Raw genomic sequence first — 121,881 nt, 5'->3', positions numbered from 1 at the left:
ACACCATATTCCTCACCTGTTGTCGACAATCCGTTTGTCCCACGAAGAAGGGCCCAACTCTGCTACATCTGGATTACATGGCTAAGCGATAGCATGACGCGATCGCTCAGCTGTGAATCCAGGAGATGCTGAGCTTGGGACGCAGCTTCAGTGATGGCTTCAGTAACGTCATTGAGGTTACCGCAGGTCACAGCCAGCTGTTCCCAAGGTCACCTCTGTGAGAGCCGGCTAATGAACAACGGTAAACTCAATGACATCAGCGCTCGCACCATGAGAAACTTCTCACAGTGCGAGCGGTGACGTTAGGAAGCTGGCTGTGACCTGTGGTAACCTCAATGACTTTAGTGCTCGTTACTGAAGCTGCGTCCAAAGCTCTGCTCATTGCCTCCTGGATTCACGGCTGAGTGGTCGCATCATGCCACTGCTCAGCCATGTAATCCAGATGCAGCGGAGTTGGACTTTTCTTCATGGGACAAACGGATTGTTGAGACGGGTCAGGAATATGATTTTATTTTACAGTAATAAATGGGAATAAGAGGTTGGGGAGTGTTTATTTCAAATAAAGAACTTTACTCTGTGTCTTTATTACATTTGACTATGGGGCTAGTAATAAAGAGTGTCTTATAGCCACCTCTCCATTACTAACCCCTGGGCTTGATGTCAGCGGCCATAAAACAACTGACATCCACCCCAACCCTATTACCCCACTTGCCACCCCACCAGGGCAAGTGTGAGGCTAAGTGCCAGATTTTGCGCATCTTAGGGATGCATCATTTCTGGGGTAGCTGAGGGCTGATGATCTTTTATTTATATAGAGCCAACATATTCAGTAGCGCTTTAAAATTCAGACAATTTACAAACATTATTGGCACTGTCCCCATTGGGGCTCACAATCTACATACCCTATCAGTATGTCTTTGGATTGTGGGAGGAAACCCACACAAACACGGGGAGAACATAAAAACTCCTTGCAGATGTTGTCCTTGGTGGGATTTGAACCCAGGACCCCAGCGTTGCAAGAGTGCAGTGCTAACCACTGAGCCACCGTGCTGCCCCTGATATTCTTAGTCTGGGAGCGGGGCCAATATCCCTGGCCCCTTCTCAGGCTAATATCAGCCCACAGCTGTCGGTTTAGCATTTGCTGGTTAGTACTTATAGGGGCGACCCTATGTAATTTTTTTTCTGGGGTCCCTGTAAACGAACCAGTAAAGGCTAAGCAAACAGCTGTAAGCTGTTATTAATAGCCTGGGAACCTTTAGAGATCTTGTCCACATCAGCCCCCAACAGTCATCTTTCCCTCTGCTGGTTATGAAAAATATACAGGACCAGTTTTGTTATTTATTTAATACACTGTACACAGCAAGTGCTGAACGCAACTTCCATCATTGTCACCTGGTCGCGCTGGTTTCAGGGAGACCAGGCGACAATGATGAGAGCTGCCTTCAGCACTCGGCACCTAGGAACAGAGCAAACTGTACAGCTTATCCCAGGTGCCAATATATGTCACACTGATGACATACGTATGTCATCAGTATGCGTGACGTTTCGCGGCCTGTGCTGCCAGCAGAAAACGGATGTCAGCATGTTTTGCACATGGACACAATATGGGGACACTTAAGGGACTTTATAACTTTCACTAATTAAGTAACGCACACAGGAACATTATTATTTTTAGGGCACTGTTCCTATTCCGGGAACATAAGACTGGGAGACTGGGGCAGGGGAGGTGGGGGGGGGGGTAAAGGAAATGTGACAGGTTAAATGTTGCAGACACCTTGTGGTTGGAGGAAGTCATGGCAGACTGGGCCTGTTGCCAAAGTGAACTCCAACCAGGAGGGATCGATAGCGACTCATCCATTCTGATTGGAGTTGCCGACTTTTCTTCTCCATCTGGCCCAGACTGTCATTACTAGTGATGAGCGAGCACTAAAATGCTCGGGTCGAGCAACTTGGAATACTCGGGTGCTCGACCTGAGCAATGAGCCCAATGTAAGTCTATGGGAAACTCGAGCATTTTTCAGGTGGCTCCCCCCGGCGGTCGGCAGAGGGCCTAAAAATTGCCCAAATCGATGGAAACAGTGCTCAAATGACATGGGAACAGCATGGGGAAGACCCCTGGAAGCATCTCTGACTCCCAGATCACTGCTGTCAGCAACGTTGGTCAGAGTATTACACTACTTTTACGGACTCACAATAAAACATACAAAAAACGAAACCAAAATGGTTTTTCCTGGGAAATATGTTAAGGAACATCCTTTCCAGGGTAAAGACTTTTATATAAGGCAAAATAAATAACCAAAAACTAAAATATTCCTCCACAACTTGGGCTATGTTCACACGTAGTGTTTTTGATGCATTTTTACACTTTTGAATTGCTTTCAACCAAGACAAATGCATTCACGAGGAAATGTCATTTTAACATTTTACAACCTTATCTGGCCATGTGGTGTGTGACACATCATCAGACACATGCATACAGTGCTGAAAAGATATGGGAACGGCATGGGGAAGACCTCGGGAAGCATCTCTGACTCCCAGGTCACTGCCTAAAAGTGTGCAAATCATAAGTGATCCTTGGCTCATGCGAAGATGCCTCACGCCATGCACCTGCCGTTGCAGACTTGCAACAATCACCATCCCCGCCCTTGTCCCACTGCAGCGTTCAGTTGTCCCTACCCATTCCTTGGAATGCAAGCGCAAGTATGCAGGCAGCCACCCACCCACAGGCTGCAATACTTTACTGACAAATTTTTGACAGCTGCTTGCACTTGAAATGTGGCCTTTTAGGCTCGTGGAGGCGGAAGCTTCTCACAACCTCATGCCGGCGGCGGCCGAGTGTCCATACTCGATCCCCAGCCGCCACTATATTTCCTGGTATCGCCTCTGCCTTCCACAAGCACGGGTCCCACAACATTACCCGTGCCCTCCCCAGTGCACTTACTGGGAAGGACCGCCTAACCACAAACACGTGGACAGGTGAATGTGGCCAGGGACGGTAAGGAGCCAGTCCACAACTTTTTTGGCTGAGAGTTGTATTTAGCTCGGTGAAAGGACTGGCATAGAGGGAAACCGTATCTACCCTGCGTGTCATTTCTCCCAGGAAGTCCTCTAAAGCTTCTTGCACTTGAAATGTGGCCTGAACATTACTGCTGGTACTTTTCTGTGGGAATTTGCTTGCCTCCTACCAGCCTGGAATATTTCCAGCAAACTATGGTACGACGCCATGGTATTAGCACTGCCCCCAGTACCAGTACCGAAGCCATCCCCAATTTCCGTTTCAGGAATTTTATTTGGTAGACTGAGTGGCTGCCCAAATACATTTTCTCACAAAGGAGCTTAAGATAGAGTGGCAGTAGGTGCAAGTTTCTCCAGCCTGTTAGATATTAGAGGGTGAACGGCAGCACATTGGATCAGTGGTTAGCACTGAAGCCTTGCAGCACTGGGATCCTGGGTTCAAATCCCAGCAAGGACAACATCTGCAAGGACTTTGTATGTTCTCCCCATGTTTGCGTGTGTTTCCTCAATAAAAAAGCAGCCATAGAGTGTCCGGGAACCTTCCCACACACTTTTCTTAGCCAGGACTGCTTCTCAGCAGGGTTGGACGGTCCTACCAGAGAATCCTCTGGTGTGCCTTGGCTTCTACCTCAGGAGAGTTCATGATTGCGCTAACTTTGCAGCAGCTATGGGGCTCTTGAGCGGGTGAGAAAGGTTAGCCCTCAGAATCAAATCGTCTGGTGGGCACAATGTTTTTCAATCTGAAACAGCTTCTCAGTGGGAGTTGTATTTCACCACAGCCATATTCTTTAGCTCGGTGAAAGGGCTGGCATAGAGGGAAACCGTATCTACCCCGGCTGTCATTTCTTCGTCACCAGGTTCCGCCCATTGTCACACACGACCATGCCTGGCTGTATGTTCAGCGGTGAGAGCCACAGATCAGGCTGCTGTGTTACAGCTTTCAACAACTCTGCAGCGCTGGGCGGTTTGTCAATTAAGCATTAAGCATGTTTTCTTCAACACAGCCTGTTGCTGCTTGGCCAAGGCAGTGCTGCAGTGCTGTCAGCTTGTGACTGATGTGATCATTTCGGAGATGGAGGAGGAGGTGCATGAGCTGAACAATGTGATTACATTGAGGTTAAATTGGTGACGCTGTTTTTTATACTAAAGAATGATCCTATTGTTTTGTTTTTTTACATTATTTTTTAAGACAAATGCATTCACTGGGAAATGTCATTTTAACATTTTACAACCTTATCTGGCAATGTGGTGTGTGACACATCATCAGACGCATCCTTTTTTATTTATGATGGAGGGACTTTGAAAGTCATAAAGCCTATTTTTACAGGGACATCAAACGGCCCTTACTATTCTTAAAAGGCCAGCAGTTGGCCATAGCTATTGTTAGAGAGCCATCAGCCGGCTATGCTTTGTTGTTCCCATTATTAACAAGTGGGTCTCCTATACTGTTATTGCGTATCCAGTGACTGCAAGGGCTGCCAAAAATTTGGACGCAACCCAATACCCCTTTGAAGAGACATAGAGGAGGGTCTCAGTAGAAAAAAATGTTCCCATTATAAAGGAGCGGGTCTCCTATAGTGGTAATGCCCATGCTGTGACTGCAAGGGCTGCCAAAATTTGGGAAAAATCCGCTAAGAATTTAAAGACACATAGAGCAGGGCCACAGTAACAAGGTGCGACATGTTCCCATTAGAAAGGAGAGGGTCTGCTATACAGTTATAGGGTATGCAGTGAGTCCAACGGCTGACCAATTTTAGGAAAAACCCCACTAAGAATTTAAAGACACATAGAGCAGGGCCACAGTAACAAGGTATGATATGTTCCCATTAGAAAGGAGAGGGTCTGCTATACAATTATAGGGTATGCGGTGAGTCCAAAGGCTGACCAATTTTAGGAAAAACCCCACTAAGAATTTAAAGACACATAGAGCAGGGCCACAGTAATGACAAATTCCCATTAGAAAGGAGAGAGTCCCCCATAGTGTTGGCCTATGCAGTCAATGCAAGGGCTGCCAAAAATTTGGAGGCATTTCAATGCCCCTTGGAAGAGACGTGGAGGAGAGCTTCATAAAAAAATGTTCCCATTAGAAAGGAGCGGGCCTCCTATACTTGTAATGCCCATGCACTAAGTGTATGGGCTGACAAACATTTACCCCTGGGGGGTATTCATGAACATACTGTATAAAAAAAATTTTCACGGGCATCATAAACACCCTTTAAAAAAATGTGGGTGTTGCATCACGGACCACGGTCACCCTGGTGATATGGTGGTGGAGGATGAGGAGAAGGAGGAGGACAAGAGCAAATAGCCAAAATCAGGAAGCGTATACCCATGTGTGGGTGTGAAAAGGTGTAATGGGAATACACCTCCCAAGAAAAGACACTGGATTTGAGTTTATGTTACGCTGCTATCATTCGGTGGTGTTGAGAAGTCTGGCCCAATCCAGCCCTTGTTCATTTTTATAAGAGTCAGCCTGTCAGCATTTTCAGTTGACAGGCGGATGCGCTTATCAGTTATAATTCCACCAGCGGCACTAAAAACCCGCTCTGATAAAATGCTGGGGGCAGGGCAGGCCAGGACCTCCAAGGCATAGAGAGCCAGTTCATTCCACGTATCCAGCTTGGATACCCAATAATTGTAAGGCACAGAGGAATCATGGAGGACGTTGGTACAGTCGGCAAGGTACTCCCTCAGCATCTTCCCAAACTTTGCACTCCTTGTGAGAGTACCCCGCGCCTCAGGGCCTATGCGATGGAAGGGTCTGAGAAAACTCTCCCAGAACTTTGACAGTGTTCCCCTGCCTCTGCTGGATTGAAGTTGTGTCTCTCTCGCCTGTACTGCTTGGTTGTCCAATGAAGTGTGCCCTCTGCCGCCAGCGTTTTCAGATGGGAATTTTTTTAATAGTTCCGCAACAAGGGCCTTCTGGTACTGCCCCATTTTTGTAGACCTGTCCGCCTCAGGAATAAGAGATATAACGTTCTGCTTGTAGCGTGGGTCTAGAAGTGTCACCAACCAGTAATGACTGTCACCCAAAATTTTGAGAATGCGAGGGTCATGGGAAAGGCAGCGTAACATAAACTCAGCCATGCGTGCCAGACTACTAACAGGCAAGACTTCCGTGTCCTCACCAAGAGGATGACTGACCATGCTCTCCTCCTCTCTGTCCTCTGGCCATCCACGCTGAACAGACGGTATGACAGCTGAGCAGGTAGTACCGTCTATAGTGCATGAAACTAGCTCCTGTCCTTCCTCCTCCTCTTCCTCATTGTCACCCAATCCACGTTGGGATGAGATGAGGCTTGGCTGTGTGTAATCACCCTGTATGGTTCCTTGCTCCATCTCATCGTGCTCCGCCTGCAATGCATCCTCTTTGATTGTGAGCAGAGAGCGTTTCAGAAGACAGAGAAGCGGGATGGTGACGCTAATTATGGCGTCATCGCCGCTCGCCATCTTGGTGGATTTCTCAAAGTTTTAGAGGATGGTACATATGTCTGACACCCATGTCCACTCCTGAGGTCTTATGTCTGGAGTCTGAACTGAATACCGACGGCCTTGTTGATGCTGGTACTCAACAACAGCCCTCTTCTGCTCACAAATCCTTCCCAACACCTGCAGTGTAGAGTTCCAACTTGTGGGGACATCACACACCAGTCTGTGAGCCGGAAGCTGCAAACGCTGCTGAAACACTGCAAGGGCGGCGGAAGCTGTAGCTGACTTTCTAAAATGGGCGCACAGGCGGCGTACTTTAACAAGCAGATCTGGCAGCTCCGGGTAGGATTTGAGAAACCGCTGAACCACGAGGTTAAGCACATGGGCCAGGCATGGTACGTGTGTGAGCTCGCCTCGCCTCAGAGCCGCCACAAGGTTCTGGCCATTGTCACACACGACCATGCCTGGCTGTAGGTTCAGCGGTGTGAGCCACAGATCTGCCTGCTCTTTCAAAGCTGTCCACAACTCTTCAGCATTGTGCGGTTTTTCAGCTAAGCATATTAGCTTCAGCACAGCCTGTTGCCGCTTGGCCGAGGCAGTGCTGCAGTGTTTTCAGCTTGTGACTGATGTGGTCATTTCGGAGATGGAGGCTGAAGAGGAGGAGGCTGAGGAGGATGAGGTGCAGGAGCTGTAGACCGTGGGGGCAACCCTGATTGACCTAGGGCCCGCAATCCTTGGCGTCGAGAGGGTGTGTTCCATCCTAAGGTCCGACTGGGTCCCGGCTTCCACCATGTTAACCCAGTGTGCCGTCAGCGAGATGTACCGTCCCTGCCCACAAGCATTTGTCCACGTGTCCGTGGTTAGGTGGACTTTACCGGTAACTGCGTTGTTGAGAGCACGGCTAATGTTTTGGGACACATGCTTGTGTAATGAGGGGACGGCACACCGGGAGAAATAGAGGCGGCTGGGGACCGAGGGACGGCCGCCGCCATCAGGTTGTGGAATGCTTCCGTCTCCACGAGCCTAAAAGGCAACATTTCGAGCGCAAGCAGTCATGAAATGTGAGAATTTAGTAGTGTGGCCTGTGAGGCGTTGGCTGCATATTTGCACTTGTGTTCCAAGGACTGGGGTATGGACAACTGAACGCTGCGCTGGGACAAGGACATGCTTCCTGATGCTGCTACTTGAGAGTGTGCAACGACAGGTGCAGGGCAGGAGGCGTCTTTGCATGCACCATGGACAGGAGATTGGCTTGCATGCACAACAGCGGAAGAAGCAATGGTGCCACCCGCAGACACTGTATCTGGACACTGAGGTTCGGCCCACAAAGTCGGGTGCTTTGCTACCATGTGCCTGATCATGCTGGTGGTGGTCAGGCTGGTCGATTTGCCACCCCTGCTGATGCTGGCCTGGCAGGTGGTGCAAATGGCCTTTTTGGGGTTATCGGCAGAGTCTTTAAAAAACAACCAGACTCGGCAAGACCTAACAGTTGTACTGGCAACTTCCTTCGTGTTGGTGTTCCGGGGAACGGTTGCCTGCCTTCTGTCTGCGGCCACCACACTGCTTCTTCCTGCCTGTTGGGGTGCTCTGCCTCCCTCCCCCTGTGTGCTGCTGTCCTCGCTCTGCATGTCCTCCTGCCTGGTTGGGTCATTTACTATATCATCCACCCCCTCGTCTTCCACTTCCGCACCCTGGTCCTCCTCCTGACTTTCGTGCAATTGTGTCTCAACATCGTCCACCTCTTGAGACAGTTTCCCACCGTCGCCCTTGTGTGACCATGGCTGCTCAAATATTTGGGCATCGCTACACGCGATCTCCTCTTGCCCCGCTTCAAGTGGACCAGGCGAGAGGCCCGAATCTATAAATGGAAAAGTGAACAGCTCTTCAGAGTGTCCAAGTGTGGGATCAGTTGTCTCTGGGTACTCGGCATGGTGGGAGGAAGGAAGATCAGGGTGAGGAATATGCGGTCCAGACTCATGGCTACTGAGACTTGACCGTGTGGAAGACAGGGTGGTGGTGGTGGTGGCTAAGTGACTGGAAGCATTATCCGCTTTCCAACCAACAACCTTTTGACACTGCTCTGTGTTCAATAGTGGTGTGCTGCAGTCCCCTAGAAATTGGGACAGGAAGGTCAGGCGAGAAGATGTGGGTGTTTGTTGTGGCACAATTTCGGCTTGCCCAGGGCCTTGTCCTCGGCCTCTGCATGCACCATTACCATCATGTCCAATTCCCCGTCCCTTGCCACGTGCCTTGCCCATTTTAAATGGAGGACAGTATCTTCCACGCTCACTACAAATGACTGATTTTGGAGCGAACTTATATGTGATCCATGTGATAGAGAAAACAGTTTTAAATACCTGGCCTGTAGGTAAGTAGTTTGAACATCAAACTGCGGTGAATTGCTTCAATGACACACTAAAGGAAATTTTTAATGGAAGCCAGAAATGGCAGTATTTTCTGACAACGTATATGTGATCCGTGTGACAAAGAAAACACAGTTTTAAATAGCTGTATTTCTAGCGCTCTAATATGGAAAGGACCTGGCTGTATTCTGCAGTGCCAACAAGCAAATGGCGCAGAATAAACGGTGTTCTCTGGATTGCTTTTTAAGCAAATAATGAGGATTAAGGTCCAAAGAAAAGTATTCCTGGCCACTGAGACCTGGGCCTTTGTATAGAAATATCTAACAGCAGCAGAAAGCAGAATTGGAATGGATCCTCTTGTGCTATATGCACTGCAGTCTGCTATATACCCTGCCTGCCTATACACCCTGCCTGCCTGATATCTCTGCAGATGGATTAGTCCTCAGAAAAACTGTTTGTTAAGATGGATATGTGTAATGTACGGTTTTTCTCCCTACACTACCTAATACACTATCATATCTCTCCCTGACACAGCAGCACCTCTCGCTACACTGGCTGATTCTGGAGTGACTGTGACGAGCATGGTGGCGCCAGGTCTGATATAGACCTGATGACGCTGTGCGGCCAGCGAATCACTGTAATGCCACAACCAACATGGCTACGGCATTACAGTGCATGGCAGGCAATCCCTGCATGTTCATTGGCTCTCTAAAGAGCGCCAAACATGCAGGGAGGGGACCCAAGTTCCCGCCCGAACAACCCAGAAATACTCTGCGAGCGCCGAGCAGTAGCGAGCATGCTCGCTCATCACTAGTCATTACAGCTTCCAGCCACACAACTTTAAGATGCCTATTTTGCTTCTACTATTAATCGGTTGGTTATCAAGGGCTGAAACCAAAACCACCCAACATGAAAGAAGTCATAAATGCATTCTTGCTGATGTAGGGGCTCTTGATGTGGTCGGATGGGCACATTTTCGCTCCAGTCCCAGTCTATGGACTGACTGAGATAGACGTGTGCAGCGCAAGGTTGTGGGCAGGATCTATCTGTGACCACCCCTACATGCAGACCACTGGAGCAGGACCCCAATTCTGATCATTCTCAGGGTCCCAGTGAGCATACAAAAATGTGTCTGAAAAGCTTTTCGTTGATGCATGGAAACGTCCCTACCCTACCCTGCATTTCCTGACACCTTTTTAAAAAGTTTTGGTACCTAACACTTCCACAGTGTGATGAGCGCACAGTCACATATGCAGCATTTATTGCACCCCGCTCACACTGTGTGTGGATGTGACAGCACATGCTACGTCTGCAGCAGAATCTATGGAGATGATCTCACGCATAGTAACAACATTTCTGTTCCGTTTATGTCCACACGGGGGCGAGTCATACCATCGTACACAGCACTAGTAGGCTGTGTGTAGGTCACGTGACGGGCCATGCGCTCTGTAGCTCCGCCCACTTCCTGGATGGTCGCGCTGTGCGGCGGCGGCTCTTGTATGCGGCGCTGCAGGTTATCGTTGTGTATCGCTGGCAGTGCAGTAGCAGCGCTCGTCACTTTCTGCCTTCTGTTCTGTGCGCTGCCCCCGGGTCAGACTATGGCCAAGAGCGGCGGTAAGGCTCAGCACCGATGTCACCAGAGCTGTCGGTGCCTGACTCTTTGTATCAGGCTGTACTAGGAGTGTAAATGGGAACTTCTCCATGACACATTATTGACCAATGTGCTTTCTGGAAAACAAAACAAATTTGTGTTGTTTTCTAACTTAATGGGGTTGTCCAGTGATATATTGATTGATGGGGGCAGCGGTCCGATCAGTAGAATGGGGTCTTTATCCCTATCTAGAATGGAGTGGAGGCGCAGAATTTTCCTGACTGCTGCTTCGTTCACTCTCCGGTGCTGGGCAATAGGGGCCGGTCCTTACCAATCTATAAGTTACCACCTCCCCGTGGATAGCTGACAACTAAGGATGGGCGGACCTGTCGATGTTTGGGTGCATTGGGTTCGGTTGAACTTTATGAAAAAGTTTGGTTTTGATACCAGAGCTGTATCCGACTTTGATCCCAATTCAAGTGAATGGGGGGCATGAACATCCGGCGTTTCCCACGCTGTCACCTGTGTGACACCATGTGAAACACCAGCGGTAACCTTACTGAAGTCACTGCTGCTTGCGGACAGCTGCGGGTTCCTATGCTGCCACACAGAGGACCGTGTGTGAGCCAGAAGCTGTGACCGGCCGTGAAAAGGTTACCCGCCGGTCAGGCGTTAGCTGATGACTATAACTCTCACCATTGTGCGCCTGCTCTCGATGAGAGTATTCCCCAGCTGGTGCTTGTGCATAGTAAGAAATATGTCAGTGAGATATATAATTAATGCAGTGTGTGTAGCTTATTGTACATGTATTTAGCTAATAAAGAAATAAAAGAAAAAATGGAGTGGGGTCCCATTTATTTTTAATACCCAGCTGAGGGAAAGCAGACAACTAGGGGCTGGTATTATTTTGTGAAGGGGCCAATATCCATAAAGGTTTCCAGCCTATTAGTATCAGCTCACAGCTGCCTGTGTAGCATTTACTGGTTATTTAAAAAGGGAGGACCCCCCAAAAAAAGTGGGGTTCCCACTATTTTTAATAATCAGCAAAGGCTAAGCCGACAGCTGCAGGCTCATATTAATAGCCTGGGAAGGGGCTATGGATATTGGCCCCCTCCCAGACGAATAACACTAGCCCTCCAATAGATGCGCCAATTCTGGCTCTTAGTCTTGGCTCTTCCTGCTTGACCTGGTGCTTTGGCAAGCGGGGTAATGGTTTTGGGGTTGATGTCAGCTGTTTAACGTCGCCTGACATCAAGCCCAGGGGTTACTAATAGGCGTCTTTCAGACACCCCCCATTGCTAACCCCGTAGTCAAAAGTAATAAACACAGAAAAGTCCTTTAATTGGAAAAAGCACTGCGCGACCCTCTTTTACCCATTTATTACCTTTTAAACAATAAAATAATCCAAAGGGTTCTGGCGTAAGTCAATCCCACATCCCACGACAATCCCCGACTCTGCTACATCCGGATGCAGTCCTGAGCGGTGTTGACATCAGCAATGTGACTCCTCAGCCCGGACGCTGGAACACAATGACAGTAGCGTTTGAATCCGGCTGCTGCGATTAGCGCTGATGTCATCAAGGTTATCGCAGTTCATAGCTCGCAGCGTGAGAAATTTCTTAGACGCCTCTCCATTACTAACCCCTGGGCTTGATGACAGTGGACATTACACAGCTGACAACAACCCCAAAATACTACCCCGCCTGCCAGTGCACCAGGGCAAGTGGGAAAAGCCAGGCAAAGCGCAAGAATTCACGCATCTAATGGATTCGCCTTTTCTGGGGTGGCTGTGGGCTGCTTTTTTTAGGCTGGGGAGGGCCAAATATCCATGGACCTTACCAGCCTGCAGCTGTCTGCTTTACCTGCGATTGTTATCAAAAACAGAAGGGACCTCACGTCTTTTTTTTTTTTTTTTTTATATATATATATATATATATATATATATATATATATATATATATTTTATTTTTTTTTTTAACATACTACACCGGCCAATCATAGCCATGTCAATAGTCAGTCCATTTCACACCAACTCCGACAGCCCTGCTTGCAGCAGATAGTCTATTTGCCCTTCAGTCTCCCTCTCCTCTCCATAGAATTTCATGCACACCAACTGCCATCTCCTGTCTCAGTAATGGGAGAGTCTGCATTCACTGGATTACCTGTCAATTAAAGCACCACTCCATTGTTTTGTTTTTATTTCAGTGCTGGAGTGGTGCTACTAAGCGCAAGATCACTGCCCTTAATATTATACTCACCAGCCGCCGTATTCAGCTCTTCCCGGAGCTGCTCTGTTCCCGAGCCGCCAACTTCTGTCTGACCGGCAGTCAGAGGTAACGGCCACAAGCTCTCAGTGTAAAGTCTATGGGCCTCGTTCTGCCTCTCATAGACTAACATTGAGTTGTGACTTCCGGCTCATCCAGCAAACACTGGAGCGATCCGACAGGTCACAACCTGCAGGAGAGGAGCCGTGCCGATAACAGAGGAAAACAACGGCTGGTGAGTGTAATACTAGGGGCCGGGAACTCACATTAGTGGTAACATTGCAGCCGTAAAATCGAAAAAAAAAAAACAACATTGAAGTGGTGCTTTAAGAATTTTGAGAATGAATGATCAGTCCAGTAGGGGAAAGAAGCAGATTTCTCCGATAATATATATATTAAAAAGTTTTTTTTCTTTTCTTCTGTACTATTGATTTATGGAAATAAAATGTAAAATACAGGTTACAATTGATTGTGTCCAGTATGTCCCCCTGATATTTACTGGCCACATAAAAATACTTGACAAATTCAGTTAACACTTTCATGACCAATATGTGTTTTTCCTTTGTCTTGTGTTAGGAATGTTATGAGCGTATAAATATTAGAAATGTGTATACCGAAATCATATTTCACTGCAGGGAAACTAGTAAGCTGACATATCTTTATCATTACTAACTTTTCCTATCTCCTATGTCCATTTTCTTGGAAATGAGAGTCCAGAACTTGTGTCCTCTTACTCGACCTCACAGTGGATCGCTGTTTTTCTTCCATTAGGTCCATGGCGGGAGGATATATTGGATTATTTCCTGGACAAGGACCTGATAAAAGTCAGAGATGGAGTAGAAATACTCTGGGAACATGCAACAAACAGCAAGGAGAAGCTACAGCGGGCGCTGCAGGGTGAGTAATGGATCAGCACCAGATGTGGATCCCAGGCAACTGTAGATGCAGAATGTTCTCCGGTGTGAACAGAATCAGCACGCTGGGGACAATTGGCTTTTAATAATGGATCCCAGTCACTTTCTCGCAGACCTTAAATTTGTGTTGTAGATCTCGCCACCTTCTAACATCAGTGTACTACAGTGATCCAGTGCAGAAAGTGTCTGTGATTGACAGCTGCCCTCCTTCCCTTATGACGGAGATCTAAGAAATGCTTATTGACCCCTTTAGCACTTCAATCATCAGGGCTGATTGTAGGACCGAAAGGGTGAGGGGCTCCCTTTGTCCTTTTACTTGTCAGTCTGTCTAGTATCAATGTCTGCTGTATTTTACACCTTTAACCCAAACCACGGGCAGCATGAATCAGACTTTGGCTGCATGACTGACTGACATAGGGAGAGACCTGTCAGTCAAATGGATCAGGGAGGGGAGAAGCCTCTGACTAGTAATCCGACACACATAAGCCCCGATTCATCAAAGTGTTAATACCTGAAATCTGGCATAAAACACTTTGATAATTCTCATCTTTTTTGCACATCTCTAGGATCACAACAGTTTCACCCAGCTTAACCACAATGGGCAGAAATGCCATAATACTTTATGGCAGAAATCTTACTCCAGTCTTTGTGGTGAAGGCCTTACCACTTTTCAGATGTGCCTGATTCCTTAAGAAGCATGCACCTTTTAATGCATCAGGCACAACTGACTTCAGCACGCCCCCAAAAACTCCAGTATTGGTGAATTGAGGCCATAGTACCTAGCCGAATTTTCAATGTATGTTTTCTCTGATATGTCCAGTGTTTCACAGGACACATACCTAGTTCAATCACACAGTCAGTGTTTGATTCACATGCTTCTGATGACAGCTCTCCTTTAAAGTTGTTGTCCACTCTGCTTACTGTGCGGAGGCAGTTGCTGAGAACTGAAGCTCGGCTCCTATTGATTTCAATAGCAGCTGATGTGCAGTACCAGAGAACGGCCACTACATAATGATTGGAGCTCTGCTGGAGCCGAATTCAGAGCTGATCGTTGGGGGTGCTGGGTGTTTTACCACCAGCCATCAACATATTAAGTCCTACAGAAAAGTTTATTAATTTTTCATTGTATGCTCATTCGCACGATAAAATAAATTGATCGCAAAGGTGAATCGAGCCTTAAAGCATAACTATTGTTTTGTAAAAGTTTTTATATATATATTACAGGTGCTGCATAATGTTTCTGATAGGGGGTGTCCGGGTCCTGAGACCCCACCGATCGCTCACAAGACCGCTCTGAAGTGTGCAGCTTCAGCATTTTATCTGTGAGCACAGGGCAGTGTACAGACCCATAGACTGACGATTGTTCCCTTACTTCTCTGTGCACGCAGATCATGCAGGAACAGCAGATTTCAGGGCAGTGTATTAAGTGATTGTTGGTGGTCTCAGGAATCGGACCCCTATCGATCAAAAATACTATGCAGTACCTTTAATATATAAAAACTTTTACAATGCGATAGTTACACTTTAAAGGTTCCCATAGAGCCCTAGTCTTAGGCTCTGTGCACATGTTGAATATTTGCAGGAGATTTTTTTCTGCAGCAAAATCTAAAGTGTTGGCAGGAAAAATGCTGCATTAAATACCCAAGTCTTTGTCATATTTTTAAATGCATTTTTGGTGCTTTTTTACTTGCATTTTTCCCATTTAATAGAATAAATGAAAGAAACACTGCCAAAATAATGAAAGAATTGACATGTTGCATATTAAAAAAATCACTAATGGTTCAAATCCACAATTAAAAAAATAATCAGCACGTGCATGAGATTTCAGAAATCTCATTCACTTTGCTGGTGCTGTAAAGTGCAGCGTTTTGTTTTTTTTACCCTTGAAAAAAGTGTGGAATATTTGCAGTGTGAATAAGCCCTTAGATGGTTTTGTGTAAAACCTGGCAGTTGTGAGAATTGTCATGATTCAGTTTTCCGAATAATGGTGCCTGTACTTTTTGGTAACATACGCAGGTGATGTGCACATGATAGAGGCGGACATTTTGCTTAGAGGGACTGGAGACAAAGAACCAATAATGGCTCATCCTCCTGCAACAGACAGTGATATAAATCTACAAGACTGGCTGGCCGACGTCTCTGCCTCTAACAAAGGCATTAAGCTTGATTTCAAGAGGTAAGTTCTATTATAGAGGCGAGAAGGGTGAAATGCATTTTTATCACTTTTTGGGGGAGACTGCATACAGCTATGACACTTGAGCAAAAATGATAAACATTTGCCATGTCATCAATGAGATTATTAACGCCTTCACAACATTTGACGTACCTATACGTCATGGTTGGATAGTGATTCCCGACCGATGACGTATAGGTATGTCATGGCGATCATACAGGCACAGCAGCTGTGCCAGCGCAATCACCTCTGGGAGCTCGGCTTAGGTGATAGCCAAGCCCCGGCTGTCACAGGCAGGAGTGGTGCCGCCCCCGGCAATTTAACCCCCTAAATGCGATATTGATCACAACATGTAGGGGACTCTCTCTCCTTTCCAATCGGCACCCCCGCAACATCATAGCGAGGGGACCGATGGTCGTCATGTCAACATGAGGTCGTCATGACAATCTCCAAGTCTGCCAGCAACGGTGGCCTGCTCACACGATGCCAGGAGCATGGCCTAAGAGGCTGCTATTAGTTCAGCATTGACAGGTTTAAAGCATTGCAATGATGGTGCATTGCAATACATTATACCAGCGATCACAGTAATGAATGTTAAAGTCCTATAGAATGACTACATAGATTAGTAAAAAAAAGTTGCAAAGATCTAAAAAAACATAACAAAATAATAAAAAATGATTATACCAATAAATACGTATATTTGTTTAAAAAAAATACATAGTTGGTATCGCCACATCCAGAATGACCTGACCTGTAAAACTGTCACACCGGTTACCCCCTTCAGGGAACACAGTAAAAAAAAAAAAAAAACTCAACAAAAAGTGGAATAAAATGCAATCATAAAGTCAAAAGGAAATAAAAATGGTATAGCTGAAAACGCCATCTTGTCCAGCAAAAAACAAGCCACCATACAGCTCTATCAGCAGATAAATAAAAAAGTTATAGCTGTCAGAATAAAGCGATGCAAAAACAATTTTTTCTATTGTTTTTATTGTGTAAAAACATAAAAAGATTATATAAATGTGGTATCGCTGTCATCATACCGACCCGAAGAATAAAGCTGCCTTATCTCTTTTACCATACGGTGAATGGCATAAAAAAATTCCTGAATTGCTGTTTTTTGTTCATACTGCCTCTCAAAAATCGGAATAGAAAGCGATCAAAAATGTCATGTGCCCGAAAATGGTATCAATAAAAATGTCAACTCATCCCACAAAAAACAAACCCTTACATGACTCTGCCTGCTGAAATATTTAAAAATTATAGCTCTCAAAATATGGTAATGCAAAAATTTTGCTTTTACAAAGAAAAGGGGTCTTTTAGTATGTGACAGCCGCCAAACATTAAAAAAGATATAAACTTGGTATCGCTGTAATCGCACTGACCCGAAGAATAGCGTTGTGTAATACCGCACAATGAACACCACAAAAGATAAATAGGACAAATTCTTGACCTGCTGTTGATTTTGTTTATCCTTCCTCCCAAAAATCGCAGTAAGGCTCAGCTCACATTTATCCTGCGTGCTACGTGGTTTCCGTGTAGATCTCTGACATACATGATTCAGACAGAACCCCCAGCGGAAGATTCCCTATAATGAGGCAGATGGAGGCACTGTGGATGCCGTCTGGCCTATGATCCGGCTGTGTCCGTCTTTTTAGGCACGCAGAAAAGCTCCGTCCACTGCAGTTTTGTGCACCTCTGAAAATAAGAACAACGCTGAACAGAGGCCAGACGGAGTCCAGAATAACTCTGCTGCCTCACTATAGCGATTGGATTCGTTGGGGGTTTCATCTGAATCACGTCACTCTGAGATTTAGATCGAAACCCCCATATAAGTGCTCAGCATAGAGTGCAAGATAAATGTGATCCCAAATGTTATGTAAAATGTCCCCAATAAAAGCTTCAATCCACAAAAAAAGTCCCCACTCAGGTCCGTCATCTGTGAACGGAAATATAGGGGGCTTCCATGTTACTGGTAGCACAAAGCCTCTGGAAAAGCGCTATGGCTCCTCGCCCCCCAAAAGAAATCCAGCGACTTTTGTGCTCCCAAATCAAAATGCCCACCTCCCTTCTGAGCCCCACAGTGTGGCTAAACCACATTTAGCATCCACATGTTTGGGATTTCTGTAGCGATGAGAGCCCACTTAATTTACGAGTGCATGTCTCCAGAAGCATAAGTTGGGCATAACCTACTGGTCACTACAACATACTGGTGACTGCAACTTACAGGCCACTACAATGGCAGATTTGCAATTTTCACTTGGCAACATCTATTTATGCTCGTTTCTTGAAAACAACCATGGAGTCAAAATCATCACTACCCTGTAGATAAATTCCCAGAGGGGTGTAATTTCCAAAATGGGGTCACTTGAGGGGGTATTCTGCTCTTTTTGAGGGGGGGCTCTGTATATGGAGTTGGCAAACTATTCTAGGAAAATCTGTACTCCAAGAGTCAAATAGCTCTCCAGGAGGCAAATTGCCTTCCTGAGTCTCGCCTTGTGGCTAAGCAGTACTGTATTTCCACATTCAGCAGTAATTGTGTGACAAATTTTGGTGCCATTTTTACCCACTTACTCGTGTGAAAATGTAAAATCGGGGGCTAAAAACAAAATTTTGGTAGTAAAAATGTAATTATTTTTTCTTCATCGCCCAATGGTATAAAATTATGTGACCCACCTGTGGTGTCAATATGATCCCTGCACACCTATATTAATACATTGAAAGGTGTAGTTTGTAAAATGGGGTCACTTATGGGGGTTTCTGCTGTTCTGACACATCAGGGGCTCTGCCAATGTGACATGGCACCCTCAAACCATTAGACCAAAATCTGAATCCTATTATGGCACTTCTTCCCTTCCGAGTTTTGCACTGTGCCTCAAAAGTAGTTTTCAGCCACATATGGTATATTGATGTACTCAGGAGAAATTGCACAACAATTTTTGGGGTCCATTTTCTCCTGTTACCCTTGTGAAAATGAAAACTTTGGGGCAAAAGCAAGATTTTTTGGGAAAAATGTATTTTTTAATTTTCACGGCTCAATGTTCTAAAATTCTGTGAAGCACCTATGGGTTCAAGGTGCTCCACCACACCTCTAAATAAATTCCTTGAGTGGTGTTGTTTCCTACATGGGGTCACGTGGGGAGGTGGGGGGTTCCAGTGTTTAGCCACATCAGGGACTCTGCAAACACGACATGGCATCCTCTATTCATTCCAGCCAATTTTGCGTTCCAAAAGTCAAACGGTGCTCCTTCCCTTCTGAGCACTACCGTGTGCCCAAACAGTAGTTTTCCACCACATGTGGGGTATCTGCGAACTCAGGTGAAATTGCTCAACAAATTTTGGGGATTTTCACCTATTACTATTTTGAAAATGCAAAAAAGGCAACATTTTTGTGGGAAAACTAACATTTTCATTTTTTTTTGTTCCACATTGCCTTAATTCCTGTGAAGCACCTGAAGGGTTAATAACATTTTTGAATGTGGTTTTGAGGACTTTAACCGGTTCAGGACCGCCCACTGTACATAAACGTCGGCGCTGCCTGGGCTCTGTGCAGCGCCGACGTTTAAAAACTGTGGGTGGTCCTGCAAGCGCTGCGGTTCCGGTGCAGAGCGATAGCTCTGATAGGGGACATCATCGGGACCTGATTGGGTCAGGTCCCAATGATGTTAACCCTTTGCTATCTTCTATATGCCGCCATCTATAGTGATCGCGGGATATAGAAGATAGTGAGAGGAGAGGGGGTCGTCAACTTATCTCTCCGACGGCCCCCTGATATCTTCCAGGACCTTCCGTTGTTATGGCAGCTGGAGGTCACATGACCGCCTCCAGATCTGCCATATATGGTGTCCTGCTGAGATCAGCCCTGCAGCTGAGTCCAACAGGAGACACTGACTGTGAAACAGTCAACAAAGATGTCATGTAATGTAATACATGTCTATTACATTGCATGACATCAGTGATTAGAAAAATAAAAATTAATGTCCCATACAGGGACTATGTAAAAAAAAAGGCAAAGAAATGTTTTCAAACTGTTAAAAAAAAAAATCACAAAATAAATAAAAATAAATAAAATATTTAACCAATAAATCCGTATATTTATGCAAAAACAAAAAAAGTACACAGATTTGGTATCGCCGCGTCCGAAACAACCCGATCTATAAAACGGTCACACTAATTAACTCCTTCTGTGCACACCGTAATAAAAATAAATAAAAAACGGAGCAAAAAACTATGCTTTTTCATCATATTGCCAAACAAAAAGTGGAAAAAAATGTGATCAAAAAGCAAAACGGAAATAAAAATGGTATCGCTGAAAACATCATCTTGTTCCGCAAAAAAAGCCGCCTTACAGCTCCATCAGCCGAAAAATAAAAAAGTTATAGAGCTCAGAATAAAGCGATGCAAAAAAATATTTTTTCTATAAAATTGTTTTATTGTGTAAAAGTGTCAAAACATAAAAAAAATATACAGTAAGTGTAGTATCGCTGTAAACGTATTGACCCGAAGAATAATGCTGCCTTATCACTTTTACCACATGCAGAACGGCATAAAAAAAACCTCAAAAAACAATTCCTGAATTGTTGGTTTTTGTTAATTTTACCTCCCAAAAAACGGAATAGAAAGCGATCAAAAAATGTCACGTACCCAAAAATGGTACCAATAAAAATGTCAACTCGTCCCGCAAAAAACAAGTCGTCACATGACTCTGTCGGCCGAAATATGGAAAAATTATAGCTCTCAAAATATGGCGATGCAAAAACTAGATTTTGCAAAAAAAAAAGCATCTCTTAGTGTGTGACAGCTGTCAGTCATAAAAGCCCGATATAAATCTGGTATCTCTGTAATCGCACCGACCCGAAGAATAAAGTAATCTCATCACTTATACCGCACGAGGAACGGTGTAAAAAATAAATAAAACCAATTCTTCACCTGCTACTGATTTGTTTATTATGTCTCCCAAAGATCGCAGTAAGGCTCTGCTCACATTTATCCTGCGCTCTGCGCTGAGCACTTGCACCAGAGTTTCCGTGTAAATATTTGAAATACGTGATTCAGACGGAACCCATGACGGAAGATTCCCTGTAATGAGGCAGATATAGGCCACTGTGGATGCCATCTGGCCTGTGATCCCACAGTGTCAGTTTTTTTAGGCGTGCATAAAAGTGCGGTTGGCCACAGTTTTGTGCACTTCTGAAAAAAAGGACACCGCTAAACTGAGGCCAGACGGAGTCCAGAGTAACTCTGCTGCCTCATTACAGTGAATGGATCCTGCCGGGGTTTCATCTGAATTACATCACTTGGAAATTTAGATGGAAACCCCGATGTAAGTGCTCAGCCTCGAGCGCCAGATAAATGTTACGTAAAATGTTCCCAATAAAAGCTTCAACTCAGTCCTCAAAAAAAGCCAGTCCCCACTCAGGTCCGTCATCTGTTAAAAATATTCCAAGTTACTGGTAGCAGAAAGGCTCTGGAAAAGCGAAATGGCCTTTGCCCCCCAAAAGAAATTCAGAAAATTTTGTGCTCCCAAATCCAAATGCCTATTCTACAATAATTTGTTCTCCAATTGTCAAATAGCGCTCCGTCCCTCCCAGATCTCGCCGTATGGCTAAGCGGTACGTTACAGCCACATATGGGGTATTGCCACTTTTAGAAGAAATTGTGTGACAGATTTCGGCACCATTTTTACCCATTGCCCTGTGAAAATGTAAAATCTGAGGGTAAAACATTGTTTTGTGGTAAAAATATAATTATGTTTTTTTCACTGCTCAATGGTATAAATTTAAAAATACTCACTACGTCCCTAGATGAATTCCTTGAGAGGTGTAGTTTACAAAATGGGGTCACTTGTGGGGGTTTCTGCTGTTTCGGCATGTTAGCGACTCTTCAAATGTGACATGGTGTCTGCAACCTATCCCAGCCAACATAGCGCTCCTTTCTCTTCCGAACCCTGCCGTACACCAAAGCAGTGGTTTTCCCCCACATATGGGGTATCGGCGTACTCAGGAGAAATTGTACAACAAATTTCATGGTGCCATTTCTCCTGTTATCCTTATGATAATGCAAAATTAAGGAATGAAAAATGTGAAAATTTTATTTTTACGGCTCAATATTATAAACTTCTGTGAAGCACCTGGGGGTGCAAGGTGCTCACCACACATCTAGATAAGTTCCCTAAGGGGTCTAGTTTCCAAAATGGTGTCACTTGTGGGGGGTTTCCACTGTTTAGGCACATCAGGGGCTCCCCAAATGCAACATGGTGTCCGCTAATTATTCAAGCAAATTTTACATTCAAAAAGTCAAATGGCGCTCCTTCCCTTTCAAACCCTGCCGTGCACCCAAACAGTGGTTTGCCTCCACATATGGGGTATCGGCGTCTTCAGCAGAAATTGCACAACAAATTTCATGGTGCAATTTATCCAATTACCCTTATGATAATGCAAAATTAAGGGATGAAAAACGTTTTTGTGGGAAAAATGTGAAAATTTTATTTTTACAGCTCAATATTATAAACTTCTGTGAAGCACCTTGGGGTTCAAGGTGCTCACCACACATCTAGATAAGTTCCCTAAGGGGTCTAGTTTCCAAAATGGTGTCACTTGTGGGGGGTTTCCACTGTTTAGGCACATCAGAGGCTCTCCGAACGCAACATTGCGTCTGCTAATTATTCAAACAAATTTTACATTCAAAAAGTCTAATGGCGCTCCTTCCCTTCCGAACCCTGCCGTGCGCCCAAACAGTGGTTTTCCCTCACATATGGGGTATCAGCGCGCTCATGAGAAATTGCACTACAAATTGTGTATTCCATTTTTTCCTGTTACCCTTGTGAAAATAAAAAAATTGGATCTAAAGTAACATTTTTGTGAAAAAAAGTTAAATGTTCATTGTTTTCTTCCACATTCCAAAAATTCCCGTGAAACACCTGAAGGGTTAATAAACTTCTTGAATGTGGTTTTGAGCACCTTGAGGGTTGCAGTTTTTAGAATGGTGTCACTTTTGGGTATTTTCTGTCATAAAGGCCCCTCAAAGTCACTTCAAATAAGATGTGGTCCCTAAAAAATGTTTTTGTAAATTTTGTTGGAAAAATAAGAAATCGCTGGTCAACTTTTAACCCTTATAGCTTCCTAACAAAAAAAAATTTTGGTTCCAAAATTGTGCTGATGTAAAGTTGACATGTGGGAAATGTTATTTATTAACTATTTTGTGTGACATATCTCTCTGATTTAAGGGCATGAAAATTGCTACATTTTTGCCAAATTTCCTATTTTTTCACAAATAAACACAAGTGATATCGAAGAAATTTTACCACTATCATGAAGTACAATATGTCACGAAAAAACAATCTCAGAATCAGGGGAATCCGTTGAAGCGTTCCAGAGTAATTACTTCAAAAAAGTGACAGTGGTCAGAATTGAAAAAATTGGCCCGGTCACGAAGGCAAAAACAGGCTCTGGCGTGAAGTGGTTAAGGGGTACAGTTTTTAGAATGGTGTCACTTTGGGATATTTTCTGTTATATCAAAATGTGATGTGGTCACTGCAAACATTGGTTTGTAAATTTTGTTGGAAAAATTAGAAATTGCTGATAAACTTTTAATCCCTCTAACTTCTAAACAAAAACTTATGCTTCAAAAACTATGCTGATGTAAAATAGATGTATGGGAAATGTTATTTATTAACAATTTTGTGTGATATAACTATCTGGTTTAAGGGCTTGAAAATTGCCAAAATTCCGATATTTTCAAAAATAAACTCTAAAAATTTATACCTAAATTTATCACTAAAATAAAGTGCAATGTGTCACGACAAAACATTCTCAATCACTGGGATATATTGCAGCGTTCCGGAGTTATTACCTCATAAAGTGGTCAGAATTATAAAATTTGGCCTGGTCAGCAAGGTGAAAACAGGCTCAGAAGCGAAGGGTTAATGGTGGTCTGACTAACGTTCTTCCACACTGAATGCACTTGGGCACACAAATCAAAATCCACCGCTGGCAGCTCCCTTTGCAATTCTGCCCAATGCAATCCCAGATTTGCTTAATGGGAAACAAGTCTGGAGAAGCTCCAGGCCATGCTAACACGTTTAAGTCACACAGACTGCTCACTGTAACATGAGCAACGTGCAGCCAGTTGTTGGTCATGTTGAAAAAACGGCTCCTGTGACACTTTGAGGAAATGGCCGCACCACTGGTTCCACGAATGATCTGTTCTATACTGCAAGTGAAGTTAGACATTTCCACAAAACCTTATTCGTCAAACAATGTCCATCCAAACCAGCAGAAGGCATGGGCTATGAGCCTGACGTCCAGCTACATGTGTTCCATTCATCTTACAACACTTCCCTCAAAAGCTGTCATGGTGCAGAGCAACGTGGCAATGGAGTCTGGAATGGAGGTCTATCTCTTCAGCGATGAATCCCGCTTTTTTTCTTGGGCTCAATGGGAGTAAGAGATTGGTCTGGAGACCATGTGGGCATCGCCATAAGAGGGAATGTCACACCGGCCCTACTCCCAGGATTATGGTTTGGGGTGGCAGAATGTACGGTAGTTGGACCCCTTTAGTCTTCATTCCAGGTACACTAACAGCTCGGTGTTATATTGGTTTTGTCGTAGAATTAGTGGTACGGCCATTTCTTCAAATTGAATAATTCTGTGATTTCCATAACTCCATCCATTTATTTTGTATGTGAAACCTCATGTCTGTGTAGTAGCTGGATGTGGACGTGTGTTGGAGAGATTCCTGTTCCAGACCTGCTGCTCCCACACTTTAGTATGACAGGCCGGATGGAGAACAGCTAACAGTGGGAAGTCTCGGTGTCACGGACGAGATGGCACAGATGCTGTTTATTATAGCAGTTTATCCTGTCTAGTAAAGCTAAGAGGACGGCAGCCAGCATGGCACGTGACATCCACTGTAGGAACCCTGAGAGGTTTCTCTGCAAAGTGAAGCAAAGCCGCAGCTGACAAATATAAAACTACTTCTGGGAAAGTAACCCAGTGTAAATACTGAGGTGAAATCATTGGCTTCATGTTTCCACATTATTAACTTCATATCCGTAACCACCAATAAATGTCATTACAGTAGAGACCTGATGAGACTTCTGCCTCTTAATCCCATAGCTGTCACTTGCCTCATCCGGATGCAGAGTTATTCTGGTCCCTGTGGTGATACATGGAGAACTTGTGATTAGTACAGAATGAAGAAGCCATTACAGCCTCAGATCTCTTCCTCAATTATTCGATGGCATAAGCGGTCGGCGCAATAATGCAGTAATTTGTTATATCCTATATGTCATGGACACTATTTACAAGGATCCGCACCTTTATAATCCCATCTCCTGCATTGAAAAGTGGAGGTTAAATATTTTCAGCAAGAACAGAAAAGCCACATAATGTTTTGGTAAACAGAAAGGACTGATATGCTTCAAATGTAACCCTTTAAGGACCATTGCATTTTTGTTATTTTTGCACTTTCGTTTTTTTTTTGTTGCCTTCTTGTAGTTTTGAAGGGCAATATTCATTTTGCCACCTAATGTACTGAATTGCCTGAAAAAAAATGCAATTTTTGGATTTATTTATTTTTTTTGCTTTTACAGCATTTATTGTGCAGTAAAAATGACCACGAAATATGATTGCGCAGGTCAGTCTGATTACGGCAATGCCAAACAATCTTTTTTATTTATTTTTTTCTATCCATATGATGAAAAAAAATGTTTCCTTTGTGTCGCCATTTTCTGAAACTCATAACATTTTTCTTTTTCTGTGGATGGAGCTGAGTGAGGGCTTGTTTTTTGCACCTGTGAACTGATGTTTTTATTGATACCAATTTTGTGTACAAATAACACATTTTGATTTTCTTTCTCTTTAAGGCATTTTCCAATAGGGTTACTTAATTTCATATTTTAATAGATCGGATTTTTACGAACATGGCGATACCAAATGTGTTTTTATTTTTTTTTCCTTTTTTTATTTAGAACTGGGTAAAAGGGGGTGATTTGAACTTTTTGTATTTAAAGAAAATGAAAAATTTAAAAACCTTTAAAACCTTGCTTCTCTCAGGGGACTTGAACCTCTGATCGTTTGATCGCTTATATTACACTGAGCACAATTATTAGGACATTTTTTTTTTAATGATTAATTCTATTACTGAACATCTACAGTGCTGTCGGCCAATCCAAAAGGTTAATAAACCTGAATATTTAAGAAAGTAAAAGTGAGGTTTTGTCTTTCTAAGGAGAATATGTATGTGTGCAGAATTATTGGGCAACTAAATGAAAAACATAGATTTGTCCATCTCAATTGTTTATTTTCATCTGTTAAAGTGAGACTAATAACCAAACCACTCAGAATGTACAAAAATACATTTCTGACATTTAAACAAATATATATGTATATATCAGTGAACATTATAGCCGCACTTCGATTTAATGACAGCCATAAGCCTTCCAACCATGGAGTTTGTTTCTTAGTTTGTTGATAATCACCTTTTTGGGCATCATCAACCACAGCCTCTCAGACACTGATCAGAGGTGTGACTGTTTTCCTTCACCGTAATCTCCCATTTAAGAAGGGCCCACAAGTTCTCAATAGGGTTTAAGTCAGAAGAGGAAGGGGCCATGTCGTTATTCTTGCATTTTTAAGGCCTTTACTGGGAGCCAAGCAGTGGAGACTTTGATGAATGGCGAATTGTCCTGCAGAAAAATCATGATTTTCTTGTTGGCGTCTGAGTCAAAGGTCTGTGCCCATTATTGATCCTGATTAGTGATGAGCACAGCGAGCGTCTTCTGTTAACCCTTTCGGCGAGCATGCTCGGGTGCTCGCCTAATATTTGCGGCGTGCTCGGATGTTATGTTTGAGTCACTGTGTGTGCATGATTTGCGACTGTTTGACAGCTTTAATACATGAGAAATGCCTAACAAACAGGCACTCCTCACATGCATTAAAGCTGTTAAACAGTTGCAAATCATGCACACACAGTGACTCAAACATAATATTCGAGCACGCCGAAGATACTCGGAAAACACCTGAGCATGCTCGCTTGTCACTAATCCTGATCTTTCTGGTCTGCCAAGAGTCGCTTTCATCTTATCAGTCCATAAAACCTTTGAAAAATCTGTCTTAGATATTCCATGGTCCAGTCTTGACGTTTCCACTTCAGTGTCTTGTTCAGTGGTGGTTGGGTTTCAGCCTTCCTTACCTTGGCCATGTCTCTGAGCACTGAACACCTTGTACTTCTCGCCTACAAGGAGGCTGTAGTTCTAGTATGTGACAGCACTGGAGGATAATGGCTTCCTGGTCACTTCACATTTGATTCTTCACAACTCTTTGGCAGTTAATATGCGTTTTTTTTTTCTCAACAGAGGGTTTTTTGCAACCCTGTTGACTATTTGCAACAAATCTTTTGATGGTTCTGTGATCACGCTCCAATATCTTAGTAATTTCTGTAAGACTTGTAACAATTTTGGACTTTTCGGGGTCAGTTAAATATTCTTAGGCTGTACCCTGCCTACACAAATACACATCACCTGATCTCCTTCATCCAATAAGCATTCAAATTTATATAGCTTGGAGTGGGAAAATTTGCATAAAAATTATATGGTCCAAATACTTGCGTGTTCTTTTATCCTCTTCATGACGCCTCCTGTTTTTGATTGGACATCTCATGCAGGGGAAGAAGTACACACCCTCACAGACAAATCTCTGGTAACTCCTAGTTGAACGATAATTAAATTAAAAAATAAAAAGTATGTTTTACTCAGTTCTGTTATTCCATGATTAGGCTAGTTTATCATGCCTAAACTGGTGAAGGGGCCTTTTTAAGTGCTATTAAAACATAGCTGAGGTCATGGAGGGTACTGATATTATTTGACTACTTACACATGCGTGTTCATACTCTGTGTACGCAATACTTCCAATGTCTCTGCTGCATGCACCCCTTAAGCTTTTAGTATGGAAACCTGGAGAGCTTCACGTTATTGTTACAGCACCACCACTTGAAATGAATGGTACTTTGATGATGACATTTTTATTGACACCATTTTGTTGTAGATAGTATATTTTTATTGCATTTTTTGCACCATTGCGGTGAGCAAAAAAGCACAATTGTGGCCTTTTCATTTTTTGTTGTGTTTAAAGTGGGGGTTTGTTTTTCATTTTTTTATTTTTAATGGGGGAAAAGCATGTGATTTGTAATTTTTTTATCTTTCACTGTATTTATTAGTCCCTTTAGGGGACTTGAACCTGCGATCGTCTGTTCAGTGGTGGTTGGGTTTCAGCCTTCCTCACCTTGGCCATGTCTCTGAGCACTGAACATCTTGTACTTCTCGCCTACAAGGAGGTTGCAGTTCTAGTATATGACAGCACTGGAGGATAATGGCTTCCTGGTCGCTTCACATTTGATTGGCAGTTAATATGTGTTTTTTTTTTTCCTCCACACAGGGTTTTTTTGCAACCCCGTTGACTTGTAACTTATTTGTAGTTAAAGTGTAGTAAAGTGATTTGTAACTTATATTTTTTTGTCTTTCACTATATTTATTAGTCCCTTTAGGGGACTTGAACCTGCGATCGTCTGATTGCTTGTGCTATATACATCAATACTACAGTATTGTTGCATTTAGTAAAAATCACGGTCTCCTTTAAAGCCCGGCAACAGGCTGGGTTTCAAGGGAGCTCCGTAATAACTGGCACGAAGACCTTCAACAGATCCCCGGATGTCATAGCAACCTATTGGTGCACCATGGGAGTGCCAATTGGCACATAGAATGACGCACCCCCATGATGGTGTGCTGTTGATGCCGCTCTCAGTTTGTAGAGGCTGGTCCTGGCTGTAACACACAGCAATTACCTGCCTGGTATAGGACAAGCTCACCCTGTGATCCTGAGCCATACACCTACTACCAACTTGCGCAACACATGTACGGTGGATGTTGGTAAAGGGTTAAAAATCTGCACTTTCACATTGAATTTTTAAATTGTTTATTTGTTTTCTAAATGCAAAACTAAGCAACTTTCTAAATAGTCTTCAATAAACGTTTCCCATCATTTTGCTGCAAAACAGATACAGCTTCATTACAGCTAAAGTTGAGCAAAAAGTTTTGCAAGTACCAAAGTCCAACAACCATGTCGGTAGTCTGTGGCAACCAGACCAGAGCCCTGCAAACCTCCTACTACTTGTGACATTCCTGATGCTTCTTTTATGCAATATCATACAATGTAAGAAGGTCGCTGGGCCTACAAATCAGAAGAGGTGCTGGGTATGCTACAGGCAGGGGGTTTGTGTTGCTCTGGTCCAGCAGCCACAGCCATGTAGGAACTTGGCCATGTCGGTAGTCTTTTTGCTTGACTCTCCTGCTACTGATGGCTCTGGTCTGCTCTCTCTTCACTCAGGGATAGAAATAGGAGGTGGGAGAGGGAGCAGATGCACACAAATCTGCAGTGGACAGATGTAAAAGTATCTAAAATTTAATGGAGAGCAGAGAAAGGCTATAGATTAGGAGGAAAGCACATGGAGTGGAAATAAGTGCAGGATAGAAGCTGTTCTGATATATGAGCAGTGAAGACAGTACCACCCTAGATAAACAGACCTCACATCCAGCCTATATTACTGGGAGAGACACCCCCACAAGAGAAAAATCTGAATCTTGATCAGGCTGCAAAATGGATATCAGGGGTCTGAAAATGAATGAAAGAAAGAAAATTGCAGACTGAAACTTAGTACTATTTTATTAAGTAAAGGTAACTACTAACTAGTGTAAAAATAATCATGTTTTCCATGTCATAGGTGTCTGTAGCCATTATCTATTTGTCCCTTTTGATTAGGTAAAGAACTGCAATGTAAAATGTATAAACTGAATTGATGCACATGAAAATTTTAAGTTGTCAGTTTAAAACAGTAATAAATGTAACTGTAGAAATGTGGGGAAGAACACAATGGAATTTCATCTTGGTGTCAATTAAGGTGCCCTACTTGTGTGACATTTTGCCCATAGAGACATATTGGAGTTTGTAAGCTAATCTTATTTCCACCATCCCTCTCCTTGTATATGCCATTGTTGTCCCTTCATAAAATGTTTGCTTAGGATTTAAACATTGATGGTTTATCCTTCCCTATTAAATTGTAGCAGAAATTAGGGATAGAGACCTTTACTCCAGTGATGTCACTTACTGGACTTCTTGCAGTAGTTTTCATAAATTTTCTGTTTTATTTGCTGAGGCTCTGGTAGTTCTTTTCATGATACTCTCTGTATAACCATACTACACTGTGCATAGGCAGAAAGCGCCCTATCAGTGGAAGAGGGCGGAGTTATACAGAGGTTGTGAATATTGAGAACTATATAGAAGGAGCTCCCTCACTGAGAATACTGGGAGAGCTACAGCAAAAAGTCCAGTAAATGATACACCACTGGAATCATTCTTCATGCTGCTCTAAGTAATGGGCAAAGGTGCCAATGTAGATCAGCTGCTGCACGTATTTATACAATGAATGTGACAAGCGTTTCATTGTGCTTAGTGGCATGTGTCCCAGAAAATACCAAGTTGCCATTAAAAATATTTCTCAAGTCACGCTCCATGATTGCACCAAAGGAGGTGCCCTAATAGGGACAGAAAACACAAAGAGGTCAAATAGCTCACCTCACTTCCTCTCTCCATTATTTTTCCTGGATTATCTCTGAGATTCGCAATGTCAGTTCTGGGCTCTATGGCCTCGTGTATCCAGGCTGTAGCTTGGGCTCAGGCCCATATAAGAATCCTACAGACGCACATCCTAGCCTCCTGGGACAGATCCCTAAAAAGAACAGTCACTCATCTGGTGGGTCAATTAAAAAAATCTGAACAGAGGACTATCCTGACATCAGAATCCTCTATCAACTGTCACAACAGATGCCAGCAAGAGTGGATGAGGAGCCACAGTCTCCCAGGCTGCATTCCAGGGGTTATGGTTCCAAGACATCAGTCTTCGATCTTCCAATTTCAGAGAACTGAAAGCAGTGGAAGAGGCCCTCAAGGCTGCAGTGACCTTGGTAAAGGGAACTGATGTAAAAAAAATATTCGGACAACATGACCATGGTAGCTCATCTACGCCACCAGAGAAGCATGAGATACTAAAGCCTAAAAATGATCTCAGTCAGAATCTTTGCTTGGGCAGAGCGATATGTCCTCTCCCTATCAGGGTTCCACCAACGTCCAAGCAGACTTTCTCAGCAGAGAAGTCATACACCCAGGGGAATGGGGCCTAAATACGGAAGTATTTCAGATGTTGGTCAAAAAATCGGGGTCCGCAGAAATAGACATGTTTGCGACCTGTCAAAATGCAAAGGCGGAATACTTCTTCTCACTAGATCAAAACTACACCTGTTTAGCGGTAGACGCTTTCGCACACCACTGGGATTTCAACCTGGCATATTCCTTCCCACCAATTCCCATTCTGCCAAGAACATTGCAGAAAATGAGAACGGACAAGATAAGAACAATCCTAGTGGCACCTCTCTGGCCAAAGAGAAGCTGGTTTGGGACACAACAGCCTAAAAATAGAAGGTTCCCTGACTCTCCCATGAATCTGCAAGCTTATTCATCAAGGGCCAATTTATCACCCAGATCCTCGAGCCTTGCGACTTGCAACCTGGGTTTTGAGTCTGTCATCCTAAAAGCTAGAGGTCTCTAGGACATAGATACACTTCAGAAAAGTAGAAAGCCAATAACAAATTCCATGTATAACAAGATATGGAAAATCTTTTTATTCTGGTGTGGCTCTACCCATCCTAATCTTCTACGTCCAAACATGGCCAAAATACTAGACTTTCTACAGAGTGGGCTGGAAAAGGGATTAAAGACTAGCACTCTGAAAGTCCAAGTAGCAGCCATCAGTTCATATTTTGACCAAAACATGGCAGACCATTGTTTGATTAGAAGGTTTATGATCGCAGCGTCTCTATTACAACAAAGAGTATCCAAATTGGTCCCGACCTCCTATTTGAATGTAGTCCTCAAGGGTCTAACACTTCCACCATTTGAGCCTATAGACTCTATAGACTTAGACAAACTGTCATGGAAAACAACTTTTTTGGTGGCAATCACAACAGCGAGAAGAATCAGTGAGCTACAGACCCTCTCGACCAGAGAACCTTATTTAAGAACTCTAGAAGATAGGATAATTTTCCGCCTAGACCCATCATTCCTACCTAAAGTAACCTCAGAGTTCCACATATCTCAAGAGATCATATTACCTTCTTTTTGCCAAAATCCATCTAACAGTAAAGAAATGGAGTTCCATACACTGGACGTTTGTAAAGCTATCTTTCACTATCTCCAACAATCAAAAACCTGAAGAAGAATGAAAATATCTTCATCTAACACTACGGACATAGCAAAGGCAAAAAGACTTAAAAAACACAATCGCAAATTGGAATAAAAAAGTGATTTGCTGAATTTACAAGAAGCAAAGCAGAGAAGTTAACCACGCACTCCACCAGAGCTGTATCAGTCTCATGGGCTGAAAGGGCAATTGCTTCCTTCGAGCAGATTTGCAGAGCCGCTACCTCGTCCTCAGTCCATACCTTCTCAAAACATTATAGACTAGACCTAATGTCTAATACAGTTTTGGCCTTTGGGAGGAAAGTCCTCCAGGCCGTTGTTCCTCCCTAAAACTTATTCTTTGCCATACCTCCTGTGGTGCTGTCATGGAGGGTGACTTCAGAAAATAGAAATAGACTTACCAGTAATTTGGTTTCTATTAACACTCCATGACAGCATGAGTAATTCCCACCCTACTATTTTTTGGTTGTATCTTTTTTTTATTTAAATAAATATTGGAGCATTCATGCTGGTGTGGTCCTTTAAAAAAAAACTCTGGAGAAAGGAAGTAGGGTGGCCTATTTGACCTCTTTGTGTTTCCTGTCCCTATTAGGGAGGGGAGTAACCTCCCTGTGGGGAAAAAAACTTATCATAGCCTGTATTGAGGTAGAGTACAATGTCTAATATACAGCTCATCCCTATCAAATAGTAATGCATGACATGCCAGCAAGAAATATACAACAATCCTAAGTAATCGTACAGTGGAAAAACAAATGTCATATATATCTATATCTGTACTGTGTGTGTGTGTGTGTGTGTGTGTGTGTATATATATATATATGTGTATATATACAGTTAGGTCCATATATATTTGGACAGAGACAACATTTTTCTAATTTTGGTTCTAGACGTTACCACAATGAATTTTAAACAAAACAATTCAGATGCAGTTGAAGTTCAGACTTTCAGCTTTCATTTGAGGGTATCCACATTAAAATTGGATGAAGGGTTTAGGAGTTTCAGCTCCTTAACATGTGCCACCCTGTTTTTAAAGGGACCAAAAGTAATTGAACAGATTAAATGATTGTAAATAAAATGTTCATTTCTACTACTTGGTTGAAAACCCTTTGTTGGCAATGACTGCCTGAAGTCTTGAACTCATGGACATCACCAGACGCTGTGTTTCCTCCTTTTTGATGCTCTGCCAGGCATTCACTGCGGTGGTTTTCAGTTGCTGTTTGTTTGTGGGCCTTTCTGTCTGAAGTTTAGTCTTTAACAAGTGAAATGCATGCTCAATTGGGTAGAGATCAGGTGACTGACTTGGCTATTCAAGAATATTCCACTTCTTTGCTTTAATAAACTCCTAGGTTGCTTTGGCTTTATGTTTTGGGTGTAACATACCTGGCGGCGTCTTTGCATAGTGGTCCATCTCCCACTGTGCAAGAGCGCGCACTTGATCTCCAATCCTGAATGTCTCTCTGGCTTCCCTCCATGCTCTCTGTTTGCTTCTCTTTCTGCTGCTTAAGTGCGGCGCCCGATCACTTCCTGCTTTTTGTACCTGCTGCAGGCACACCCCTTGTGCGTCCTCAGCCTATTGCTGTCTGTCACCTGGTATTTAAACCAGCTGCTCCAATTAACCATGCCTGAGCATTGTGTTTCATTCAGTGTGGTCTTTCACTCTGAATGTGCCAGGTCCCCTTCTGTGTTCTCTTGTCTGCCTATCCTGGAGGCTGTATTTCCAGGCCTGTCTGAACACGCTCCTTGCCTGTTCATTTCGCCTTCTAGGGGCTGCATTCCTAGACCCGCTCCTGTATCTAGTCTGTCCTGTCTGAACACGCTCCTAGCCTGTTCCTCCCGCCTTCTAGGGGCTGCATACCTAGACCCGCTCCTGTATCTTGCTGCTGTGTCTGTTCTTGTCTGTATACTCTTCTAGCCTGTTTTCTGTGTTTCTCTATGTCCGTACCTTTCCTTTTTCTGCAGAGTCTGAACTTGTACCTAACTCCTGCTCGTTGTCACTGTACTCCCGTTTGTGAGTTTGTGGTCCACTTGCTACTTCACAGCAAGTACCCTGTGGGTATCTGGTTCTGCCTTTCCTTTCCTGTCTGTTCCGTGTGAACAGAGCCCTGTCCCCCCTGCTCTGCCTTGCTCACCGCTCTGGCGGTTCTAGCCTTCTCTGCCTTTGCTCACCGCTCCGGCGGTTCTAGCCTGCTCTGCCTTTGCTCACCGCTCCGGCGGTTCTAGCCTGCTCTGCCTTTGCTCACCGCTCCGGCGGTTCTAGCCTGCTCTGCCTTTGCTCACCGCTCCGGCGGTTCTAGCCTGCTCTGCCTTTGCTCACCGCTCCGGAGGTTGTAGCCTGCTCTGCCTTTGCTCACCGCTCCGGCGGTTCTAGCCTGCTCTGCCTTTGCTCACCGCTCCGGCGGTTCTAGCCTGCTCTGCTTTTGCTCACTTCTCCGGCAGTCTCGCTCTGCTCTGACTCCTTTGCTCACTGCTCCGGCAGTCTCGTTCTGCTCTGACTCCTTTGCTCACTGCCCCGGCAGTCTCGCTCTGCTCTGACTCCTTGCTCACTGCTCCGGCAGTCTCGCTCAGCTCTGACCTTTTGCTCACCGCTCCAGGCGGCCTCGTCCTGCTCTACTCTCACTCACCGCTCTAGGCGGTCTCGTCCAGCCCTGCTCTCGTACACCTCTCTGGGCGGCCTCACTCTGCTGTGTTTGTCCGCCACATCTGTGGTTCTGTTCCTGAGTCCCAGTGTGTACTGGGTCCTATCCCGCCTGTGTTCCTACCTGCTAGTGCCTCCCTGTCTGCACTCTAGCCGTGCTTGCCTGTACCCCCCTGCCTGCATACCCGCCTGCCTGCATACCAGTCGTGCCTGCCTATACCCACCAGTCTGTGTGCCAGCCTAACCAGTCTGTTCCTGTATTCCCCTGTGTGGGTCAACAGCCGTGTCCGGGGTCTGTCCTGGAGTAGCACCTGGTCCCTCTGCTCGGTTCCTCGGTGCACTGGCGTCGTATGCCGTCGTGCGACCCTGGTCGGATCGGGTGAATACCTAGTTACGCCCCTCCAGGCATTCACTCTCCGACACGGTCCAGTGGAATCACACGCACACGCCGCTCAGCCCGGGCGTGTGCATTACAGCGGGTCATTGTCCATCTGTAGTATGAAACGACGACCAATTAGTTTGGCTGCATTTGGCTGAATCTGAGCACACAGTATGGCTCTGAATACATCAGAATTCATTCGGCTGCTTCTGTCCTGTGTCACATCATCAATAAACACTAGTGACCCAGTTCCACTGGCAGCCATGCATGCCCAAGCCATCACACTGCTTCCGCCGTGTTTTACAGATGATGAGGTATGCTTTGGAACATGAGATGTACCACGCCTTCGCCATACTTTTCTCTTTCCATCATTCTGGTAGAGGTTGATCTTGGTTTCATCTGTCCAAAGAATGTTCTTCCAGAACTGTGCTGGCTTTTTTAGATGTTTTTTAGCAAAGTCCAGTCTAGCCTTTTTATTCTTGATGCTTATGAGTGGCTTGCACCGTGCAGTGAACCCTCTGTATTTACTTTCATGCAGTCTTCTCTTTATGGTAGATTTGAATATTGATACGCCTGCCTCCTGGAGAGTGTTGTTCACTTGGTTGGCTGTTGTGAAGGGGTTTCTCTTCACCATGGAGATTATTCTGCGATCATCCGCCACTGTTGTCTTCCGTGGGCACCCAGGTCTTTTTGCATTGATGAGTTCACCACTGCTTTCTTTCTTTCTCAGGATGTACCAAACTGTAGATTTTGCCACTCCTAATATTGTAGCAATTTCTCGGATGGGTTTTTTCTGTTTTTGCAGCTTAATGATGGCTTGTTTCACCTGCATAGAGAGCTCCTTTGACCGCATGTTTACTTCACAGCAAAACCTTCCAAATGCAAGCACCACACCTCAAATCAACTCCAGGCCTTTTATCTGCTTAATTGAGAATGACATAACGAAGGGATTGCCCACACCTGTCCATGAAATAGCCTTGGAGTCAATTGTCCAATTACTTTTGGTCCCTTTAAAAACAGGGTGGCACATGTTAAGGAGCAGAAACTCCTAAACCCTTCATCCAATTTTAATGTGGAAACCCTCAAATGAAAGCTGAAAGTCTGAACTTCAACTGCATCTGAATTGTTTTGTTTAAAATTCATTGTGGTAATGTCTAGAGCTAAAATTAGAAAAATGTTGTCTCTGTCCAAATATATATGGACCTAACTGTGTGTGTATATATGTATGTGTGTATATATATATATATATATATATATATATATATATATATATGTGTATATATATATATATATATATATATATATATATATATATATATATATATATATATATATACATATATATAGACACAGAGACACAGTAATATATATATATATTTAGTACTGTGGAAAAAGTGCAGAAAAGTAAGAATGCATTAAAAAATACAAGTATTAATAATTTATTTTTATCAATCAATAAAATAGAAATCTAAAATCAATATTTCAGCAGCAGAAGGGAAGGAAGGGAGACACAGATCCATTACTAGTGGGTAGGCGGAGCCCCACAGGATAGTTCACCTCAGATTTATAAAAAGTGACGACCGGCCCCTCCAGCTTAGACTCCTCCTACTTCCATGTTCCTCAGTCTAAAATTTGAGGTCGCAGAGGATAGTCGCTGCCTTTGCAGCTCCTCAGAAGAATTTTTTATTTTTACCAGGAGACCTGGACCCCCCGTGGTCTAGAGGTCTCAGGGGGTCTAAGCGCTGCTGGGACCCCTGGCCTCCCCTGGCGGATCTGCATACCCCCTAAGGAGGTCCCCGCAGAACCCTGCTGGCCCCGGGGGATACAGGGCGCTCTCTGGTGGAGACGCACACCGCTCATGTGGGGTCCCTGCGCGCTCTGCCGTGGGGGGAGCGAAGGGCCATGGCGCCACACATCCCTGGGGGTCCCTGTGGCGCTCAGCTGGGTAAGTGCCCTCTGTGTGTGTGGAGTGCTTCAGCGGCTGCAGCGACAGCCGCTGTTACTGACAGAATGGTGACTGCCTTTTTGTCCTTGCAGGCAGAGGGGTACGGCACCCCGGTGTAAGGCCCTGACTGCTGAGGAGACGGGTGCTTCCTTCCTGCTGCACCCCGAGCCGGAATCACAAGACTCTCAGAGACCCACATGCGGGCAGATTCCATGACTGGCTGAGCACAGAGAACAGTAGCTGGTGATGCACAGCCCTCTCCTCTTCCCCGGGTGGCAGGGGAGCAGGGACAGAGGAACGCGGGCTCCGTTAGTGTCGGGGGGCGTGGCTTCGCGTTCTTGGCTGCCTGCCATCATAGCCTCAAGCAGGAAGCCCCGAAAAGCGCGCGCTGAAGCTGTCCCCGCCCCCCCTTCTCCTTCTTCACGGGCCCTCTGCTATCGCATTACCTCTTTCTCCCTGCTCCCCCCTCACACACACACAGGCTCCAGGAATAACGCGGCCAGCTGGTGAGTCACTTCTGTCTCTTAAGGCAGAAGATTCCTTTGTTTTTTCTCACCATTGCAGCGCAGAGCGCTGTTGCTTCTCTGCTGAACGCACACCTCTGACCTTTTAAGGCAAAGGTGCTTTGCGTGCTCAGCAGCATTAACCCCTTCTGGGGGCTGGCTTTATCAGAACAGTTAACCCTTTCTGTAATAGGTTAACCTTTGTTTTGCAGAGCTGGGGTAGTTTTTTTCTCCCTCTATGGAGAAGCTTTATCCCTTCAGTGCTTGGTGAATTTTTTGTGGGGGAACAGGCTGTGATAACGGAATCACACATTCCCGGTTAATGTACCCATTGTAAAGGGTTATTACCGCCTTATCCGCGACGCTCGCAGCTGCGTGGGGGGCATGTCGGATCAGGGTCCAGGGGGCGCGGACCTCTCTCCCGGCCCGCTTCAGGATCGGTCACGTATATCTGATGCGCCAGGGTCTTCGACGGCGTCAGGTTCGACACTTGTCGGGGGTCTCAGTGATGTTAAAGTGGAGGCGCTCACTCGCTCCATAGACAGTCTGTCTAACCTCCTGGGTCATTGGGTATCAGCTAAGTCCCATCCGGCAGGAAGCGCCACAGGCGTGTGGTGGCGCTGTCTCCTTCGCGCAGCGCATCGGAGGCTTCGGAATCACCGACAAGCTCTGCTGGTGAGATCTCCGATTCTGATGAAGAGGATCGGCAGGGTCGCTCTGCTTCGCTTTCGGGCCGCGTGGATGCTCTTATTGGAGCCATGCGGGAAGTGTTACAGCTGTCTGAAGAGGTGACGAGGCCTGGCAAGTCGGCCCGTCTGTATCAGGAGTCGCGTCGGGCTCGTTCGACACTGCCGGCGCATGATGAACTTAACGAGGCGGTGGAGAAAGCACGTCTGTGTCCGGATAAACGCTTCCAGGGGTTGCGGTTCTTTGATGCCCTGTATCCCTGCTCCACGGAGACGATCGCTAATTGGGTCCCCTCTCCTGTAGCGGACGTGCCATTGTCTCAGCTGAGCAAATCCTCCTTGCTTCTTGTTAAAGGGAAGGCGAGTCTACAGGAACCGCTAGACAGAAGGACGGAGTTAGCGGCGAGTTCCATCTACGAGGCCGCGGGTCATGGACTCCGAGCGGCCTTGGGGGCCATGTGGGCTGGTGAGGCTTCTCTGCGGTCTTTGGATCCGCCATCTGAAGTGGAAAGACTCTTCCAGCTTTTGGAAGAGGCGGCCCGATATGGCAGGGACGCAGTGCTGGATACTACTTCGGTTCTGTCCAGGGCTCAATCCTCGGCTGTCACAGTCAGGAGAGCACTGTGGCTTAAACAGTGGACTGGAGATTCAGTATCCAAACAAGGTTTGCTGAGTCTGGCGTACAAGGGCGGTCAGCTTTTTGGTTCAGACCTCACGGAGCTGATTGCCAAGGCAAAGGCCAAGGATTCGGCTTTGCTGCAGCGGAAGGTAGCGGCTTCTACGTCTGGCAAGTCAAGTGCAGGTAGTGGTCGCCAGTCCTTTCGGCCCAGGAGACTGTTCCGTCAGCTCTCTTGGAGATCGGGTCGTCCCTCGTCTTCCGGGAAAGAGACCACCCAGAAATCTCGTACTCCCTGGAAACAACACTTCCGTCAGGACAAATGGGAGGTTGACAAAAAGCCCGATAAGGCGGACTGATGCCAGGAACCCACCCGAGGGCTCTCGGGTGGGAGGTCATCTGCTACAATTCGGGTCGTTTTGGGCGTCCCACGTATCGGACGCCTGGGTGACGCGGGTTATGTCGGCAGGCTATTTCATAGAGTTTCATTCTCGACTCCCGAACAGGTTTCGCCAGTCACGCATCCCGTCCGAGCCCAAGCTGGCTGCCGCACTGCTGCGGGAGATCGACACTCTTCTGCAGCAGGGTGTGGTGGTTCCGGGTCCGCCGGAGGACCGGGAAAGGGGGTTTTACTCCAACCTTTTTGTGGTCCCCAAAAAGGAGGAAAAGTTTCGCCCCATTCTGGACCTCAAGGATTTGAATTTTTATGTCCGGACCCGGCAATTCCGTATGGAGTCTCTACGCTCTGTCGTGGCGGCCCTGACGCAGTACGATGTCTTGGTGTCGATCGACATCCGCGACGCCTATTTGCATGTCCCTATCGGCAGGGCTCACCTGCGTTTCGCCATAGGTCAGGCCCATTACCAGTTTGTGGCCCTACCATTCGGGTTGGCCTCGGCACCCAGGGTTTTTACAAAGATTCTGGCGCCGCTCTTGGCGCTCCTTCTAAGGCAAGGAGTTGCAATTCTCCCCTACCTGGTCGACCTGTTGATTGTGCCGCCCACAGCGGAGGAGGCGGTGACAGCCCGCGATTTCTCCCTTCAGCACCTGGAGGACTTCGAGTGGCTGGTCAATTGGAAGAAGTCGTCTTTGGAGCCTTCGCAGTCAATCCTGTTCTTGGGGATGCATTTCGACACGGTACGGGCAGCGGTGTCCCTACCTCCGGACAAACAAGCGAACCTTCGTCACCATGTCCAGGCTATGAGGTCGGCGATGACGATGTCCCTTCAAGAGTGTATGCGCCTTATGGGTCTGATGGTGGTGGCAATGGAAGCAGTACCGTTTGCACAATTTCATTCCCGGGGTCTCCAAGATCTTATTCTGACCCGTTGGGATCGCTGGATCGCTGTGTCGGTATCTCCCACAGGGTGCGAGAGTCTCTTGGATGGTGGTTACGTCCGGAGGCCTTATCACTGGGGAAATCCTTCCTCCTCCCACGGTGGTCGGTCTTTACCACCGATGCCAGCCTGTCTGGCTGGGGGGGGGGGTTTGGAACGATCTCTGGGTTCAGGGGGTCTGGTCGTCAGAGGAGTCGTCTCTGCCGATCAACATCCTGGAGTTGAGAGCATTTTTTCTCTGTCTCCGACATTGGACGGTCCCTTTGAGCGGTCTGCCGGTCCAGATTCAGACGGACAATGCGACAGCTGTTGCGTATATCAACCATCCGGGCGGGACGAGGAGTTCCAGACACACGATGGAGGTCTCTCGGATCCTGGTTTGGGCCGAGTCCAAGGTTCCAGCCATATCCGCAATTCACATCCCAGGAGCGCTGAATATCACGGCGGACTTCCTCAGTCGCGAGCAGGTGGATTCCGGAGAATGGAGCCTTCATCCGGAAGTTTTTGTACTGCTGTGCTCCGGTTGGGGGACTCCCCAAGTGGACTTTATGGCATCCAGGTTGAACGCCAGGATCCCGACCTTCATGTCCAGGTACGGGGACCCGGAAGCTGTGGCGGTAGATGCTCTAGTGGCCCCGTGGGACCAGTTCGAGCTGATCTACGTGTTTCCGCCGGTATGCTTACTCTCTCTAGTGCTCCGGCGGATCAAACTCGAACAGATCTCGGCGATTTTGGTGGCGCCGGATTGGCCGAGGAGAGTGTGGTATTCAACACTGGTGTCTCTTCTGGCGGCGCCTCCTTTTCCACTGCCTCTTCGTCCGGACCTGTTAACCCAGGGGCCCTTTCGCCATCCAGACTTGAAGTCTCTTCGTTTGGCTCTTGAGACCGAGATCTTGACCCGTCGTGGGTTTTCAGCCGATGTCATTGCCACCTTGCTGGCGGCCAGAGGTCCAGCTACGGCTAGGATTCATCACAGAACTGGGGAGGCCGTCAATTCATGTTGTTCTGGTTCATCAAGAAACCCGAGGGTTTTTTCCATTCCCAACTTCTTAAGCCTTTCTGCAATGTGGTTTGGTCAAGGGTCTGGCAGTTAGTACCTTGCGGGGTCAGGTATCTGCACTGTCTGTGCTTTTTCGGAAGGCTATTGCCTCGCGCAGAGATGTGCGTTCGTTTTTTCGTCTGAGTTGGCGGCACTGTCTTGCTCGCCCCCTTTCCTGGAATTCCACTCGGATCGTGTGGTGCTTCTTACCCGTGTCGATTTTTTTGCCTAAGTTGGTATCGAGGTTCCACGTCAATCAGGATATCGTGTTGCCCTCCCTCTGTCCGAAACCGAAGAGTCCAAAGGAGCGGGCCTTGCACTCGTTGGATTTGGTGCGAGCATTGAAGTTCTATCTTTCAATCATGCAAGGGTTTCGGAAGCCGGACTCTCTTTTTGTGATTCCTGCTGGTCGTCGGTGTGGTCAGCGGGCTTCCAAGGACACTATAGCTCGGTGGTTACGTTCGTCTATCCTGGAGGCGTACCGGCTCAAGGGCGAGCCTTGTCCGGTTAAGGTTTGAGCTCATTCCACGAGAGCTGTTGGTTCGTCGTGGGCTTTTCGTCAGGGGGCCTCGGCAGCGCAGCTCTGCCGGGCGGCTACCTGGCGCTCTGTCCACACTTTTACTAAATTTTATAAAGTGGACGTGAGTGCTTCCGCCGATGCGGCCTTGGGACGCAAGGTCCTGCAGGCGGCGGTGGTTTAGGTTATCTCTTTATCTAGTTTTGACGCTTGTTGCGCGCTTGACTAAGTTGTTGAGATGTTGGCGATTCTGCCACTGTTTCCCACCCTTGAGTTCTGGACTGCTTTGGGACGTCCCACTAGTAATGGATCTGTGTCTCCCTTCCTTCCCTTCTGCTGCTGAAAGACGGATTTTGGTAAGACCTTACCTGTAAAATCCTTTTCAGCGAAGGAAGGAAGGGAGACACAGCACCCTCCCAAGGCAGAAGTGTATTATTGTTTTCCAGATGCGGCGCTACTCCTCTCTGATGGCAGTCATCGGGACTGGGGTCGGCGCGCTAGGGCTCTGTTCCAGCATTGCCAGCTCATTGCAGTTGTCAGGTCCAGTGAGTAGTGCCTGGGACTGTGTGTTCTTTCTGTTATATGCATAACCTGTTCTCTCGCATTTCTGATTTTTCAGAAGGGGTTGTGTTGTTCTGCTGGTGTTATCTGCTCTTCCTTAGCTTGTGTACGGACTGAGGAACATGGGAGTAGGAGGAGGCTAAGCTGGAGGGGCCGGTCGTCACTTTTTATAAATCTGAGGTGAACTATCCTGTGGGGCTCCGCCTACCCACTAGTAATGGATCTGTGTCTCCCTTCCTTCCTTCGCTGAAAAGGACTTTACAGGTAAGGTCTTACCAAAATCCGTCTTTGGTGTGACCACACTTTGCTTTCAAAACAGCATCAAAACATAAATTCTTCTACGCACACTTGCACACAGTTTTTGAAGGAACCCGGCAGAAGGTTGTTCCAAACATCTTGGGGAATTAACCACAGAGCTTCTGTGAATGTAGACTGTGCGCAAATTCTTGTGTCTTCATGTAGTACCAGACAGTCTCTATGATGTTGAAATCAGAGCTCTGTGAGGGCCATATCATCATTTCCAGGACTCCTTGTTCTTCTTTACGCTGAAAATAGTTGTTAATAACATTGGCTGTATGTGAGGTTGTCCTGCTGCGGAAAAAAATGGAGCTAATTGGACACCTCTCTTAAGCATATGTCTGTATTTCTCAGCATTGAGGACAAGTCCTGACCAAATCCCCAACTCCATTTCATGAAATGCATCCCTAAATCATGCTTCACTGTTGCCTGCAGACACCCATTATTGTACAGCTTTCCAGACCTTCGGTGAAAAAACTGTCTTCAGTTACATTCAATTATTTCAAATTTTGATTCATCAGTCCAGAGCACCTGACATTTTTCTGCACCCCAGTTCTTATATTTTCGTGCATAGTTGAGTCACTTGGCATTGTTTCCATGATAAAGGTATGGCTTTTTAGCTACAATTCTACCATGAAGACCACTTGTAGCCAAACTTCTTCAAACAGTAGATGGAAGTAGCTGGGTAACACTAGTTGCTGCCAGTTCTGAGCCAATGGCACTTCTGGACAACTTCCAGTTTTGGAGGTTGGTTGCATATATGGTACTGAAGGTTACCATTCTTTAAAAGAGTGAAAACAGCATGTCTTGAAAGTCCAGTATTTGCTTTGAAACCATTGCCTAGGAGAGACCATGGTGATAGCATGAGTGTATAACCTGTGACGTGAAACTGTCTTCCACAACCTCACCTTTTGTAGCAGTTTGACTGTTCCTCACCCAGTTTTAAGCCTCCTATACAGCGTTTTTTGTTTCAATTTGTGTTTCAGCCTACATATGAAAATGAATATTATCACCTGTTGGGTATAATTGGTCGCTCATACATCTGAATATAATCCTAATAAAGCCCTGACTTTCTTTGTACAAGTGTTCTTAAAATACTTAGTGCCATTTTGAAGGCAAAGGGCGGACACAAAAAATAATGATTTTAGGTTCCTCTTTTGTTCTTTCACTTTGTATTTTGACTGATAAAAATAAACTATTAGCATTTCTATTTTTGAAAGCATTCTTACTTTGCAAACTTTTTTTTCCCCACACCTGCCTAAATCTTTTGCACAGTATTGTATATTTTTTATATTACATTTAGATAATACAGCCCTCTTAGAAATTACAATGAATTGGTAAAATGAAATGAAGTCCTTATTACATGAAGCCACTAGGCTGCAGTATCCATCTTCAGTCTGTTCATAAGTAACAGCTTTGTCCAAATAGTAGGATGGTAATCTACTGCAATATAAGGATAATTGTGATGAACCTTGTTGTTTCTGTGTGTTAGCCTCTCAGGGCATTGTCTGGCTCCTTAAGTTAAGAAGATGTGGGCTGAACTAAATAATTTTGCAGAAAGATGCAGAACTCGTAGGAGTTTTGTAAAGGTTTTGTGTCAGAAAAGAAAATGTCACTTAGTAAATGAATCTACTAAAAATTACCCTGTTCTTAATAGATGTGATGTCAAATCTGTATGGAATATTAATTGTGAATAAAACTTCAGCCCACCACCGTCTTAATACTTAAACAGTAACCGTCATTTTAATTTTTATTTCATAAATTAATATTTCAAATGAGTATAAACAACTTTCTAATATATTTTATTGGAGAAATCTGCTTCTTTCTCCTCCTTGATCTTTCACTCTCAATTTATTGGTAAAATCTGTAAAAATTTGTAATCAATAAATTCTATTTAAAGTGTGACTGACATTTAAAGTGAACTTGCAGCAGAATGTCTATCTCTGCCTCTAGCTCCTCCTTCCTTATCTTGCCTTCCCTTCTCCTTAGAATTTTATGAGCAGCAACTGTCATTTCCTATCTCAGTAATGGGAAAATCTGTCTTCACTGAATACAAATTTTACAGCTTTTACCCATGAATTGAGATTGAAAAATCAATCCAGGAGAAGAAAGAAACAGATTTCTTTGATACTATCTATTACAAAGTTACTTATTTTCATGACTACTATTAATTTATTACATAAAAGTTAAACAGACAGTTACTCTTTAACCCCTTCACCCCCAGCCTGTTTTCACCTTCCTGGCCAGGCCAAATTTTACTATTCTGACCAGTGTAACTTTATGTTGTAATAACTGAAACGCTTCAACGTATCTCAATGATTCTGAGATTGTTTTTTCGTGACATACTGTACTTCAAGATAGTAGTAAATTTAAGTCGATATGATTTGAGTTGTTTTTATGAAAATATTGAAAATTTAACAAAAAATGTTTAAATGTTGCAGTTTACAAAGTTTTAATTTTTATGCCCTTAACCCCTTCACTATCTTTGACGTATAGATACACTGGTGTGAAAAAGTGTTTGCCCCCTTCCTGATTTCTTATTCTTTTGCATGTTAGTCACACTTAAATGTTTCAGTCACAAAACAAATGTAAATATTAGACAAAGATAACACAAGTAAACACAAAATGCAGTTTTTAAATTAAGGTCTATATTTTTAAGGGAAAAAGAAATCCAAACCTAAAGGGCCCTGTGTGAAAATGTGATTGCCCCCTAAACCTAATAACTTGTTGGGCCACCCTTAGCCGCAACAACTTCAATCAAGCATTTGCGATAACTGGCAATGATTGTTTTACAACGCTCTGGAGGAATTTTGACCCACTCATCTTTGCAAAATTGTTGTGATTCAGCCACCTTGGAGGGTTTCCGAGCATGAGCCGCCTTCATAAGGTCATGCCACAACATCTCAATTGGATTGAGGTCAGGACTTTGACTAGGCCACTCCAAATTTCAAGATCTGATATACGTCCAAAAACTAGTTTTCCACCACATATGGGGTATCGCATTTACCCTTGTAAAAATGAAAAATTTGGGGCTAAAACAACATTTTTGTGGGAAGAATGAAAATTTTCATGGCTCAACATTCAAGGTGTTCACCACACAGATAAATTCCTTGAGGGGTGTCCAAAATAAGGTCACATGTGGGGGGTTCCCACTGTTTAGGCACATCAGGGGCTCTTGCAAACGCGTCATGGCGTATCTATATCAGCTAATTTTGTGCTCCAAAAGTGAAATAGCGCTTCTCCAAATTTTATACCATGGAGCGGTGAAGAGAACATTTTAACCACAAAAATGTTGTTTTGGCCCCAAATTTTACATTTTCTCATGGGTAAAAATGGCACCAAAATTTGTCACACTATTTCTGCTGAACGTGGCAGTCCCCCATATGTGACTTCTTAGCCACACCCTTAAAAAAAAATGGACATTGCCGGATCATAGGCCAGAGAGAGTCCAAAGTGACTCCACCTGCCTCATTATAAGGAATCTTCCGTTGTAGGTTCTATCTGAATCATGTATTTCAGAGATTCCCAGTGTAAGCGCTCAGCCACAGTTTTGTTGAGCGCAGGATAATTGTGCGCCGAACCTTACTGCGATCTTTGGGAATCAGAATAAACAAATCAACAGCAGGTCAAGAATTTGATCTATTTATTTATTACACCGTTTTTCGTGCGGTATAAGTGATTAGACTACTTTATTCTTCGGGTTGGTGCGATTGATTACAGCGATACCATATTTTTATGGGATTTTATGTTTGGCTGCTGTCGCACTAAAAAAATATATATATTTTTTTTTTTTCAAAAATTTTTTTTTGCATCGCCATATTTTGAGAGCTATAACTTTTCTAGATTTCTGCCGACCGAGTCATATGAGGGCTTGTTTTTTGCAAGACGAGTTGGCGCTTTATTGGTACCTTTTTCAGGCACATAACATTTTTGATCACTTTCTATTCCGATTTTTGGGAGGCAGAATGAACAAAAATCATCAATTCAGAAATTGCTTTTTTTTTTTTTTTTTTAAGCCATTTACCGTGTGGTAAAAGTGACAGCTTTATTCTTCAGGTCAATACGATTACAGCGATACCACATTAATAACTTTTTTTTTTGTTTGTTTTGCCACTTTTACAAAATAAAAACAGTCTTATTGAAAAAATAATTGTTTTTGCATTGCTACAGTCTGAGAGCTATAGCTTTTTTATTTTCCACTGATGGAGCTGTATGGCGGTTTGTTTTTTTACAGGACAAGATGACGTTTTCAGTGATACCACTTTTATTTACATTCGACTGTATGATCGCATTTTGTTTCACTTTTTGTTCGGCGGTATGATGAAAAGCATCGTTTTTTTACCACGCTTAATTTTTTATGGTGTTCACTGTAGGGGTTAACTAGTGTCATAGTTTTATAGTTCGGGTCATTCTGGATGCAGCAATACCAAATATGTGTGTTTTTTGTTTTGTTTGTTTTTGTTTTTACATCAATATACCTATTTATTGGTATAATATTTTTTTTTTATTTAGTCCCTCTATGGGACTTTAACTGTTATTACTTTGATCACTGGTATACACAATGCAATGCCTTTTAGACCATGCCAGGAGCAAAGGCCACCATAGCTGGCAGACCGGAAGTCATCGTTTGACCTCCAGTTGCCATGACTTCCATTGGCAGCCAGCGATTATGTTGCTGGGGTGCCCATAGAGTGGGAGAGGAAGCCCCTTCCCTTTCCTAGCCTTCTAAATGCTGTGATCATTAGTATTTCGGGGGTTAAACAGCCTAGGGCAGTGCGGGCACCATGTGCATTGTACTGCCTTTGGCGAAATGATTGTGTGTGCTGAGCCTTGATAGAAAATACCTTGCTGCCATTATTTCTTGAGCAACTAGAGCAGACGAGGGGCCCAATTCATCATTTGTGTGTTTTGTTTTTTTTTAAATCACTTTTCTTTATTTATTTTGTGGTACTCTTGACATGTTATGTGCAAAATTCTTCAAAAAGTAGCACATGATTCATGGATTTTGCGCAAAATAAGATATTGTCTTAATTTTTGTTTTTAATCCTTTTTGTGCCTTTTTAGCGCAAAAAGTCACATGCAATTCTAAGATTTGAGCACAACACTCAATGTACATAAATTAACTCCAGGGAAAAACTGGAGCATGTTTGTGCGAATATTTTGCGACTTTTTAAAAAAATAAAAACACAATTCATGAATCTTATGTAAACATCTAGAAAACAAAAATACATGGCCTCAATGGTGAACATAGAAAAAAAAACCTCATGTTAATGTAGCACCCTGAGGATTCGGCTGCTACAGGGGTATTGCACCTCAACCCAGAGGTGTGATATTCCACTCCCGGGTAAGGAAGGAGTGTGGAACTGAGCTCAGATAGACTGCATGCACTACATACATCCCATTCCAGAGGAGCAGGCCGACGGTACTCCCACTTAGAAATGTGCAGGTACAACCGAGCCTGTTCCTGGCTGGAGTGGGAGGGGGGTGGTACATCCCATGTAGTGTAGGGGCAGATAGGGGGAGCAGTCTGGGTAGTGATAGGAGCTCATTGGGTGCTGGTCACCTGAGCTCACACATAGAGGGATATATAAGGAGGGCACCAACATAGATCAGGGTCAGACGCAGAGAGTCAGTCAGCTGCAGAGGACAAGTCAGATGCAGAGAGCAGGAAACAGCAGCCCTGGAGAGAGAGAGAGGAGAAAGAAAGAGAAAGACCCAGAGGGGGAAGACTGAAGGGACCCAAGAACCCAAATTAGAGCACCGGGTGAGGAGTCAGCATCAGGGTACCGGAACCCAAGCTGGTGGGGGTAAAGACATTCCCCAGCCAGAGACCGGAGACCGTGGGCAGTGTCTGTCACGGTCACCCACCACATTCACCCCGAAGGCACACCACATGAAGGGTCAGGGAACCCAGGGCCAAGGGTGTCCCAAAAGAAGGCCCGAGGGAGCTGGACCTAGGTGAATCACTGGTGGGGACGGCTGAAGAAAGGACAGAGGGAGAGCTCAGGGCCACGCTCTGGACTTGTTTGGGGGTTGGCCGGATCCAGGACCTGGTGGACGCAGCACGGCTCGGGTGGTCACTAGCAGCTGGAGTGACCAGTACAACATCAGCAGTAAGTAAACACCCTTAACTGCACAACCCGAGTCTGTCTTCATTGCCGGCTGCATCGCACCACCACAACCCCCATCCTCTGCGCCTGTCCCCTCTGAGGCTATACCCCTCCCGTTGGGGGTTATCTCACCAAGCTGCGCACCCACCATCAGCCTCAGCGGACCCTGCAGCAGCGGCGGCCACAGTGACCGCATCACAACGGGTGGCGTAGTCGACACAAAAGAACTTTAGTAACATCTGTAAAGCTGCCACATAACACTGAGCTTGACGCCCTGGGCACGGGACCGGGTCACAGCCGCTCGGAGACTACAACCCCCCATCTGATCCGGTGCCGGGTATTCCCCTCAAAAAGGAATATGTCCCAGGGGGCGCGTCAACTTTGGCGTAGTCGGCAGGATTACGTGCCCACAACAACCGGGTACTGCGTGCCTGAAGAAAAGTGCAAGTTTACCTCAGAAAGAAGTCTCCCGCCGGTTCCGGAGGGTCCACGCCATCGGACTCCATCACCAGTCGTTTCCCGCCGATTGTCCGCCATTTCCAGCTTGTTCCCGCCATCTGCCGAGTTTCCCGCCACTGGGAAGCGATTCCCGCCAAAACCGCAGATTTCCCGCCTTGGAAGAGCAGCGGACGCCATTATGGGCGTGCCAAAGGAGGGCAGGAGGCCACCTCCCATCGTGGGCCAGGACAGAAAATGGCGCCAAAAGTGGAAACCGCCCCCACCAACAGAGACTGTGATGCTGGAGGTGTCTGTCAGCGTGAAAGAACTCCCCCTGGAGCTGACAGTCACCGAGTTGCCCCGGGACCGCCCTCGAAGGGGGAGGAGACGAAAGGGAAGAGCAAAGATGGGTGTCGCTTGGAGCAGTCTGGAGCGAGCGCACCCGGAGGCAAGAGGTCTAACGAGGAGTAGCGAAGGAGCTCACCCGGAGATGGAGAGAAAGCAGAACAGCACCGGCCCGCTGGCCAGGAGTCTGCTAGAGACCGAGGAAGGAGGGCAGAGCAGCACCGGCCCGCTGGCCAGGAGCCTGCCGGAAGCAGAGCAGAGCAGCACCGACCCGATGGTCAGGAGCCTGCTAGAGTCCACAACCCCGCTAGGTCTAGCGGAGATCTTAGCGCAGCTCCCCCGAGACCGGGAGTGTGCACAAACTGCCCTGGAGGGCCTCGCACGGAGGATGGCCCGGGTACAGCGTGAGATACTGGCGGAGTGGAGCCGGGAGATGGCCCAGCAAGCAGAGACCAGTCAACGGAGCACGCTACCCTGGAAGAGGAAGCAGACCGCCTCTGAGGATGGCGCGGGAGGACCCAAGGCCGGAGACGGCGCCGAGGAGGGAGCCGAACGTATGGAGGCAGGTAAAGGGGATGCCTATACCCCAAGCCGTGACACCGCTTACCTGCCCCAGCTCCCCGTCGCAGAGCCCGAAAGTCCCCCTGCTGTGCCCGAAACCGCCATGTCACCGCTATGGACTAGGCCCCGACCGGAAGCCGCCGCAGCGACCCCTGTGACGTCACGCGCCTCGATCCGGAGCGTGACAAAGCAGGAATTACCACCAGCCTGGTCGCAAGGCCTAGTACCCCCGGGCGCCGCATCACCAACAGCGCCCCCTACCTCCGCGGAGCCTCCGGCCTGGCCGCAAGGCCAGGTAGCCCAGGGCGCCGCCGTCCTAACGGTGCCCTTCACCTTCCAGGTGCCCCAGGCCTGGCCGCAAGGCCTGGGCAACCCGGGCGCCACCACCACCGCGCCCGCGCCCGCAAAACCAAGGGTGCCACACCTGGGGGAGGACCTCTTCGGCCAGCTCACATGGCCGGACGGGCGGCCCTTCATCTGGCCCGAAGGGTACCCTGAGCTGGAGCGGCAGCAAAGACAAGGGCCCTTGTGTGAGCCCCTAATCCCGGCTCCGAAGCCCGTGGCTCGGGTCTCGCCTCCTCTAGCAGAAGCCCAATTCGTGTGGGACCCCACGGGAGAAGATTTGATGGGGTTCACCGGAGAAACTCGGGCAGCCGCAGCTGAACGTACAGAGTGTTGCCGTCAACAGCTGGCAGAGTTTAAGAGAGAACGGGAGGAGAGGCGGGTCAGAGAACAACAGGCCCAAATCCAGAGCGCGGAGCAGAAGAGCCGGACTAGGAGGAACCCCCGTGCAGCGCATTGTCCCCGCACCATCGGGACAGTGATAAAGTTCAACCCGCAGCATGGGTGGGGCTTTATTCGGGACCGTAACAACCGCGGTGACGTTTTTGTGACCCGCAGAGACGTCGAGTCCCACCTGCCGGAAGGTCACAAAGGCCGTGACCTCTACGTCGGAGACGAAGTCACTTTCACCCGGCACAAGTGTGCCAAAGGACCTTACGCCCTCCACGTACACCGCTTGACGGAGGAGGAGTTGCGGTACGGAGAGGAGGAGCCAGAGGACCCGGACGGGTCTGAAGAAACATCATATCAAGAAAGAGCAGGAGGAAGACGCCGTTGAGTGCGGCAGAGCAGGAGCTGTAAATAGTTACCCAATCGGGGTATATAGAAACTGAAACTGTTGCTGCTAAAATAGTCCCCGTTGGGACCAGGGAACTGTTTACCCGTTAACCCCTTCATCCTACAGGCTGAGGACTGTGAGCAGCCATTCCCTTTCCCCTCCTTACCTGGCCGAGGACTGAGAGCGGCCATATCCCCTGTATATAGTTGCGCGTCCTAAAGCGCCCCCTACCGGTTTTATAGAAAACCAGATTTTCTAAGAGACTGTCGCACTTTTCCCGGACACACGTTGCACAGTGTCCGGAGGAGGAACCAGAGACAAGAGAAGTCTACGAGAATGTTTATATAAAAAGTTTTATATATATATAATGTTTATATGTTTTATATGTTCATATAAAAATTTTGTATGTTTTGGTGTTTTATGTCTTACAGCCCGAGGACGTGCTGTGATTTACCAGGGGGGAATGTAGCACCCTGAGGATTCGGCTGCTACAGGGGTATTGCACCTCAACCCAGAGGTGTGATATTCCACTCCCGGGTAAGGAAGGAGTGTGGAACTGAGCTCAGATAGACTGCATGCACTACATACATCCCATTCCAGAGGAGCAGGCCGACGGTACTCCCACTTAGAAATGTGCAGGTACAACCGAGCCTGTTCCTGGCTGGAGTGGGAGGGGGGTGGTACATCCCATGTAGTGTAGGGGCAGATAGGGGGAGCAGTCTGGGTAGTGATAGGAGCTCATTGGGTGCTGGTCACCTGAGCTCACACATAGAGGGATATATAAGGAGGGCACCAACATAGATCAGGGTCAGACGCAGAGAGTCAGTCAGCTGCAGAGGACAAGTCAGATGCAGAGAGCAGGAAACAGCAGCCCTGGAGAGAGAGAGAGGAGAAAGAAAGAGAAAGACCCAGAGGGGGAAGACTGAAGGGACCCAAGAACCCAAATTAGAGCACCGGGTGAGGAGTCAGCATCAGGGTACCGGAACCCAAGCTGGTGGGGGTAAAGACATTCCCCAGCCAGAGACCGGAGACCGTGGGCAGTGTCTGTCACGGTCACCCACCACATTCACCCCGAAGGCACACCACATGAAGGGTCAGGGAACCCAGGGCCAAGGGTGTCCCAAAAGAAGGCCCGAGGGAGCTGGACCTAGGTGAATCACTGGTGGGGACGGCTGAAGAAAGGACAGAGGGAGAGCTCAGGGCCACGCTCTGGACTTGTTTGGGGGTTGGCCGGATCCAGGACCTGGTGGACGCAGCACGGCTCGGGTGGTCACTAGCAGCTGGAGTGACCAGTACAACATCAGCAGTAAGTAAACACCCTTAACTGCACAACCCGAGTCTGTCTTCATTGCCGGCTGCATCGCACCACCACAACCCCCATCCTCTGCGCCTGTCCCCTCTGAGGCTATACCCCTCCCGTTGGGGGTTATCTCACCAAGCTGCGCACCCACCATCAGCCTCAGCGGACCCTGCAGCAGCGGCGGCCACAGTGACCGCATCACAACGGGTGGCGTAGTCGACACAAAAGAACTTTAGTAACATCTGTAAAGCTGCCACATAACACTGAGCTTGACGCCCTGGGCACGGGACCGGGTCACAGCCGCTCGGAGACTACAACCCCCCATCTGATCCGGTGCCGGGTATTCCCCTCAAAAAGGAATATGTCCCAGGGGGCGCGTCATTAACATATGTAACATAGGCACACAATAAAGATGCAGATTAAAAGAATGTCACAAAAAAAAAAGTCTTATAGCATGAAAAAGTAGACAAAAACGTAAATACAATAATGAATCAGGCCTTAGAAGAGAGAATTTTTGAACTATCTTTAAAGTTTAAAAAAAAACATAAAGTATATCCATAGGGATTCATGCTCATCAGTAGTCACCGTATTTTTCGGACCATATGACACACTTTTTTGCCCCAAATTTGGTAAGGAAAATGCGGGGTGCGTCTTATGGTTCGAACATAACTTATCAGTGGTGGTGGAGCGGGATCACAGGGCCCTCCGTTCCCTCCCTCTAACACGAAGGCGGCGGCAGCAGAAGAAGAGGTGAGGCGGACCAATATCTGGTTGGGGGCTGGGGCCTGGCCGGGTACCAGGGCCGTTGTCTGGCTGTGAGGCAGAGCTGCTTGAGCGGCTTTCCGGTGGCCGCGGCCATCTTCCTGATGCTGTGATCTACAGAAAAATAGCCACCGGAGCCGGCTCATGCGGTTTGCCATGACGGCGGCCATTTTCCTGTAGATCACATCTTCAGGAAGATGGCCGCGGGCACCGGAAGCCGCTCTGCCATGCTGTTAAGAGCAAGACACCAGCCCCCAGCACCAAACCCCGGCCCCAAGCCCCCAGCCAACAGCCAAACACTGGCCTCCAGCCAGACACTGGCCCCGCAGCATCTCACCTCTTCTGCTGCAGCCGCCGGGTTCCCGAGGGAGGGAACGGAGGGCCATGCGATCCTGCAACTTCCCGCTGCTGGAGCACCGGCTTCCCGTATCCAGGGTCCACAGCATTCCTCCACTTCCACCGGCTTCCTGAAGGACCCTGTCTCCTGTGACCCCCGCTCCTCCGCCCCCCCCAGGTAAGATACCTATTCAGACTATAAGATGGACCCCCATCTTATAAAAAAAATTTTTTTCCTATTTTCCACCTCAAAATTTGAGGTGTGTTTCATGGTCCGGTGCATCTTATAGTCCAAAAAATACGGTACTTAGCACAGGCACAGGTCTTGGTACAAAACAAGGTAAGGTTTTTAGCATTTCTCCACACTTCAAATGAAAATATAAATATAAAACATAACAGCTTTTCTTGAGCTCAAAACATGTAATAAGCCAGTCTTTTTGTCAGCATAAGCACAGTACATTAATATGGTTATACTCACACCACAGCACAGGCATTAGTGGTTGCAGGCACAGTCTGTAAATCAACATTGGCTTCTCTCCAACTCCACTACCACAGAGAAGTTTTCTGCTCACATTTTCTGGTCACTCACCAGCTCCAACACACAGACTGACTGCTAAGCTTTTCTGGCTGACTGTATAAATGAAAACAAGGCCTGGCTGTAGATCTAGATAGCTGTGTGTGCGTAATCAGGACCTCCAAGTTTTAACCCTGTGTTACCTGGCTTTCCTTCACCGTCTGCTATATTATTAAATGAGCAGTTAGTTTTTAGCACTACCAGTTACTATATGGTGAGGTCACTTTGATATTACTAAAGCAGTGTTTCAGTTAAAGGAAACTTGTCACCACAGAAAATGCTGTTTGTTTGCAGATATAGAGTTAATCTGCAGGTAAATAGCATTACAATGCTGCCAAGGCACCCTACTGAAAGCACATCCCAACACTTTGAAAGCTGTTTTGCAGAGCATCTATGAAGAGCAAGCTGTCAATCAAAGTTTCAGGGAATGCTCACATTATATTGAATGGTACTGTGAGCAATGACTGTAATCACTCCTTGCAAGCCCCCATGACTGCAAGCCATCAGCTTCCGTGAAGAAATAAGTTCATTTTCTCCTGGTAGCTGCAAGTTCAGTCAAGTGGCCAGGCAGAAAACTATATATTCAGGTAAGTAGCATTTTCCGAGGTGATAGTTTTCTAAAGAGCTTGATAGGGATTGGAAACAGTCTTCGGAGACCTCGGAGTGTTACATACCTCTTTTAAGGGCAATTAAAGGCTTTGCAGTAATTGCATTTGGCAGCGAATCATATTTTTGGGAAAAAATTTGTCAAAACTGACGAATTTGAGTTTCATAAGATTTGCTCATCTCTACCCAACACCTATAAAACCTCTTACTAATGAAAAGTAGATGACAAATTGCATAGCATGAGAATCGGGACTCATCCTGCATGCTTTTAATTTATTGTGAGGTATGAGGGCAGTGAGGCCATAGTTTCTACTAGATTTATGTGAAAGAACAGGTACAATTTAAAGGAGTTATCCCATTTTGTGATGTAATTTTCTAATCACTTTTGGTGATTCAATCCTGATAATAAAGTGTCCGCAACACTGGTTTAGCATCTTTTTTTTTTCATTGTTCGTTAATTTTGGAAAATTACAAAAGTGGGCTTGATCACCAAGGAGACGTAGTTTAGGTCAGAGTGATGAAGATCTATACGAATAGAAAAAAAAATTTCCTTATTGGATCTAATCCATTTCCTGATTTTGACACAGTTGAAAATTAAGAGGAGTGGGTCTTTTAAGAATTGGTGCAAATTATTTCAACCTTCTCCTTTACTTATACTGAGTAAGGAGAAACATTCTATAGGAAGATGCTAATTTAAAATGCCAAACTATTATCTCTTCACCACAACAACAAAAACTCTGCTTACAATAGCATATCCTAAAGACAGACCAGGCAATAGGTCTCATATTAGAAAAGAAAAACATTTTATGCAAATTTGCTATATGCATAAGCACATCATAATCACAATGAGAGATGAGTTACATATCCTCCACTGGGTATGTCCAGTTTACTGGCAGTCTCTGTACCCTCAGTGGCCAAAAGTTTTGAGATTGACACAAATTTTGTTTTTAACAAAGTTTGCTGCCTCAGTGTCTTTTTAGTCAGACGCTTCTACGGTTATTGAAGTACAATTATAATCAGTTCATAAGTTTTTAAACTTTTATTGACAAATACATCAAGTTTATGGAAAGATTCAATATTCACAGTATTAAGACTTTTGTAATTCACCCTGACATGCTGGATATCAGCTTCTGGGCCAAATCCTGTCTGATGACAACCCATTTTTGACTAATCAGTGCTTGGAGCTTATCACAATTTCTATGTTTTTCTTTGTCCATCCACTTTTTGAGGATTGACTACAGGTTCCCAATGGGATTTGGGGAGATTCCTGGCCACGGAACCAAAATTTCAATATTTCACTCACTGAGCCACTTAGTTATCACTTTTGCTTTGTGGCATGGTCTCCATCATGCTGGAAAAACCACCAAATTGCTTTTGGATCTTTGGCAGAAGTTGCTCTTGAAAGATGTTTAGATCCCATTCTTTATTCATGGCAGTGTTTTGGGGCAAAATTGTGTGGGTGTACACTCTGATGAATAAAAAGCAACCCCACACATGAATGGTCTCAGAATGTGATTCTTTTTACTTGGACATTTTTTATTGCATTCATTGTTATTACATTATGTGCTCTATTCATGTATTTCACTTTATAGTTTGGATGCTGTAGTGCCTTCTATGAAGATATTGGATGCAATGAAGGATAATATTCATAAACCTTTGTGGATAAATGCTGACATACTTCCTGGACCTGGTGAAAATGTCAGAGTAGATGCAACAGAATTCTGTAAGACTGTAACCTCCTTCTTCCCAGATGTTACCCTATCATTGGGTTGGACAACTTCATGGTATCCTGACAGGAGAAATGAAGGTATAGACTGTTGTTTAGTCAACATATATATGGATATAATATTTCCATAATCGTTTTTTACTTTTATTTTACTGTTGTGGTGAGTCTGTGATTAAATAGGGTTGTCTCATTGAGACAACTACGATCCATATGTCCATGTTATTGCACATGAACATTATAAAGGAGGGGGCTCTGGACTGCGGAAGCGGGTCCTGATGGACTACTCTAGATGACTAGAAACAAAGTCAAAGTTTATTACCATGTTTACCTTATCGATCATTGTATACACCTCGCTGAATCAGTGGCTGTGTATACAGATGATGAAGCAGTAGCACTGACAGTGCTTCCTCCTCCAGACCCAGTGAAGATGTGATAGCTGAGTTTAAGGAAGGAACATGAACTGTTGGGTCCTAGGAGATCCAGTCATTTCTGGTATGCAGGCAGAAGGCTGAAATTCCACTGTAACTGGGGCTAATATACGAGCCCCAGTCACAGGGGAAATCAGCAATAAAACCAATGTATTATTATGATAAAATGCACCTAAAAGGTCTTTTAAGACCTTATGGGGAGCACAATGTGTAAAATAAATGGAAAAAAGCAAAATTAAACTAGAAAAAAAAAACACAAATAAGTAAAAGAAAAAAGAGACACTGCCAGTCTGAATCACTGTTTCTGTCCCGCCCCCATCGGAAAAAATATGTCCAATGTATTTAAAAAATCTCTGTGGAAAAGGAACGCAATTTAAAATGTTTTTAGAGGTCATTTGTGGTCTTAAAAAAATAAGAGTGAAAATGGACATGCTGTTCCTATTTTTCTTTTACATTTTCCACTGATATCAGCAAAAAAAAAGAATATAAAGGTGACTTTAAAATGAAGCCCCGTGTATCGCAAAAAAAAAAGGCAAAGAAATAATGTTGTTAAGAGCACATGTACAATAAAACTCAAAAATGTGCTTGGACATGAACTGGTTAAAAAGGGTTCTCTCTGATATCAGAACTGAAATCAATAGCACAATTCATCACGTATAACATTTATCTACATGTGCCTGATATTATTGAGGACCTGTGTGGCTATGTTGACGTTCAAGAACATTGCCCATTCACTGCACGATTTTCAGATTTATATTTGTAAAATAAATAGAAAACCATATATAATTTCCTTTACACTTTACAAAGCTTTGCTAGTTTATGGTGTTATAGCAGATGAAATCCCAATAAAATACATTTATGTTTACGAATGTAACATGAAAAAAATGTGGAAAAGTTCATGGGGTATAAATACTTTTTCAATGCACTATAATTCTACTTTGTCAAATTTTTCCCAAGGAACCTCCTATGGAAATAATATGACCGCCATGTTTCCATGCATGTGTTAAACATCCTTGATACACCTAACATTACTATGATATATCTATAATTTGTGTGATATTGCATTTCTATGTTTGGCACTGCCGAAAACTATTATGTTTGCATCCACAGAAGCAATTATGTCCCAAAACGCAGATATATGCATGGATGCATTGGACATTATAGATATGGCATGGAAAATATTGCATTTCCTTTTGTGCCATGCAAGGTCTGAATGGGAGACGTTCCCCTTAGCTTATGGGCAAATATCTCCCGTTGCATTTATTAACACCTATTTGCTAACGAGGATGTACAATTTAAGGTTTGTCCTTGTCAGCTACTTAATGTAATTAATGTAATTTAATGTACATTGCTCAAAAAAAATAAAGGGAACACTCAAATAACACATCCTAGATCTGAATGAATGAAATATTCCATTGAATACTTTGTTCTGTGCAAAGTTGAATGTGCTGACAACAAAATCACACAAAAATCATCAATGGAAATCAAATTTATTAACCAATGGAGGCCTGGATTTGGAGTCACCCCTAAAATTAAAGTGGAAAAACACACTACAGGCTGATCCAACTTTGATGTAATGTCCTTAAAACAAGTCGAAATGAGGCTCAGTATTGTGTGTGGCCTCCACGTGCCTGTATGACCTCCCTACAATGCCTGGGCATGCTCCTGATGAGGTTGCGGATGGTCTCCTGTGGTATCTCCTCCCAGACCTGGACTAAAGCATCCACCAACTCCTGGACAGTCTGTGGTGCAACGTGACATTGGTGGATGGAGCGAGACATGATGTCCCAGATGTGCTCAATCCGATTCAGGTCTGGGGAACGGGCTGGCCAGTCCATAGCTTCAATGACTTCATCTTGCAGATACTGCTGACACACTCCAGCCACATGAGGTCTGGCATTGTCCTGCATTAGGAGGAACCCAGGGCCAACCGCACCAGCATATGGTCTCAGAAGGGGTCTGAGGATCTCATCTCGGTACCTAATGGCAGTCGGGCTACCTCTGGTGAGCACATGGAGGGCTGTGCGGCCCTCCAAACAAATGCCACCCCACACCATTACTGGCCCACTGCCAAACCGGTCATGCTGAAGGATGTTGCAGGCAGCAGATCGCTCTCCAGACTCTGTCTTGTCTGTCACATGTGCTCAGTGTGAACCTGCTTTCATCTGTGAAGAGCACAGGGCTCCAGTGGCGACTTTGCCAATCCTGGTGTTCTGTGGCAAATGCCAAGCGTCCTGCATGGTGTGGGACTGTGAGCACAACCCCCATCTGTGGACGTCGGGCCCTCATACCACCCTCATGGAGTCGGTTTCTAACCGTTTGTGCAGACACATGCAAATTTGTGGCCTGCTGAAGGTCATTTTGCAGGGCTCTTTTAGTGCTCTTCCTGTTCCTCCTTGCACAAAGGTGGAGGTAGCGGTCCTGCTGCTGGGTTGTTGCCCTCCTACGGCCCCCTCCACGTCTCCTGGTGTACTTGCCTATCTCCTGGTAGCGTCTCCAGCCTCTGGACACTACGCTGACAGACACAGCAAACCTTCTTGCCGCAGCTCGCATTGATGTGCCATCCTGGATGAGCTATACTACCTGAGCAACTTCTGTGGGTTGTAGAGTCCGTCTCATGCTACCACGAGTGTGAAAGCACAACCAACATTCAAAAGTGACCAAAACATCCGCCAGAAAGCATTGGTACTGAGATGTGGTCTGTGGTCCCCACCTGCAGAACCACTCCTTTATTAAGTGCGTTTTTATAATTGCCAATAATTTCCATCTATTGTCTATTCTATTTGCACAACAGCATGTGAAATTGATTGTCAATCAGTGTTGCTTCCTAAGTGGACAGTTTGATTTCACAGAAGTTTGATTTACTTGGAGTTATATTCTGATGTTTAAGTGTTCCCTTTATTTTTTGAGCAGTGTATTTCCACACAGGAGAGAAGCTGTCAGGTGTCCAATAATATATTCGATTTTTGTGTTGCATTTCTTCTCTTGATAGCTGGGAATATAGTGGAGCAGAGAAACAACATGAAGTAGCAGCAGTACTTAGAATAGCTGTAAAATGGGATGTTCAACAAACTTATTTATGTAAGCAGCCAAATAATAGATGTCTGGCCTCCAACATAATCAGTAACTAAGCAGATCCAATATGACCTCCTTGAAACAGAGAGCCCAGTGTAAACAGGAGTGATATGCCACAAAGACAGCTATTTGAAGATACATATTTCTTACAGTCTTAGGCTTTAGGTTACATATGTACATAATACTTAGTAATGACTACTATCCTTATATTGGTTCATTATTCTCTTTTATCACTTGTGCAAACTTTCTGGTCATTTACGTCTTTGAGATAAGCTTGGCATAAATGGTCCAGATCCTGAATGCCTGTTTGTTCCATCACTCAGTGACGTGATCACATTTATATTCTTAGAATTTAATTTCTCCTTTGATAAAAGCTGAATATATTCATTGCCAATGTATTTTTCACTGACACGTAAATGCCGGTCTCTGCCGCTGCTGCTGGACAAAGAATAGCCTTGATGTAAAGAGCAGAACAGGTAGAAATTGTCGTTCATGATGACGCTGTGAACACAAAGCTTGTATCTGCTGAAGGACAGTCAATATATTGTCGGCTACCTTAAATCACACATTGGATCTGAATGAACAGAAGAACATTTTACTGATATAAATTGTGAAATTCGGTGAGAATAAAAAGACATATCAGTGGTCACTGGAAACAAAAATCATCAACTGAGGGCTGCATTCCAAATCACAAACGTTGTACTGGACAGCCCCCAAAGAGGGAATGATTTTAAAATAACCTGTTGTGATTTTGCCCTGAAAATCAAATGAAAAAAATTTACATCACAGGCGGATAAACTTTACATTAATTTTATCATGGCATCTCATAATGTTATTCTACAGTATGTACGCCTACCCGTGCCAAATGTCTGGGCCTGCTCCTGATGAGCCAAGGATGGTATCCTGGGGTATTGTCTCCCAAACCTGGTCCCAGGGTATCAGAAAGCTCAAGGGCAGTCTGTGGTGATGTCAGATGAACTGATACATCAGGTCTCAGAGGTTCTCTATTGGATTCTGGTCTGGGAAACGTGAAGGCCAGTCAATGACATCAATTGCTTTGTCATCTAGGATCTGACTACATGCTCTGGCCAATTGTGGCCCATCATTGTCTTGCACATGATTATGGTTTAACAATGGTTCTGAGTATTTCATCCCAGTATAGACCAACAGTCAGGGCACCACTTTTTATCAGGTGGAGGTTTGTGTGACCCTCCAATGATATGCCTCCCAAACACCATCACTGACCCTCTGTCAAGCCAATCAAGCTGGATAACATTGACAACGACGTCTCCAGCCTATTTCACATCTGTCATGTGCTCAGTGTGAACCTGCTTTCATCTGTGAAGAGAACGGAGTGTCAATGGTGGACCTGTCAAATCTGGTGTTTTTTGGTGAATGTCAAACAAGCTGTAAATTGTTTAGCTGTGAGCAGAGGTCCCACTTCAGGGCATCAGGCTTTCATAGAATGTTCTTTTGAGTTTGTTCAAAAGCTTGCACACCGGTAGCCCACTGGAAGTCTTTTTTGTATATTCTTATTTAAGGTTTTAAAGCATACAAATTGTTGCAGTAGTAAATTGTCACACTATTCATTCAAACCAAAGCAGATGTGCGATACCTGTCCGCAGCCACTACACAGTTGACTGCATCAGCCATTGGCTTTTAAGGGGTTTTTAAGATTAGAAAAATATGGCTTCTTTCTTTCAAAAAAACAGCTCCCCACCTGTTTTCAGGTTGTGTTGGGTATTTTTGGAAGAAAGCGAACATGTTTGTATAAACCTGGATAACCCCATTAAAGGGATATTTCTATTCCAATTACTGAATGCTCTCTGAGGGTTTAACGACTGTGATCCATAACTGGGAATAAAGGGGCTGCATCACTGCACCCCTTTTATAGATTTTCTCCTTAAAGTGGTGTACTAGACTGCCACTGTCACCCCTAACCTAAGAATAAAGGGGCCACATCACTGCGTCATCTTCAATTTTTACCTGTACTTCAGCTGACTCTGTTCACTTAAATAGACCAACATTTGTGAAGAAGATGTAGCACTGAAGACCCATCATTGTCAGGATCAATGGCTGTTCCAGAGGTTTGACTATTAGTGATTGTTAAAGGGAAGCTATCATCAGAAAATAACCTATTGTTTAAATCAGATTTGTGTTTAAATATATATTTTTGCCAATGCTTTTTCCCATATCACAATCTATATTAAAAATATAAATTTTTACACTGGCCACTGGGTCCTTTTAAGACTTAAGCTTCCTGTTGTGTCAGGAAACAACACATGTACATAGATAAAATTGTCAAACCCTGTGTTTTGTATTAAAGTGTTTAATGAGCATGGGCAAAAGTAATTTTAAAGGAAGGAGGAACAGGGTCAGCTGTGAGATCACTGAATAATTGATCCTGTATGTCAGCTGTATATAGAGGTGCTACCTGTCATTGTAATTTTTCCTCTGATAAGATGAAGCCTTGCTGAAAACTCTTACTGAAAGGACAGGAATTATGAATGTATAAAAGCCCCAGTGCCAGTGTGAAAATTGCAAGTTTACTCATTTTGATTTTTTGAATTAATTGCAAAATGAATATCCTCATCATGGCAGATCGACACCATAAGCTCCCCTGTCAGCTCATCAAAGCAAATATTTATTTCCAAATATTAGATAGTATGCCTAATTCTAAACTATTCATAGCATTTCGGGTAAAAGAAGCCTTTGTCAGGTTAAAATAAAATTCAAAACTATCATGTTTATACAAATTAAGTGGGCGGAAAACATGTAATATGATTGCCACCCATAATTTAGAAAACAGCATAACAGCAGCATATTATTGCCTTATCCATGGAGAGTTAAAAAAAAAATTAAATGTCATGTAAATGTAGTACAAAATAAATGAAAATGCATAATATAAAAACATATTCTTAAAAGCAAAACATAAATATTTATAACAATCCTAAATGATCCTATTTAAAAACTACTATTCAAATTGATATCCGCTAAAAGACGCTTTTATCTGCCGCGCCGTGGATGTCCATTCTGCAATTCTTAATACATTGATTGATCCTGCAATCTTGTTTGGGGAACTGCCAGGAATACAGCGGCATCGACAACTGGCAATCGGAATTTATGTAAAGGGTAGCCATACTTTCAAGTAACTTTTCAGAATAAGCTGTTCAGTGTGTAAATGAGAAATAACGCTATTATGATTTGTGGTCATTATATGACTTGAATCCTGCATCTTCACCAGTTTTCCCTCTGCATGCTCTTTTATTTGCAATCCACTGGGAGCTGGGGGACGGAGATGAACTGCAGTCATGTTTGCCATACACAGCACACACAAATGGATTCTTCCTCTGCATTAATTTTTTAGCATACAGAGACTAGGATTAGCAGCCTGTAGGAAATCATACAGGAGATCTTAGTTGTCTGTATGTGAATCAGCTCTGATGTGAGGTAAATGACTTGTTAGAAAGCTCATTTCTCCCTCTGCCTCTTTCCTCTCCTTGCTCCTCACTCCTCCTCCATCCTCCCCTGTCCATAGAATATAATGGGCCTGCAGTCCTTCTTGTCTGAATAAGAGGGATTTGAGCTGTTTTTCAGAGTAAATGACAGGTTCAGGAGGCAAAGTGGGTGAGGGATAAAGTGTCTGATAATTGAGGAAGAAAACTGATTTCTCTGAGAAGATTTATTACAAAGTTTCTTATATTTGATTGTACTTTTGATTTATTTAAAGTTTGTTGAAAGGAAAGTACAGTTCCATTTTGAGTGACATATTGAGTTGTGTCATTATGTGCAGAACCTGAGAAGGTGAGAATTCATTTAGATATTGTCATTGTTTTTATGAAACTCACTAATACCATGCTCAGTGCTTTTCCTATTTTTTTCCTCGGAAGCAAATCTCCAAATTGTCATCCTGTTTTTTAATAGAAGATTATAATATGAAAAATAAAAAAAAATAAAACATTTTTTTTTAAATACATGTAACACAAAAACGTGAAAGTGTCTCTTCAATCATTTCCCAACATTGATACATACTGGTAACTGAGCTGTGCCCGCATCATACTCGACCGATGGAAACTTTGGGTTGGTCACATTATAGCAGACATACCTAATCTCTGATACAGTTTATAATCTTTCCCTCCTTTCCTATTTGGAGTCTGATCATCTCAGCAGAAATCAATGTGAATAAATGGCAATTATGTGAATAAGGTTTAGACTTGTATATAGAAGAATATTGACCTTGTTATAAAGAGAATGTGCGTACAAGTACAAGATATTGTTGTTTCACTTAAAGTGATCTTATAAAATGTCACAAATTTATAATCGCATGATTATGATTTCCTTTTTAATTGAAGTAAAGGCCCTCCCATACACATTACATAACTGTCTGCTGAACGATCAATGGCCCCGATTCATCAAACCAATTTCTGGCATTAATTGCTTTGAAAAGTTGCAAAATTTTGGCACAGCTTAGAGTTACATAAAAATGTAGTGATCTTTGGTGTTTTCATGCCAGTTTCTCCTAGCTATGCCAAAGTGGATGGAGCTGGGGCACGTCAGGGGTGTGATGCCACAGTTCATCTAATTCATGACAAGCTGTGGTGTTCCTTACACCAGAAATCTTACTACGGTTAGGGACTAATGTAAGATTTCTGGAGTGACACCTCCTCATGAATCAGGAGCGTCTGACTCCAATGCACCCCCTCATCAAAGGTCTTGATGAATCCGGGCTATTGGGTCGCTATGTTTCTTCTAACGCCCCCATACACAGGAACGATCGGTTCGGTCAAGAGCTCCTGTGTTCTCTGAGATCTGCTAGTAGCCTCCTCTGACCGCTGTTTTTCTCCAAGATAACGTAAGGATCGGTTGCTGATATTCACTGTTAGACGATCCTACCAGTGTCCATGGGTTTAGGCCAATGTCAGTCCAATGTGTACTTGCCAAATGTTTTTAGAGGCACATGTTTTGTATTCAATTTGGCGTATCTTGGTCAGCCCATCGCCACATACCAAAATTTCCATCAGTTATGAGCTAATGTAGATTTCTTCTATAATCTTTACAAAAGTGGAAAACCTTTTTTTTGGAATTTTTTGTACAATTGGTACTCAGGTGTCTCCTTCAAAAATGTCTGTAAAGCAGAGGAGCCACACCAGAAAGACTGAAAAGGAGGGAACCTTGTATTTTAACTATGTATTATACAGTCTTAACTAAATTTTTAATGTGAGTCAGTTGGTCACTTTAGGGCAGTTATTTCAGAGGTTGTATTCACACTAGCATCATGGCTTTTATCTATATTATGTCATGACTTTCCATTTCATTGTGGAAACGTGGATGACGCCACTGGCACTATTTGTAATTTCCTGTACTAAATGTCTTTCAGGCTACAGCTGGGAGATGGTAAGAGAAATGGAAAAGATCTGTAAAGGTCTGAGTCAGCCTGTGACATTCCCAGTAAGAGCGGTGTTAGTGCGACAGTCGTGGCCTCAGCTGCAGTGGTTGCTGCAGACATCAGACAGGTAAAGTATTGAAAGTAATGACTCTCAGGATGATCATATCGGCATCTTTTCATGTGTTCATCCAGTATTTACATATATTAGAGGTAGGGCTAGGGGGTATGTGCACTGGGTGCTTGGTACTAAGGAGTCGTTGTACTAAGGAGTGGTACTGATTGTTCAGTAAACATCTGAAGATCGGTCTGCCTGTGTAAACAGGGTATTAAACGACTACCATTCAGCAGGTGTAAACAAACAGACCCTTAGAATAGACAACAAATCACAGCACCTTGCTACTGTATTCCCTTTCTTTCTTTATTGGCGTTAATACAATAGCCCTTCAGTGTTTTTTATATAGCATATTCATCATTATTATTAGCTCATGGTTTGTGTTTTAGATTTTTATCTTTTGCATTGGCTAAAACTGAGAAAGGATAGAAAAACCCACTGAACACAAGCCATAGCTTAGTTCCATGCACTTGTTGCTTGAGGTGGGCTTGTGTTTATACACAGCAGCCAATCTGAAGAAATAGAGCCACAGTTTATAGCGTAGAGCAGTAAACTTCTAATGCACTAATTTAGATTGGAGTCTACCTTAAGTTTTTCACTAAGCTGGGGTCACTGAAAATTAAGCTTTATTGATGTTTTTCGCTACATGGCTTCACCCATCTTGGACATTTGAAATTATTTTACAGTTGTCTAAATTTTTTTGTTGCATGGTGCTTTAGCATAAAACCCCAATCATATTTCTGTGGGTTCCAGTCATTCTGTTGATCAGCCATGTACCAAATTTGATTTGACTAAATATGGGTCAAGATGGCATCCACCATTTGATTGAAAGGGGTTGTCCAGGATTATATAAACTTGGCTTCTTTTCCAAAAATGGTACCACACTGGTTGGGTCTTGTATTGCAGGTCAGCTCCATTGAATTCAATGAAGTAGGGTTGCTGTACTGCACACAACATATGGAGAAAATCATGTTTTTCTAAATCTGGACAACCCGATTAATGAATGAGTCATTTTTTATAGTCACTGGTGCACGTCCTGTACAGTCATTCAGTTTGAGGTATTTTAGCTCCAAGAAAATTTTTAGATTTGCAGTATATTTTATTTTGCTATGATGCTATTTTATTTATTAAATAATTCTTAAATGCAGTATTTTTTTTTTCAAATCACTCCAGTTTAAAAGATATATTTTTTGGTTTTACCCCTTAAAAATTGCAAATACTAAATTACAGAGAGAGGCACATTATCAGATTGCAGAAATCCAATGACACAAACAAAAAGAGTGGATAAATTCCTTCTATTGTCTTTTGTCACAATCATATGCGATCACATTCTTGTTCATTTTTATCATGATGATAATGATTCTATTCAACTACTGTGAACATATTTCTGTTTCTCTTGTTTCTTAATTGTATAGGGCTTGCATAACAAGTGCATTAGAGTGCCTTTCACCAGTATAGGGCTGCCTTTTTTATTTAATAAGAGTGGGCAGCCTCAGACTAGTAACTTTACGAAATATATGTTGTTGCCAAAAGTGCTTATAAGTAACTCGAATGCCCCCCAAAACTACCTGATTTTCTAACAAAAGTTGAGCCCAAACTTCCGGGTTGTGGGGTCCCGGCGTGCAGAGTTGGGATCCCATAACCCTTCACGGCCTTCCTTATTGCAGTGAAAGAGTGAGATCTCGCTCTTTGCACTAACTCACTCCTGCAGCATACTTTTATAAGATGTTACTGAATGGTAACTGCTTTAATGATGTTACTGTTCTGTAACTTTTTAGTAAAGTTTGCAGTAGCGCTGAATTAGTGTAAAGTGCAGGATTCTGCGTTATCTCTTTCACTACTAAAGCGACCCAGAGTGTTGTGGGATTCTTTTCTGCAAGCCGGGATCCCACATTCTGGAAATTCAGACCCAACTTTTGTTAGAACGTCTGGAGCCTTTCAGGGGCATTAGGGTTACTTATGAGCAGGGCTGTGGAATCGGAGTCTTGGGGTCAGGAGTCTGTGTCAGTTTTGGTGGAGTCGGTATAAAATGGACCGACTCCGACTTCTAAAATATATAATAATATGGGTACAGTATTTCAATGCAGGATGTGCTGTAAATGCTTTCATAAGAATTTGGGAAAGTTCTGAAATGTCCTATAAATGTCTGTTCTATTCCTGATCTAAGGATCTCGGCTTTTAGTTGAGATGAATCTGTGCTGCACTTCATGGACACGCTCAGTAGTGAGGCAGGGCCGTGGAGTCAGGGAAATCAAGGAGTCTGAGTCAGTGGTTTGGCTTACCGACTCCACAGCCCTGCTTATGAGCACTTTTGATAAAAACTTGTGTTTAGAAAAATCACAAGTCTGAGGCTGTCTACTTTTTTATTTAAGTCATAGATTGGTGATAGATACTACTTAAAGCCAAAAAGACTGTGGCCAGATGTTATATAAAAGCCTAAAGTGAAATATAAATGGTCAAAAATAGAAACCAAAAATAATGCATTTTGGTTTGAGCCAGTGATTTATTTTTGAAAACGTTCCCTGTTCGGGTTCTGTCATTCTTTCCATTGACTTCTCTATGTAACTTGAAAAATATGTGTATAAAATAACACCTAAATAGACATAAAAATAAAGTTTAATAACTAGAAAAAAGCACTGGTATTAGGTTTAGCGCTAAAATAATCATTTTACACGCGGCACCAATTGGCCAATTTGCTTATTCACAATTTTTAAATCTACTCAATGTATCCTCATATCAGGTACATTTATGCATTAGGTCCCTCCCACATTATATTTCAAGTACATTTTCTTAGCGGTCTAGGGATGTCAAGAGATCTTTTCTATTTGTGCTGAATGTTTTAGTGTATGCCATGATTAAATAGCAAAGTGTGGTATTTTATACCTTTCTCATTGAAACCTATTGAGCGAATTAAAAAAAAAAATTCAAAATAATAATGGTAAAAATTTAGTGCAGAGAATAAGTAACATTGGGTTATTGCAGGTACAGCCTCACTGTCTGGTCAGGGAAGGACGACATTTACCCAGTAGAGGATCTTCTGTACATTCGAGAGCATTCAAGAAAAGATCGGGTATTTTATGATTTATTCGAACCTCAGAACAGTGAACTAAAGAAAGCTGTAAGACAGAAGCAGCAAGCAGAAAAGTAACATCAAGACACAGACAATGGAAAGTTGGCCCCTTTCGTTAAACCTCCTTAATTAGCTGATGACAGTTGAAGTTTCGCAGCTGGCTTTCGGGTGTTAAAGCTGGGAGAACCGCTGGCTCAGAATGCAGCGCTGCAGGGAACATGGAGCTATACATAGGCTCCATTACAATCAGCATCTGTACATATGGTTTTTACAGAAGCTCTGGGGTCTCCATGCTACACACTCCTGGACCTTTGAAAGGTCTTCTTCACAAACCTGCATTTCTATTTTTGTTTTTTCGTTTTGGGATAATTTTACATTCCTTTCTTTGAAATCTGCATAAATGGATACAGTATGTAGATTGATCAGATTTTCAGTTCCACCTCCATATTGAAGGTTACCGCTCTGAATACATCTACACATAACACATTTTAGGTTCTTTATTTTATATATGTAGTAAATCTTAACAAAAACTAATTATGTAAATTTGGTATTGCTGTGATTGTACCGACCTACAGAATAAAGTCAAACACAAAATCCAAACAACTGTAGCTGAAATTGTTTTTTGTTTTCCATTCCAACCAGTAGCGTAGCTACCAGGGGAGCAGAGGGGGTGGTGGCCCCGGGCCCCGCACTCTGAGGGAGCCCACCCAGAGGTACGCTAGTGTAACTGTATCGGTGTGCTGCGCACGCCGATACAGCTACACTGTGGGGCAGTACAGGGAGACTCAATGTTCCTGCACTGCCAGGTTGCCTCTTGAGCAGGAGGATGGGGTCCCCGGTGCCAGCATCAGGCCCCCCCGCCCATCACCGCAAGTTCAGTGATGAGAGAGGGAGCGCAACGCTCCCTCTCCCATCAGTCCCCTCTGCGTCTGACGTCATCACTTGGCGCCCGCTGTCCTGAAATGTGCGGGCACTCGGAGCAGCGGGGGAACGAGGAGGAGAGGTGAGTATTGTATTTATTTTTTTCCTATGTGGGTGCATTATACTACAGTCTGCCTATGGGGTGCATTATGCTACAGACTGTTTATGGGGTGCATTATACTACAGACTGCCTATGGGGTGCATTATACTACAGACTGCCTATGGGGGTGCGTTATACTACAGACTGCCTATGGGGGCGCGTTATACTACAGACTGCCTATGGGGGCGCGTTATGCTACAGATTGCCTATGGGGGCGCGTTATGCTACAGACTGCCTATGGGGGCGCGTTATACTACAGTCTGCCTATGGGGGCGCATTATACTATATGTAGGCTATTTATACAGTGTAGAGATTACAGTTAGGTCATCCAGTGTGGTAGATAATGTGGGGTCTTTGAGCAGTGTTGGGGCCATCATACAGTGGGGGAGATAATGCGGGGTCTTTGCGCGGTGTGGGGGCCATCATACAGTGTGGGAGATAATGTGGAGTCTTTGCACAGTGTGGGGGCCATCATACAGTGTGGGAGATAATGTGGGGTCTTTGTATAGTGTGGGAGATAATGTGGGGTCTTTGTATAGTGTGGGGGTCATCATACAGTGTGGGAGATAATATGAGGTCTTTGCACAGGGTGGGGCATCATTCAGTGTGGGAGATAATGTGGGGTCTTTGTATAGTGTGGGGGCCATCATTCCGTGTTGGAGCCATGAGTTTGGAGGCTACTAAGGGGTCAGTATACTGTGTGGGGGGTACTATACAGTGAGGTGGCATTATACTATGTATAGGAGAGCATGATACTGTGTAGAAGGGAGCTGTACATGGGGGGAGACTCAGTACGTTATTAAATGTTAAGTGGGCACTTATCATTATGGGGAACTCAGGTTATTGTGACTGTCAAAGGGGCACACATAGGGCATTATTGCTTTCTAGGGGGTAAAATGTGGGCACTGTTTTCTTGGACACTTACACACGGCATTACTGTATTCTAGAGGGTTGTTTTACCATCTAGAGGGCACACAGTAGGTGCAGTAATAGGAACACATACGCATCAGCGGCTCAGTATTGAGATATCAGCAGGATGAGGCGTTTGTGCAGGTTGGAAATAGATGGGGACGATGCCTGAAATGTAAGGAGTCAAATGTGTCTTTGTTGTGATCTTTGCAGACCTGAACTCTGAGTCCTGGATGAAGAAGTTGTCATGTCGGTCTGGGCCAGATGGAAAACACCGGAAAAGTGAACAATTTAATCAGAAAGAACGTCAGCTGTAAGTCACTATATATAACTATACTGTGATCTTTTATATTTTCTGCAGGACTGACATCTGTTAATATATGTCACCATATGGCGATAATATCTGTGCTGGTCTTTGTATAGAGATTATTTTCAGTAACAGCGAGGTCATCTGCTGCAGTTCTCCTACATCCACTATCTGGGTGCGCCACAATAGTTGTAATCAGGGTTACATGGTTAGGGGCCCACTCAGAAGTTTTGCCCCCCCTGAACCAAAACCCTAGCTACGCCTCTGATTTCAACAAAAGTTTTTCAATATATTATATGATGTCAATTAAAAAAAAAAAGTCCTCATGAGGCTAAGTTGACTGAAAAGTTATAGTTTTTGTAAAGTGGGAATAAATAAAATAAGACTGGTTCTGGCGGGAAGGGGTTTAAAGGGAACCTGTCATCAGATTCTTGCTGCATGTGTATGTTTTACTCTGAAACTCTGGAGATGACCATTCCGATGCTGTCTACGTCCAGCTTCTCCCGCCCTTCTCCCCATGACTGATACTTCTCTCCCTATGTCCATAAATAGGAAAAGACCTGTCAGTCAACTGGAGTGGGGTTCGGACATGTAGACATCACTAATCCAATACGTGTAGACCGTAGGTGTTTCAGAGTAAAAAATAACTTGCTGCAATTGTACAGCCAATGTCAGATTCCTGCTGCCAGTAGTTCAGGCATCAGAAATCTTTTATATATATGTATGTGTAACGGGTCTGGGAGGTGGAACCTCTGAGCAACTATACAAAGGGGCAGTCCTTGTAAGGAAGCGGGTGGCTCCCAGGGAAGGCGGGCAGGTAGTCACGGCAAGTGACAGGGACAGTCTCTGGGTAGAAGGGCAGGAGGTCACGGCAAGTGACGGGGACAGTCTCTTGACAGGCGGATGGTCACGGCAAGTGACAGCAGGGTAAGAGTCTCTAGACGGGCAGGTGGTCACGGCAAGTGACAGCAGGGAAAGAGTCTCTAGATAGGCTAGCAGGCAGGTAGCAGGTGAGCACTCCCAGGTGAGCGGGCAAGAGTCTCTGGACAGGCAGGTGGTCACGGCAAGTGACGGCAGAGCCTCCAGGTAGGCTAGCAGGCAGGTAGCAGGTGAGCGCTCCCAGGTGAGCGGGCAAGAGTCTCTGGACAGGCAGGTGGTCACAGCAAGTGACGGCTAAGCCTCCAGGTAGGCTAGCAGGCAGGTAGCAGGTGAACGCTCCCAGGTGAGCGAGTAAGAGTCTCTGGACAGGCAGGCAGGTATCAGGCAGGTACTTCCTGGTCCGTAGGCGGACTGATCCATAGACAGACTGGCAGGTGCTAGTAGGCAGACTGTCGGACCACAGGATAGCAAGCAGGTAAGCAGGTATCAGGCAGGTATCAAGCAGGAATCTGGCAGGTAACTGGTAACGGGACCTGAGGGCTGAAGCAGAGTTGAAAGGCTTTGCAACAACATTGCTCAGGCACCTCCATTTTGGAGGAGGTGCCTTATATATGGTGAGGTCCTCCGGCCATTGGCCGGGGACTCCTTAGGACAGCGCGCGCGGCTCCTTTAAGAGAGGGGAAGCGCGCACGCCCTAAGCACAGAGGCCGAGAAGCAGCGCGCACTGCCAGCAGAGCGGGAGGAAGACGCCGGGCACGGAGCGGAGAGGTGAGGGGAACGGCGTTCATGCCTAGCAGGAGGCAGGGACGCCGACGCTACAGTATGTTTCAGACAACAGAGAAAGAAAAACCGGCACTAAACAACCTGCATGCCCTTAGTAGACTAATTTGGTTCAGAGCAAGATTATCGCCAACAGAACTTATGGGTGCTTACTAGTGGAAAACAGTCCATATGTCATAGTAAAAAAGAGAGTAGAAGTAGCACTCACCGATTCTTCAAACGTCAAAGTCTTTATTTAAGGCATAAAAAATTAGGAGGGATGTAGCACAGTGAACGGATGACGGCCGTTTCGCGCGGTGTGCTCTTCAGTGGGTCCTGAAGTTTGAAGAACCGGTGAGTGCTACTTTTTTTTAATAAAGGGAACACTTAAACAACATAATATAACTCCAAGTAAATCAAACTTCTGTGAAATCAAACTATCCATTTAGGAAGCAACACTGATTGACAATCAATTTCACATTCTGTTGTGCAAATGGAATAGAAAATAGATGGAAATTATTGGCAATTATCAAGACACACTCAATAAAGGAGTGGTTCTGCTGGTGGGGACCACAGACCACATCTCAGTACCAATGCTTTCTGGCTGATGTTTGGGTCACTTTTGAATGTTGGTTGTGCTTTCACACTAGTGGTAGCATGAGACGGACTCTACAACCCACGGAAGTTGCTCAGGTAGTGCAACTCATCCAGGATGGCACATCAATGCGAGCTGTGGCAAGAAGGTTTGCTGTGTCTTTCAGCGTAGTGTCCAGAGTCTGGAGGCGCTACCAGGAGACAGAGCAGTACACCAGGAGACGTGGAGGGGGCCGTAGGAGGGCAAAAACCCAGCAGCAGGACCGCTACCTCCGCCTTTGTGCAAGGAGGAACAGGAGGAGCACTGCCAGAGCCCTGCAAAATGACCTCCAGCAGCCCACAAATGTGCATGTGTCTGCACAAATGGTTAGAAACCGACTCCATGAGGGTGGTACAGTGGTGGCCAAAAATATTGGCACCCCTGCAATTCTGTCAGATAATACTCAGTTTCTTCCTGAAAATGATTGCAATCGCAAATTCTTTGGTATTATCTTCATTTAATTTGTTTTCAATGAAAAAACACAAAAAGAATTGTCCTAAAGCCAAATTGGATATAATTTCACACCAAACCTAAAAAAGGGGGTGGACAAAAGTATTGGCACTGTTTGAAAAATCATGTCATGCTTCTCTAATTCGTGTAATTAACAGCACCTGTAACTTACCTGTGGCACCTAACAGGTGTTGGCAATAACTAAATCACACTTGCAGACAGTTAACATGGAATAAAGTTGACTCAACCTCTGTCCTGTGTCCTTGTGTGTACCACATTGAGCATGGAGAAAAGAAAGAAGACCAAAGAACTGTCTGAGGACTTGAGAAACCAAATTGTGAGGAAGCATGAGCAATCTCAAGGCTACAAGTCCATCTCCAAAGACCTGAATGTTCCTGTGTCTTCCGTGCGCAGTGTCATCAAGAAGTTTAAAGCCCATGGCACTGTGGCTAACCTCCCTAGATGTGGACGGAAAAGAAAAATTGACAAGAGATTTCTGTTATGATCTGCTACAAGAACTAAGGAAAGAAAGGGAATCTGTCCCTACAATAAGACTAAGCTGATTCCCTACAATGCAGACCCGCCTTCGTCCTCAGCTAGTCTGAACGCAGACCTATAGACTAAAGGGAGGGGTCCCTAAAAGAACTAAGGACTGGGACAAAATTGGACACCTCCTAGCAGATGTTGTAGCGGAGCAAAAAGACAAACAGACAAAAAGTACTTAGAGGTCCAAAGGACCAAACAAACTAGAGAGAGAGGTACAAAAGCACCTGGCTAGATAGAGAGTCAATAACACTGAAGTCCAGCAAAGCCAGAAGGGTGGAGCTGGAATAAATAGGCAGCAGGTCACGTGACCAAAATAGAAAAAAACTACCAGGAGAGTTCTAACAGTACCCCTTCTTCTATGAGGATCCTACGGATCCTCCAGGCCCAGGCCTATCAGGAAACCTCCTGTGGAACGCTCTGACAAGTCTAGGGGCAGAGACATCATCCGCCCTTACCCAGGAGTTATCCTCGGGACCGAAACCTTTCCAAGCGACGAGATACTGCAATCTCCCTCTATGTCTTCTGGAATTCAGGATACGAGAAATTTCATATTCCCCGTCTTCCACCACCGGATGAACTGTGACAGTAGCATCCCTATCCGATACATCAGCCTTTTTCAACAAGTAAACATGAAACACAGGATTAATCTTCCAGGAGGTGGGGACCTCCAACCTAACAGCAGACTGATTAACCACCTGAAGCACCTTAAATGGCCTCTCAAACTTCGGACCCAATTTTTTAGAAGGAATCCTCAACCGCAGATTCTTTGAGGACAACCAAACCATGTCACCCACCGTAAACAAAACGTCTTTACGTTTCCTGTTAAAATACTTCTTGGACTTTTTGTTAGCCTCTTGAAGGTTACAACGTACGTCAGTCCAAACTCTCTCCAAATCACCGGAAAAATTCTCCTCCTCCGGCACAGCCGACACCAATTTGGAGAACGAACCAAACGACGGATGTCTCCCAGTACAACAAAAAAAAGAACACCCAGCAGAAGAGGATGTATGATTGTTAAGAGCAAATTCAGCGAGTGGCAGAAACTCAGACCACCCCTCTTGATTGTCTGCCACAAAACAATGCAAAAACTGTTCAACATCCTGGTTCTTTCTTTCTGTCTGTCCATTAGACTCAGGATGATACCCAGATGGAAATGACAAATGGACTCCCAACCTGTCACAAAAAGCACGCCAAAAGCGAGCCACAAACTGAGGTCCCCTATCAGAAACAATGTCGGTGGGAACGCCATGGAGTCTGACAATTTCCTTAACAAACGCCTTAGCGAGTGTCTTAGCGCAGGGTAGTTTAATGAAAGGAACCAAATGACACATCTTGCTAAAACGGTCCACGACCACCCAGATGACAGTGAAACCCTCGGACACAGGAAGGTCAGTAATAAAATCCATTGCCAGATGCGTCCAAGGCGCACTAGGAACCTCCAGAGGGCAATTAAATCCGCTGCAGGGGTATGCAAAGCCTTTGACCTAGCACACACCGTACATTGACGCACCCACTTAATGACTTCCTTCTGCCACCCAGGCCACCAAAAACTGCGACTTATAAGTCTCTTAGTCTCAGAAATTCCTGGATGACCTGCCAACCGAGACTCATGATATTCCACAAACAAATCTTTCCTAAAGGTTCTAGGCACAAACAACCTCCCATGGGGAGTGTTAGATGGGGCATCCTCCTGGGCTTTCAGAATCCCATCTTCCAAAACGGAGTCCAATGCTGCTACCACAACTCCTTCCCGTAAAATGCTCTCCTCCTCTTCGGTACCAACCATGGGAGAAAAACTGCGAGATAAAGCATCGGCTTTAACATTCTTGGTACCAGGGATGTAAGTAACAGAAAAATTAAACCGAGAAAAAAAAAGTGCCCACCTAGCCTGACGGGCATTCAAGCGCTTGGCAGCATCCAGATAAATCAAATTTTTATGATCAGTGAAAACCTGAACCGGAAATTTAGCACCTTCCAAGAAATGCCGCCAATGTTCAAATGCGAGTTTAATAGCCAGCTATTCCCGATTACCAACATCGTAATTAAGTTCGGTTTCTGAAAAAAAAGCACAAGGATGTACTCCATCCTTGTTCTCCTGAGACAAAACCGCACCGACCCCCACCGAAGAAGCATCAACCTCGACCAAATAAGGCTTGGTCTCATCAGGCTGCATAAGGATAGGGGCAGAACTGAACCTCTCCTTGAGATACACAAAAGCTTCAATGGCCTCAGTAGTCCACTGGACAGTATCCGCACCTTTCCTGGTGAGATCGGTTAGTGGCTTAACAATTATAGAAAATTTCTTAATGAATTTTCTGTAATAATTGGCGAAACCCAAAAATCTCTGTATCGATTTTAAACCAATAGGCCTAGGCCATTCCTGCACAGCCTGAACCTTCACCGGGTCCATTTCAAAGCCCTCGCTGGAGATAATGTAGCCCAAAAACCTAATTCTCTGCACAGCGAACTTACATTTCTCCAGCTTATCAAAAAGTGAATTGTCACTTAATAACTGCAAAACTTCACGTACACTCTGCCAATGAGACTCCAGATCTGGCGAATAAATCAAAATGTCATCCAAATACACAACCACATTCTTACCAATCAAAGGTCTCAGGATGTGATTTATAAGGTTCTGAAAATGCGGGTGCATTGGTAAGACCAAAAGGCATCACCAGATTCTCAAAATGACCTACCGGAGTGTTAAAGGCAGTTTTCCATTCATCACCCTCCTTTATTCGTAACAAATTGTATGCCCACCGGAGATCAATTTTAGAGAACCACTTAGCCCCCACTAACTGGTTAAACAAGTCAGGAATTAACGGCAATGGGTAGGAATTGCGTACGGTAATTTTATTAATTTCGCGAAAGTCCAGACATGAACGTAAACCGCCATCCTTTTTTTTTACAAAAAAGAAATCCAACAGCCACAGGTGACTTAGAAGGTCTAATGTGACCAGCAGCCAAGCTCGTCTGTATGTATTCCTCCAAGGCCTTTCTCTCAAGGATAGTAAGATTAAATAAGCAACTCTTGGGAAGAGTAGCTCCAGGAACAAACTCAATGGTGCAATCATAGTCCCTATGAGGAGGTAAAACTTGTGACTCCTCCTCTGAAAAAACCTTCCAAAAATCCTGAATAGGTACAGGTAATTCCCCTTTTTCCACAGCCGCAATGCGACCGTTACAACACTTATCATAGCACTTAGGGCTCCATGACTTAATCTCATTAGTAGACCAGTCCAATAAAGGATTGTGCAGTTTTAACCAAGGCAAACCTAAAACTACTGGAGAAGGTAAATTATTTAATACCACCAAATCCAAATTTTCCTGGTGAATACCATTGATAGGGGAAATTCAGCAACCTTGTGAGTAATACATTTCAAAGGAGTGTTGTCAATAGCAATCACAGAAATAGGTGATGACAAAGGTTTGGATTCCAATTTAAGTTTTTCCAAAAACCCCTTATCAATCACATTAAGTGTTGAACCACAATCCACAAATACCTGAAATTCAATCAAATCTTCCTGCAATAAGGTACTCCCTGAAAGAAATACTCCCTTAGAATTCAAACAAGCAATACGGGCGTAACTGACCTTTTTTTTTTCTTTGCTTAAACGAAGCTCACAGTTCTTAATTAAATGGTCAGATTTACCACAGTAAAAACACAATCCCTTAGAAAACCTGCGGTCTCTTTCCTGAGAGCGGAGTGACATCGCCCCAACCTCCATCGGTTCTCCGCCCTCCGAGCAGACCCTCTGAGGACTAGGAGCTGCCATTGCAGGAATTTTCTCATCATTAACCTTGGCACGCAGTCTCCTGTCCACACGTATAGCTAATTGCATGGCCTCTTGCAAGGTCACAGGTGCAGGAAACCCAATCAGCAGATCTTTAACCCTTTCACTTAGACCGGCAAGAAACGAACATTTTAACACCGAATCATTCCATTTCACTTCTGAAGACCACCTTCTGAAGTGTGTACAATAATTTTCAACATCACCTGACCCCTGCTTCAAACGTCTCAGTTCTGTCTCAGCAGATGAGACTCGATCAGGATCATCATACAATAACCCCATAGCAGAAAATAAATCCTCCACTGATCTAAAACACGGATCATTAGGTTGGAGAGAAAAGGCCCACCCCTGTGGTTCCTTGCGCAAAAGTGACATGATAAACCCAATGCGCTGTGATTCATTCCCAGAGGACCTGGGTCTCAAACGAAAATATAATAAACAAGCATTTTTAAAGGAAAAAAAATCTTGTTGTTTACCATCAAAAATATCAGGCAGTCCTACCTTCGGTTCCACAAAATGCGCTCCAGGACAGCTACTCACGTGTTGCGGGAGATCGGCCACTTCTAGAGACAATCCCTGCAGGTGTTGAGCCAACTCTTGAACAGACACCATACTGATCCCAGGATTTCTTTCCAAGTTTAGTTTTGGCTGGACTTACTGTTATGATCTGCTACAAGAACTAAGGAAAGAAAGGGAATCTGTCACTACAATAAGACTAAGCTGATTCCCTATGATGCAGCGGGCGACCTGTTCCTTGTGAACAGACCCGCCTTCGTCCAGCTAGTCTGAACGCAGACCTATAGAATAAAGGGACGGGTCCCTAAAAGAACTAAGGACTGGGACAAAATTGGACACCTCCTAGCAGATGTTGTAGCGGAGCAAAAAGACAAACAGACAAAAAGTACTTAGAGGTCCAAAGGACCAAACGAACTAGAGAGAGAGGTACAAAAACACCTGGCTAGATAGAGAGTCAAATAACAGAAGGGCGGAGCTGGAATAAATAGGCAGCAGGTCACGTGACCAAAATAGAAAAAAACTAACAGGAGAGTTCTAACAATTTCAACGCAGGATTGTGCGGATGGTGGATAGAGAACCTCGACTAACATCCAAACAAGTTCAAGCTGCCCTGCAGTCCGAGGGTACAACAGTGTCAACCCGTACTATCCGTCGGCGTCTGAATGAAAAGGGACTGTATGGTAGGATACCCAGGAAGACCCCACTTCTTATCCCGAGACATAAAAAAGCCAGACTGGAGTTTGGCAAAACTTACCTGAGAAAGCCTAAAACGTTTTGGAAGAATGTTCTCTGGTCAGATGAGACAAAAGTAGAGCTTTTTGGCAAAAAGCATCAACATAGAGTGTACAGGAAAAAAAAAGAGGCATTCAAAGAAAAGAACACGGTCCCTATAGTCAAACATGGCGGAGGTTCCCTGATGTTTTGGGGTTGCTTTGCTGCCTCTGGCACTGGACTGCTTGACCGTGTGCATGGCATTATGAAGTCTGAAGACTACCAACAAATTTTGCAGCATAATGTAGGGCCCAGTGTGAGAAAGCTGGGTCTCGCTCAGAGGTCATGGGTCTTCCAGCTGGACAATGACCCAAAACACACTTCCAAAAGCACTATAAAATGGTTTGAGAGAAAGCACTGGAGACTTCTAAGGTGGCCAGCAATGAGTCCAGACCTGAATCCCATAGAACACCTGTGGAGAGATCTCAAAATGGCAGTTTGGAGAAGGCACCCTTCAAATATCAGGGACCTGGAGCAGTTTGCCAAAGAAGAATGGTCTACAATTCCAGCAGAGCATTGTAGGAAACTCATTGATGGTTACCGGAAGCGGTTGTTCGCAGTTATTTTAGCTAAAGGTTGTACAACCAAGTATTAGGTTGAGGGTGCCAATACTTTTGTCTGGCCTATTTTTGGAGTTTTGTGTGAAATGATCAATGATTTGATTTTTGCTTCATTCTCTTTTGTGTTTTTTCCTTGCAAGCAAATTAAATTAAGATAATAATTCCAAAGAATTTGTGATTGCAATCATTTTCAGGAAGAAACTGAGTATTATCTGACAGAATTGCAGGGGTGCCAATACTTTTGGCCACCACTATATGAGGGCCCGACATCCACAGATGGGGGTTGTGCTCACAGCCCAACACCGTGCAGGATGCTTGGCATTTGCCACAGAGCACCAGGATTGGCAAAGTCGCCACTGGCGCCCTGTGCTCTTCACAGATGAAAGCAGGTTCACACTGAGCACATGTGACAGACGAGACAGAGTATGGAGACGCCGTGGAGAGCGATCTGCAGCCTGCAACATCCTTCAGAATGACCGGTTTGCAGTGGGTCAGTAATGGTGTGGGGTGGCATTTCTTTGGAGGGCCACACAGTCCTCCATGTGCTTGCCAGAGGTAGCCTGACTGCCATTAGGTACCGAGATGAGATCCTCAGACCCCTTGTGAGACCATATGCTGGTGCGGTTGGCCCTGGGTTCCTCCTAATGCAGGACAAAGCCAGACCTCTTGTGGCTGGAGTGTGTCAGCAGTTCCTGCAATATGAAGGCATTGAAGCTATGGACTGGCCCGCCCGTTCCCCAGACCTGAATCCGATTGAGCACATCTGGGACATCATGTCTCGCTCCATCCACCAACGTCTCGTTGCACCACAGACTGTCCAGGAGTTGGCGGATGCTTTAGTCCAGGTCTGTGAGGAGAATCCCACAGGAGACCATCCGCAACCTCATCAGGAGCATGCCCAGGTGTTGTAGGGAGGTCATACAGGTACGTGGAGGCCACACACAATACTGAGACTCATTTTGACTTGTTTTAAGGACATTACATCAAAGTTGGATCAGCCTGTAGTGTGTTTTTCCACTTTAATTTTGGGGGTGACTCCAAATCCAGGCCTCCATTGGTTAATAAATTTGATTTCCATTGATGATTTTTGTGTGATTTTGTTGTCAGTACATTCAACTTTGTACAGAACAAAGTATTCAACGAGAATATTTCATTCATTCAGATCTAGGATGTGTTATTTGAGTGTTCCCTTTATTTTTTTGAGCAGTGTATATTTCCTTAACTAGCATAACACTTTAACCTGAAAAGTTGTAATAAAATATTGTCTTCATCAACGCAATCTAGAATAAATACAACAATAATGCAAAAATACAATATATATTGAATAAACAATTCCACTCAAAGCCACAACCTCTGTCACTGGAAAAAAAAAATATTTTCTGAAAAATTCCAAATCAGTTTATTTACTATCATTGAGTCTTCAGGTCCCATTCAATCTAAAAAACAAAAATACCACATTTGTATATACATTGTAAGCTTTGTTTAACATATACCATCTTATCAAGTGAGATCTGATGACTAGAATATACTTATTCTATTATTTTTATTACAATATACTAATGTATATATATTCCCACATACTTATAGAAGGAGACTCTACTAATCCAGCAGTGTAAAATATATTTCCTAAGATGAAATAAATTAGACACAACCAATCTGATAAATTTTTCTTTGGACATGATAGACATATCTTTTAATACACAGGCAATAGGATTAAAAGAAATATCCATGCTAAATAACCTGTTAATAAGTGAGACTCCTTGTGACCAAAATAGCGTAATTTCAGTACAATCTCAGAATAAATGCAGATGATCAGCTCTAATATGACCACATTTGAAACAATTTGAACTCCTATTTGGAAAGAATTTCTTTAATTTTCAAAGACTAAAATACATTCTGTGGAGAATGTAAAATTGAGAAATTCTATGAGAAGTATAAAAGGAAATTTCACAGATTCATTTTAGAATGCTGTTAAATATCCAATAGGACCAACATAACCGGCCCAATTAGAAAATAAATTAAAATGAATTTTATTCCGCTTATTCTTCAGAAGAGATTTATATAATTTCACAATAAGACCCCCATAATTATCTCAATTGGTGGAGGGACATCTTAGATTACAAGATGTACAGGATTTACAGTTTAATCACCTGCACAAATAGAAAATAATAAAGTCCTTAATACTTAGGTTATACTTTCATTGTAATTCATTTAAGCCAAGCACAGCCCCTCCACCCACTATCTTTCCCTATCTTCACTATCTTCCACCCACTATCTTGAAACCGTCCCTTCCTTTCCCAGCATCGTGCTCCTGTGCAGGCGTACTTTTCTGCGCTGTCAAGAGCAGAGCAAAGTACTGCAGGGCGCATGCGTCGGGAAAAGTAAAAGAGCCCTGGCGCATGAGCACTGCAGTACTTTACTCTGCCCTTGTCAGGGCAGAAGAAGGGGAGACACAAGACCAAAACCTGCAACTCCCATTGAACCGGACCTCCCCGTAGGTATTATAAATGGTCTTTTTCTTGTCTTGCAGTTCGGGTTGGGGGCATATATACAGCATATTAGAATACTGCATATCAGGGCTGAAAGCTTGGTGGTCTTATCTCACATGGGACAAACCTGATGACAAGTACCCATTAAACAACAAAGGGGCTGATCCGGGTCTCCCATGTTACTAAAAAAGATGAAGAAACTGAGCTATTGATATAAATCCGAAGAGCTGGACAATAATATAACAACTTAACACACTAAATAAATTCTTGCTCGAAACACATTTTCAATAAATTCTCCCAAAGAAAACGCCACTCTACTATATCAAACACATCTAATAATAGAATTGTCCTTTCCCCAGGATTGCAAGGCATTAACTAAAGTTCCAGATAAAAACGTCTAATATCAGATGCGTCTCTCCCAATAATAAATCCACATTAGTCCAGATGTACAATAGATTCAATAACTTTCTTTAACCTTGAAATTAATTTTTTTGTCAAAAATGTGAAGGGGTTTTCCACTACTCAGACAACCCCTTCTTAATCACTATGTTCCCCACCTTATAAAATAATAAGAGCTCCCCTCCAGTGCAAGCGCCCCTTCCAGGGCTCTCTTGACAGGATGTCACGCGAGTCCTGCAGTCAATCAGCGACCTCTTCACTCTCCATTCCTTCGCACTGTTCTGTACAAAGTTGAATGTGCTGACAACAAAATCACACAAAAATCATCAATGGAAATCAAATTTATTAACCAATGGAGGCCTGGATTTGGAGTCACCCCCAAAATTAAAGTGGAAAAACACACTACAGGCTGATCCAACTTTTATGTAATGTCCTTAAAACAAGTCAAAATGATGCTCAGTATTGTGTGTGGCCTCCACGTGCCTGTATGACCTCCCTACAATGCCTGGGCATGCTCCTGATGAGGTTCCAGATGGTCTTCTGTGGGATCTCCTCCCAGATCTGGACTAAAGCATCCGCCAACTCCTGGACAGTCTGTGGATGGAGCGAGACATGATGTCCCAGATGTGCTCAATCGGATTCAGGTCTGGGGAACGGGCGGGCCAGTCCATAGCTTCAATGCCTTCATATTGCAGGAACTGCTGACACACTCCAGCCACATGAGGTCTGGCATTGTCCTGCATTAGGAGGAACCCAGGGCCAACCGCACCAGCATATGGTCTCACAAGGGGTCTGAGGATCTCATCTCGGTACCTAATGGCAGTCAGGCTACCTCTGGCAAGCACATGGAGGGCTGTGTGGCCCTCCAAAGAAATGCCACCCCACACCATTACTGACCCACTGCAAATCAGTCATGCTGAAGGATGTTGCAGGCAGCAGATCGCTCTACACGGCATCTCCGGACTCTGTCACGTCTGTCACATGTGCTCAGTGTGAACCTGCTTTCATCTGTGAAGTGCACAGGGCGCCAGTGGCGACTTTGCCAATCCTGGTGTTCTGTGGCAAATGACAAGCGTCCTGCACGGTGTTGGGCTGTGAGCACAACCTCCATCTGTGGACGTTGGGCCCTCATACCACCCTCATGGAGTAGGTTTCTAACCGTTTGTGCAGACACATGCACATTTGTGGCCTGCTGGGGGTCATTTTGCAGGGCTCTGGCAGTGCTCCTCCTGTTCCTCCTTGCACAAAGGTGGAGGTACCAGTCCTGCTGCTGGGTTCTTACCCTCCTACGTCACCCTCCACGTCTCCTGGTGTACTGGCCTGTCTCCTGGTAGCGCCTCCAGCCTCTGAACACTACGCTGTCAGACACAGCAAACCTTCTTGCCACAGCTAGCATTGATGTGCCATCCTGGATGAGCTGCACTACCTGAACCGCTTCTGTGGGTTGTAGAGTCTGTCTCATGCTACCACGAGTGTGAAAGCACAACCAACATTCAAAAGTGACCAAAATATCCACCAGAAAGCATTGGTACTGAGATGTGGTCTGTCGTCCCCACCTGCAGAAACACTCCTTTATTGAGTGTGTCTTGATAATTGCCAATAATTTCCATCTATTGTCTATTCCATTTGCACAACAGCATGTGAAATTGATTGTTAATCAGTGTTGCTTCCTAAGGGGACAGTTTGATTTCACAGAAGTTTGATTTACTTGGAGTTATATTCTGTTGTTTAAGTGTTTCCTTTATTTTTTTGAGCAGTGTATAACCTGTAATATTATACTTTTCAAGAAAGGCATCCATGCCCTTCTTAAATTTTAGTAGTGAATCGCTCATTACAACATCATGCGGCAGAGAGTTCCATAGTATCACTGCTCTTACAGTAAAGAATCCGCATCTGTGTTTATGATTAAACCTTCTTTCCTCCAGATGTAGAAGATGCCCCCTTGTCCCCGTCTCAGGCCTCAGAGTAAAAAGATCCGTAGAAAGGTCTTTGTATTGTCCCCTCATATACTTGTACATAGTAATAAGATCACCCCTAAGCCTTCGTTTTTCCAAACTAAATAACCCAAAGTGTAATAACCTGCCTTGGTATTGCAGACTCCCCCCAGTCCTCTAATAACCTTGGTCGCTCTTCTCTGCACCCGCTCTAGTTCAGCTATGTCTTTCTTATACACCGGAGACCAGAACTGTACACAGTATTCTAAGTGTGGTCGCACTAGTGACTTGTATAGAGGTAAAATTACGTTCTCCTCATGAGCATCTATGCCTCTTTTAATGCATCCCATTATTTTATTTGACTTTGCAGCAGCTGCCTGACACTGGCCACCAAACGTGAGCTTGTCGTCCACCAATACACCCAGGTCTTTTTCAGTGACAGTTTTGCCCAGTGTTTTACAATTAAGCATATAATTATACATTTTATTTCCTCTGCCCAAGTGCATTACCTTACATTTATCTCCATTAAAGCTCATTTGCCATTTATCAGCCCAAGCTTCTAGTTTACATAGATCCTCCTGTAATAAAAAATTGTCCTCCTCTGTATTGATTACCATGCAGAGTTTAGTGTCATCTGCAAATATTGAAATACTACTCTGTATGCCCCCTACAAGGTCATTAATAAATATGTTAAAAAGAAGCGGGCCCAATACTGACCACTGTGGTACCCCACTGTTAACTGTGACCCAGTCTGAGTCTTAGTTTTGACAGGAACGGTCCCTCGTAAACCGATGTTGATATTGGGTCATGAGGTTATTCTTCTTCAGATACTCTAGTATAGCATCTCTTAGGAAACCCTCCAGGATTTTACCCACAGTAGATGTTAAGCTTATTGGCCTATAATTTCCAAGTTCAGTTTTTGTCCCCTTTTTGAATATTGGCACCACATTTGCTATACGCCAGTCCTGTGGTACAGACCCTGTTATTTTGGAATCTTTAAAGATTAAAAATAATGGTCTATCTATGACTTTACCTAATTTTTGCAGTACTCGCGGGTGTATCCCATCCGGGGCCGGGGATTTGTCAACTTTAGTGATTTTTAGACGCCGCCATACTTCCTGCTGAGTTAAACAAGTTACATTTAATGGAAAATTTTTGTTATCACTGATCATGTTTTCTGTCATGCAATTTTCTTGTGTAAATACTGTTGAAAAAAAATCATTTAGCATATTGGCTTTTTCCTCATCCTCACTCACCATTTCACCCAGACTATTTGTAAGGGGGCCAACACTATCATTTTTTAGTTTCTTACTATTTATGTAGTTAAATAATATTTTGGGATTATTTTTACTTTCTCTGGCAATGAGTCTCTCTGTCTCAATCTTTGCTGCCTTGATTTGGTTTTTACTGAATTTATTCAATTTTCTGTATTTATTTAATGCCTCATCACTACCTACTTGCTTTAGCTCTCTAAATGCTTTCTTTTTGTCACTTATTGCGCCCTGTACAGCTCTATTTAGCCATAGTGGTTTCCCCCTATTTCTAGCATGTTTATTCCCATAGGGTATATATTGTGCACAGGTCCTATTCAGGATGCTAATAAATGTCTCCCATTTGCTTTGTGTAGTTTTATGTCTCAAGATATCGTCCCAGTTTATTGCACTAAGATCCTCTCTCAACCGTTGGAAATTTGCCTTCCTGAAGTTTAGTGTCCTTGTAACCCCTCTACTACACATCTTAAGTATCCCCTATCCTCTGGAATTCTGTGCCCCAACACGTCCGTTTATCCGCCACATTCAGAACTTTCAGACTAAACTTGAAAGCCCATCTGTTCAAGAAAGCTTACAGCCTGCAATGACCCCTCTGCCACCTTACCACCCGCCAACGAATCTGCCGCTATACCCAAGCCTAATGTCTCCTTCCCCATTATCATGTAGAATGTAAGCCCACAAGGGCAGGGCCCCCTCATTCCTGTACCAGTCTGTCATTGTTAGTTTATTCACTGTAATTTACATTTATATTTTGTATGTAACCCTTTCTCATGTACAGCTCCATGGAATCAATGGTGCTCTAAAAATAAATAATAATAATTCAATCTTCATGCATGAATGCAAGAGTTTTACCCATGCCTTTGGTCATCTCCAAGTCCACAGGAACCTATCTGACAATATTTCTTTATGTTGAAAACAGACCTCCAGTTGTTTTTAATTTTGCCTCTCCGTTCCAGAGATATTAGCAATCAAAGTATCAGGCACCTACGAATTAACTTTAGTTAAGTCCAAATGAGTGTTTTCACTGGCGTGTGTACTTCTTCTCCCTGTATGAGTTGCTATCATAACACCCACTTGGCTTAACAAAAGTGAACTCATTAGGTGCCCAGTACTTTGATTGCTAATACTGTATCTCCACAATAGAGAGGTGAAATAGAAAAAAAAAAAAAAAAACAAAGAAAATTGTTTTCTGCCCTGCAGCCACTATTACTTCACATGTCCAGTTCAACATAAAACATTTGGTGAAAAGTCCTCTTTAAGTACCAGAGGATTGCCTATGACCAAATCAATACCAGAAAGTGCTGAACGATTTAGAAAAATAGAGAAATGTAAGCCTCTCCCTGTTTCTAATCCTCCATAAGTTAAACCAACCAAATTGATCTAATAATTGTGATAGCTTACTACCATTATTAGATACTTATTTTCTTTAGGGGACTTTTATCCAAGCTAGAATCCCCCAAGTACCCCATTAAAGTCGTCAAAAATTATAAAAATGTGATAAACCTTATCAATTATAAATTTCTTCACTATAATTAACATTTCGGGAGAAAAAGGAAGCAGTATCTAAACATTAGGAATAACCCTTCCATTATGTCCCCCTAATCTCCCAAAAAAAAAACATAAAAAAAACTTGAGAAAGATAAGTCTACCATACACATACATCTTATCTGACATAATCTGAATTTTAAGGAAAGGAAAACTGTAGAGGGAGAAGCGCACATATAGGGTAAAACCCCAATGTAGATGAATTTATCAATCAGGTGCTCACCTGGAGTGGTTGCATGAGACAAATAGCAGATAGCCAGCTGCCGTTGTCCTGTGCCTGGAGGAACAATTCCGCCATATGAATATACCAAACAGGATAAAAACACATTTAATAGCTGCCGTATTATTTGAGGGTTCGTTTATTGTCCACTACGCATTTCAATTCTGTACTGGTACCTTTATCACCGGTTTCTTCATAGAATCATAGAATGGTAGAGTTGGAAGGGACCTCCTGGGTCATCTGGTCCAACCCCCTGCTCAAAGCAGGATTCACTAAATCATCTCAGACAGATGTCTGTCCAGCCTCTGTTTGAAGACGTCCATTGAAGGGGAACTCACCACCTCTCGTGGCAGCCTGTTCCACTCATTAATCACCCTAACTGTCAAAAAGTTTTTTCTAATATCTAATCTGTGTCTCCTCCCATTTAGTTTCATCCCATTGCTTCTAGTCTTTCCTTGTGCAAATGAGAATAAAGATGATCCTTCTACAATGTGACAGCCCTTGACATATTTGTAGACAGCTATTAAGTCTCCTCTCAGTCTTCTTTTTTGCAAGCTAAACATTCCCAAATCCTGCAACCGTTCCTCATAGGACATGGTTTGCAGACCAGTCACCATTCTGGTCGCTCTTCTCTGAACTTGCTCCAGTTTGTCTATGTCTTTTTTAAAATGTGGTGCCCAAAACTGTACACAGTATTCCAGATGAGGTCTGACCAAAGAGGAGTAAAGACCAATAATGACTTCACGTGATCTAGACTGTATGCTTCTGTTAATACATCCCAGAATTGTATTTGCCTTTTTTTGCTGCTGCATCACACTGTTGACTCATGTTCAGTCTATGATCTATTAGTATACCTAAATCTTTTTCACATGTACTGTTGCTTAGCTCTATTCCTCCCATTCTGTATATGCTTTTTTCATTTTTATTGCCCAGATGTAGTACTTTGCATTTTTCCCTGTTAAAAACCATTCTGTTGGTTGCTGCCCACTGCTCCAGTTTATTTAGGTCTTTTTGAATCCTCTCTCTCTCTTCTCTAGTATTAGCTATCCCTCCTAGCTTTGTGTCATCAGCAAATTTAATCAGTTTACCCTCAATTCCTTCATCTAAATCATTGATAAAGATGTTGAACAATACAGGTCCCAGGACGGAGCCCTGTGCTACCCCACTTGAGACATTCATCCAGCTGGATGTGAAGCCATTTACAATCACCCTTTGAGTCCGATCACTAAGCCAGTTATGAATCCACCTAACAGTTGCCTGGTCCATTGCATACTTGGTCATTTTTTCAATAAGGATGGTGTGAGATACTTTGTCAAATGCTTTGCTGAAGTCAAGATATACTATATCTACAGCATTTCCCTGATCCACCCAGTCAGTGATTCTGTCATAGAAGGAAATTAAGTTAGTCTGACATGACTTATTAGTTATAAACCCATGCTGACTCTGGTTAATCACTTCATTCTTATCCAGGTACTTACATACATGTTGTTTAATAATTTGTTCAAAGATCTTTCCTGGTATAGAAGTCAGACTCACCGGCCTATAGTTCCCTGGGTCCACCTTCTTCCCCTTTTTGAAGATAGGAACAACATTTGCTCTTCTCCAGTCTTCTGGGACTTCTCCTGTTCTCCAAGAATTTTCAAAGATTATGGAGAGTGGTTCTAAAATTTCTTCTACGATCTCCTTCAGTACTCTGGGGTGTAATTCATCTGGACCTGGAGACTTGAACTCATTTATGTTAGCTAAATATTCCCTCACAATCTTTCTGTTTACAGATAACTTGGATTCTTCTATTCCTTTAAAAGGACAGTGAAGATCAGTTGATGTTACATTTTCTTTCTGAGAGAAAACAGATGCAAAATAGGAATTAAAAAGTTTGGCCTTCTCAACATCCTCTCTTACCATTTCTCCATTTTCATCCTGTAAAAATCCTATAGCATCTTTGACTTTTCTTTTACTTTTGACATACCCCCAAAATCCTTTTTTATTGCTTTTGACATCTCTTGCAAGCCTTAATTCATTGTCAGCTTTAGCTAACCTGATACATGCCCTGCAGGATCTGCAGACTGCATTATAATCTTCTTTAGATATGCCTCCCTCTTTCCATTTAATAAACATTTCTTTCTTTCTTTTTAGCATGTGTTTAAGTTCTGTGTTCATCCATCCTGGTTTCCTTAAATGCTTCCCATTCTTCCTACTTTTCGGGATTGTTAACGATTGTGCTTTGAGAATCTCATTTTTAAAAATTTCCCATCCTTCCTGGACATTTTTGTCCTTAAGGACATCCAGCCATTGGATCCCTCCTATTCTCTTTCTGAGTCTCTTAAAATCTGCCTTTCTAAAATCTAACCTTGAAGTTTGAGTCTTCACATGTCTTCCTCCTCTAGTTATCCAAAATTCTATAATAGCATGATCGCTGCCTCCTAGGGTCCCAGCCACTTTTACCTCCTCAACCATTTCCTCCTTGTTTATAAGGATTAGATCCAAAGTAGCAGATCCCCTTGTTTTCTCCCCTACCTTTTGGAAGATAAAGTTGTCAGCAAGAGAGGATAAGAATTTGCTTGACCTGTTAGTTTTACTTGAGAGAGATTCCCAACAAATGTCTGGATAGTTGAAATCTCCCATGACCACTACGTCATATTTTTTTGAGAACTTGGTCATTTGATACATAAAGAGTTCATCCATATCTTCAGCTTGCCCAGGTGGCCTGTAGTAAATGCCTACAATGGTGTCCTTTCCGTTGTTCTCTCCTTGTATTCTTACCCAAACAGTTTCCACAGAACTCCCAGTCTCTGAAGCTTCAATCTCTGTGCAGATATACGCTTTTCTAACATACAATGCGACACCTCCTCCTCGTTTATCAAGTCTGTTTCTTGCAAATAAGTTGTATCCTTTTAGCCTTTTATTCCAATCATGTGTATCGTCCCACCAAGTTTCAGTGATTCCAATGACATCATATTTCTTTTCCTGCGTTAGTAGTTCTAATTCTCCTTGTTTGTTGCCCATGCTTTGTGCATTTGTATAAAAACATTTTAGTTTGTGATTGGTTTCTCTTCTTCCCATATTTTTATTATTTAAATTGTTTTGTCTTTGTTCTTCCTTTCCACTTCCAGTAGCAGAGATCTCAATAGTATTTGTCAGCTGTATGGCTTTTTCTGGCCTTTTGCTTCCCTTCCCACATTGTTCTAGTTTAAAGCTCTCCTGATGAGTGCAGCAAGGCAATTTCCAAATACATGTTTTCCAGTCTTCGTAAGGTGCACCCCATCTCTAGCAAGTAGTCCATTGTATAGGTAATTCATTCCGTGATCCAGAAATCCAAATCCTTGTTGACGGCACCATCGACGTAGCCAGTTGTTCACCTGTAGAATCTTATTCCACCTCATTGTTCCATGGCCATCCACTGGGAGGATGGATTAGAAGACCACCTGCGCTCCCAATTCTTTCACTTTCTTGCCCAAGTCTTCAAAGTCACTGCAGATGGTTTCCAGGTCCTTTCTTGCGGTGTCATTTGTCCCCACATGTATTAGCAGGAATGGGTAGTGATCTGTAGGTCTGAAGAGTCTTGATATCCTGTCAGACACATCTTTAATTTTTGCTCCTGGAAGACAGCACATTTCTCTTGAGGTTATGTCTGGTCTGCAGATAGCAGCCTCTGTTCCTCTTAACAGGGAATCCCCCATGACCACCACTCTCCGTTTTTTCTTCACAACATTCTTCTTTCTCCATCCAGGAGGATTCTGAGGGCTTACAAGGTTATTCATTGCTGACAAAGTCTTATCTTGCTGTATTTCTTCATGGTTCTCCTGCGAGAGAGCCTGGTACTGGTTCCTGAGCAGTATAGGTGCTGACTGCCTCTCTATCCTCCTGCTTCTCTGGGTCACATGCTTCCATTCCTCTGTTTCCTCAGGTGCAGTTCGAATTTCTTCTCTTTCTGAATCATGAAGAGATAATTCTGCTCTGTCTAAGAACTCTTCACCTTCCTTAATGATTTTCAAGGTAGTTAACCTCTCTTCTAGATTTCGCAACTTTTCCTCCAACAGGGACACAAGCTTGCATTTCTGGCATGTGAAGTTTGGCTTTTCCACTGGCAAGTCTGTGAACATGTAGCAGGATATGCAGCTCACCAAATGGCTCCTGGACTCTTCCATGTTCTTACTGTTAATGTTCTGAAAACAGTGAAAAAAGCTTCAAAAAAAAGCTTCAAAATGCGCGCGCCGGCCGGCGCGCGGTTTACCGATGTCCTCTTTTCAGCTCCAACAGCCAAAATCCAGTGTTCTTTGAGCTCACGGAGACTCTTCACTTACCCCAAAATGCAGTGGGAATATGCAAATTATCTCCTTAGGACTCCTCCCCTGGTTTACCGATGTCCTCTTTTCAGCTCCAACAGCCAAAATCCAGTGTTCTTTGAGCTCACGGAGACTCTTCACTTACCCCAAAATGCAGTGGGAATATGCAAATTATCTCCTTAGGACTCCTCCCCTGGTTTACCGATGTCCTCTTTTCAGCTCCAGCAGCCAAAATCCAGTGTTCTTTGAGCTCACGGAGACTCTTCACTTACCCCAAAATGCAGTGGGAATATGCAAATTATCTCCTTAGGACTCCTCCCCTCCTTAGGACTCCTCTTCGCTTGATAAAGAAGCCAGTTCAGCCTTGAAACGCGTAGTGGACAATAAAGGACTCTCAAATATTACTGCAGCAATAGACTTTTTTTCCAGCAGCGCGGCCATGTTTTTCTCCTGTTTTGAATAATCTGAATTTTAATATCTCTGTGAATTAATATGCACACAACTCTCATATGTGAAGTGAAGTGTGAAAAAAAGAATAATCCATTTTTTCTGAGCATCTCTGCTTCTCTTTCCTGTAAACAAATATTTGCAGGGATTTAGGTTTTAATAAGATTAACGTCTGGAACCCAGTTCCCTAACATTTGAAGATAATATATTCATACACAACTAAAAGAAAATTAAAAAAACACTCTTCCAGTTATTCCACCCAGCAAAATAGCCCATCACTTGGAAGATAGTACAAAGAATAGACTCCTAATCTGAGTATTTCTACCCCCATTCACTCATAAAAACAAATGTTATATAATAAGGCACCATGTTCATTTTATATTGTAATTAATGTTGAGCGAGCATGCTCGACACTGCTCGGTACTCGCCCAAGCACCTCACTACTCGGGATGTTCGGCGAGCACCGAGCATTTCCGGGTTACTCGGGCGGGAGCTCAGGTCTCCGCCCTGCACGTTTGGCGCTCTTTACAGAGCCAATTAACATGCAGGGATTGCAAGCCAGTCACTGTAATGCTGCAGCCATGTTGGTTGTGGGAATTACAGTGATTGGCTGGCCACACAGCGTCACCTCGAGTATTTAAAACCGGTCGCCGCCATCTTGGACACAGTCGCTCCGGATCAGACAGTGTAGGAAGAGTGCTGCTGAGCTAGGGAGAGATTTATACTGCGAAATAGGTAGTGTAGGGTATCTAAAGCCTGCCAAATCAAACAAACAGTCCTAATATCCATCACAGATATCAGGCAGGCAGGCTGTATAGGAGACGCAGTGGTTATACCAGCAAACGCTGAATTACAGTCCTGTGTGCTCCTGTTGGTCAAATTGCTAGACTTATCCCCCGGTCTCAGGGGCCAGGAAAATTCCTTTTTTTTTTCATCTAAATACTGTATTTTTTTTTTCCTCAGTCAGACTGTACAAATACGTGTCTTATTAACCTTTTGGTATTTTTTCCCCCAAAAAAAAAATTTGAGTGTGTCTGTGACTGTTCAGACACCAATATATCTGTTTAAAAGAGTCTGGTGTAGGCCAGAGACATAGAACTGTGGTTTTGCAGTTCCACGGGTCAAATCTCTGTATTATCCTGCTTTTGGCATTTTTTGCCGTAAAAAAAAACTATAATAGTGTCTCCCTGACTGGTCAGACACCAATATATCTGTTTAAGAGAGTCTGGTGTAGGCCAGAGAAATAGAACAGGGGTTTTGCAGTTCAACGGGTACAAATCTCTGTATTATCCTGCTTTTGGCATTTTTTGCCTTAAGAATAACTGTAATAGTGTCTCCCTGACTGGTCAGACACCAATCCAATATATCTGTTTAAAAGAGTCTGGTGTAGGCCACAGAAATAGAACTGGGGTTTTGCAGTTCCACGGGTCAAATCTCTGTATTATCCTGCTTTTGGCATTTTTTGCCGTAAAAAAAACTGTAATAGTGTCTCCCTTACTGGTCAGACACCAATCCAATATATCTGTTTAAAAGAGTCTGGTGTAGGCCAGATAAATAGAAGTGTGGTTTTGCAGTTCCATTGTTCTAATCTCCTTTTTATTACCCATTTTCCATTGATAGTGCGAGTGTAAGTTATTTTACTTCATTTACAATGGGCAAAGCGCGTGGCAAGGTTCTGGTGATGGTGCGTGTAGAGGACGGGGCCGTGGCCAAGGTGAAAATGTGCCACAACCAACAGCCACATCTTCTCGCTCCCACTTCTTGACCGAATTACTAGGGAAGCACACTACAACACCAGTATTGCGAACTGATCAGTGTGAACAGGTTATTAATTGGATAGCAGATAATACTTCCAGTTACCTGGGCACCACCACCTCCGGTCTGTCTTCCACACGGTCAAGTTTTAGTAGCCGTGAGTCTCGACCGCATACTCCTCCTCACTTGGACACTCTGAAGAGCTGTTCACTGGTCCATTTCCATATTTGTGCCCCTCGCCTGCTCCGCTTGAAGTGGTGGAAGAGAAGATCCCATGTAGCGATGCCCAAATATTTGGACAGCCACGGCCACAGGAAGTCGACGCTGGCAATCTGTCACAAGAGGTGGACGATGATGAGACACAATTGCCACGAAGTGAGGAGGAGGATCGTGGTGCGCAAGTGGAAGAGGAGGAGGTGGTGGATGATCTAGTAACTGGCCCAACGTGGCAGGAGGACACGCAGAGCGAGGCCAGCAGCACACAGGGGGAGGGAGGCAGAGTACCCCAACAGGCAGGAAGAAGCAGTGTGGTGGCCACACACAGAAGGCGGGCAACAGTTCCCCATAACACCAACACGACGGACATTGCCAGTACAACCGGTAGGTCTTCCAGAGTCTGGAATTTTTTTAAAGACTCTGCTCATAACCCCAAAAAGGCCATTTGTACCACCTGCCAGGCCAGCATCAGCAGGGGTGACAACACTACCAGCCTGACCACCACCAGCATGATCAGGCACATGTCAGCAAAGCACCTGACTTTGTGGGGCGAACCCCAGGGTCCACGACCCGTATCAGCGGGTGTCACCACTGCTTCTTCTGCTGTTATGCATGTAAGAGAACCCCCTGTTGTGCATGCAAGGCAATCCCCTGTCCATACTGCATGAAAAGATGCCCCCTCCTCTCAGTCATCACTTGTTATGGCAGTTTCTCAAGAAACCGCATCAACATCCATGTCCTACCGCAGCGTTCAATTGTTCATATCCCAGACCTTTGAACGAAAGCGCAAATTCGTAGCCAATGCCCCACAGGCCACAGTCCTAAATTCGCACATTTCACGACTGCTTGCATTGGAAATGCTGCCTTTTAGGCTGGTGGAGACGGAATCCTTCCGCAACCTTATGGCGGTGGCCCGGTGTGCCATCCCCGCACTACGCAAGCACGTGTCCCAAAACATCTGCTGTGCCGTCAGCAACGCAGTTACTGGGAGAGTCCACCTGACAACAGACACGTGTACAAGTGCTTGTGGCCAGGGACGGTACATCTCCCTGACGGCACACTGGGTAAACATAGTGGAAGCCGGGACCCAGTCGGACCTTGGGACGGAACACATCCTCCCCACACCGAGGATTGCGGGCCCTATGTCAGTCAGAGTTGCCCCCATAGTGTACAGCTCCTGCGCATCATCCTCCTCATGTTCAGCCTCCATCTCAGATATCACCACATCAGTTACAAGCTGGAAGCACTGCAGCACTGCCTCAGCCAAGTGACAACAGGCTGTGCTGAAACTCATAAGCTTAGGTGATAAACCTCACACTGCTTGTGAGTTGTGGACAGCTGTGAAAGACCAGGCAGATCTGTGGCTGAGACCGCTGAACCTACATCCAGGCATGGTCATGTGTGACAATGGCCGTAACCTGGTGGCGGCTCTGAGGCGAGATCACACACGTACCATGCCTGGCTCGTGTGCTTAACCTCGTGTTTCAGCAGTTTCTTAAATCGTACCCTGAGCTGGCAGATCTGCTCGTCAAAGTACACCGCCTGTCAGCTCATTTTCGGAAGTCGGCTACAGCTTCCGCCGCCCTTGCTGTGTTGCAGCAGCGTTTGCAGCTTCCGTCACACCGACTGGTGTGTGATGTCCCCACACGTTGGAACTCTAGCCTCCATATGTTGCAAAGGATTTGTGAGCAGAAGAGAGAAGTTGTGGAGTACCAGCTGCAACAAGGCTGTCGATATTCAGGTCAGACTCCACACATAAGACCTCAGGAGTGGACCTGGATGTCTGACATATGTACCATCCTGACAAACTTTGAGGAGTCCACCAAGATGGTGAGTGGCGATGACGCCATCATTAGCGTCAGCATCCCACTTGTCTGTCTTTTGCAACGCTCTCTGCAGAGAATTAAAGAGGAGGCATTGCAGCCAGAGTATGATGAGATGGATCAAGAAGCCGTAATGGGCGATTACACACAGCCCAGCCTCATCTCATCCCAACGTGCATTGGGGGACAATGTGGGAGAGGAGGAGGAGGAAGAACAGGAGCTGGTATCATGCGCTGTAGATGGTAGTACCTGTACAACTGTCATACAGTCGGTTCAGCGTAGGTGGCCTGAGGACAGAGGGGAGGAGGAGGAGGAGAGCATGGTCAGTCGTCATCTTGGTGAGGACATGGAAGTCTTGCCCGTTACCAGTCTGGCACGCATGGCTGTCTTTATGTTACGCTGCCTTAACCATGACCCTCGCGTTGTCAAAATGTTGGGTGACAGTCATTACTGGTTGGTGACACTTTTAGACCCCCGCTACAAGGAGAACTTTCACTCTCTTATTCCTGAGGTGGAGAGGTCTACAAAAATGTGGCAGTACCAGAAGGCCCTTGTTGCAGAACTGTTAAAAAAATTCCCATCTGAACACGCTATCGGCAGAGGTCACAGTTCGTTGACCAACCAAGGCGTACAGGCGAGAGAGACGCAACTCCAATCCAGCAGAGGCAGGGGAACACTGTCAACATTCTGGGACAGTTTTCTGAGACCCACCCAGCTTACGGGCCCTGAGGCGCGGGGTACTCTCACAAGGAGTGGAAAGTTTCAAAAGATGGTGAGGGAGTACCTTGCCGACCATACCAGCATCCTCCGTGGTTCCTCTGTGCCTTTTAATTATTGGGTATCCAAGCTGGACACTTGGAATGAACTCGCTCTGTACGCCTTGGAGGTCCTGGCCTGCCCTGTCGCTAGCGTGTTATCGGAGCGTGTTTTTAGTGCTGCTGGGGGAATTATAACTGATAAGCGCACTCGCCTGTCAACTGACAAGCTGACCCTTATCAAAATGAACAAGGGCTGGATTGGGCCAGACTTCTCATCACCACCAAATGACAGCAGAGTAACATAAAGTCAAATCCACTGTGTTATTTCGGGAGGTGTATTCCCATGCACCGCTTCACACCCACACATGGGTATACGCTTCCTCATTTCGGCTGTATTTTGCTCTTCTCCTTATCCTCAGCCTCCACCACCACTATACTATCAAGGTGACCGTGGTCCATGTTGCCAGCATTGCAAGTTCCTCCGTCCTAATTTTTGGCAGCTTTTGCTTGGAAGGCATAGGCAAAGACTATGGGAGACCCACTCCCCAATAATGGGAATAATGTTTTTAATATTCTGTACTGCATGGCTCTTGTAAGGGGCATGAAAACAGTCTTGTTAAGCTACTGTGACCTCCACCACTTTTCCAAGGGGCATTAAAACCATCTTGTTAAGCTACTGCGACCTCCACCTCTTTTCCAAGGGGCATTAAAACCGTCTTGTTAAGCTACTGCGACCTCCACGTCTCTTCCAAGGGACATTAAAACCGTCTTGTTAAGCTACTGTGACCTCCACCACTTTTCCAAGGGGCATTGATATTGTCTTTTTATTCCACTGCGACCTCCACCATTCTTCCAAGGAGCATTAAAACCGTCTTGTTAAGCTACTGCGACCTCCACGTCTCTTCCAAGGGGCATTAAAACCGTCTTGTTAAGCTACTGCGACCTCCACCACTTTTCCAAGGGGCATTAAAACCGTCTTGTTAAGCTACTGCGACCTCCATGTCTCTTCCAAAGGGCATTAAAACCGTCTTGTTAAGCTACTGCGACCTCCACCACTTTTCCAAGGGGCATTGATATTGTCTTTTTATTCCACTGCGACCTCCACTATTCTTCCAAGGGGCATTAAAACAGTCTTGTTAAGCTACTGCGACCTCCACCACTTTTCCAAGGGGCATTAAAACCGTCTTGTTAAGCTACTGCGACCTCCACCACTTTTCCAAAGGGCATTGATATTGTCTTTTTATTCCACTGCGACCTCCACCATTCTTCCAACGGGCATTGCATTTCCTCCTAATTTTAGTCAGCTTTTGTTTTTATCAATGCATAGGCGAACACTAAGGGAGACCCACTCCCCAATAATGGGTAGAAGGTTTTTAGTATGCTGTAATCTATGTCTGTTTCAAAGGGCATTGCAGTTCCTCATAATTTTTAGAAAGCCTTCCATTCACTGCTTAGGCCAACAGTGCACAGGAGACCCAGTTGCTATAAATGGAAAAAACGGTTTAGTTAAGGCCCTCTGACCTCCATGTCACTTCCAAGGGGCATTGGAGTGCCTCGAAATTTTTGGTAGGCATTGTACTCACTGTATGCCCTATAACTGTGTAGCTGAACTGCTCCTTTTGGTACAGAAACATATCCTACAAGACATGTGTGGTTGACTGGCCTGATATTGATGTGAATGGTCCCTGTTCCTCCTGCTCTTTCTCCTTTGCCACCACCTCATCCATCATTCATCACCTGAAGCTTTGTTTTAATGGGAGTCATAGAACTGGGATAGTTGCAGGAAAATATCCAGCAATCCTCGGAGGAGGTAGGAATATGCGCCAAAACGCTGACCACCTCAGGCCTAGCCGCTACTACATACATACGCTTGCATTCCAAGAAAACAAAGCAGACGCTAACTTCTATCATCATCATCATGCTCCTCACCTTGGCACTCTCAACTCCCCTGATGGAGAAGCCAGGGCCCACCGGAGGAGTCTGGTTCTCTGGTGGGCTCGTCCAATGCTGCCCTAAAGCAGGCCAGGCTAAGAAAAGTGTGGGGGAAGTTCCCAGGAGAAATAGGGGCGGCTGGGGACCGTTTATGGACACCCGGCCACAAGGCGGCTGGGGACCGAGCGTGGACACCTGGCCGCCAGGCGGCTGGGGACTGAGTATGGATACCTCGCTGCCGAAGCAGCCATGATGTAGTGGCCAGCTTCGGCCTCCTCCAAACTAAAAGGCCCCATTTCAAGTGCAAGCTAGCAGTATGGTATTGCAGCCTGGGGGTGAGTGGGTGGCAGGCTGCATACTTGCGCTTGCATTGCAAGGAATGGGGAAGGTACAATTGAACACTGCCCTGGGACAAGGACTTGCACGGGGATAGTTGCAAGTCTGCATCTTCTGATGTGGCAAGGATCACTTCTGATGGGCCCACTTTTAGGCAGTGACCTGGGTGTCACAGATGCTTCCAGGGGTCTTCCCCATGCTGTTCCCATGTCTTTTCAGCACTGTATGCATGTGTCACATAGCACATGGGCAGATAAGATTGTAAAATGTTAAAATGACATTTCACGGTGAATGCATTTTTCACGGTTGAAAGCAATACAAAAGTGCAAAAACGCATAAAAAATGCTACTTGTGAACATAGCCCAAGGTGTGGAGGAGTATTTTTGTTTTTTGGTTATTTATTTTACCTTATACACAAGTGTTTACCCTGGAAAGGAACTTCTTTAACAGATTTCACAGGAAAACCGTTTCAGTTTCATTTTTGAAGTTTGTGAGCCCGTAAAAGTGGCTTAATACCTCTGACCACATTGTTGACAGCAGTGATCTGGGGGTCAGAAATGTTTCCTGGGGCGATGCCCATGCTGTCCCCATGTCTTTTGAGCACTGTCACTATCGTTTTGGGCACTTTTTAGGCTTTCTACAGACAGCCGGGGGTGCCGCCGAAAAAATGCTCGGGTCTCCCATAGACTAACATTGGGCTCGTTGCTCGGGTCGAACACCCGAGTATCACGGTGAGCTCGGCCCGAGCTTCGAGCACCCGAGCATTTTAGTGCTCGCTCAACACTAATTGTAATCCATTCCTGAACCTCATTAGGGGTTAGATAAAAATATAACAGAACTCATCCAGATAATCCTTAATTTGGCTTTAAAATGGTAGCATATTTAATACCATGTGTTCTTAAAAATGAAATTTAAATCAGCCTATTTAATTCTGTCCTTCTGTGGCTCTGCTTCATAGTCAGCAAAAAGCATCATCTTCCTACCATTAAATTCCAGAACCTAGGATAAAACCAAAATTAGCAAATACCCCGTATTAAGTAAATAAATGATAGCAGTACATATAAATAACATAGGGCACTTAGTTGGCACCATTTCGATCCAAAGAGCGTAAAAGCCATCCCTCCAGGGAAAGGTTTACCCAATCTGTATAAACCCTAACTGTTGTAGTTCACCATATTTGTCAGCAGACCTCAAAATAGATGGGGGCAGAGCAGGAACCAGACCTGGCTGTTCAGTCATCTGCCTATGGAAAGCTATAGAGATAAGATTTCCAGCCCAAAGAGGGAGGGGGCCCACACTTGCTTGTACAAAGTAAAAGGAACTAAAGCAAAACCAAAGAAATGAGCCGGAACACTTGTTGGTATAAGTGCAATGTATAAGTGCACATTCACACTGTGGCCATTTAACTGACAGAACCCAAGATAAAAACCTACCATTGAATTGAAGATTCCTAGCTCATTTAAGGAAGACATCTCAATCCCCAGTATCAACCATTTTAACCAGCATGCCTCTAGGTCTAACTCTTGAAATTGGCACCCTAACAGAGAAACTATGAGCCCTTTGGACAAAATTAGAAATGCTGTCTTCGCCAAATGTACCAATAAACCATGTCTGTATAGAGAACAAGGTAGTGCTTTCAGCTCCTTCTGGAAAAGCAAGGCAGTGAAGATTCGACCACCTAGACCTACAGCCGGTGAAATAAGGTTTGAACACGTCACCAATTTTCAAAGTAAAAATAATTCTAAGGGTGCTGTTAACATGAAAGGGTCACCAGATCCAATCTACACAGTCAAAGAAATCAAACCATAGATGTCCATAAATGAAGTTATGTGTAATAATGAGAAATGACATAGGAAAAAAGTATTGAACACATGAAGAATGAGAGGTGCAAATAGCCATGGAAAGTCATGACACCAGCTGAAATCTATCAGTAATTAGAAAGCAATCCTGACACTTAGTGAAAAATAATATCAGCTGGTTCAACTGATGGCCTATAAAAATAAGTGTCTCATTAACTAGGTGCCACACAAGAAACATCTCATGATGGGTAAAACCAGTCAGCTGTCTCAAGACCTTCACAGTCTTATTGTTGCAAAACATACTGATGGCATTGGTTACAGAAGAATTTCCAAACTACTGAAGGTTATCATGAGCACATTTGGGATAATCCAGAAGGAGAAAGAACATAATTTTACCATTAATCGGCCACGGCCAGGTGCTCCCCACAAGATTTCACACACAGGAGGGAAAATAATTATCAGAAGAGCTGTCCAAGAGCCAAGGACCTCCTGTGGAGAGCTACAGAAAGACCTTGAATCAGCAGGTACAGTTGTTTCAAAGAAAACAATAAGTAATGGACTCAACCTAATGGCCTGTATGCACGCTCACCATGCAAGACTCCAGTGCTGAAGAAAAAGCATGTTCAAGCAAGTTTACAATTTGCTCAGCAACATTTAGCTAAGCCTGTGAAATACTGGAAGAATGTAGTCTGGTCAGATGAGTCCAAAATTTAACTCTTTCGATGCCACAATACACACTATGTTTGGAGGCCAAAAAGCACTGCACGTCACCCCAAAAACACCATACCAACAGTGAAGTTTGGAGGTGGGAACATCATGGTGTGGGGCTGTTTTTCAGCATACGGCACTGGCAAATTTCATTTTATTGAAGGAAGGTTGAATGGACAAATGTACCAAGACATTCTTGATAAAAATCGCCATCTACCAGGATGATGATGATGAAGATTAAACAAGGGTGGACATTTCAGCAAGACCATGATCCCAAACACAGCCAAGCAAACTCTCAGTTGGTTTCATACAAGAAAAATAAAACTGCTAGAGAGACCCAGCCAATCACCGGAGTTCATAGAAGGAGCCCAATGAACATTCAGGATTTGAAGAGTGTTTGTATGGAAGAATGAACCAAAATCACACCTGAGCAATGCATACAACTAGTGTCTCAATGCAGAAGGCGTCTTGAAGCTGTTATCACCAACAAAGGCTTTTGTACGAAGTATTAAATAAATTTCATTAAGCGTGTTCAATACTGTTTTACTGTGTCATTTCTCATTATTACACATAATTTATGGACGTCTATGGTTTGATTTCTTTGCCTGTGTAACATCCCTGGTGGCGTGCTTGCATAGTGCACCACCTCCCACTATGCAAGACCGCAATCTTACCTGTCAGTCCAGCCTACAAACCTTGCTCCAGTTCATGCTGTGTGCATGTCTCTTGACTGACTGCTTAGGGCGGTGGCCCGGTTACTTCATGATTCTTATAGCTGCTGTGGGCGCACCCCTAATGCGTCTCCAGCCTATTGCTGTGAGTCACTGGATATTTAAACCCCCTCCACCCAGAAGGAGGTGCCTGAGCAACACCTTCACTCAGTTAGTCTTTGCTACTGAATTGCAAGGTCCTGTCCTGTTTCTAGTCTTTCCGCCTCTCTGGGGGCTGCATACCCAGACCTGTTATCTCTGTCTTCTAGTCTGTTTCCGCCACTCTGGGGGCTGTATACCCAGGCCTGTTACCTGTGACTTCTAATCTGTTTCCGCCACTCTGGGGGCTGTATACCCAGGCTCATTCTTGTATCTCATTGCAGTAGCAGTTCCAGTCTGAACTGTATCCTAGCCTGTTACCTGTTTGTCCCTATGTCCGTACCTTCCCTTTTCCTGCAGTATCGGAACCTGCACCTAACTCCAACTCGTTGTCTCTGTACTTCTGTTTGTGAGTTTTGTGTCCACTCGCTACTTCATAGGAAGTACCTTGTGTGTATCTGGTTCTGCTTGTCCCTTTTCCCTTCCTCCGTATCTTCCTCCTGTGTTCTAGCCATCTTCCTGTATTTTCCAGTCTGTTCCATGTGAACAGAGCCCTGTCCTCTCTGTCTTGCCCACCGCTCCAGCGGTTTCTCTCTGCTCTGACTTGCCCACGGCTCCAGCGGCTTCTCTCTGCTCTGACTTGCCCACCGCTCCGGTGGCTTCTCTCTGCTCTGCCTTGCTCACCGCACCAGCGGCTTCTCTCTGCTCTGCCTTGTCCACCGCACCTGCGGGTTCTCTCTGCTCTGCCTTGCCCACCGCTCCAGCGGTTCCGCTCTGCTCTGCCTTGTCCACCGCACCTGCGGTTTCTCTCTGCTCTGCCTTGTCCACCGCTCCGGCGGTTCCGCTCTGCTCTGCCTTGCCCACCGCACCTGCGGTTTTCGCTCCGCTCTGCTTGCTCACCGCACCAGCAGTTCCTCTCTGCTCTGCCTTGTCCTCTGTTCCGGCGGTTTCGCTTTACTCTGCTTGTCTACCGCATCTGCGGCTCTGTACCTGTCTCCCAGTCTGTACTGGACCCTATCCAGCCTGCGCTCCAAACGGCTAGTACCTCCCTGTCTGCACTCCAGCCGTGCTTGCAGTATCTCCCTTTCTGCATACCAGCCATGCTTGCCAGTGCCCACCTGTCTGCATACCAGCCGTGCTTGCCAGTGCCCACCTGTCTGCATACCAGCCGTACTTGCCAGTACCCACCTGTCTGCATACCAGCCGTACTTGCCAATACCCACCTGCCTGTATGCCAGTGTAACCTGCCTGTTCCTGCATTCCTCGGTGTGGGTCAACAACGGTGACCGGGGTCTGATCTGGAGTCGCACCTGGTCCCTCTGCTCGGTTCCTCCTTGGTCCACGGAGTCGACTAAGCCGCCGTGCGACTTTGATCGGATCGGGTTGATACTTAGTTACGCCCCTCCAGGCACTCCCCGGTTCATGGTACAGTGGGATCACTAATCACGCTCACGCCAGTCAGTCCGGGCACGAGCGTAACAGCCTGTGTGAATTGGTTGGGTTTCTACCAACATCTGCTGATAATTTCATGTCAACAGCACCTTTAGGGTATGTGCAGCTCTTTGAATGCAGCGTACTTTATGCTGCGTCCAAAGCGCTGCACGCCGGTGAATCCGCATGTGTTCATTGAACGATGCGGATTAACCGCATCCTGTACATTGCACTGATATAATTTCTCTTGCAAAAAAAAATTAATTATCCCAAAAGCAACAGAAGCTGGTATAATTATCACTTTGGCAACAATAGGGGGGATTCAACCTCATTCTTCTAGTTATTTCAAACTACGCAAAGCACATGAAATGAATGGGTTGGAAAACTTTGTACTGACTTCACACCTTGGGGCAGCATGAATCTAATGACTGCTTCCCTTTAATATCCCAGTAAGTAAACTTGAGTGGAAATGTTAGTCAAAAGTCAGGGCTGCAGACAGACTATGATAATTATATTACCTTAGATATTGGCATTTTCATGTTTTGTTATGGAAGACAATTTCGTAAAAGTGACAATAGGATGCAGCGATATTGACAGTCACCTTTGTATTGTATTGCATATACGTTAAACCGATTACTTAAGATCTAAGGGGTAACATTTCTCCTTGTAGAGAGTGACATACCTGGCATGCCAGTGTAAGGAGGCTTATAAGCCATGCAATGCTCCTTTGGGAAATTAAATATGCAAATTGCCCCTTCAGAGAGGAAGAGGACTTGTACTCTAGAGCCAACTATTGGAAGTAGCAATCCTAAAAGTCAATATCAACCCTTTAGCGAGACTTGCCATATGACTTAGGATAAAAGCGAAACCAGAATCACAATTTTCAGACACTGTGTTTTGGGTTGTTGCCTCTCATCAGTCCAGATATAAAACACAGTAAGCGTCCATCTATTTTGAGTCCTGCTGACATATTAGGAGGTGAGATACTAGAGTACAGAAAATCCTAATTGGGTACGCCTTGTCACGGTGGGATAGTTTTTAGACTGTTTTGATAAAAAAAAATTGTTAACTAAGTACCCTATGTTTTTTGCTTATGTTACTATTTACTGACTTTCCATGCATTGTTTTTATTCTAGGTTGTATTAATTTATTGGGATCCCAAGCTGGGCAGGCTGTAGGATAAATAATAAGATGCTGTTTACAACAGATGACACTCATATATTTGGTAAATTAAATCTGCTTCTCCTCTGTAAACCGGATTACTATCATTTTCCACAGGAGGACCATACACAATGTTTTATGGAATCTTGTTTTGATTATAGAGAGATAGATAAAATGACATTAGTAAAAAGAATTACTAGAGATTACTGCACAATTACTTTCTGACTAACTCTCTCAATCTGCTGGCCCTCACTGAAACCTGGATCCAGGATTCTGACACTGTCTCCCCTGCCGCTATTTCTCATGGCGGCCTGCATTTTTCCCATTCCCCGAGACCTGCGAACAGACTTGGTGGTGGGGTCGGCATACTCCTGTCCCCACATTGCACCTTCCAGGTCATCCCCCCAGTACCATCACTCTCATTCCCTTCTTTTGAGGTCCACATCATCAGGCTCTTCCATCCCATCTCCCTCAGAGTAGCGGTCGTATACCGTCCCCCAGGCTCACCCACCCAGTTCCTCGACCATTTTTCTGCCTGGCTGCCGCACTTCATGTCCTCAGATTTACCAACCCTTATCCTGGGAGACTTCAACATCCCCATAAACAGTCCCACCTCCTCATCCGCATCCCAGCTTCTATCTTTAACCACTTCTCTTGGCCTCTCACAGCTTTCAACCTCTGAGACACACAAAGATGGAAACACCCTTGATCTGGTCTTTGCCCGGCTTAGTTCAATCCCCCACCTAAATAACTCCCCCCTTCCCCTCTCTGATCATAACATTCTCTCCTTCATGCTCAAAAAATCCTCGCCCGCCCCAGCACACTCCTACCTATCACACATTCAGAAATCTACAAGCCATTAACCCTCATACACTTACAGACTCCCTTCACTCATCACTGTCCACAATCTCCTCTTTTTCCTGTGCTGATCTGGCTGTAAATCGCTACAATGACACGCTCATAAGCACGCTGGACCAAGTAGCACCCCTCACCCTAAGAACCTCTAAACACAGAGTAAAACAGCCCTGGCTCATACCGCAAACCCGATTTCTCCAGCATTGCTCTAGAAGTGCCGAACGCCTATGGAGGAAAACTCGCACACTAGAAAACTTTATCCACTACAAATTTATGTTAAAAACATATAACTCTGCCCTTCACCTCGCCAAACAGACCTACTTCACCACCCTGATCTCCTCACTATCCAACAGCCCCAAAAAAACTCTTCGATACCTTTCACTCCCTCCTCAGTCCTAAAGCGCAGGCCCTCACCACGGACATTTGTGCCGAGGACTTGGCCTCCTACTTCACAGAGAAAATAGACAACATCCGTCAGGAAATCAGCTCCCAGCCACCAAGTGCCGTGACTCCCATCCTCCCCCCCACATCCCCTCTGGATCACTCTCCACATTTGACCCAGTCACAGAAGACGAAGTCTCCAGGCTCCTCTCTTCTTCTCATTCCACTACATGCACCACTGACCCCATCCCCTCACATCTACTCCAGTCTCTTTCTTCTGTCGTCACTACTCACTTAACTAAAATCTTCAACCTCTCCCTCTCTTCTGGTATCTTCCGCTCCTCCTTCAAACACTCCATCATTACTCCATTATTAAAAAAGTCCTCTCTTGACCCTTCCTGCACAAGCAACTACAGACTAGTCTCCAATCTTCCCTTCATCTCTAAACTCTTGGAGCGCTTGGTCTACTCCCGCCTTGCCAGTTACCTCTCCACTCACTCTCTTCTAAACCCATCACAGTCCGGCTTCCGCCCCCTACATTCTACAGAAACTGCGAAACTGCACTAATCAAAGTAACCAATGACCTGACAGCAAAACGTAATGGTGACTACTCTCTGCTCATTCTTCTTGACCTCTCTGCAGCCTTTGATACTGTTGACCACCACCTCCTACTCTCTATGCTCCACTCAATTGGCATAAAGGACACTGCTCTCTCCTGGTTCTCCTTCTACCTATCTGGCCGCTCTTTCAGTGTATCGTTCGCTGGCTCCACTTCTTCCCCTCTTCCTCTCACTATTGGGGTTCCTCAGGGTTCAGTCCTTGGCCCTCTTCTCTTCTCTCTCTCTACACAGCCCCAATTGGACAGACCATCAGCAAATTTGGTTTGCAGTACCATCTTTATGCTGATGACACACAACTATACACCTCATCCCCTGACCTTACTCCCGCTGTACTACAGAACACCAGTGACTGTCTGGCCGCAGTTTCTAACATCATGTCCGCTCTCTACCTGAAACTCAACCTTTCCAAAACTACTTCTGTTCCCGTGATCTACTCACCTCTCTAAATCTGACATCTCTCTCTCCGTGTGTGGCACCACAATAACGCCGAGCGAGCAGGTGCGCTGTCTGGGCGTTGTGTTTGACACCAATCTTTCCTTCACCTTCCATATACAATCTCTTGTCACTTGCACCTGAAGAACATCTCTAGAATCTGCCCCTTTCTCACCTTGGAAACAACAAAAACCCTCACTGTTGCCCTGATCCACTCCCGCCTTGACTACTGTAACTCTCTATTAATTGGCCTCCCCCTCACTCGACTTTCCCCCCTCCAGTCCATCCTTAATGCTGCAGCCAGGGTCATCTACTTGGCTAACCGTTACTCAGACTCCTCCGCTCTGTGCCAGTCATTGCACTGGCTGCCCATGAATTATAGGATCAAATTTAAATTGCTTCTTCTCACCCACAAAGCTCTCCACAGTGTGGCACCCCCCTACATCTCTTCCCTCATTTCTGTTTATCGGCCTACCCGTTCTCTATGCTCCGCAAGCGACTTTCGACTAACATCCGCACTAATCCGTACCTCCCACTCCCGGCTTCAAGACTTCTCCCGAGCTGCACCTATTCTTTGGAATGCTCTACCCCAAGAAATTAGGATGAACCACAACTTACACAGTTTTAGGTGCTCCCTAAAAACACACCTGTTTAGGGCAGCCTATCATCTTCCCTAATCAAAGTCCTTTTATCTTCTTATAACCCATCCCTTATTTCTCTAAACATAACTCTCCACCGAACCAAAAAGCACTACAGATACTGGCTGATGATGAGCTCATGCAGCCTTTATCTATCCCTCATCCCCTCAAGATGGCTGGACCATCCTTGTAAATAAGCCATTGTACTTTGTGTCACCCCCACCTCATTGTAGATTGTAAGCTCTTACGAGCAGGGTCGTCATTCTTTTTGCTGTAATTATGGTATTATCTTTAGCTATGTTACTTATGACTGTTTATGAACCTGTGAATTGTTAAGCACTGTGGAATATGTTGGCGCTATATAAATAAAGATTATTATTATTATTATTAAAGAAACATTTTCATGGATATTTTTGAAATATAAAGCAGTTTGTAGCCTATACTTTAGATAATTTACAGCTTTTGGAGGGCAAAATGGATTTGATCAAGTGCCATAACATTTCAAGAGAAAACTTTATGCCTTCTGTGAGGAAGCTGAAGCTTAGGCGTCAAAGGACAATGGTCCCAAACAGACTTCAAAGTCCAACAAGGCTTGATTTCAGAAGTACTGAAACATTCTGGAGCGGCCGTCACAGTCGCCTGACTTGAACTGCATAAAAAATATTTGGAAAGATTTGAAGAAAGAAGTTGCAGCATGCAAACCAAAGAATTAGTGAACTGGAGGGCAATGCCCTTGAGGAATAATCTAAGATTCATTCGAAACGCTGCCAGAAGTTTCTGTCTTGCTGTGTAGTGAGCAGTGACTTTAAGGGTAAGTGCACACACTGTCTTTTACAGGCAGGTATGCTCCTTAACCCATCTGAAAAAGCGCTAAAGAAATTATGAAAGGAATGAACATATACTGCAATGTAAAAATTACTTACTGTGCATATATTCAGTCTTTTGAGATATTTTAAGAATAATGGACCACATATATTGCTCCATACGGGATACCAGCCCCCATATAATGCTCCATACAGAATAATGGGCCTCATATAATGCTCCATACGGAATAATGGGCCTTATATAATGCTCCATACAGAATAATGGACCTCATATATTGCTCCATACAGAATAATGGACCCCATATAATGCTCCATACAGAATAATGGACCCCATATAATGCTCCATACAGAATAATGGACCCCATATAATGCTCCATACAGAAAAATGGACCCCATATATTGCTCCATACAGGATACTGGCCCCCATATAATGCTCCATACAGAATAATGGACATCATGTAATGCTCCATACAGAATAATGGACATCATGTAATGCTCCATACAGAATAATGGACCCCATATAATGCTCCACACAGAATAATGGACCTCATATATTGCTCCATACAGAATAATGGACCCTATATAATGGTCTATACAGAATAATGGACCCCATATATTGCTCCATACAGGATACTGGCCACCATATAATGCTCCATACAGGATACCTACCTCCATATAATGCTCCATGCAGGCTGGGCCCCATATAATACTCCATGCATGCTTGGCCCCATATAATGCTCCCTGCTTTATGGGCCCCATATAATGCCCCATGCCTCCATACATAAAAGAAAATAAATAAAATACCTCACCTCTCCTGCTGACGCTGCTCTGCTCCGGACTCCTCAGTGTCGCCGTCTTCCCGTTCTCTGCGATATGACTGAGTCAGAAGTCATCGCGCATTCTGACCTGAGACGTCACAGTCAGGAGGCGCGAAAGATATAGGACCTGCAGAGGAACAGGCCGGGGAGAGGTAAGTATTGTGCCGGGGCCCTGAGCGAGCGGGGGGGTCTCAGTCACGGGCACTGGCATCGGACTCCTCTGCTCACGGGCCCCATAGCGCGCCGGGGTGCCCGACGGCGAGTGGCCTCCACCGCCTGCTCAGGGCCGTGGCACTTGCCGGGTGCGCCGGATGCTGACGCTGGGTCTGGTCTCTGTAAATGCACATAATAGATACCACTAGCTATTGTAAAATGGTTCAGTGAAAATGTTTTTTTGTCTTTTTATATATGTGAAGCAAACAATATTAATTTTCTCCTTTCCTGTCTGTGATGTCTGACCTTACCCAGTGATACCTGGTGAAGCCTGATCATGTACAGGGTTGCTGTGTACAATTACTATATGTTGCATTTTAATTGTACAGCAATATTCAAAGCCGGTTGCCATAGTTACTCTTTTTATCAAGTGTTTTTAATATTTGTGAATTGATAGTAACTCTGCATTAAGGCTTTAATATGTCTCACTACAATGTTACTCCAGAGACCAATGTTTTATCATCGCTGTATTGCTACAAGAGAAACTGTGCTAATTAGATTCTAATTTCTTGTTTGGGATTTATATATTTTGTATCATCTGTTGAATGTTGTATTTTTTTCGATTCCATCTGCAAGCCATGAGCTGCTGGTATTAGTAGTTACCTTGAGGAAATTGACTTTGACTTTGGGTACCTGTAAGATAACAATACAAACATCTAACTATACTGTAAAGTTTCTGAAAAAATGTGTAATTATATTTAGTTACTGACATGTGATAAGGACAGGGTCATAGAGAAATAGAAGTTGAAATGTTTTATTATTATTATATTTTTTTAACCCCCAGTTACTGAGTCATGTTATTACTGAGAAGTACAAAGTAAGTGAAGGTCCTGTGATATCGGTACCTAAACAGTGTGATACAGAATGAGCTGCACTCAACTGCGGAGAAGTCCTGAAACCATATAAAGCGTAAAATAATGAAAGCGCAAGAAAATAACAATAATTATTTTATTGTCACTGAACTTATTCCCATTTGTAGCAATTTCCTGTCCTTTGACTTCTCTTCTTTCATTTCTCCCCATCAAGGTTATGTGGATTTCTCAAACTGACCTTGCCAGCCCTCACAACAAATGGTCGCTCACATAACATTGTGGAAAGTAATCTATTGCATTAAACATGTAATTAATGAGAATACACTGTGCCTTATGATTAAATCCCTGAAGAAATCAACAAAAACATCATACAGGTTTCCTAAACAAAATACCAAACTAACCACTGATTGTGATTTTGTAAATAACCTTTCAATTCTCTTACAATGTGGTCTTATATTAATGTACTTATATACTGTAGTTATTCATTTGTTCCCGTACAGTAGACGGGACCAAATGTAGATTTTATCTTCTACCATCTGTATCAACATAGTTGCATGTGTCTTTTTATATCTTTAATCTGTTAGCTTGTTTCCAGCAGACAGCAACAGTTCTGCACTCTACTTTGCTGTGCCCACACAAACAGGAACCGCAGAGCGGATACAAGCTGGGCTGAGCTGTGTTTAAATTCTACTAGTGATAGTTTAGTGATGTGAAACTGCAAATGCAGCTCTTTTGATGTTTATGGCAGAAGATAATCTTTTGCCATATGCATTAGCAGAGCAGCATTTGCAGTTTTGCATCACTGGTCAGCAGCAGGCATCAAACACAGCTCAGCTTGTTTCATCTCTACTCTGCCTAGTTATTATAGGCTTCACTATGCTGGCAGGGCAGAGGACTATGGCTCTCTGCTGGAACCATCTAACAGATTAATGATGTAAAAATACACAGCTCTGAGTTATAAATTCATGGAGGTGGTGCTAGTTAGGATGGAGGAGTCTGCAGCACTGAGGAGAAGCAGGGTGCTGCTGGGATTTGTTGTTTTAGCAGTTTAGAATAAGACCACCCATTCAATGATGTGAAGCTGGAAACACAGAGGTGCAGATGGAGATGAGAAATGTCACTCAAGAATAAGAAATAATTTTTATGATGGGTTTGGTCTGTACATTGACAATAAGTATACATTTACTGTGCTTTGTGAAAAATAATTCAGTTGTGGGGATAGCCCTTTTAGCAAAGTTGGCTAAATGGAAACTTTGCGCAGTGCTACTGATTTATTTATTTTTTTAGTTGAAATGACAGCTGCTGTCCACACAATAGCATTGTGTGATCTGCCCAAGAGTAAGGCTGAGCTCATAGGTTCTAGGCTACAGCAGCGGAATCTCCTAGTGGGTGATGTTGGATTTCTTTGTTACGCAACCGTGATAAAGATCTTGTCCAATAATTTTTCATAGAGGGCAATCTTGAGGCTCTTCATCGATTCGTCCAAAGCAAGGCTAAAAGCTGTCTTGCTGCATAAGGGCAACGTGCTACCTTCAATTCCAATTGGTTATGCAGTCCACATGAAAGAAACCTATGACAACATGAAACAGCTGTTGAGGTGCCTAAACTATGACCAATAATAGCCCCTCTGTGATGACTTAAAGGTGGTTGCCCTCTTACTTGGTCTCCAAGGTGGATACATAAAGTACTGCTGCTTTCTGTATGAGTTGGATAGTCATGCAAGAGAATATTACTACAATAAAAGAGACTGGCCTCTCCGACATTCACTTCAGCCAGGGAGTAAAAATGTCCTGCATCCAGCACTTGTTGACCCACATAAGATTTTGTTACCACCATTGCATATCAAGTTAGCCTAATGAAGAACTTTGTAAAGGCAATGGATACAAATCCAAAAGCATTCAAGTATCTCATTGATAAATTTCCAAGGTTGAGTGAAGAAAGATAAAGGAAAGAATCTTTATTGGACCTCAGATTCTTAAGCTTCTTCAAGATGAGGAGTGTCTCCGTTTGTTGCAGGGCAAGGAAAAGGCTGCATGGGTAGCATTGGCATTAGTGGTAACTAATTTTTTGGGAAACACAAGAGCAGATAACTATGAAGAGTTGGTGGAAAACCTCAAAACATATAAAGATTTTGGCTGGAACACGTCCTTAATCCCTTTAAAGCCGAAGACGTACTAATACGCGTCTGTGCCCTGGGTTTTAAGAGCCTGACCCGTATTAGTACGTCATGGCGATCGCGCGCGCACACAGGCTGTGCAGGCGCGATCGCCGCCGGGTGTCAGCTGATTGTCACTGCTGACACCCGGTACTATGTGCAGGGAGTGGTCCCACACCGCTCCCGGCACATTAACCCCCGCAATGCTGCGATTGAAGTCGATCGCAGCATTGCGGTGGCTAAGGGGAGGTGATTGGTATTCTCACCTCCTCTTCCGGCCTCCAGCGCTGTCTGCCACGGCTTCCCGGATGTTGCCATGACGACCCGATGTCGTCATGACAACATCTGGGTCACCAGACAGCAGGAAGATTTTTTGATCATGCGCAGTACATGACCAAACTATCTTCTCAATGTGCAGCGCTGACTGCCTGCATGGCACAGGGATGGTGCTCCATCCCTATGCTATGCAGGCGATCAGAATAAAAAAAGTGAAAGTCCCATAGTGGGACAAAGTAAACAAATAAAAAAACTGTCAGAAAGTGAAAAAACAATTAAAAAAAAATTGTAAAAATATTTTAAAAAAATTTCAAAATAATCCACCAAAAATAAAAATATAATGTACCCATCAATAAATATTATTCTGAAAAAAAAAAAAAACAATAAAAGTACACATATTTGGTATTACCGCGTCCGGAACGACCTGACCTATAAAATTGTCCCACTAGTTAACCCCTTCAGTGAACACGGTAAAAAAAAAAAAAAAATGACGCAAAAAACAATGCTTTATCATCATACTGCCAAACAAAAAATGGAATAACACGCGATCAAAAAGACGAATATAAATAAAAATGGTACCGCTGAAAACGTCATCTCGTCCCGCAAAAAAATAAGCCACCATACAGCTCCATCAGCCAAAAAATAAAAAAGTTATAGCTCTCAGAATAAAGCGATGCAAAAAAATATTTTTTTCTATAAAATAGCTTTTATTGTGTAAAAGTGCAAAACATAGAAAAACTATATAAATGTGGTACCGCTGTAAACGTACTGACCTGAAAAATAAAGCTGCCTTATCAATTTTACCACACGCGGAGCAGAATAAAAAAATTAAAAAAAAACAATTCCTGAATTGTTGTTTTTTGTTTATTCTGCCTCCCAAAAACCGGAATAGAAAGCGATTAAAAAATGTCACATGCCTGAAAATGGCACCAATAAAAACGTCAACTCATCTCGCAAAAAAAAGCTGTCACATGACTCTGTCGGCCAAAATATGGAAAAATTATAGCTCTCAAAATATGGCGATGTAAAAACTAGATTTTACAAAATATGTGTCTTTTAGTGTGTGACAGCTGTCAATCATAAAAAGCCGATATGATTCTGGTATCTCTGTAGTCGCACCGACCCGAAGAATAAAGACATCTAATCACTTATACCGCACTAGGAATGGCGTAAAAAATAAACGCTAGGGCTGGGGTTGGTGTTAGGGTTGGGGTTAGGGTTGTTTTTTTTTTTCAAAAGTAAAAAAAAAGATGACGATATGGCAACTAGTGTTGAGCGCAAGTGCTCGCTACTTGAGTTTGCATCGGGTGCTCGGGTATGCATTGAGTATCGCGGGTGCTCGAGTGACATGCTCGAGTCTCTACCCCATATGCTTCACGGCCAAAAAAAACTCGCGGGGATCGCCTGCCATGCACGAGCGATCCCCGCATGTTTATTCTTGGGTGTCTAATAACCGTGAAACATGCGGGTGGGGACTCGAGCATGTCACTCGAGCACACGCGATACATGGTGCATACCTGAGTACCCGATGCAAACTCAAATAGTAAGCACTTGCGCTCAAGGCTAATGACAACTTATTCAATATGATGACCTAATGTTATAAAATTCTGTGTTGTACCTCTGGGTTCAAAATGTTCACTATACCCCTTGATAAAATCCTTGAGGGGTGTAGTTTCCAAAATGGGGTCACTTGTGTGGGGTTTCCACTATTTAGGCACATCAGGGGCTCTCCAAATGCGACATGGCATCCGCTCTCGATTCCAGCCAATTTTGCGTTCAAAAAGTCACACAGTGCTCCTTCCCTTCTGAACTCTGCCGTGCGCCCAAACACTGTATTTTCCCCACATATGGGGTATTGGCATACTCAGGAGAAATTGCAAAAAAGTTTTTGGGGTCCATTTTCTCCTCTTACCCTTGTGAAAATAAAAAAATTGGGGCTAAAACATCATTTTTGTGGAAAAAGTTTGATTTTTTTATTTTCATGGCTCCATGTTATAAACTTCTGTAAAGGACTTGGGGGTTCAAGGTGCTTACCACACAGGGATTGAAGCTTGAAGAGGACAATTTGCATATTCCGGGTACCTTCTGGGAAAAGCGAAGAGTCTCCCTCAGCTAGAAGATCGTTGGGTACAGCCGGGACCAGCTGCTTGGAAAGCATCGCCAAACCAGGGATTGAAGCTTGAAGAGGACAATTTGCATATTCCAGGTGCCTTCTGGGAAAAGCGAAGAGTCTCCCTCAGCTAGAAGATCGTTGGGTACAGCCGGGACCATCTGTTTGGAAAGCATCGCCAAACCAGGGATTGAAGCTTGAAGAGGACAATTTGCATATTCCAGGTGCCTTCTGGGAATAGCGAAGAGTCTCCCTCAGCTAGAAGATCGTTGGGTACAGCAGGGACCAGCTGCTTGGAAAGCATCGCCAAACCGCGGGTAACACAAGAAAGAAGACAGAAATCAAGTCATCAGGGACAAGGAGCAGCATGGCAGATGTGACAACCTACATGGTGAGCTGCAACATGTGCTACATGTTCACAGATCGACCAGAAGATGAAACCAACTTCACCTGCCAGAAGTGTAGACTACTGGCTCTTTTAGAAGAAAAGGTGCGGGGACTGGAAGAAAGAATTGCAACATTAAAACTCATCAAGGAAAATGAAGACTTCCTGGACAGAACAGAAGCGTCACTACTGGTCACGGAAAGTGAAGAAATCTTCAGAGAACCTCCAGAGGCAGACAAGTGGAGGCAAGTGACCAAAAGAAGCAAGAAGACCATGGAGACACCACCAACCACACAACTGAGAAACAGATTCCAAGGACTTGTGGAGGACGAAGATGGCACACCTAAGGATGAGGCACTACCAGCAAGCAAAAAAGAAAAGAGCACCCAGAAACACCCAGAAGCGACAAGAAAAAGGACAGCCAAGAAGGGAAGAAGAGTGGTGGTGGTGGGAGACTCACTACTGAGAGGAACAGAAGCAGCTATCTGCAGACCAGACATAACCGCAAGAGAAGTATGCTGCCTCCCAGGTGCGAAGATCAAGGATGTTACCGATAGGATACCGAAGCTCATCAGTTCCAAGGATGTCCACCCATTTCTTCTGATGCATGTTGGCACCAATGACACGGCAAGGAAGGACCTACCGACAATCTGCAAGGACTTTGAAGCATTGGGGGAGAAAGTAAAAGAACTGGATGCGCAGGAAGTTTTTTCTTCTATCCTTCCAGTAGACGGGCATGGCGTCAGGAAATGGAACAGGATCCTTGATGTGAACAACTGGCTGAGATGATGGTGCAGACAACAAGGATTTGGATTCCTGGACCACGGTGTGAATTACGTCTATGATGGACTCCTTGCCAGAGACGGACTACACCTCAACAAACTCGGGAAACACACATTCGCCAGGAGACTCGCAACACTCATCAGGAGGGCGTTAAACTAGAAGAAGAGGGGATGGGAAGAAAAACGCCGGACACGAACATGAAACCAGAGAACATACTAATGAAAGATATGAAGTGCGTCAAAGAAGGTCCAAGACAAGATACTTGGAAGGGAGGTAAGAAAATTTCTAATGCAATCCACAGGGAGAAGATTGGAACAAAATAAAATCGTGTAAACTGCGTGCTAGCAAATGCCAGAAGCCTGACAAACAAGATGGATGAACTGGAAGCAGAAATATCTACAGGTAACTATGACATAGTGGGAATAACCGAGACATGGTTAGATGAAAGCTATGACTGGGCAGTTAACTTACAGGGTTACAGTCTGTTTAGAAGGGATCGAAGAAGTCGGAAAGGGGGTGGAGTTTGTCTATATGTAAAGACGTGTCTAAAGCCTACAATACGGGAGGATGTATGGGAGGGAAATGAGGAGGTCGAGTCCTTATGGGTGGAGATACATGGGGTAAAAAACAATAATAAAATTATCATAGGAGTCTGCTATAAACCACCAAATATAGCAGAAGCCACGGAAAGTCTATTAATGAGACAAATAGACGAAGTAGCAGAAAATAACGAGGTGATTATTATGGGGGACTTCAACTACCCCGATATAGACTGGGAAACCGAAAGCTGTAGATCTCAGAAAGGAAACAGGTTTCTGTCAATTATCAAAGACAATTATTTGTCACAACTTGTGCAGGAACCAACTAGAGGGACGGCCCTTTTAGACTTAATATTAACTAACAGGCCAGACAGAATAACTGAGGTGCAGGTCGGGGGGCACCTGGGAAATAGTGACCACAACATTATACAATTCCACATGTGCTTCAGTAGGGTGCCCAGCAAGGGAGTCACAAAAACACTGAACTTCAGGAGGGCAAAGTTTGATCAGCTAAGAGATGCCCTTCACCTTATAGACTGGGATAGTATCTTCAGTAATAGGAGCACGCATAGAAAATGGTAAATTTTCAAAACAGTCCTACATAGTCACTGTAGAAGGTACATACCTTATGGGAATAAAAGGGCTAGGAATAGGAGGAAGCCAATATGGCTAAATAAGGAAGTCAAGAGGGCAATGAAAAACAAAAAAAGGGCTTTCGGTAAACTTAAACAAGAAGGCAGTGAGGAAGCGCTAATATCTTATAGGGAAAAAAACTAAATCTGTAAGAAACAAATAAGAATAGCAAAAGAGGAGACAGAGAGCCTAATTGCCAAGGAAAGTAAAATGAATCCCAAACTGTTCTTTCACTATATAAACAGTAAAAGGATTAAAACTGATGGAGTTGGCCCATTGAAAAATAACCTGGGTAAAATCATAGAGGGCGATGAGGGTAAAGCATACCTACTCAATAGCTTCTTCTCCACTGTTTTCACAAAAGAAAACAATTTATCGGAGGAAATGCAGAGTGATAAAGTAAACCCTCCGCTAAATATCACCCACCTAACCCAGGAGGAAGTTCAGAAACGCCTAAATAATATCAAAATAGACAAGTCACCAGGCCCAGATGACATACACCCCCGGGTACTAAAAGAATTAAGTAATGTGATAGACAGGCCGCTGTATCTTATATTCAAGCACTCTTTATGGACAGGGACTGTCCCACTAGACTGGCGCCAAGCAAATGTGGTACCAATATTCAAAAAGGGGTCTAAAAGTGACCCTGGGAACTATAGACCAGTAAGCTTAACGTCTGTTGTGGGTAAATTGTTTGAAGGATTTCTTAGAGATGCTATTGTAGAATATCTTAATGATAATAACTGTCTAACTCCATATCAACATGGATTCATGAGGGATCGCTCCTGCCAAACAAACCTGATCGCCTTCTACGAGGAGGTGAGCTCACAGCTGGACCGGGGAGAGTCAGTGGATGTTGTATACCTTGACTTCTCCAATGCGTTTGATACCGTGCCACACAAAAGGTTGGTATATAAAATGAGAATGCTTGGTCTGGGGGATAATGTGTGCAAGTGGGTAAATAGCTGGCTGAGTGATAGAAAGCAGAGGGTGGTTATCAATGGAGTAAGCTCAGAGTGTGTCAGGGTTACTAGCAGGGTGCCTCAAGGGTCTGTCTTGGGCCTTATATTATTTAATATATTTATTAATGATCTAGTGGAAGGGTTGCATAGTAAAATAGCAATATTTGCAGATGATACTAAACTTTGTAAAGTAGTTAATACAGATGAGGATAGGGCACAGCTACAGGATGATTTAGATAAATTGGGGAGTTGGGCCAAAAAATGGCAAATGGGGTTCCATGCCGATAAATGTAAGGTCATGCACATGGGAAAGAAAAACAGCAGTCACCCATACATACTAAATGGGAAACCGTTGGGGAAATCTGACATGGAGAAGGACCTGGGCGTCTTGGTTAACAGCAAATTAAATTGGAGTGCCCAGTGTCAGGCAGCAGCTGCGAAGGCAAATAGAGTAATGGCATGCATCAGAAGAGGAATAGGGGCATATGATGAGAACATTGTTCTTCCTCTGTATAAAGTGCTGGTAAGGCCGCACTTAGAATTTTGTGCACAGTTCTGGGCTCCTGTGCTCAGGAAAGACATATTGGAGCTAGAGAGGGTACAAAGGAGGGCGACTAAGGTAATAAAGGGAATGGAGGGACTAGAATACCCAGAGAGGTTGTCAAAATTAGGCCTATTTACGTTGGAAAAGAGAAGGCTTAGGGGAGACCTCATAAACGTATAAATACATCAGGGGGCAGTACAGAGATCTCTCCCATGACCTGTTTATACCAAGGATGGTGACAAAGACGAGGGGGCACACTATGCGTCTGGAGGAAAGGAGGTTCCTGCACCAGCATAGAAGGGGATTCTTTACGGTCAGAGCCGTGAGACTCTGGAACTCTCTGGGAGAGGAAGTGGTGATGTCCAACTCACTTAATGAGTTCAAGAGAGGCCTGGACGCCTTTCCTGAGAAAAATAAAATTACATCTTATGCTTAGTGATAGTTAATTAATCCAGGGATTTAATCTGACTGCCAGATTGGAGTCGGGAAGTGAATTTTTCCTCAATGATGTAAATTGGCCTATACCGCATGGTTTTTTTTGCCTTCCCCTGGATCAACGCTGCGGAATAGTTGCAGTGCGCAAGAAATAGGCTGAACTGGATGGACGCTTGTCTTTTTTCGGCCTTATAAACTATGTAACTATGTAACATCTAGATAAGTTCCCTGAGGGGTCTAGTTTCAAAAATGGTGTCACTTGTGGGGGGTTTCCACTGTTTAGGCACATCGGGGGCACATCTGCTAATTATTCAAGCAAATTTTACAATCAAAAAGTCAAATGGCGCTCCTTCCCTTCCGAACCCTGCCGTGCACCCAAACAGTGGTTTTCTCCCACATATGGGGTATCTGCTTACTCAGGAGAAATTGCACAACAAACTATATAGTGCAATTTCTCCTGTTACCCTTATGAAAATGCAAAACTGGGGTCTGAAAAACATTTTTGTGGGAAAAATGTGAAAATTTTATTTTTAGGGCTCAATATTATAAACTTCTGTGAAGCACCTGGGGGTTCAAGGTGCTCACCACACATCTAGATAAGTTCCCTTAGGGGTCTAGTTTCCAAAATGGTGTCACTTGTGGGGGGACTGTTTAGGCACATCAGGGGCTCCCCAAATGCAACATGGCATCCGCTAATTATTCAAGCAAATTTTACAATCAAAAAGTCAAATGGCGCTCCTTCCCTTCTGAACCCTGCCGTGTGCCCAAACAGTGGTTTTCCCCCACATATGGGGTATCTGCTTACTCAGGAGAAATTCAACAAACTGCATGGTGCAATTTCTCCTGTTACCCTTATGAAAATGCAAAAGTGGGGGCTGAAAAACATTTTTGTGGGAAAAATGTGAAAATTTTATTTTTACGGCTCAATGTTATAAACTTCTATGAAGCACCTGGGAGTTCAGGGTGCTCACCACACATCTAGATAAGTTCCCTAAAGGGTCTAGTTTCCAAAATTGTGTCACTTGTGGGAGGTTTCCTCTGTTTAGGCACATCAGGGGCTCCCCAAATGCAACATGGCGTCCGCTAATTATTCAAGCAAATTTTACATTCAAAAAGTCAAATGGCGCTCCTTCACTTCCGAACCCTGCCGTGCGCCCAAACAGTGTTTTTTCCCCACATATGGGGTATCTGCGTGCCCAGGGAAAATTGCACAACAAATTTTGGGGTCCATTTTTTCCTGTTACCCCTGCAAAAATAAAAAAACTTGGGTCTAAAGTAACATTTTTGTGAAAAAAGTTAAATGTTTATTTTTTTTTTCCACATTCCAAAAATTCCTGGGAAGCACCTGAAGGGTTAATAAAGTTCTTGAATGTGGTTTTGAGCTCCTTGAGGGGTGCAGTTTTTAGAATGGTGTCACTTTTGGGTATTTTCTATCATAAAGACCCCTCAAAGTGACTTCAAATATGATGTGGTCCCTAAAAAAATGGTTTTGTAAATTTTGTTTGAAAAATGAAAAATCGCTGGTCAACTTTTAACCCTTATAGCTCCATAATAAAAAAAAAATGTTGATTCCAAAATTGTGCTGATGTAAAGTAGACATGTGGGAAAAGTTGTTTATTAACTATTTTGTGTGACATATCTCTCTGATTTAAGGGGATAAAAATTCAAATTTTGAAAATTGCTAAATTTTTACAATTTTCGTCAAATTTCCATTTTTTCACAAATAAACGCAAGTGATATCGAAGAAATTTTACCACAATCATGAAGTACAATATGTCATGAAAAAGCAGTCTCAGAATCAGGGGGATCCATTGAAGTGTTCCAGAGTAATTACCTCATAAAGTGACAGTGGTCAGAATTGTAAAAATTGGCCTGGTCAATAACGTGCAAACCACCTTGGGTTGTAAAGGGGTTAAAGATTAATTTCTTACATTTGCATATAGACCTTTCTCCACCAAACTGCGGAGCAGTGAGTGACGAGTACGGTGAGCGATTTCATCAAGATATTGCAGCTATGGAGGAAAGATATCAAGGAAAATGGAATTCATCAATGCTTGCAGATTACTGTTGGACAATTGTAAGAGATGATCCGATGCAGAAGTACAAGAGACAAGCAAAAAAGAATCGTCACTGACTGATGACCAAATTTTGTAGTGCAATTTCTGTAACTGTTTATAATTCGCAACAGTGTTTGGACATGTTTTATTTAGTTGAATTGTTGCTAAGTTTCCTCTAAATAAATATCAGACAATTGGTGTAACAAAATATTCTGCATCTTTATATTTGCAAAAATAATAATGTTTCATAGTACTAAAACTTTGATGCATTAATTATATGTAGCAGTAAAAGGAAAAGTCTTTGATAGCATAGAAACAAGAGCCAACTAAAAATTTTCATTGTCAGATTTGAATTCAGGAGCTCAAAATCATTAAGAAATGGCTCATTTCATAACTGAACCTGATGACTTTTGGAAATATGTAGAAC

At 44.2% G+C, this 121,881-nt stretch overlaps 1 protein-coding gene across 3 annotated transcripts; it reads left to right on the top strand.

Annotated features, from left to right (window-relative positions):
• The first annotated feature begins 10,255 nt into the window (after window positions 1-10,255).
• FAM151B (family with sequence similarity 151 member B) lies at window positions 10,256-110,677 on the top strand. Of its 3 annotated transcripts, none has more exons than XM_073655029.1 (6): window positions 10,256-10,421; window positions 13,434-13,559; window positions 15,593-15,752; window positions 56,316-56,530; window positions 65,330-65,465; window positions 110,548-110,677. In XM_073655029.1, the coding sequence occupies exons 1-6, from the start codon at window positions 10,277-10,279 to the stop codon at window positions 110,552-110,554; spliced, it is 789 nt and encodes a 262-aa protein (XP_073511130.1). In that variant the 5' UTR covers window positions 10,256-10,276; the 3' UTR covers window positions 110,555-110,677. The 3 variants fall into 3 exon arrangements, with proteins under 3 accessions (XP_073511130.1, XP_073511128.1, XP_073511129.1); XM_073655027.1 differs by lacking the exon at window positions 110,548-110,677 and adding an exon at window positions 68,433-69,123; XM_073655028.1 differs by lacking the exon at window positions 110,548-110,677 and adding an exon at window positions 68,433-69,123 and having other exon boundaries at window positions 10,270-10,304.
• Window positions 110,678-121,881: the final 11,204 nt, after the last annotated feature.

Source organism: Phyllobates terribilis, unplaced genomic scaffold, assembly GCF_046119375.1.
Source record: "Phyllobates terribilis strain yellow unplaced genomic scaffold, ASM4611937v1 Scaffold_1__5_contigs__length_1240528914, whole genome shotgun sequence".
NCBI classification, from domain to species: Eukaryota; Metazoa; Chordata; class Amphibia; order Anura; family Dendrobatidae; genus Phyllobates; species Phyllobates terribilis.
This window is presented reverse-complemented; position numbering and strand designations above follow the sequence as displayed.

What these genes read in the sequence shown, in the direction of transcription:
- FAM151B (XM_073655027.1), top strand. Translation starts at nt 10,277, where the DNA reads ATGGTCGCGCTGTGCGGCGGCGGCTCTTGTATGCGGCGCTGCAGGTTA. An exon ending in TCCTGACAGGAGAAATGAAG is followed by an intron (nt 56,531 to 65,329) that starts GTATAGACTGTT and finishes AATGTCTTTCAG; the next exon opens with GCTACAGCTGGGAGATGGTA. An exon ending in TTGCTGCAGACATCAGACAG is followed by an intron (nt 65,466 to 68,432) that starts GTAAAGTATTGA and finishes GGGTTATTGCAG; the next exon opens with GTACAGCCTCACTGTCTGGT.